The following is a 144,179-nucleotide window of genomic DNA, read 5'->3' as shown; positions in this document are numbered from 1 at the left end:
CAGAGAATATCCCTTCCCCCTCCCCCATTCCAGCCCCACCAGAGCCCTAATGTACAGTAGTAGATATACCATATGTTACATACATGAGGATACTTGGAAAATCCAATAATCCATCGTACTAGTAAATGTTCCATATTTACGGTAAGATATCTTCATATAGCCCCAAGCCCGTTCCAATGTAGAAGCAGAAACAGAGACAGACAGGGATGCTATCTCTGATCTAACTGTGCCCTAACAAAGATGCTATCTAAGGATGCATCCCAAATGGCACCCTATACCGTATACAGTGCACTACTTTTGAACAGTCCCCATAGGGCTCTGGTCAAAAGTAGGGAATAGCGTGCCATTTGGGACGCACCCTAACTGTGCCCTAACAGAGATGCTATCTAACAGAGATGCTATCTAACAGAGATGCTATCTAACAGAGATGCTATCTAACAGAGATGCTATCTAACAGAGATGCTGTCTAACAGAGATGCTATCTAACAGAGATGCTATCTAACAGAGATGCTATCTAACAGTGATGCCATCTAACAGAGATGCCATCTAAGAGTGATGCCATCTAACAGTGATGCCATCTAACAGTGATGCTATCTAACAGCGATGCCCTAACAGAGATGCTATTTAACAGAGATGCTATTTAACAGAGATGTCCTAACAGAGATGCTATCTTACAGAGATGCCCTAACAGTGCCTTCCAGCGTCCCAAAAGTGATTACTGGATTTATTCCATGTCTCATGCAGCAGCGATGAATCAGGCATGTATTCTCTTTCCCCCTCCAGTGTATGACTTCTCGTCTCTCTGGGCCGTCCCAAATGGCAACCAATTCCCTATAGGGCTCTGGTCAAAAGTAGTGCACTATATAGGGAATAGGGTGCCATTGGGGATGTAACCTCTGTGCCTGTGAGTGGGGATTCCCAGTGTTAGAGAAACCGGCAAGACAGAAACATGAAGGGCAGTAGCCTGGGAGCCAAACTGAATATCACTCTTAATATCACTCTCACTAAATACACCAGTCAAGCACAACAATCTCCGCTCACATGGAAACAACAGTGAAACAGAGACATATGCAGTGTGTATTCCAGGATAGGAGGTCAAGCTGTTTCCATGGGAGCGTAGGTTGTTGTGCTTGACTGGTGTATTTACCCCACAACAAACCCCAGGTGTTATTATTGTAGTACCACACCATTGCATTGGAGATGTGGATCTGTTGAATATGAGGGACATTTCACTCTTTTTGTCTGACGAATCCTAAGACTATTTAAACTAAATGTAGATTAAATCATTTCATTTAGATTTGTATCCATTTTCCTATTGATCTCCTCAGTGTACTAATGAAATACATGGGGGGTTTGACAGAAGGACAGTATGGTGGGAGATGAATATATAGTTATATAGTGATATAGTTATATAGTTAGTCAGTATTTTATTTTCCAGTTCAACTTCCACATTTTAGAGAGAGCTAACTGACATAAAATGGTGAGGAAACAGACAGAACAATCATATTACTTGTGACTAGCAGCTAGCTACAGTAAGGGAAAAAAGTATTTGATCCCCTGCTGATTTTGTATGTTTGCCCACTGACAAAGAAATGATCAGTCTATCATTTTAATGGTAGGTTTATTTGAACAGTGAGAGACAGAATAACAACAACAAAATCCAGAAAAACGCATGTCAAAAATGTTATAAATTGATTTGCATTTTAATGAGGGAAATAAGTATTTGACCCCCTCTCAATCAGAAAGATCAGGTAACGAGCTGAGATTAGGAGCACACTCTTAAAGGGAGTGCTCCTAATCTCAGCTTGTTACCTGTATAAAAGACACCTGTCCACAGAAGCAATCAATCAATCAGATTCCAAACTCTCCACCATGGCCAAGACCAAAGAGCTCTCCAAGGATGTCAGGGATAAGATTGTAGACCTACACAAGGCTGGAATGGGCTACAAGACCATCGCCAAGCAGCTTGGTGAGAAGGTGACAACAGTTGGTGCGATTATTCACAAATGGAAGAAACACAAAATAACTGTCAATCTCCCTCGGCCTGGGGCTCCATGCAAAATCTCACCTTGTGGAGTTGCAATGATCATGAGAACGGTGGGGAATCAGCCCAGAACTACACGGGAGGATATTGTCAATGATTTCAAGGCAGCTGGGACCATAGTCACCAAGAAAACAATTGGTAACACACTATGCCGTGAAGGACTGAAATCCTGCAGCGCCCGCAAGGTCCCCCTGCTCAAGAAATCACATATACAGGCCCGTCTGAAGTTTGCCAATGAACATCTGAATGATTCAGAGGAGAACTGGGTGAAAGTGTTGTGGTCAGATGAGACCAAAATCGAGCTCTTTGGCATCAACTCAACTCGCTGTGTTTGGAGGAGGAGGAATGCTGCCTATGACCCCAAGAACACCATCCCCACCGTCAAACATGGAGGTGGAAACATTATGCTTTGGGGGTGTTTTTCTGCTAAGGGGACAGGACGACTTCACCGCATCAAAGGGACGATGGACGGGGCCATGTACCGTCAAATCTTGGGTGAGAACCTCCTTCCCTCAGCCAGAGCATTGAAAATGGGTCGTGGATGGGTATTCCAGCATGACAATGACCCAAAACACACGGCCAAGGCAACAAAGGAGAGGCTCAAGAAGAAGCACATTAAGGTCCTGGAGTGGCCTAGCCAGTCTCCAGACCTTAATCCCATAGAAAATCTGTGGAGGGAGCTGAAGGTTCGAGTTGCCAAACGTCAGCCTCGAAACCTTAATGACTTGGAGAAGATCTGCAAAGAGGAGTTGAACAAAATCCCTCCTGAGATGTGTGCAAACATGGTGGCCAACCACAAGAAACATCTGACCTCTGTGATTACCAACAAGGGTTTTGCCACAAAGTACTAAGTCATGTTTTGCAGAGGGGTCAAATACTTATTTCCCTCATTAAAATGCAAATCAATTTATAACATTTTTGATATGCGTTTTTCTTGATTTTTTTGTTGTTATTCTGTCTCTCACTGTTCAAATAAACCTACCATTAAAATTATAGACTGATCATGTCTTTGTCGGTGGGCAAACGTACAAAATCAGCAGGGGATCAAATACTTTTTTCCCTCCCTTTTTCCCCTCAATGTGCATACTGTATAAACAACAGATCATATATTATATTACAATATTGGTATTTTGCGTTGGAGACCGCCAACAGTGTTGTTTCAGTTCTAGTTTGCATCTCCAATGGCACCCTATTCCCTATATAGTGCACTACTTTTGACCAGATCCCTATTGGCCCTAACATCCAGAGTACTGCATGACACATGAGATGAACTGTTTGAAGATTTGGTTTTCTCTTACTTTTAACAACCAACATGCTTGCCATTATTTTACAACCTTCCACTGTTTTATTCCATGTAAGGATATTATGTTTTCTCTAGGCCATAATATACTGTTTCACTCTCTCAAGGGATTATATGTATTCATGGCAGACAACAATAGAGAATATGAATCCACTGACATGCCATAATAATATCATTATAACATTTGATTGTGGTATGCTACCAATCAATCAATAATTCATTGATTGGAGGTTCAAGACATTAACATAACACTGGACTCTAGTTTATACTTTGATAAATCATTTGTTAATTTTATCAGTTAGTTCTCTGCCATGCACTGACTATTTATAGAATATCATACCACTCCAGCATCACAGATTCAAGGTAAAACAGGTCATTTTCTATGGCAACAGCAAACCAATTAGGAGAGCAATCTACTGTTCATGGTGTAAGCATGTATTTATGCTGAACCAATAAGAAAGCTGGTAGAAGGAGCTATATATCCTCCCAATAATATCACAAATATTATGAAATTAAATATGGTATATTATGTTGATATTAACATCAGATGTTTGTTGTTGTTTTAGACATTGGCAGTATAAGCCCTTGATTCTGTTGTTGGCCGGGTGAGTCTATATTTAGGGCTGAAAGGAAGGAGAAATCTGGAGCAGCCATTATACATATGATATATTGTCTTTGTCCCAAATAGCACCCTATTCCCTATATATTCCCTATGGGCCCTGATCAAAAGTAGTGCACTATACAGGGAATGGGGTGCCATTTGGGACGTACGCACAGTCATCATTACAAATCCTTGTTGCTTTTCTCTAGTTGATTATACAGTAGTATGTGGTTTCAGAACAGTCAGGGTACTAATGTATGGATACTGAAAACATCAAAGAAACAGATTACAAGACAAGTAACAAGTTCTGTTGGAGCTACTAGGCTATTCATTGTACATTCACATTGCCATCTAGAATGGGGGGTTTTGGACTTCTATTTTATCTGTCAGTCAGAAATGTCATCACCATGTACAGTACAAATAGCAGTCACATATATTTTCTCTCTGGCCTTAGATTAGGTTTGTTTTGATTTGTTGTAGAAATGGAAAAAAACAACCCTGAAACTAAGTAATGCCTATTCAAATCCTGAAACTGTGAATGGGGAGCATCGAGAAGTCTATACATTTTGATGTAATCAAAGAGCACTGGGAATTATTATGTTGTATTTCTCTGTAAAAACTGAACCACATCGGATATAACTGTACTTCTGTTGAAATTAAAACCTCTATATACTGAACTGTGTCCTAAGGTCAATGGGAAGTTCGACAGGATATCCTCATCCTCATCCTGTAATGTGATGTCATATCCTGTCTGTGTACTAATCCTGTTCAAATAAGGCATCTTCTCCCTGTTTGCTGCTCCAGTGACTGACTGGGTTTGAACCTGGGTCTCAGCGCTCCACAACACTGCGTCACTGAGCTATTAGCAAGGTCACGCATAATGCGAGCAAGATTCCATAAATGACATTGTTTTTAGCTTGACTAAAGATTACTTGCCAAAGATGAGCAGTGATTTCATAGACGGAGAATACATTTACAGTGGTAGTGTGACATCTAGTGGTTACTCATGGTTTTACACTTACAAAAGGCTTCTCCTGAAGCTCTGTGGGCTGCACTCATATAACTGTCCAGAAGAGGGCAGTGTCTTCACCATAGTTTCACCAAAGTTTCAGCAGCTTTCAACCAATTTCCAATGATTTTATTTACCAAACATTTGCTGAATTCAATCACAGAGATAAAGTTAAATAAATATGTTTATTCTATTAAAACCTCTACAGCTATTCAAAGGCAAATTTGGCATAATTATTATTCACGCTTACAATAAAAACAGAACAAACTGGACTTTGCAGCCCATGATGCACTCAGTAGAGACAGTAGAGGACTGGATGAAATTGTTGCACTTTTGTCTAAGTTTTGCAGAAATCCTCCTCAATATTGCTTTCACCTAACATGTTTTCACAACATTGGCGATGAAGCAGAGGAATCCACTTTAGACTATTGAGACACTGCCATATAGCATATCGTGACATCATCTTCATACAGAGTTCAGAGGTCAGGGGTTAGTGGTCAGGTGAGATGTTTCAGGTAGTTCCTCAATATCTGGGGAATGTCCAAGCGGTCTATGGACGCCATTTTGTTAACCATGGGGAGGTAGCTCCAAATCGCAAGCCGTGTCTGTGACATCAGAGTATTGGGACAAACTGAACATAAAACACAGGAAAGGTTCTCGTTAAACGCTCCAAAGATCTCATCATTAACAACCATCAATCACTTAGAGATACAGAACAGACGGAATATGTGACAGTCACATATGTAACAAATTAATAACTTATGTGCAACAAATGTAACGAATCTGTAACAAATGTTTAACAAATATGAAACAACTGTTTAACAAATACAATACAAAAGTATAACAAGTGTGTGTGTGATGTTCTCACCTCTCTCTTTGAGCAGCAGCACCACGGCTTCGTTCTGCTTGGTGGTCTTGTCAATAATCAGCGTGGGCAGATACACGTCTGCCCCAAAGTCTATGAGCAGCTGTATGTATTCCACTCCACAGCCATACCTCAGACACATCTCCAGCACCGTCTTGGGCTGCTTGATCCTGGCCAGCAGCTTCTCTGACTTACAGTTATAGTTCGGATTAGCCCCATGGAGCAGCAGCAGCTTAAAACAGTCCAGGTGTCCATATACAGCGGATATGTACAGGGGTCCCCTGCAGGCTGTGGCGTTGGAGGCCCACTCAGGGACTTTGGGCCAGACGTCGACCTCGGCTCCGAACTGAAGCAGCTCCCTGAGGACCTCCACGTCTCCCTCGCGGGCGGCGGTCAGCACCGGGGAACAGTTGTTGTACGGGCTGCCGTTGGGGTCGGCTCCAGCCTTTAGTAAGACCACAACACAGTCCAGGTGTTGACCACTGACCGCTGTAAACAGAGGGGTCTGGGCCTTCACATCTAGACTGTCCACCTGCAAAACCAATCAATCACCAAACAATAATTAATCAATAGGCTAAATCACATTTATTTATAAAGCCCTTTTTACATCAGCAGTTGTCACAACGTGTTTATACAGTAGCATAGAGCAAATGACTGTTGTTTGAATCAACCTTAACTCTAAAAGTGCAGACTAAAATAAACCATGCTTTTTTAGTTCATGTCAGGAGTAGGCGTCAGTTGGAGAAGCTAGGCCAAGGTATTCTATCACCATATCTCACCTCGGCTCCGTGCTCCAGCAGCAGTTCCAGACACCTCAGGTGGCCATGTGCTGCGGCGGTCCGTAGGGGGGTAACAGGGATCCCCCAGCCACTTCTGCTGTTGATACTCCTTCTGTAGCTCTCCTGAGACAACAGCTCAGCTAACACCACCACGTCATCACTGCTCACCGCCTGGTTCAGAGCCTGGGGGACAGAGCAGTATTATACATCCACGTACCATAGACAGTGTTATTGGGCTGCACTGCTGGGTGGTATTCACCCCACTCAAAACAAAAGAAAAGGTACTATCTGAACTTGTTCAATAAGATAAGCTCGTTTACGTTGTCTTTTGGACATCATTTGTAAACTTTTTGCTGTGGTGTGTCCTTATGAATATGACCCTGGTTAGGTCACACCCATGTAGACTTGGAAGTCAACCCCTTACAATCTTCCCAGTGAGTCTGATGCCGTGCAAGTCTACTGATGCTGTCCCAGTGATAGGTTGCTAAGTTACAAAGCACTGAAAGCTCATTGGTTGTACCTGGCCATGCTCACTGTCCTCATCCTCTTCCTTGGGCTGTAGCAGAGAGAAGATCTTGGAGACGTCCATTAGACTCATCTTGAGAGGGTTGGTGGGTGTGTTGATACGGTCTAGGACCATACTGTTACTATAGATGTAACAGTTACAACTCGACCATCTGAGGAGAGAGAGAGAGAGAGAGAGAGAGAGAGAGAGAGAGAGAGAGAGAGAGAGAGAGAGAGATAGAGTGAACGAGAAATCCAGAAAAGAGCCGTTAAATTCTATAACCACTTAAAAGGAAGCGATTCCCAAACCTTCCATAACAAAGCCATCACCTACAGAGAGATGAACTTGGAGAAGAGTCCCCTAAGTAAGCTTGTCCTGGGGCTCTGTTCACAAATACAAACAGACCCCACACAGCCCCAGGACAACAACAACAACAACACAACTAGACCCAACCAAATCATGAGAAAACAAAAAGAGAATTACTTGACACATTGGAAAGAACAAACAAAAAAACAGAGCAAACTAGAATGCTATTTGGCCCTAAACAGAGAGTACACAGTGGCAGAATACTTGACCACTGTGACTGACCCAAACTTAAGGAAAGCTTTGACTATGTACAGACTCAGTGAGCATAGCCTTGCTATTGAGAAAGGCCGCCGTAGGCAGACCTGGCTCTCAAGAGAAGACAGGCTATGTGCACACTGCCCACAAAATGAGGTGGAAACTGAGCTGCACTTCCTAACCTCCTGCCAAATGTATGACCATATTAGAGACACATATTTCCCTCAGATTACAGCGATCCACAAAGAATTCGAAAACAAACCCAATTTTGATAAACTCCCTTATCTACTGGGTGAAAAACCACAGTGTGCCATCACAGCTGCAAGATTTGTGACCTGTTGCCACAAGAAAAGGGCAACCAGTGAAGAACAAACACCATTGTAAATACAACCCATATTTATGTTTATTTATTTTCCCATTTGTACTTTAACTATTTGCACATTGTTACAACACTGTATATATACATAATATGACATTTGAAATGTCTTTATTCTTTTGAAACTTCTGAGTGTAATGTTTACTGTTAATATTTATTGTTTATTTCACTTTTGTTTACTATCTACATCACTTGCTTTGGCAATGTTAACACACGTTTCCCATGCCAATAAAGCCCTTAAATTGAAATTGAAAATTGAGAAAGCAGAGAGAAAGAGAGAGAAAGCAGAGAGAGAGAGAGACAGAGAGAGAGAGAGAGAGAGAGAGAGACAGAGAGAGAGAGAGAGAGAGAGAGAGAGAGAGAGAGAGAGAGAAAGCAGAGAGAGCGAACGAGAGAGAGAAAGCAGAGAGAAAGAGAGAGAGAAAGCAGAGAGAGAGAGCGAGAGAGAGAGAGAGAGAGAGAGAAAGCAGAGAGAGAGAGAGAGAAAGCAGAGAGAGAGAGAGATAGAGATAGAGAGAGACAGAGAGAGAGAGAGAGAGAGAGAGAGAGAGAGAGAGAGAGAGAGAGAGAGAGAGAGAGAGAGGGGGGGGGGTATATAAACACATGAATAAATAAACTTTATAGATCCTCAGAGGGAAATGTGGTGTTGTCACCAGCATCATACAAAGACAGGGAGAATACAGACACACAGGCATAGCTAAACTGACTGGGTTTGTACCAGCCAGGGCTCATCTGTGCTTCAGGACAGAAATAGATAATAGACAGGGAATAGATAATAGTAAGAAATAGATAGAGACAGGGAATAGATAATAGTAAGAAATAGATAGAGAAAGGGAATAGATAATAGACAGGGAATCGATATTAGACTGGGAATAAATAGAGACAGGGAATAGATAGAGACAGGGAATAGATAGAGACAGGAATAGATTATAGACAGGAATAGATAGAGACAGGGAATAGATAATAGACAGGGAATAGATAGAGACAGGGAATAGATAGAGACAGGGAATAGATAGAGACAGGAATAGATTAGAGACAGGAATAGATAGAGACAGGGAATAGATAGAGACAGGGAATAGATAGAGACCGGAATAGATAGAGACAGGAATAGATAGAGACAGGGAATAGATAGAGACAGGGAATAGATAGAGACAGGGAATATATAATAGACAGGGAATAGATAGAGACAGGAATAGATTATAGACAGGAATAGATAGAGACAGGGAATAGATAGAGACAGGGAATAGATAATAGACAGGGAATAGATAGAGACAGGGAATAGATAGAGACAGGAATAGATTATAGACAGGAATAGATAGAGACAGGGAATAGATAGAGACAGGAATAGATAGAGACAGGAATAGATAGAGACAGGGAATATATAGAGACAGGGAATAGATAGAGACAGGGAATAGATAGAGACAGGGAATAGATAGAGAAAGGGAATAGATAAAGACAGGGAATAGATAGAGACAGGGAATATATAGAGACAGGGAATAGATAGAGACAGGGAATAGATAGAGACAGGGAATAGATAGAGACAGGGAATAGATAATAGACAGGGAATGGATAGAGACAGGGAATAGATAGAGACAGGGAATAGATAGAGACAGGGAATTGATAATAGACAGGAATAGATAGAGACAGGGAATAGATAGAGACAGGAATAGATAGAGACAGGGAATAGATAGAGACAGGGAATAGATAGAGACAAGGAATTGATAGAGACAAGAACATATTATAGACAAGAATAGATAGAGACAGGGAATTGATAATAGACAGGAATAGATAGAGACAGGGAATAGATAGAGACAGGAATAGATAGAGACAGGGAATAGATAGAGACAGGAATAGATGGAGACAGGGAATTGATAATAGACAGGGAATAGATAGAGACATGGAATTGATAGAGACAAGAATAAATTATAGACAGGAATAGATAGAGACAGGGAATTGATAATAGACAGGAATAGATAGAGACAGGGAATAGATAGAGACAGGAATAGATAGAGACAGGGAATAGATAGAGACAGGAATAGATAGAGACAGGGAATAGATAGAGACAGGGAATAGATAGAGACAAGGAATTGATAGAGACAAGAATAGATTATAGACAGGAATAGATAGAGACAGGGAATTGATAATAGACAGGAATAGATAGAGACAGGGAATAGATAGAGACAGGAATAGATAGAGACAGGGAATAGATAGAGACAGGAATAGATGGAGACAGGGAATTGATAATAGACAGGAATAGATAGAGACAGGGAATAGATAGAGACAGGAATAGATAGAGACCGGGAATAGATAGAGTCAGGGAATAGATTATAGACAGGAATAGATAGAGACAGGGAATAGATAGAGACAGGGAACAGATAGAGACAGGGAATAGATAGAGACAGGAATAGATAGAGACAGGGAATAGATAGAGACAGGGAATAGATAGAGACAGGAATAGATAGAGACAGGGAATAGATAGAGACAGGGAATAGATAGAGACCGGGAATAGATAGAGTCAGGGAATAGATTATAGACAGGAATAGATAGAGACAGGGAATAGATAGAGACAGGGAACAGATAGAGACAGGGAATAGATTATAGACAGGAATAGATAGAGACAGGGAATGGATAGAGACAGGGAATAGATAGAGACAGGGAATATATAGAGACAGGGAATAGATAGAGACAGGGAATAGATAGAGACAGGGAATAGATAGAGACAGGGAATAGATAATAGACAGGGAATAGATATTAGACTGGGAATAGATTATAGAAAGGAATAGATAGAGACAGGGAATAGATAGAGACAGGGAATTGATAATAGACAGGAATAGATAGAGACAGGGAATAGATAGAGACAGGAATAGATAGAGACAGGGAATAGATAGAGACAGGGAATAGATAGAGACAAGGAATTGATAGAGACAAGAATAGATTATAGACAGGAATAGATAGAGACAGGGAATTGATAATAGACAGGAATAGATAGAGACAGGGAATAGATAGAGACAGGAATAGATAGAGACAGGGAATAGATAGAGACAGGAATAGATAGAGACAGGGAATTGATAATAGACAGGAATAGATAGAGACAGGGAATAGATAGAGACAGGAATAGATAGAGACCGGGAATAGATAGAGTCAGGGAATAGATTATAGACAGGAATAGATAGAGACAGGGAATAGATAGAGACAGGGAACAGATAGAGACAGGGAATAGATAGAGACAGGAATAGATAGAGACAGGGAATAGATAGAGACAGGGAATAGATAGAGACAGGAATAGATAGAGACAGGGAATAGATAGAGACAGGGAATAGATTATAGACAGGAATAGATAGAGACAATAATAGATTATAGACAGGAATAGATAGAGACAGGGAAATGATAATAGACAGGAATAGATAGAGACAGGGAATAGATAGAGACAGGGAATAGATAGAGACAGGAATAGATAGAGACAGGGAATAGATAGAGACAGGAATAGATAGAGACAGGGAATTGATAATAGACAGGAATAGATAGAGACAGGGAATAGATAGAGACAGGGAATAGATAGATACAGGAATAGATTATAGACAGGAATAGATAGAGACAGGGAATGGATAGAGACAGGGAATAGATAGAGACAGGGAATATATAGAGACAGTGAATAGATAGAGACAGGGAATAGATAGAGACAGGGAATAGATAGAGACAGGGAATAGATAATAGAAAGGGAATAGATATTAGACTGGGAATAGATTATAGACAGGAATAGATAGAGACAGGGAATAGATAGAGACAGGGAATTGATAATAGACAGGAATAGATAGAGACAGGGAATAGATAGAGACAGGAATAGATAGAGACAGGGAATAGATAGAGACAGGGAATAGATAGAGACAAGGAATAGATAGAGACAAGAATAGATTATAGACAGGAATAGATAGAGACAGGGAATTGATAATAGACAGGAATAGATAGAGACAGGGAATAGATAGAGACAGGGAATAGATAGAGACAGGGAATAGATAGAGACAGGAATAGATAGAGACAGGGAATTGATAATAGACAGGAATAGATAAAGACAGGGAATAGATAGAGACAGGAATAGATAGAGACAGGGAATAGATAGAGACAGGGAATAGATTATAGACAGGAATAGATAGAGACAGGGAATAGATAGAGACAGGGAACAGATAGAGACAGGGAATAGATAGAAACAGGAATAGATAGAGACAGGGAATAGATAGAGACAGGGAATAGATAGAGACAGGGAACAGATAGAGACAGGAATAGATAGAGACAGGAATAGATAGAGACAGGGAATTGATAATAGACAGGGAATAGATAGAGACAGGGAATAGATAGAGACACGGAATAGATAGAGACAGGGAATAGATAGAGACAGGGAATAGATAGAGACAGGGAATAGATAGAGACGGGGAATAGATAGAGACAGGGAATAGATAGAGACAAAAATAGATAGAGACAGGAATAGATAGAGACAGGGAATTGATAATAGACAGGAATAGATAGAGACAGGGAATAGATAAAGACAGGGAATAGATAGAGACAGGAATAGATAGAGACAGGGAATAGATAAAGACAGGGAATAGATAGAGACAGGGAATAGATAGAGACAGGGAATAGATAGAGACAGGGAATAGACAGAGACAGGGAATAGATAGAGACAGGGAACAGATAGAGACAGTGTCAGCTTCCTGCCTCCTGTTTGTCTCCGGGCCTCTAGAGGTCATCTGTGTTCCCCTCTGCCTTAGTTCTTCCTCGTGTGTGTCAGCTTCCTGCCTCCTGTTTGTCTCCGGGCCTCTAGAGGTCATCTGTGTTCCCCTCTGCCTTAGTTCTTCCTCATGTGTCCTAATTAGCTTGATCCAGGTCACCTGTGCCTTGTTTCCCCTTGTGTATTTTAGCTGTGTGTTTTCCCCTTGTTTCTCACTTGGTTATTGCGTCCTGACTATGTGTCTCCTGCTTTGTCCCACCGTGTCAGTCCTAGTAAGTTGTTCAAAGTTATCTTTAGTTTGTTTTTCTCCCCTCGTGGAGTTGTTTTGTTTTGCCTCCTGTTTTGGAACATTAAATCTACTTGCCTGGAGTATTGCCTTGGGTGTTTCATTTGGGTCCTACAACACCTCCTCTGTGGCTAAGGGGTAGTACCCCCAGCTCTCCACATCTGAGACCGGAGTTTCTAGCCCGGCTTGTGACAGAATAACCAAGTCAATCATGGACCCAGAAACACTCAGTTCCCCGGACCTGTTGGCGGTGATCACTCGACATGAGGCTTCTTTCCAGCGCCATGAAGCCGTTCTCAGCCGACAAGAGGAGCTGATGGCTAGTCATTCTCAACTCCTGGCCGAAATGATGAGTTCCCTCCGCCAGCTCTTTGAACGCCTCCCGGGTCCTCTCCCTTCCCCCAGGTCACCCCCAGTGACGACAGGTCGTCTCGGTTGGCGGAGCCCCGACTACCACCTCCCAAGCCCTTTTCTGGGGATCCAAGCTCTTGCCAGGGTTTCCTCACCCAATGCTCCCTCACCTTCGAGCTCCAACCCTCAAGTTTTCCCACAGACCGTTCCAAGATTGCCTACATCATTACCCTTCTTTCAGACAAGGCGCTCGCCTGGGCTTCTGCGGTGTGGCAGTCCCAGGAGGCCTGTTGTGACTCCCCACACTGCATTTGTAGAAGAGTTCAAGCGGGTGTTCGATCATCCTGTCAGTGGGCGGGAGGCTTCCAAGCGCCTACTGTCTCTCCGTCAGGGGCCCCAAGCACGGCAGATTTTGCCATTGATTTCCGGACCATAGCAGCAAGGAGCGGATGGAATGATGAAGCGCTGAGGGTCTGCTTTCAGGGAGGGTTATCTGAGCCCCTTCAAGATGAGTTAGCCACCCGAGAACCAGCTGGTGATCTCGAGTCCCTCATAGCCTTGGCCATCCGCCTGGACAATCGTCTAAGAGAGCGGAGAACGGCTCGCCGTCAGGTGTCTCATTCCCAAGTTCCTCTGAGCAGCTCTGTTTCTCCTGTTTGGACTCCGTCATTCAGAGCTTCCCCGGCTCCTGAACTGCTCCAGGATTCCCCGGAGAGCATGCAGTTAGGCCGTTCCAGGCTTTCTCCCAACGAAAGGGAACGTCGCATGAGGGAACGTCGGTGCCTCTACTGCGGGGTTGCCGGCCACTTCCGCTCCGCTTGCCCCGAGCTTCGGAAACGCCTGTCCCCGCCCCAGCTACAGGAGGGCTGTGATGGGGAGAGTTAGAGCGCCTCCTACTAACGCTGTCCTGGCTATTCCAGCCACTCTGTCCTGGGGGCCACCAGCATCGGGTCCAGGCTATGATCGATTCCGGTGCCGCAGGTGATTTCCTGGATGTAACCTTGGCTAAGGAACTTAAGATCCCTACCCAACTACTTCCTCAACCCCAGGCAGTTACAGCCTTAGATGGCAGACCTCTGGAACCAGGAAAGGTTACCGAGGCGACTCAGTCCCTGCGACTTACCATCTCTCAACACCAGCAGGAGGAGACCTTCTATCTCATTGACTCTCCCGAGTATCCTATTATCCTGGGTCACCCTTGGCTATGCAGACATAATCCCCAGATCGACTGGCCTACGGGCACCATTCTAAGCTGGGGTCCCGCCTGCCAACTCACCTGCATGCTACAGAGTCCCTCAGCCCCTAGTACCCAGTTTCAAGAGTCTGTTGACGTCTCCCGAGTCCCCAGTGTTTACCATCGGTTCAAGGCAGTGTTCAGCAAGGCCCGGGCTACTTCCTTACCGCCTCATCGCACGTATGACTGTGCCATTGATCTACTCCCTGGGTGCTGCCCTCCTAGAGGTCGGATCTTTCCTTGTCCTCCCCCGAGCACGCAGCTATGGACACCTACATTAAGGAGTCCTTGGCAGCCGGCCTCATCTATGCCTCTACTTCCCGGCTGGGGCGGGCTTCTTTTTGTTGAAAAGAAAGACGGGGGTCTTAGGCCTTGTATTGATTACCGGGGACTCAACAAGATCACGGTTCGGAATCGATACCCCCTTCCTCTCATGGCCACTGCTTTTGAGCTGCTTCAAGGGGCTTCCATTTTTACTAAGCTGGATCTCCGCAATGCTTACCATCTCGTGCGGATCCGGCAAGGAGACGAATGGAAGACGGCGTTCAACACGCCCACGGGGCACTATGAATATCGGGTGATGCCGTTCGGGCTCACCAATGCCCCCCGCAGTATTCCAAGCCCTGATTAATGATGTTCTCCGGGATATGCTTAATCTGTTCGTCTTCGTGTACCTGGACGATATCCTCATCTTCTCGAGGTCACTGAAGGAGCATGAGGGGCATGTTAGCAGGGTTCTCCAGAGGCTCCTTGACAATCACCTCTACGTTAAGCCTGAGAAGTGTGAATTTCATGTTTCTCAGACTCAGTTTCTCGGGTTTATTGTCACTCCCGGGCACCTAGAGATGGATCCCAAGAAGGTCAAGGCGGTCCACGATTGGCCCACACCTGCCACGGTCAAGGAGGTTCAACGGTTCATTGGCTTTTCTAACTTCTATCGGAAGTTCATTAAGAATTTCAGCTCGGTGGTAGCCCCCTTGACGACGCTTACCAAGGAGGAGGGACCAAGATTCACTGGGGTCCGGAAGCAGCAGGGGCCTTCGAGGATCTCAAGCGCCGCTTCACGTCTGCTCCGATTCTGGTGACCCCTGACCCAGAGAGACCTTTCGTGGTGGAGGTGGACGCCTCAGAGGTGGGGGTGGGAGCCGTCCTGTCACAGAGGGGTGCGGATGGGAGATTACACCCTTGTGCCTTCATGTCTCGCCGCCTGTCTGAGGCCGAGCGCAACTACCACGTGGGGGATCTAGAGTTGCTTGCGGTAAAACTGGCATTGGAAGAGTGGCGCCATTGGCTTGAGGGGGCTCAGCACCCTTTCCAGGTTCTCACAGACCACAAGAACCTGGAATATCTCCAACAGGCTAAGCGGATGAACCCTCGGCAAGCACGATGGTCCCTTTTCTTTAATCGATTCCAGTTCCTCCTGACTTACCGACCTGGCACCAAGAACGTCAAGCCGGATGCTCTGTCTCGAGTCTATTCTCCCGAGTTACAAGAGAAGCCCTTGGCATCGATTATTCCGAGGTCTAGGATCGTCGCACCTCTTCAGTGGGAACTAGAAAGAGGGGTACGAGAAGCTCTTGTCCAGGAGCCCGATCCAGGCGGTGGTCCTGCCGGTCGCCTGTACGTTCCTCTCTCTGTTCGGGGCCGCGTCTTGCAGTGGGGTCATGAGTCGCCCTTGACATGCCATCCAGGCAGTGCTCGCACACTGGAGTTCCTCCGACGGCGGTTTTGGTGGCCGTCCATCAAGAAGGACGTGCAGGTCTATGTTGAGGCCTGCCCTGTGTGCAACCAGGGAAAGTCGACACGCCAGCGACCCCAGGGACTGCTCCATCCCTTACCTGTTCCTCGAAGGCCATGGTCACACCTTTCTCTGGACTTTGTTACGGGACTTCCTCTATCCCAGGGCAACACCGTCATCCTAGTGGTGGTAGACCGGTTCTCTAAGGCTGCCCGGTTTATTCCCCTGCCCAAGCTGCCCTCGGCTAAGGAGACTGCTGAGCTCCTCATGAACCATGTCTTCCGGATATTTGGTATTCCCCTGGACGTGGTCTCTGACCGAGGTCCCCAATTCTCGTCCCGGTTTTGGGGGCCTTCTGCAGGCTTGTTGGGGCCACAGCCAGCCTATCGTCGGGGTTCCATCCAGAGTCTAATGGCCAAACGGAACGGATTAATCAGGATCTGGAGACCACCCTGCGGTGTATGGCGGCCAGTAATCCCACGTCTTGGGCCACCTATATCATTTGGGCTGAATATGCCCACAACACCCTCCAGTCCTCAGCCACCGGATTGTCCCCCTTCGAATGCCAGTTCGGTTACAACCCTCCATTGTTTCCAGAGGAGGAGGCGCAAGTTGGTGTTCCCTCGGCCCAGCGCTTTGTCCAACGCTGTAGGCGGACCTGGAAGAAGGCCAGGCGTGCCCTCCTTCGGACCTCCCAGAGATACCAAAGTCAGGCTAATCGCCACCGCCGGACGGCCCCTAGTTTCCGAGCTGGTCAGAGAGTTTGGTTGGCCACTAAGAACCTGCCCCTCCGGGTCGAATCCAGGAAGCTTTCCCAGAGATACATCGGGCCTTTCCGCATTGCTAGAAAGGTTAACCCTGTGTCGTATCGTTTGGTTCTCCCTCGCTCCCTTAGAGTTAACCCCACTTTCCATGTTTCACTCCCTTAAACCTGTCTTGTCTTCTCCCTTTGCCCCCCCACGCAGACCCCCGCCACCTCCCAGGATCATTGACGGCCAGCCAGCCTACACAGTCCGCCGGATACTGGACTCCCGGAGGGTCCAGAACTCTCTGCAGTATCTGGTGGACTGGGAGGGCTACGGGCCGGAGGAGCGCTCCTGGGTTCCAGCCAGGGACATCCTGGACCCAGGTTTGATCCGAGATTTTCGCACCCTGGGGCCGGGGTGTTCTGGGAGGAACGTCAGGAGTCGTTCCTAGAGGAGGGGGTCCTGTCAGCTTCCTGCCTCCTGTTTGTCTCCGGGCCTCTAGAGGTCATCTGTGTTCCCCTCTGCCTTAGTTCTTCCTCGTGTGTGTCAGCTTCCTGCCTCCTGTTTGTCTCCGGGCCTCTAGAGGTCATCTGTGTTCCCCTCTGCCTTAGTTCTTCCTCATGTGTCCTAATTAGCTTGATCCAGGTCACCTGTGCCTTGTTTCCCCTTGTGTATTTTAGCTGTGTGTTTTCCCCTTGTTTCTCACTTGGTTATTGCGTCCTGACTATGTGTCTCCTGCTTTGTCCCACCGTGTCAGTCCTAGTAAGTTGTTCAAAGTTATCTTTAGTTTGTTTTTCTCCCCTCGTGGAGTTGTTTTGTTTTGCCTCCTGTTTTGGAACATTAAATCTACTTGCCTGGAGTATTGCCTTGGGTGTTTCATTTGGGTCCTACAACACCTCCTCTGTGGCTAAGGGGTAGTACCCCCAGCTCTCCACATCTGAGACCGGAGTTTCTAGCCCGGCTTGTGACAGACAGGGAATAGATAGAGACAGGAATAGATAGAGACAGGGAATAGATAGAGACAGGGAATAGATAGAGACAGGGAATAGATAGAGACAGGGAATAGATAGAGACAGGAATATATTATAGACAGGAATAGATAGAGACAGGGAATAGATCATAGACAGGGAATTGATAATAGACAGGAATAGATAGAGACAGGGAATAGATAGAGACGGGAATAGATAGAGACAGGGAATAGATAGAGACAGGGAATAGATAGAGACAGGGAATAGATTATAGACAGGAATAGATAGAGACAGGGAATAGATAGAGACAGGGAATATATAGAGACAGGGAATAGATAGAGACAGGGAATAGATAGAGACAGGAATAGATTAGAGACAGGAATAGATAGAGACAGGGAATAGATCATAGACAGGGAATTGATAATAGACAGGAATAGATAGAGACAGGGAATAGATAGAGACAGGAATAGATAGAGACAGGGAATAGATAGAGACAGGGAATAGATAGAGACAGGGAATAGATTATAGACAGGAATAGATAGAGACAGGGAATAGATAGAGACAGGGAATAGATAGAGACAGGGAATAGATAGAGACAGGAATAGATTAGAGACAGGAATAGATAGAGACAGGGAATAGATAGAGACAGGGAATAGATAGAGACAGGGAATAGATAGAGACAGGAATAGATAGAGACAGGAATAGATAGAGACAGGGAATTGATAATAGACAGGAATAGATAGAGACAGTGAATAGATAAAGACAGGGAATAGATAGAGACAGGAATAGATAGAGACAGGGAATAGATAGAGACAGGAATAGATTAGAGACAGGAATAGATAGAGACAGGGAATAGATAGAGACAGGGAATAGATAGAGACAGGGAATAGATAGAGACAGGAATAGATAGAGACAGGAATAGATAGAGACAGGGAATTTATAATAGACAGGAATAGATAGAGACAGTGAATAGATAAAGACAGGGAATAGATAGAGACAGGAATAGATAGAGACAGGGAATAGATAGAGACAGGGAATAGATAGAGACAGGGAATAGATAGAGACAGGGAATAGATAGAGACAGGGAATAGATAGAGACAGGAATAGATAGAGACAGGAATAGATAGAGACAGGGAATTGATAATAGACAGGAATAGATAGAGACAGGGAATAGATAGAGACAGGGAATAGATAGAGACAGGAATAGATAGAGACAGGGAATAGATAGAGACAGGGAACAGATAGAGACAGGGAATAGATAGAGACAGGAATAGATAGAGACAGGGAATAGATAGAGACAGGGAATAGATAGAGACAGGAATAGATAGAGACAGGAATAGATAGAGACAGGGAATAGATAGAGACAGGGAATAGATAGAGACAGGAATATATTATAGACAGGAATAGATAGAGACAGTGAATAGATAGAGACAGGGAATAGATAAAGACAGGGAATAGATAGAGACAGGGAATAGATAGAGACAGGGAATAGATAGAGACAGGGAATAGATAGAGACAGGGAATAGATAGAGACAGGGAATAGATAATAGACAGGGAATAGATAAAGACAGGGAATAGATAGAGACAGGGAATAGATAGAGACAGGGAATAGATAGAGACAGGGAATAGATAAAGACAGGGAATAGATAGAGACAGGGAATAGATAGAAACAGGGAATAGGAAATAGACAGGGAATAGATAAAGACAGGGAATATATAGAGACAGGGAATAGATAGAGACAGGGAATAGATAGAGACAGGGAATAGATAGAGACAGAGAATAGATAGAGACAGGGAATAGATAGAGACAGGGAATAGATAGAGACAGGGAATAGATAGAGACAGGGAATAGATAGAGACAGGGAATAGATAGAGACAGGAATAGATAGAGACAGGGAATAGATAGAGACAGGGAATAATTAGAGACAGGGAATAGATAGAGACAGGGAATAGATAGAGACAGGGAATAGATAAAGACAGGGAATAGATAGAGACAGGGAATAGATAGAGACAGGGAATAGATAGAGACAGGGAATAGATAGAGACAGGGAATAGATAGAGACAGGAATAGATAGAGACAGGAATAGATAGAGACAGGGAATAGATAGAGACAGGGAATGGATAGAGACAGGGAATAGATAGAGACAGGGAATAGATAGAGACAGGAATAGATAGTCCACTGAAGTGCTGGGAATGTTTGTGTAACATGCTTCTCTCTCTAACACACTACATAGAGCCCAATGCACAGTATTATATATGAACCTTTTTTTCAGATTCAGTTAATTTACTCTCAGATATCTGTAAATGTGTTATTGGAAGCCAAGTGGGATGAACACTTCTTGAAATAGACATTACTATGCAATGGTTAAATTAGTGAAATACACATCTTCACCATATTGGTTTGCACAAGTTGGCAGAGAGGGCATAATGTGGAGTTGGATTAAGAAAATTAAATGTTTCTGAATCTTTTTCTCTATTTGCGTAAAAAACGATAATGGAGAAGTTGATCAAAAGGCAAAAGATTTGGGGACTGTTACGAACTTCCAACCCAGACAGAATCCCATTCCCCATTTAACTCCTGCTATAGCTCTATTTGTAAGTCGCTCTGGATAAGAGCGTCTGCTAAATGACGTAAATGTAAATGTAAACCATGGTCCAAAGACCCAGCAAATGGTGGTTAACAATGCTTTCCACTTACCTCACCTACAGGGTCACCAACCAGTGATCTCTCTTCCAACAATGTTAATCAGGACGTTGGTAGTAAACACTTTGCACTCTTTAATAACTCCATGGTCCGTCGGTCACGTGGAAGAAGAGGAGAAGCTCCAGGAGGAATGTGATGCTGGATCCACACAGGGACTGGGGTCTGAGAGCTTAAGGGGTGTTTGTGTGTGTGTGCTGGGGTTCATGTGTGTTGCTGTTTAACACAGCAGAGCAGAGAGGTGGTCTGGCTGGCTGGGGAGCTATTTTTAGGCACACAGATGGACCTACCTAAACTTCCATTCTTGGAGAACTGTGGGGGTTATAATTAGATGGGTGATAGACTAGTGACACTGACACTCAGGCGAGAGTTTGGTTGGTGGGCAAGGGCCTTGGTACTCGCTGGGGTTTCACTGTGTCCTGAGCAAAGATTAGATAATATGGCTGCACTTCTATAACTGAATGTCAGTAGTAGAAATACACCACTAGACTACTGTACCATCAGATGTGTGATGTGTGATCTGAAACCAGATAGGCTTACATCAGTCTATTTTTATTTTCACTTGCCATGCTCACAGAAAGTAACTTTAACCCTTTAGGTTTCTCAGATCTTTTTAAAGAGTGTAAGTGTGTAGTGAAATACTATAAGATAAATGCTTTGTGCTGTATTGTGTTTACGTGTAACAGGCCTGTCATCACCACCATGTCTTTAGTTTACACTGTGACTGGCAACCATCTTATAGCCTGTGTGCAGCTGTCTGACTGTCAGAGAGGCTGTTGTAGACTATCAGCTGTTCACACAGCCCTGCCCTACTCTACCCCCAGAACCATGATCAAGAAGACCTCTGCATTTGTAGAAGTATGGCGTGCATCTTGTATTCTTTTCCAAGATGCCACTAGCTTTACACAAACCAGTCATTTTGGGAAGTGAAGTCTGTTTCCGCCTCTCAAAAACACAGGGAAGGGAAATTATTTGATGTAACCATTGTTTGCTTATAGATTAGATTACTTTGTCCTTATAACTGAACTGAAAATATAGCCAATTTCTCAAAGTAGGCCTGCTTTTGTAGTTTAGTTATGCCTGCCTATATTATAAGTTTCTTCAATAAAATGAATGCAGGCAATAAAATATACTATAATATAATATCATAAAGCATTATGATTCACATACCATTTTGTGATATAAAATAATATAAGCAGGCAGATAACAACTGAGGTTAGCCAAAAGTATCTCTAAATTGAAACTTTTTCTTTTTTGGACACTCTTCATCTATCCCACTCCAGTACGCTAGATGGTAGTAAATAATCATTGTTAGCGGCACTGCGCTCGCAAGAAGAAAATGGTTGCTCTGTTGTAGTTTTGGGTGTGTAGCTAGCTAAAGTATTTTTAATATAATAGCTAGCTAATTCATCACAAAGTTTGGGGATACACAATTCGGTCAACATTTTTATTTATTTCACGTACAAGGTTAGATTTGAACTTGTACGTTGTAGTTGTGTGCACTTTACTATATTCGTTGAGGCTAAACGTTAGATGGTCCGCAGCAGTAGAGCTAGCTAGTTTAGCTAGCATCAATCCGACTTTCGTCAACTCCTCTCGTTGCGTGATTCAGTTGTCCGTCAGTTGATCAGAAAATCCTGAAAATAATATCACATAGTGGCCACCGTTTTTGATATTAGGTCGGTTTGTTCAACCTTTGAAAATTGAAGTTACGTTAGCAACCTCGTAAACAAATGCGGCACCATGTTAGCGGGAGTTGTGTTCCCTAGAATTGGAAGTGGCATTTCCGGCGGCGTGAAAAGGGCCCTTTCTTGGCCCTAGGTATGGAGGAGAACGAGGCACTGGAGATCTACTGCAGGAGAATGATAACACAGGTCAACAATCAACTGAACCCAGAAACAGAAGGAGAGAGGGGGAGGAGAAAGAGCCAGGAGGAGAGGGGGGAAGAGGGGGAGAGAGCAGCCCCCAGAGGGAGGAGGAGGCAGGAGTTGCAGAGTGAGACCTGTAGGAGGATGATCATACAAGTACACAGAAAACAGAACACAGAAACTACAGCAGCGAGTGAGAGGAGAGAGAGGCAGAAGGAAAAGAGGGGGTGTGAGGACCTTGCAGGAGAGCCCCGGCCTGCAGCCCAGCCCCAGCCCCAGCTTCAACCTGAGCATGTCCCTTTACAGCTCATTTCTGCCCTGAAGATGAAGTCTTTCACAGAGGAGATGAGACGGGTGAGACAGACACTTTGTCTAGGAACTGTGTAGCTGTTCTGGTGGGTCTACTCTGTCTTAGCCTCATTGTATCTCTCTCTATGGGGGTGAGGCTAACTCTGGCTGCAGCAATTACTGACACACGTTATCGTGTGTGAGAACAGGCCATGGACACAGAGCTGCATGACCCATCAGTGTGTGGAGTGTGTGTGCAGCAGCAGGCAGCCTTGTCCCTGAACACCTTCATCAGGAGGAAGACGACTCAACTAGACGCTAACACACTGGAGGATAGACTACACACACACCTCTACAACAGGGTACTACACACACACCTCTACAACAGGGTACTACACACACACCTCTACAACAGGGTACTACACACACACCTCTACAACAGGGTACTACACACCTCTACAACAGGGTACTACACACACACCTCTACAACAGGGTACTACACACACACCTCTACAACAGGGTACTACACACCTCTACAACAGGGTACTACACACACACCTCTACAACAGGGTACTACACACCTCTACAACAGGGTACTACACACACACACCTCTGCAACAGGGTACTACACACACACCTCTGCAACAGGGTACTACACACACACCTCTGCAACAGGGTACAGCAGACACACAGCTCTACAACAGGGTACTACACACCTCTACAACAGGGTACTACACGCACACAGCTCTACAACAGGGTACAACACAGGAAGACAGACTGCACATGGAGTACAGGCTCTTCACATGCAGTGTTTCTTCCTACTTCTGTCTTGTCAATGCATTCCCTGCTTTGCTGTTATTATTGTCAGTTTCTGTCCCAAAATGGCTGTCTAAACTACCAACAGTCCCTGAAAAAAAAGATGGTGTGTAGTGGGTGACGTAACCTGTGTTCTCATGTGTTGTAGGACGCTGTGTGTCTGTGGGGAGAGTTGGTAAGGGGTCTCCCCAAGCCCTCTGACGCCCCCAGCAGGATCTGGGAACAACTGCAGGCCAGGGGGAAACGCACACAGCAACCTGGGGTTTCCTTGGCGACAGAACAGGAATCTGGATGTACCCAGACAAGAGAATGTCAATCTGGGCTTAACCTGACGACAGTACAAGAACTGAGCTAAAGGTACCCTCATGCTGGCCATGTGACTGAGCATATCAGAAATGGCACCCTTTTCCCTATGTAGTGAACTACTCTTGCGTCGAGCCAGCCCTATGTGGAAGTGTGGATTGCAGCCTGTGACTTTCAGCGAGTGCCACTGATCATCTGTATTGTGAGGAGATTGCTCTTAAAGTGTAAAAGAAAATACAATTCCAACTGCAGTACAAAATACATGTTTTATTTATTATTGTATTAAAGTTTCACATACAACACTGTTAAAAGCAAATAAGCATCATGGTTTTCTCAGTCCTTGACAGTCCCTTATGCCTTAAGTAAACATTAGAACAACTTCCTGGGTTATACACTCCAACGATGAACCCACTTTCATATCATCACAAACAGTTACAACACAGTCATTATAGTTCAGCCATGGAAAGTGTTCATGTTAAATACAGAGTAACAAGTAAATTCAGTCCGTTTTACATTTCTAATGCCAGAACCAATAGCAACATTGGCTGAAGAACGCTCAACTCCTTTCGGTTATATCGAAGCAGATTTGAGTTTTGATAACTGGTCGCGTGATTTGCTTGCAACAACATTGATCACCATCAGTCGATACTTGTAAATATTTAAGTTCTGAAAACGCTTACCTGTACCTCTGTTGGCCCTGTACAACTGTGGTTCTTCCACAGGGTGCAGAAATTCATACTTTTAAGAAAACCTTTTATCAAATACAACCGACTTTTTCCATCTTTGTGTTGCTCAACTCAGCTCGAATGCGCATTTGCCAATTGCATCTTAGCTTACGTAGCACGTAGTACAAATCAAATGAAATTGTATTTGTCACATGCGCCGAATACAACAAGTGTAGACCTTACTGTGAAATGCTTACTTACAAGCCCTTAACCAACAATGCAGTTCAAGAAATAGAGTTAAGAAAATATTTACTAAATAAACTAAAGTAAAAAAAAATTACTACAAAAAGTTATACAATAAAATAAAACAATACAGAGGCTATATACAGAGGGTACCGGTACTGAGTCAATGTGCAGGGTTACAGGTTAGTTGAGGTAATTTGTAGATGTAGGTAGGGGTAAAGTGACTATGCATAGATAATAAACAGCGAGTTTACAAGCAACATAAATTAGGAAAAATCGATGGCTGTATTCGCAAAAAGTTTTTATTTAAAGTATGAATTTTGGCACCCTGCGGAAGGACTGCGGTTGTACAGGACAAACATAGGTACAAGTAGGTGTTTTCAGAATATACTTTTTTTTAAAAACAAGTATCGACTGATGGTGATTCAATGTTGTTGCTAGCAAATCGCGCGGCCAGTTATCAAAACTGAACTCCGCCTCAAAATAAGCGAACAGAGAGCCTTGTCCCTGAACACCTTCATCAGGAGGAAGACGACTCAACTAGACGCTAACACACTGGAGGATAGACTACACACACACCTCTGCAACAGGGTACTACACACCTCTACAACAGGGTACTACACACACACCTCTGCAACAGGGTACTACACACACACCTCTGCAACAGGGTACTACACACACACCTCTGCAACAGGGTACTACACACACACCTCTACAACAGGGTACTACACACACACCTCTGCAACAGGGTACTACACACACACCTCTACAACAGGGTACTACACACACACCTCTGCAACAGGGTACTACACACACACCTCTGCAACAGGGTACTACACACACACCTCTACAACAGGGTACTACACACACACCTCTGCAACAGGGTACTACACACACACCTCTGCAACAGGGTACTACACACACACCTCTACAACAGGGTACTACACACACACCTCTGCAACAGGGTACTACACACACACCTCTGCAACAGGGTACTACACACACACCTCTACAACAGGGTACTACACACACACCTCTGCAACAGGGTACTACACACACACCTCTACAACAGGGTACTACACACCTCTACAACAGGGTACTACACACACACCTCTACAACAGGGTACTACACACACACCTCTGCAACAGGGTACTACACACACACCTCTACAACAGGGTACTACTGTTACGGATACAGGTATCCTGTGTCCTGTGTTTTTCTCTCCTTCTGCCCTAATCACAGGTGTCCTGTATGTTCCTGATTGGTGGTCGTTGAGGTGTCTGCTGATTGGACCAATCAGTGAACATTCCTGTGCATTGCACCACCTGTTACTCGTTTGTTCAATCACACATCCCATTGTATAAAAACCAGTCTTGTGTTTGTTGAGAGAGAGAGAATATTTCCGTATGTGAGTATGGACACGGTGGTGTCCTGTTTTTGATTACTCACTAAGTGCTGTTTACTATGATTGGTAATTCTGTTAGACTACTGTTTTGTATGTGAGTAATGGATACTGTGATGTCCTTTGTTTAGAGTACTCACTAAGTTGCTGGTTACTCTGTTTGGTAACTATTGTGTGTTTCTGGGAAAAGGGGAGTTTGAGCTAGCTGCCCTTGGGCATACATTTCCCGTAGAAAGAACTGTCTATAAACACTAGTTAGACCTGAGCGGACCACCCACTGTATTTTTGTATGGTAGCAGTAGCCTAGCGGTTCTTGAGGCAGGCAAGATCAGCTTAGGGGGTTTTACACTATTGTTTCATTTCTTGGGTCCTGCTCAGCCCTTTTTCCCAAACCTTTACCGTGTGTTAAGAAATAAACCATTTGTGTTTGACGGTAGTTTATGGTTGTCGTGTAGTTTTTCCTTCTCACTGTTCCATGCCACACTTATAATTTGCATGATTTATGTTACGGGTCTCATGTCCATCCACCCTAGACGTTTAGAGCCACGGGGTTCGTAACATAAAGTGATGGACATGGAATGTGTGATTGAACAAACGAGTAACAGGTGGTGCAATGCACAGGAATGTTCACTGATTGGTCCAATCAGCAGACACCTCAACGACCACCAATCAGGAACATACAGGACACCTGTGATTAGGGCAGAAGGAGAGAAAAACACAGGACACAGGATACCTGTATCCGTAACACTCCCACCCTTAAAAGAGCAAACCACAATGGTTTGCGACACACGTACTATCACAACACCCAAATTCACAAATCATCCTGCCGGGATAACAAAAAAAACCTAGATCATTAAACACGAGACAAAGCATCTGCCAACACATTATCCAACCCCTTCTTGTGGCGGATCTCCAAATTATAATTTTGCACGACAAGCGCCCAACGCATAAGGCGTTGGTTCTGGTTGTACATCCGGTGGCGATAAACTAAGGGGTTATGGTCAGTATACACTATCACTGGTAATGCACTGGAACCAACATAAACTTCAAAGTACTGCAGAGCTAACAACAAAGCTAGAGCTTCTTGTTCAATGGTGGAATAGTTTGTCTGACATTTGTTAAATTTCCGTGAAAAATAACAGACAGGATGGTCCACTCCACTCTGGTCTTGCTGCAGTAGAACAGCCCCAGCACCTCTGGCACTTGCATCTACCTCCAGTTTAAACGGTCGTTCAAAATCTGGCGCAGCAAGAACAGGAGTACTACATAAGAGTGCTTTAGCAGTGTTGAAAGCAGTACGACAATCTTCAGACCATACAAATTTTCTCGCCGGACTGAGCAAATCCGTTAATGGAGCAACTACAGCAGAGAAATTTTTACAGAAACTACGGTAGTAGCCAACCATCCCTAAAAAACGGCGTAGCTCTCTTCTGGTGGTAGGTGCGGGAAATGCGTTTATAGCCGAGACCTTGGCATCTACAGGGCGCACCTGACCATGGCCGACCTGTTTACCAAGATAAGTAACAGTGGCCTTCCCAAACTCGCACTTTGCTAAGTTCAGGGTTAGAGAAGCGGTTGCTAGACGTTCACACACTACCCTTAGAGTGTTAACATGATCAGACCACTCAGTTGAATAAATTACCAGATCATCAAGGTAAGCACTACAATTAGGAACTCCAGCCAATACTGTGTTAACCAGACGTTGGAAAGTGGCTGGTGCGTTCCGCATCCCAAATGCCATGACAGCATATTGTAGGAAGTGATCTGGGGTCACAAAGGCAGAGATGTCGGAGGCACGTGGGGTTAACGGCACCTGCCAGTAACCTTTAGAAGATCTAGTTTGGTTACATAAGTAGCAGCACCAACAGTATCAATACAGTCATCCAGTCTGGGTAACGGGAACGAGTCGGGCACTGTGACAGCATTGACCTTCCGATAGTCCGTACATAATCTGGATGTCCCATCAGGTTTAGGAACCAGAATGCACGGAGAACTCCAAGGACTTGAACTTGGCATAGCCAGGTTATTCTCCAGCAAATAACCGACCTCATTCCTCATTATCTTTCTTTTAGAGACGTTGACACGATAAGCATGTTGCTTGATAGGTGCAGCGTTTCCAACATTAATGTCATGTTCTAACACATTTGTACATGTAGGAACATCATTAAAAAGACATGGAAAGCTGTGTAATAGTCTCACAATATCATCTGACTGTCTGTCCGTTAAATGAATCAGGCTTGACGGGAGAGACAGCAGCATCTCTGAATTGGGCAATCTAGCACACTGCTGCTGAGTATTGCGCAACTCCAAACCATCTCCGTCCACATCATTAACATGACCTCCCACTACAGCCGTAACAGCAATAGAGACAGCCGACTCGGCCCCTTTCTCTGGACTGTCTACCTGAGTGACGGGTCTGGTGTGGTATGTCTTCAACATGTTAACGTGGCACACACGAGATTGGCGTTTTCTATCAGGAGTCTGTATCACGTAGTCAGTTTCACTTAGTTTCTTTTCAATGACATAAGGACCAGAAAAACGTGCTGACAATGACGCTCCTGGCACAGGCAACAATACAAGAACTTGGTCACCTGGCTGCAGTGAACGAGAAACAGCCTGTGTGTCATAGTGTCGTTTCATCCGTTTCTGTGAGGAAGACAGCGCTTCCTTTGCTAGAGCACAGGCACCATGTAGGCGCTCACGAAAGCGACTAACGTAGTCCAACACACTTTCTTTCACACACAACTCTTGTGACAAAAACTGATCCTTAAGGACTTTCATAGGTCCTCTCATGGTGTGTCCAAACACCAGTTCAGCTGGGCTGAACCCTAGGGATTCCTGTACTGTCTCACGGACAGCAAACAAAACTAGAGGAACTCCCTCATCCCAATCTTTCTCAGATTCCAAGCAATATTTACGGAGCATAGACTTCAGGGTCTGATGCCAACGTTCAAGCGCACCCTGAGACTCTGGGTGATATGCGCTTGACACACGGTGTGTAACTGACAAGGATTTTAACACTTGTTTGAAAAGTTTAGAAAGGAAATTCGTACCCTGATCAGTTTGTATCACCTTAGGTAACCCAAAAGTTGAGAAGAATTTGATCAACGCTTTACTCACCACCGGAGCAGTAATCCTTCGTAGAGGAATGGCCTCTGGGTACCTGGTGGCCACACACATAATTGTTAACATAAACTGGTTACCAGATTTTGTTTTTGGTAATGGTCCAACACAATCAACCATCACATGTTCGAAGGGTTCACCTATGGCCGGTATGGGACAAAGAGGCGCGGGGGAAATAACCTGGTTCGGTTTCCCAACTACTTGACAGGTGTGGCAAGTCCGACAGAACTGAGCCACATCTTGCTTTAAACCAGGCCAAAAGAAATGTCGCAAAACTCGATCATAAGTCTTGGTGACTCCCAGATGTCCGGACCACTGGTGATCATGAGCGAGGGATAAAACATTTTGTCGAAAGGCTGTAGGAATCACTATTTGGTAAACAGCATTCCAATCTCTGCCAGCGTCAACATGGGATGTCCATTTACGCATGAGGAGATTACCATCAATGAAGTATGCCATGTTTTTCTTCTTTAGCTCCTCCTCTGAGACAACACTAGAAAAACATTTAGCCAGGCTCATGTCAACCTGTTGGTTAGCGATCAGCTGCTCACGAGTAACTGGTAACTGTATGGCCTCAGCAACAAGTTCCACATCCTTCTTCCTTTCTCTGGGCTGTTGGTCAGACTGCACCAGCTTACCAGAGGTAGCACCCGAACTATCCTCTGGGTCACACTCTCTGAATAGAATCGTGTCTGACAAATCTATCACTTCACCCACTTGTCGTGCTTGAGCACGTGTGACAGCACAAGCGGGGAACACATCTGGATAACCCTGTGCCAGCTCCTCGGAGAGAGACTGGTCACTTTTATCCAATACCTCCAATACGGGTATCACCTTTCCTCCGGCAATATCGTTGCCCATTATAAATGTCACACCTTTTACTGGCAACATAGGACGTACGCCCACTCTGAACAATCCACTGACTAACTCAGAGTGTACGTTCACAAAGTGCAATGGCACTGGGACAAATCCCATTTCAATTCCTTGTACTAACACATTGGAACCACAATATGTATTATTAGACAAGGGCAACACATCAGATAGTATGAACGACTGCGCCCGCACCAGTATCTCTGAGGATTCTAACTGGACGCTGAGACGCTTCGTCATCTGATATAGAAACAAACCCCTCAAAAATGAACGGTTCATAACTGTGATCTGGGACAGGGACTTTCAAACCACATTCAGTATGAGGCCTCTGTCTTGATTCCGGCCTTACAACCGCATTTCGAATCAGCCCAACACCCGTTGGCGGCCTGGCGTGCTGAGGCATCCCCGGTTTGCGTTTTAGCAGAAAGCAATCATTAACCATATGTCCCACCTTATGACAATAGAAACAGTGACGCACATCTTTTGGGCGTGCTGGATGTACTGCTGGTCGACTAGGACTAAAAGTTAGCAACTCCGCAGCCCTGCTCTCCGTACGAGCCGAAAACACGCTCTTATGCGTCAACACAAACTCGTCTGCCAATACAGACGCTTCCGACAGTGAGGATACTTTCTGTTCGTTCAGATAAACTACAATGCGTTCCGGTAAGCAATTTTTAAACTCTTCTAACAAGATTAACTCCCGTAGAGAGTTAAAATCAGTTACTTTACTAGCACTGTGCCATTTGTCAAACAGATTTCCTTTGTCTCTAGCAAACTCCACATAAGTCTGAGTAGGAGACTTTTTATGAGACCCTAAATCTCTGTCGATATGCCTCAGGAACAAGCTCATAGGCACGAAGAACAGTAGCTTTGACCACGTCATAATTCAAACTGTCTTCAAGAGGTAGCGCTGCCAGAACCTCTTGGGCTTTACCTGTTAGTTTACACTGAAGTAATAGGCACCATACCTCTTTGGGCCATTTCAATGCTACTGCTATACGTTCAAAAACACTGAAATAGGAATCAACCTCTGACTCCCTGAACACAGGTACCAAGGTGATCTGCCTACTAATATCAAACGTAGTAGACGACCCAGCTGGTGAGGATGGCTCACTAGCAGGCATAGTATGAGCAGAGACTAACCTCGCTGTTTCTGCCTCCAGTTCCATTTTACGCAACTCCAGTTCCATCTTACGCGTCTCCAGTTCTTGATCAAGCCTACGCGTCTCCAGTTCCATCTTACGCGTCTCCAGTTCCTGATCAAGCCTACGCGTTTCCAGCTCTGCCTCTAGCTTACGCGTCTCCTGTTCCTGATCAAGCCTACGCGTTTCCAGTTTGTCTAGCCTGATTTGTGCCCGCTCTTCCGCCTCCATTTGGAGCCGTGTCGAGCGGACACAAACCCCGTGGCTCTACACACACACACTTCTACAACAGGGTACTACACACCTCTACAACAGGGTACTACACACCTCTACAACAGGGTACTACACACCTCTACAACAGGGTACTACACACCTCTACAACAGGGTACTACACACCTCTACAACAGGGTACAACACACCTCTACAACAGGGTACAACACACCTCTACAACAGGGTACAACACACCTCTACAACAGGGTACTACACACCTCTACAACAGGGTACTACACACCTCTACAACAGGGTACAACACACCTCTACAACAGGGTACAACACACCTCTACAACAGGGTACAACACAACACACCTCTGCAACAGGGTACTACACACCTCTACAACAGGGTACAACACACCTCTACAACAGGGTACAACACACCTCTACAACAGGGTACTACACACCTCTACAACAGGGTACTACACACCTCTACAACAGGGTACAACACACCTCTACAACAGGGTACAACACACCTCTACAACAGGGTACTACACACCTCTACAACAGGGTACTACACACCTCTACAACAGGGTACAACACACCTCTACAACAGGGTACAACACACCTCTACAACAGGGTACAACACAACACACCTCTGCAACAGGGTACTACACACCTCTACAACAGGGTACAACACACCTCTACAACAGGGTACAACACACCTCTACAACAGGGTACTACACACCTCTACAACAGGGTACAACACACCTCTACAACAGGGTACAACACACCTCTACAACAGGGTACAACACACCTCTACAACAGGGTACAACACACCTCTACAACAGGGTACAACACAACACACCTCTGCAACAGGGTACTACACACCTCTACAACAGGGTACAACACACCTCTACAACAGGGTACAACACACCTCTACAACAGGGTACTACACACCTCTACAACAGGGTACAACACACCTCTACAACAGGGTACAACACACCTCTACAACAGGGTACTACACACCTCTACAACAGGGTACTACACACCTCTACAACAGGGTACAACACACCTCTACAACAGGGTACAACACACCTCTACAACAGGGTAAAACACAACACACCTCTGCAACAGGGTACTACACACCTCTACAACAGGGTACAACACAACACACCTCTACAACAGAGTACAACACAACACACCTCTACAGGGTACGACACATGGTACTTTACAGACTGCTCACAGTATCTGTGTTCTTTTCTGTTTAGCTCCTGTACCTGTTGACTGCTATGTTATTATAATCAGTTTCTGTCCTTATGTTCCTGTACACTTAAACGGCCCTCTGAACTGCAAACAGTCCCCAATAAATAAGAACAGAATGTTTCATATTTAGGTAAATTAATCGGTGTTCTCATGTGTTGTAGGACGCAGTGGGAGAATCTCAATTGCATACTCCTCTCGCTGCCTCCTCTAAACCCATTGGAGGAGAAGTTCAGAGGGGAGGGACCTCTAGCTTTCTCATCCAATGGGTTTTGAAGAGGCAGGGAAAGCGGACACCAGGAGTATGTAAATGAGATTCTCCCAGTATGTGTTTTGGGTGAGCTGCTGAGGAGCCTCCCCAAGCCCCCAAACTGCAGGCCAGAGGGAGACATAGCAACCTGGGGTTACCTTGGAGACAGAACAGGAATCTGGATGTACCCTGCCAACAGAATGTCAATGAAGGGTTATCTTGAAGGCCCAGAATGTTAACTTGACGACTTCTTGACGACAGTACAAGAACTGAGCTAAAGGTACCTTCGTACTGGCGCTAACACCGTGCGGACATATCTGAAATATTCCCTATGTAGTGCACTACTTCTGGTCAGAGACCTATGTGTGACCCAGCCTGTGACCAACAGTGAGTGTCATTGATCATCTGTATTATAATGAGTTTCATCTTAAAGTCTAGAAGAAAAGACAATTCCAACTGCAGTACAAAATACATTTATTTTTGTATTCTTGTATTAAAGTTTCACATACAACACTGTTAAAAGCAAATAAGCATCATGGTTTTCTCAGTCCTTGACCGTCCCTTATGCCTTAAGTAAACATTAGAACAACTTCCTGGGTTATACACTCCAACGATGAACCCACTTTCATATCATCACAAACAGTTACAACACAGTCATTATAGTTCAGCCATGGAAAGTGTTCATGTTAAATACAGAGTAACAAGTAAATGCAGTCCGTTTGACATTTCTACTGCCAGAACCAATCACAACATGGGTACAGTTACAGTATAATGGTTTTGATTTAACATGGTTAGTGTCTATCAAACGTTAAGGTTAACAATTACATTAAAACACTCTAGCACTGTTACATAGAAAACACTTAGGATAATGACGATTACACTAAACGTAGGTTCCACGGCATGGGGAAAGGTTATGAAAACATGTGTTACTGAATTCCAGTGGTGAAATGTAGCAATATGAGGTGGTAGTAGGAGAGTGCGTCTGTATCTGTGTATCTACTCGTCAGGCTTCCTCTTGGGTTTCTTGGGGTTGCGGGAGCGACTCTTGGCCTTACACAGTGGACAGATAGGAGCGTTACGATGGATCTGCTGGTGGCATGACAGACAGGCCTGGGGAGAGAACCGAGGTGACAGAGAGAACAAAGATGTTATAGTGGGTCATTACTATGTAGATACACATACGTCAGTACAGTGTCATTATTGTGTTGGTACACAGACAGGGGAGAGGAGTGTGTATGTGTGTGTGTGTGTGTACCTTCATAGGAGGGTGTGTACTGTGTACCTTCATGGGAGGGGGCTGTTGCCTGAAGGTGGCGGTCTGGCGGGCATCTTGCTTCCGGGAGACCTGGAGCTGTTGGGCCGCGGCAGCTGCTGCTGCAAGGGATTCTGGGATGGTGGGCTCATGAGGCTCCTTCTGCCACTCAGCCTTCTGCTTCTCAAAGTAACTATGGCAACAGAGATAGAGGATAGCACAGATAACAAGTTGATGTGTGTGTGTGAGTGCCTGTGTGACCGTGTGTGTGTGTGTATAATATGTGTGTACTGACTCCAGAGAGAGTTTCTCCTCCTCTTCGTTGAGGTTGGGTAGTCTGTGCAGGCCCAGGGTCATCCTCAGGGCGTCTACATGTTCCTTCAGGGGTTTGTACTCATCGTGAAGCCTCCGTGTCGTCTCCAGCAGCTTATTCAGGTCGTTCTCCGACTGCTTTATAGTGCTCTCCATCTGGGGAGGAGAAGGAGAGAGAGAAGGGGAGAGAGAAGGGGAAAGAGAAGGAGAGAGAGGACAGGAGAAGGGGAAAGAGAAGGAGAGAGAGAAGGGGAGAGAGAAGGGGAGAGAGAAGGACAGGAGAAGGGGAGAGAGAAGGAGAGAGAGAAGGACAGGAGAAGGGGAGAGAGAAGGAGAGAGAGAAGGACAGGAGAAGGGGAGAGAGAAGGAGAGAGAATGACAGGAGAAGGGGAGAGAGAAGGACAGGAGAAGGAGAGAGAGAAGGAGAAGGAGAGAGAGACGACAGGAGAAGGAGAGAGAGAAGACAGGAGAAGGAGAGAGGACAGGAGAAGGGGAGAGAGAAGGAGAGAGGACAGGAGAAGGAGAGAGAGAAGGAGAGAGGACAGGAGAAGGAGAGAGAGAGAAGGAGAGAGGACAGGAGAAGAGGAGAGAGAAGGGCAGAAGGAGAGAGGACAGGAGAAGGAGAGAGGACAGGAGTAGGAGAGAAGACAGGAGAAGGGGAGAGAAGGACAGGAGAAGGACAGGAAAAGGAGAGAGAAGGACAGGAGAAGGACAGGAGAAGGAGAGAGAGAAGGGGAGAGAGGACAGGAGAAGGAGAGAGAGAAGGAGAGAGAGAAGGGGCGAGAGATACAGAAAAAATAATAAACGATTAAAGGGTAACTCTCAACCCCAATTTCAGCCTTTGCCCAATCCCTTCACATAAAAAAAAAAATGCATTCAGGTGAGAAGTTGTGGGTGGCGGGAATTGCTCATAAATATTCATTTTGGGGGTGGGTAAACATAGTTGTACCTGATCCCAACACTTTCTCACTAAAGCATATTTACCAGAAGTCCACTGGCATGCTGATAATAAAAGAATGTGCATCGCGAGCAATCACAGCTCTGGACAGTTAGCTGACAGTGGTGAGGTGCCGAGTTCCTGACATCTATCACCACTTGCGGCGTAAGTTTGAATTCCCCATGGGGCGCAAAAGAAATCGTTGAATTGTGGACTCACATTTATTGCGGTATTGTGTTGGGAAGAAAAGTGCAGTCATTACCTTGAACATGAAGACTAGGGGCTCAATTCAATCCAACCCGCATTGCAGTATTTACGCAGTTGCTCTTTTTCCTATGGTCAAATTAACTCACAGATTGGTCTTGGTTACTGTATAAAAACCTACAACTACTACCAGGGCGACCCCTCTCACAGGTATGCTTTCACTTTTTTTTTTTATTAGAAGTGTGTGGGCACGGGATGAATATTGTAAAAAAAAAAAAAAGGATTTGAAAAAATATATACAGTGGGGAAAAAAAGTATTTAGTCAGCCACCAATTGTGCAAGTTCTCCCACTTAAAAAGATGAGAGAGACCTGTAATTTTCATCATAGGTACACGTCAACTATGACAGACAAAATGAGAAAAAAAAATCCAGAAAATCACATTGTAGGATTTCTAATGAATTTATTTGCAAATTATGGTGGAAAATAAGTTTTTGGTCAATAACAAAAGTTTCTCAATACTTTGGTATATACCATTTAATGGCAATGACACAGGTCAAACGTTTTCTGTAAGTCTTCACAAGGTTTTCACACACTGTTGCTGGTATTTTGGCCCATTCCTCCATGCAGATCTCCTCTAGAGCAGTGATGTTTTGGGGCTGTCGCTGGGCAACACGGACTTTCAACTCCCTCCAAAGATTTTCTATGGGGTTGAGATCTGGAGACTGGCTAGGCCACTCCAGGACCTTGAAATGCTTCTTACGAAGCCACTCCTTCGTTGCCCGGGCGGTGTGTTAGGGATCATTGTCATGCTGAAAGACCCAGCCACGTTTCATCCTCAATGCCCTTGCTGATGGAAGGAGGTTTTCACTCAAAATCTCACGATACATGGCCCCATTCATTCTTTCCTTTACACGGATCAGTCGTCCTGGTCCCTTTGCAGAAAAACAGCCCCAAAGCATGATGTTTCCACCCCCATGCTTCACAGTAGGTATGGTGTTCTTTGGATGCAACTCAGCATTCTTTGTCCTCCAAACACGACGAGTTGAGTTTTCACCAAAAAGTTATATTTTGGTTTCATCTGACCATATGACATTCTCCCAATCCTCTTCTGGATCATCCAAATGCACTCTAGCAAACTTCAGACGGGCCTGGACATGTACTGGCTTAAGCAGGGGGACACGTCTCGCACTGCAGGATTTGAGTCCCTGGCGGCGTAGTGTGTTACTGATGGTAGGCTTTGTTACTTTGGTCCCAGCTCTCTGCAGGTCATTCACTAGGTCCCCCCCGTGTGGTTCTGGGATTTTTGCTCACCGTTCTTGTGATCATTTTGACCCCACGGGGTGAGATCGTGCGTGGAGCCCCAGATCGAGGGAGATTATCAGTGGTCTTGTATGTCTTCCATTTCCTAATAATTGCTCCCACAGTTGATTTCTTCAAACCAAGCTGCTTACCTATTGCAGATTCAGTCTTCCCAGCCTGGTGCAGGTCTACAATTTTGTTTCTGGTGTCCTTTGACAGCTCTTTGGTCTTGGCCATAGTGGAGTTTGGAGTGTGACTGTTTGAGGTTGTGGACAGGTGTCTTTTATACTGATAACAAGTTCAAACAGGTGCCATTAATACAGGTAACGAGTGGAGGACAGAGGAGCCTCTTAAAGAAGAAGTTACAGGTCTGTGAGAGCCAGAAATCTTGCTTGTTTGTAGGTGACCAAATACTTATTTTCCACCATAATTTGCAAATAAATTCATAAAAAATCCTACAATGTGATTTTCTAGATAATTTTTTCTAAATTTGTCTGTCATAGTTGACGTGTACCTATGATGAAAATTACAGGCCTCTCTCATCTTTTTAAGTGGGAGAACTTGCACAATTGGTGGCTGACTAAATACTTTTTCCCCCCACTGTATATACATACCTGCCCCATGTGGGATTAGAACCCACAACCATTAAACTATGAGCCAATTGTCTTAGCAGACTATTGCACCACTAATCAGTTGTAGCAGTTAGGAAAAGAACACAAGTTGATATGACCACTATTGTCATCTATTTCTTGTTGCGATGAATGTAGCCACGAATATAAATGTATAATCCTCATAGACTACATGTTTTTTTTCTTCCTAAAAGCACATAGTTGTGTATAAAACGGTAAACCAAAATGTAGAATTTGGTCATATGCAAAAATTTGCCTTACTGCCTTTTGAATTTTGTGTAACGTCAGTAGTCAAGGAAGCATCATGCAAAATATATTGGCACACTCCACTTACCAACACCATTGCCAAATAAGGTGCGCTGTCACCTGCTTTTATAGTAAGCCTTGAAGTGGTATCACCCAGCACATCTATAAGGGAGTGTATTTCATACCGAACCCCTCCCTTGAGATGACGTAGAGCAGGGGTGTCAAACGTACGGCCCGCGGGCCGGATCAGGCCCGCAAACGGGTTTAATCCGGCCCGCGAGATGATTTTGAAAAAAAAAAGTATAAAGTATAAAAATGCGCTGCAATTTTTCAATAAAATAAACTGCTGTTCCAATTGCGTCCACTGGATGGCGCAATGAAATTGTGTTAAGCAAGCAAACTGTTTATACCGGGGCAGAGCAAGTAGGTCAAGCACGTGCAGCCAATGAGCTACTTTGTTTTGCCCGCGATATTTATTACGGCTTCTACTTTTAACATTATGTGCTTTGGCACCCTCATTGCCCCACATGTCTCTGTCAAAAAAGAGAAAAGTGGACGCAGAGTGCAGAGTGTTCCAAGAAAAATGGTCATCCTATTTATTCACGGAATTGAATGGGAAAGCTGTATGTTTGGTGTGTTCAGAGCATGTTGCAGTGCTGAAAGAATATAACCTTCGTCGCCACTATGTGAGTCTTCATGCCGACAAATATGACAACTTCAAGGACAGCGGAGAAGAGAGAAGGTGAATGAACTGTTGGCGGGTCTGAAGAAACAGCAGTCTGTGTTTACTCACAGCCGAGACATCAGTGACGCTGCAGTGAAAGCTAGCTACCTCATTGCTAATGAAATCGCAGTGGCTTCAAAACCATTTAGTGAGGGTGAATTTGTAAAAACATGCATGATGAAGGCAGCGGAGATTGTGTGCCCTGAAAAGCGGCAGGCTTTTGCAAATATCAGCCTGACAAGAAACACAGTTGCAGACAGGATTTCCGATCTTTCAGTGGATTTGGACAGCCAGTTGAAGCAAAAAGTAAAGTCATTTATTGCGTTTTCGGTTGCAATTGATGAAAGCACGGACATTACAGATGTTGCACAACTGGCCATTTTCATCCGCGGAGTTGATGACACATTGACCGTCACCGAGGAGTTCGTGGAGTTGGTGCCGATGACAGATACAACGACAGCAGCTGATATTTTTACCGCACTCGTCGGCGCGCTGGACAGGGTCGGAGTGGACTGGTCCCACGCTGTCAGCCTGGCTACAGATGGTGCGCCCTCAATGATCGGGAAAAAAGCAGGCGTTGTGACAAAGTTCAGAGAGAAAGTGCAATCTGCAAATGGAGGACGTGATTTTTTGACTTTTCACTGTATTTTGCACCAGGAGGCTTTGTGTTGCAAGTCATTAAAGATGGATAACGTCATGAAGGTGGTCATCCAAACTGTTAATTTCATCCGATCCAGAAGCCTGAATCACCGTCAGTTTGACAGCCTTCTCAGAGAGAAAGACCACATCTATGACCTGCCATACCACACTGAGGTAAGATGGTTAAGCCGAGGTGCTGTGCTGAGGCGTTTCTTTGATTTACGAGAAGAAATTGAACAGTTCATGGAAGAAAAGGGCAAACCAGTGTTAGAATTTCATTCCGCAGAATGGATGCAGGACCTTGCATTTATGGTGGATGTTACAGAGCACCTGAATAACTTGAACAAACAGCTGCAAGGGCGCAACAAAGTTGTCACGCAGTATTATGACAGCATACGTTCTTTCAAGTTGAAGCTGTCATTGTGGGAGACGCAACTTGCCGGTGGTGATGCAGCTCACTTCCCCTGTCTGAAAAATGTGTGCGCGACCCAACATGTGGCAGACATGAAGCGGTTCAAAGATAAAATAACGGGACTGTTAAGGGAGTTTGAGCAACGCTTTCAGATTTATGTTTATGTTTTTATGTTGATGTGCTATTGTTTTTAATTGATTTTATTTGTATATTTAACCTATTCTTGACTCTGTGGTTCTTGCACTTGTTTGGGGAACAGGATTTCATTATTTTTATCTACATTTCTGCCTGAGAAATGACACCCTGATATAGTTCTGTGATCTGTGATATACTTCTGTGAATCACTGAGGCATTGTGTGTTTGTGTGTTCTTTGTCCTCAGAACTTTCAAATAACTTGAGGTGTTTTATGATTAATAGTGATGTTGTGCTTTTGGACACTGTCCTCAGGCTCCAGCTTTATGTTTATATGTTTTTATGTTGATGTGCTATTGTTTTTAATTGATTTTATTTTATTTGTATATTTAACCTATTCTTGACTGTGGTTCTTGCACTTGTTTGGGGAACAGGATTTCATTATTTCTATCTACATTTCTGCCTGAGAAATGACACCCTGATATAGTTCTGTGATCTGTGAAACAGTTCTGTTAATCACTGAGGCATTGTGTGTTTGTGTGTTCTTTTTCTTTAGAATTTTCAAATAAACTTGACGTGTTTTATGATTAATAGTGATGTTGTGCTTGTACTATTTTGGACACACTGTCCTCAGGCTCCAGCTTTATGTTGTATGTTGATCGTATTAAAACAAAGAAAACAATCTGAAGTTGTTGTTTTTAAGTTATATATACACCATGATTTTTCCGGTCCGGCCCACTTGGGAATAGATTTTCCTCCATGTGGCCCCTGAGCTAAAATGAGTTTGACACCCCTGACGTAGAGGAACCTTCTCAAGGTGCCTCTACATCACGATTTCAATGGTAGAGTTGAACCGCTAGGGGCAGAAAGAGATTTACTACTAAAAGACCAAAATACAAAACATTATGAACACCTGCTCTTTCCATGACGTAGACTGACCAGGTGAAACCAGTTGAAAGCTATGATCCCTTGTTGATGTCGCTTGTTAAATCCACTTCAATCAGAGTAGATGAAGGGGAGGAAACAGGTTAAAGAAGGATTTTTAAGCCTTGAGACAATTGAGATATGAATTGTGTATGTGTGCCATTCAGAGGTTGAATGGGCAAGACAAAAGATTTAAGTGTCTTTGAATCGGGTATGGTAGTAGGTGCCAGGTGCACCAGTTTGTGTCAAGACTTGCAACGCTGTTGGGTTTTTCACGCTCAACAGTTTCCCATGTGTATAAAGAATGGTTCACCACCCAAAGGACATCTAGCCAACTTGACACAACTGTGGGAAGCTTCGGCGTCAACATGACCCAGCATCCCTGTGGAACGCTTGACAACTTGTAATGTCCATGCCCCGACGAACTGAGACTGTTCTGAGGGTAAAAGGGTGCAACTCAATATTAGGAAGGTGTTCTTAATGTTTTGTACACTCAGTGTATATCATTTTGCACCGATCTGTCAAAATGAAGACCAGAATTGATGTGTTTTACTACAACTAAGCCTAAAACATCTGTTTTTTTTATGAAAAAATAGTTTTTTGATGAAAGTTACTCTTTAAAATCTGTGCATTCAGAAGTCGAATAGTGGTTTCTGTCTGCCTCTCACTCACACGCTCTCTCTTTTTTCTCTCTATCTCTCTCTCTCCTTCTCTCGCTCTCTCTCTTTATCTATCTCTCTCTTTATCTCTCTCTCTCTCTTTATTTCTATCTGTCTCTCTCTCTCTCTCTCTCTTTATTGCTCTCTCTCTTTATCTCTCTCTCTCTATATTTCTCTCTCTTTCTCTCTCTTTTTCTATCTGTCTCTCTCTCTCTATCTCTCTCTCTTTATCTCTCTCTCTCTTTATTTATATCTGTCTCTCTCTCTCTCTGTCTCTCTCTCTCTATCTCTCTCTCTTTATTTCTATCTGTCTCTCTCTCTCTCTCTCTTTATCTCTCTCTACCCACCACGTTGATATCAGCGTGTATGAGTCGTAGCTCCTCTACATGGGCCATCTTCTCCTGCAGTAGGAGGTCCATCTCCTGTTTGTATTCCTTCAGATGTTTCTCCTCAGACTCCAGGGACTCAAACTCTGACTTCAGACGAGTCTTGATCTTCTGCATCTGTACCGTCTTATTCCTGAAATGACAGAAAACACAGTTTAACCAATGCATCACTACTTAGTTTTCACTGTACAGCACTAGTTACCAATGTAACACAGTAGGTCCTTTACAAATGCACTAGTAGTTAGTTACCAATGCACTAGTTACCAATTATACAACATTAGGTAGTTACCTATCACTGGGCTATTTACAAATGCACATATTCCTTTGATTACAGGGCAGAGGGCACAAAGACAACATTCTGTCAGTTCAACTTCACATCACTCAATCATGCTTCAGAAACCAATTGCCCTAAGGCATTTTCTATTGTTTTTAATTTATTTATCCAGGTTAGTCTCTTCAGATAAAAATCTATTTTTCAAGAGAGACCAAAACCAAGACATCATAGTGTATTATTGTGTTGCTGTTGCAATAAATTAGTGTATTGAGAAATAAGGAGAGATAATATTTGTCACGCAAATAAATAAGTAATATAATGCATGCATATCCGAAATAGAGATGGTAGTGTACCATATGCCATTGTTATAACTGGTTTAATTATTGTCCAGACATCTTTTTATCTACTGATGTTACTGACGCCAAGCTATACAGCGGCACATCTGTTCAACAATGTGAAAATGTGTAACTGGTTCCGCCTGAATGAATTCAAGACATTGGGGGAACCGGACCACCAACCATGGTTCGCCAATTATTAGCTACCTGGCTAATGACAGAAAGCTAGCTAAGTAGCCAGCCAGCCGCTAATCTGGCAATGCACTTCGCATCTAGATTTTTGTTGATGCAAACAGCTGGATTGATTATGCATAATGCATAACTAGCAACCTATTCTGTAACGTGCAAAACAAAAGCGAGAGTTTCTTTGCAGTTCCTTCAAGAACAATAGAACGGTCACCACTGCTGGCTAACCTTGCTCGAGGCTATGTCGTCACATATAGCTAGCTTCCTCGCTCAATAACAAAGCCAAGACGCTAATATTAGCTGGCTAACCACTTCTTCTCGCTGCTCTTTTCCTGAACCATCCAGCTACCTGATTTACCAGATGTGGTTTCTTTGAAGAAGAATAAAAAAATCCTTACCGTATTTCCATAATGTTTTCTAGTTTGCACATGATCTCTTGTTCGTCCCCCATGGTTTTGTCTTTAGACCCTGATAAATGAGATTTTAATGGAAGGACAGGGTGGTCTGCCAGCTAGCTAATAAAACACAATACCGTCAACCGTGACATTCGCTGTGAAGACCCACGCATGCGCGGGGGAAACCAGTGGCTACGTGTACTGTACTCCAGTGACCCCCGCTGGAAACCGTTACATTGTTTCAGAGCCAGACAGACGCTCTCTGATAAAACCGGTTACATTGTTGTTGTAACATTGTAATAGAAACGGTTGCATTGTTTCAATGTAATCCTCTTGATAATGATGCAAACTGTCTACACTCTACATTACCCATTGGGTAAAGTTTATAGTAGATTTCTTATTGTGTTTCAATTCTTTCTTTTAACAAAATAACAATTACATGTTGTATTAAAAAATAACAATGAAAGAGACATACATGGACTTTTACAAAAAAATTAACATAGAACCAGGAATGAATGCCTTGAGTGTTGGGTTTAGTAAGCCCTTTGTCCTTGGCTAGTGGCAGTGTGGTCTAGGGTTAAGGCTAGGTCTACAGTATATTATCAACATTGCCTTATCATATATGAAATTATCGTATTCTAAAGGTGGATGTAAGTTCAGTGTCTTGTGCACCATTTTGCGGTGGGCCTGAGAGGGTCAAGTGTTAGTACACTGCCTTAATCCACCTTGAGTTAGATTCCTGGGCTGCCATTGGATTAGTCCTGAGAACACAACAATGGCTAGTTTTAATTCACCATAATCCCAGTGAATATTGAAAGCACTTTCATATGACTCTGTGGAGAGGAGGCTAATGCCGAAAGAAGGACCTCTCAGGAACATAATAATATAGGAGATAAAAGATCTACAAATGTCTTCTGTGAGTATTCAGTTATTCTCTTTATCATATAACATCTGGATTGACGTTAAAATGTGGCTGTCTGTGTAAGATTAGTGTGAGATTGTGTACATTTAGCGTTTGACAGTAAGACAAGACCAACTTTTTCCTATAGTAATGTCTCTGTTTCTCTGTGAGACAAATTAATAAAAATATTTCCTGTATATAGTATACTTACCTACTTACTTTATTGTGTATTTCATATTTCCTATTCTTAATTCTAGTGTTTTTTTTCTTCCAGTAATACATTGTTATTGATTATTGCATTGTTGGGTTTTGAGTTTGCAAGAAAGGCATTTCACTGTACTTGTGCATGTGACATTAAAACTTAACTTGAAAAGTTGATTCTAGGACAGAATCTGATCTGGACACAGTTCTGCTTTAGTTTCTTGGCTGTTTTTGTAGTTTGGTGGATTGATTTGTGATTTTCAGCCATTTTAAAGGTTTACCATGTAACTACCCTGAGTTATTCTGTGTTTGTTAAAAGTGAAGTGTTTGTTTGTTAACCACTCAAATGGTTTTTAAGAGTTTGAGCTTCAACACAACAGTACATTGTTCTGTGTGATACTTGTAGTACAGTGATTTCACTCAACTTAGAAACTCAATATTTTATATCTTATCACTTTTGAGTAATTGTTACGCACTCCTCTCGGAAGAGGGAACGCAACACCCTGCTACAACTCAACTCTCCGTGGTGTGAAAGAGGTATGGGACTGTAGGTGTGAGTAAGGATGACAAAAGGCAGAGAATACCGTTAACAGGGAATTTATTCCTTCGCACGGTAAGTTTGGGGAAAAGGGAATGGACGGAACCAAAGCAAAGAAAGTAAATATCAAAGCCCCCTCTCCTACCTTACCTGCCTACCCACTACTTACTTAATAGCACCACCTGGTGCACTAACCAAAATACAGGGGATGGTCCGCCCAGGTCTTTCCTAGTGTGCATAGACCAGGGGTGTCAAACGTCCGGCCCGCGGGCCGGATCAGGCCCGCAAACGGGTTTAATCCGGCCTGCGAGATGATTTTGTAAAATATAAAAATGCGCTGCAATTTTTCAATAAAATAAACTGCTGTTCCAATTGCGTCCACTGGATGGCGCAATAGCAATTGTGTTAAGCAAGCAAACTGTTTATACCGGGGCAGAGCAAGTAGGTCAAGTCTGTGTTTACTCACAGCCGAGACATCAGTGACGCTGCAGTGAAAGCTAGCTACCTCATTGCTAATGAAATCGCAGTGGCTTCAAAACCATTTAGTGAGGGTAAATTTGTAAAAACATGCATGATGAAGGCAGCTGAGATTGTGTGCCCTGAAAAGTGTCAGGCTTTTGTAAATATCAGCCTGACAAGAAACACAGTTGCAGACAGGATTTCCGATCTTTCAGTGGATTTGGACAGCCAGTTGAAGCAAAAAGTAAAGTCATTTATTGTGTTTTCGGTTGCAATTGATGAAAGCACGGACATTACAGATGTTGCACAACTGGCCATTTTCATCCGCGGAGTTGATGACACATTGACCGTCACCGAGGAGTTCGTGGAGTTGGTGCCGATGACAGATACAACGACAGCAGCTGATATTTTTACCGCACTCGTCGGCGCGCTGGACAGGGTCGGAGTGGACTGGTCCCGCGCTGTCAGCCTGGCTACAGATGGTGCGCCCTCAATGATCGGGAAAAAAGCAGGCGTTGTGACAAAGTTCAGAGAGAAAGTGCAATCTGCAAATGGAGGACGTGATTTTTTGACTTTTCACTGTATTTTGCACCAGGAGGCTTTGTGTTGCAAGTCATTAAAGATGGATAACGTCATGAAGGTGGTCATCCAAACTGTTAATTTCATCCGATCCAGAAGCCTGAATCACCGTCAGTTTGACAGCCTTCTCAGAGAGAAAGACCACATCTATGGCCTGCCATACCACACTGAGGTAAGATGGTTAAGCCGAGGTGCTGAGGCGTTTCTTTGATTTACGAGAAGAAATTGAACAGTGTTAGAATTCCATTCCGCAGAATGGATGCAGGACCTTCCATTTATGGTGGATGTTACAGAGCACCTGAATAACTTGAACAAACAGCTGCAAGGGCGCAACAAAGTTGTCACGCAGTATTATGACAGCATACGTTCTTTCAAGTTGAAGCTGTCATTGTGGGAGACGCAACTTGCCGGTGGTGATGCAGCTCACTTCCCCTGTCTGAAAAATGTGTGCGCGACCCAACATGTGGCAGACATGAAGCGGTTCAAAGATAAAATAACGGGACTGTTACGGGAGTTTGAGCAACGCTTTCAGATTTTTGGTGAACTGGAGAAAGACTTCAACGTTTTTTGCTCACCATTCACCGTGAATCCCTCTGATCTGCCCGTCAGCATCCAACTTGAAATAATAGACTTGCAGTGTGACTTGGATTTGAAGGGCAAATTTGCCGCAGCTGGCTTGGACACATTTAATCAGAATCTCTTGCCAGGTTACCCCAACTTGACAGCCCTCGCTGCAAAACTGTTGTGCATGTTTGGAACCACATATCTTTGTGAGCAAGTTTTCTCTGTAATGAGCATAAATAAAACAAAGCTGCGCTCAAGGCTCACGCACAAGCACTTGAATCACATCCTGAAGTTGGCTGCCACTCAGGATGTGACGCCTGATATTGATGCGCTGGTGAAAGCTAAAAGATGCCAGGTATCAGGAGTCAAATAAACAATGCAACCCCACTTAAAGTGCTACATGAGACACCCTGATATAGTTCTGTGATCTGTGATATACTTCTGTGAATCACTGAGGCATTGTGTGTTTGTGTGTTCTTTGTCCTCAGAACTTTCAAATAACTTGAGGTGTTTTATGATTAATAGTGATGTTGTGCTTTTGGACACACTGTCCTCAGGCTCCAGCTTTATGTTTGTATGTTTTTATGTTGATGTGCTATTGTTTTTAATTGATTTTATTTTATTTGTATATTTAACCTATTCTTGACTCTGTGGTTCTTGCACTTGTTTGGGGAACAGGATTTCATTCTTTTTATCTACATTTCTGCCTGAGAAATGACCCCCTGATATAGTTCTGTGATCTGTGAAACAGTTCTGTTAATCACTGAGGCATTGTGTGTTTGTGTTCTTTTTCTTTAGAATTTTCAAATAAACTTGACGTGTTTTATGATTAATAGTGATGTTGTGCTTGTACTATTTTGGACACACTGTCCTCAGGCTCCAGCTTTATGTTGTATGTTGATCGTATTAAAACCAAGAAAACAATCTGAAGTTGTTGTTTTTAAGTTATATATACCATGATTTTTCCGGTCCGGCCCACTTGGGAATAGATTTTCCTCCATGTGGCCCCTGAGCTAAAATGAGTTTGACACCCCTGGCATAGACAGTTAACTTCTACGGGTAATGTATGCCCACGGGCCTCTTGCCTAAGCACTCCCTAGGTGCCTTCCCCTTCCCCCCCTGGGAACAAATGAAACAGAATAACACAAAGTGGTTCACAACAAAACCTGAGAAAAAAAACTAACTCAGGACATTAAAGAAACTCTCTAAGCAACAAACTAACACAAAACATTTCAATCAGCTCTCACAGCAACAACTACACAGTACATACCAAATGTCTTAGCAACAACCAACATGCTATAACTCTCAGCCATTAGCCCTCTCTCTCATCTCTGGTTCCCCCCCCTTCTGAGCAACAGAACTGGGGCTTATATAGCTTCAGAAGGAGTTGGTAATTGGAGACAGCTGCGTCCTGACGAGGGCGCGGGGTCAGCTCTCCAATCATCAATGTTCATTGACCAATCAGCTGCTTGTTGGGGAATTTCAGGAACCCATTTCCTGAAATACATACATGAAAATACACAACCCACAACACAGAAACTGGGGAACGTAACAGTAATTTAAACATTGTACTTGTAGAAACGTTCATATTTTTTGTGGTTGAAGTATTCTGTCCAGAAGGGGCCGATGTGATCAACATTAAACATATGAGAATTTACCTAAATATGGGCCTCCCTAGTTGGCCGGCTCTGATCTCTGCTGTTTCATAACTTTATCCACAAAATTGTTTACATTCCTGTTGGTGAGCATTTCTCCTTTGGCAAGATAATCCATCCACTTGACAGGTGTGGCATATCATAACGCTGATTAAACAGCATGATCATTACACAGGTGCACCTTGTGTTGGGGACAATAAAAGGCTACTCTAAAATATGTAGTTTTTGTCACACAACACAATGCCACAGATGTCTCAAGTTTTGAGGGAGCGTGCAATTTGTATGCTGACTGCAGGAATGTCCACCAGAGCTGTTGCCAGAGAATGTTATGTTAATTTCTCTACCATAAAGTCATTTTAGAGAATTTGGCAGTACATCCAACCGGCTCACAACCGCAGACCACATGTATGGCGTCGTGTGGGCGAGCGGTTTGCTGATGTCAACGTTGTGAACAGAGTGCCTCATGGTGGAGGTGAGGTTATGGTATGGGCAAGCATAAGCTACGGACAACAAACACAATTGCATTTTATCGATGGCAATTTGAATGCACAAAAATACCGTGACGAGATCTTAAGGCCCATTGTGAGGCCCATTCTTTCTTAAAGGTATCTGTGACTAACAGGCCCTTATGGTAGAGTGACCAGACGGAAGCCACTCCTCAGTAAAACGCACATGACAGCCCGCTTGGAGTTTGCCAAAAGTCACCTAAAGGACTCAGACCATGAGAAACAAAATTCTCTGGTCTGATGAAACCAAGATTGAACTCTTTAGCCCTTAGCCTACGGTGAAGCATGGTGGTGGCAGCATCATGCTGTGGGGATGTTTTTCAGCGGCAGGGACTGGGAGACTAGTCAGGAATCAAGGGAAAGACTAACGGAGCAAAGTACAGAGAGATCCTTGATGAAAACCTGCTCCAGAGCACTGAGGACCTCAGACTGGGGTGAAGGTTCACCTTCCAACAGGACAACGACCCTAAGTACACAGCTGAGACAACGCAGAAGTGGCTTCGGGACAAGTCTCTGAATGTCCTTGAGTGGCCCAGCCAGAGCCCGGACTTGAACCCGATCGAACATCTCTGCAGAGACCTGAAAATAGCTGTGCAGCGATGCTCCCCATCCAACCTGACAGAGCTTGAGAGGATCTGCAGAGAAGAATGGGAGAAACTCCCCAAATACAGGTGTGCCAAGCTTGTAGCGTCATACCCAAGAAGACTCGAGGCTGTAATCGCAGCCAAAGGTGCTTCAACAAAGTACTGAGTAAAGGGTCTGAATACTAATGTAAATGTAATATTTCATTGGTTTCCTTTAAATATATTTGCAAACATTTCTAAAAACCTGTTTTTGCTTTGTCATTATGGGTTATTGTGTGTAGATTTATGAGAAAAATAAATAATTTAATCAATTTTAGAATAAGGCTGTAATGTATCAAAATGTGGAAAAAGTCAAGGGGTCTGAATACTTTTCGAATGCACTGTATATATCTGTATTCCCAGTCATGTGAAATCCATAGATTAGGGCCTAATTAATTCATTTCAATTGACTGATTTCCTCATATGAACTGAAATTGTTGCAAGTTGCGTTTCTATTTTTGTTCAGTATATATTCCATGCCTATCCCCTACTGTAAACCATATTACCTATTATACTAACCATTACTCTATCTATGAGTTTTAATAGGCTATTAAGTTCTCTCTCCTCCCATTCATACTCCAGTTTGTGTCACTGTGAATGCCCTCTGGTAGATCAATGTTCGCGTCACCACCATGGACGCTGAGCTGGAGTTCGCCATCCTGCCCAGCACCACTGGCAAACAACTCTTCGACCAGGTACATGGACAGAAAGACGAACAGACAGACTGGCGGACAGGTGGACGGACAGACAGACAGACAGAAAAACGAACAGACAGACGGACAGGCGGATGGACGGACGGACAGACAGACAAATATCTGTTTCCTGGACTATGGACAATAAAGGAATCTTATTCTTCTTCATTGTTGTATAGATAGTGAAGACCATTGGGCTGAGAGAGACCTGGTTCTTTGGCCTACAGTACCTGGACAGCAAAGGCTTCTCTACCTGGCTCAGACTCAACAAGAGGGTGAGTACATCCTCAGACAGTAACAACATACAGTGGGGAAAAAAAGTATTTAGTCAGCCACCAATTGTGCAAGTTCTCCCACTTAAAAAGATGAGAGAGGCCTGTAATTTTCATCATAGGTACACGTCAACTATGACAGTCAAAATGAGATTTTTTTCTCTCCAGAAAATCACATTGTAGGATTTTTAATGAATTTATTTGCAAATTATGGTGGAAAATAAGTATTTGGTCAATAACAAAAGTTTCTCAATACTTTGTTATATACCCTTTGTTGGCAATGACACAGGTCAAATGTTTTCTGTAAGTCTTCATAAGGTTTTCACACACTGTTGCTGGTATTTTGGCCCATTCCTCCATGCAGATCTCCTCTAGAGCAGTGATGTTTTGGGGCTGTCGCTGGGCAACACGGACTTTCAACTCCCTCCAAAGATTTTCTATGGGGTTGAGATCTGGAGACTGGCTAGACCACTCCAGGACCTTGAAATGCTTCTTACGAAGCCACTCCTTCGTTGCCCGGGAGGGGTGTTTGGGATCATTGTCATGCTGAAAGACCCAGCCACGTTTCATCTTCAATGCCCTTGCTGATGGAAGGAGGTTTTCACTCAAAATCTCACGATAAATGGCCCCATTCATTCTTTCCTTTACACGGATCAGTCGTCCTGGTCCCTTTGCAGAAAAACAGCCCCAAAGCATGATGTTTCCACCCCCATGCTTCACAGTAGGTATGGTGTTCTTTGGATGCAACTCAGCATTCTTTGTCCTCCAAACACGACGAGTTGAGTTTTTACCAAAAAGTTCTATTTTGGTTTCATCTGACCATATGACATTCTCCCAATCCTCTTCTGGATCATCCAAATGCACTCTAGCAAACTTCAGACGGGCCTGGACATGTACTGGCTTAAGCAGGGGGACACGTCTGGCACTGCAGGATTTAAGTCCCTGGCGGCGTAGTGTGTTACTGATGGTAGGCTTTGTTACTTTGGTCCCAGCTCTGCAGGTCATTCACTAGGTCCCCCCGTGTGGTTCTGGGATTTTTGCTCACCGTTCTTGTGATCATTTTGACCCCACGGGGTGAGATCTTGCTATAGCCCCAGATCGAGGGAGATTATCAGTGGTCTTGTATGTCTTCCATTTCCTAATAATTGCTCCCACAGTTGATTTCTTCAAACCAAGCTGCTTACCTATTGCAGATTCAGTCTTCCCAGCCTGGTGCAGGTCTACAATTTTGTTTCTGGTGTCCTTTGACAGCTCTTTGGTCTTGGCCATAGTGGAGTTTGGAGTGTGACTGTTTGAGGTTGTGGACAGGTGTCTTTTATACTGATAACAAGTTCAAACAGGTGCCAGTAATACAGGTAACGAGTGGAGGACAGAGGAGCCCCTTAAAGAAGAAGTTACAGGTCTGTGAGAGCCAGAAATCTTGCTTGTTTGTAGGTGACCAAATACTTATTTTCCACCATAATTTGCAAATAAATTCAGAAAAATCCTACAATGTGAGTTTCTGGAGAAAAAAAATCTCAATTTGTCTGTCATAGTTGACGTGTAGGATTATTTTAAGTGGGAGAACTTGCACAATTGGTGGCTGACTAAATACTTTTTTCCCCCACTGTACATGACTGCCTCTTCCGCTGCCCTGTGCTCCTTCTCCAGACGCTTTGCCTCCTCCTGAGCAAACGTCCTTTCCAGCTCCAGGGCCCTGCGAGTCTGCTCCTCCAGCTCTACACACACACACGCATGCACGCACGCATACACGCACACACACACGCTCATTCATTCACTTATTAACTCACTCATGTTGTTGCATTGCTGTAATGTTCCCAGGTGACAGCTCAGGATGTACACAGGGAGAACCCTCTGTTGATAAAGTTCAGGGCCAAGTTCTACCCCGAAGACGTAGCTGAGGAACTGATCCAAGAGGCCACGCAACGACTTTTCTTCCTGCAGGTCTCACACACACACACACACACACACACACACACACACACACACACACACACACACACACACACACACAGACACACACACAGACACACACACATGAGCTGGCCAGACACACACACATACGCACACACGCACACACAAATACATCAAATCAAAGTTTATTTGTCATGTTCACAGGATACAACAGGTGTAAACAGTACAGAGAAATGTTTACTTACAAGCTCTTCCTCAACAATGCAATGTTCAATATCAAAGGTAAAGAACTATAAAATCCAGAATAGGATCTTATAAAGAGCACTGAGTCAATACTAGGTCAGACCAATAGATCAATAGATACAGGCTTGCAAAAGTATTCATCCCCCTTGGCATTTTTCCTATTTTGTTGCATTACAACCTGTAATTTAAATTGATTTTTATTTGGATTTCATGTAATGGAGATACACAAAATAGTCCAAATTGGTGAAGTGAAATGAAAAAAAATACTTGTTTCAAAGAATTCAAAAAAATAAATAACGGAAAAGTGGTGCGTGCATATGTATTCACCCCATTTGCTATGAAGCCCCTAAATAAGATCTGGTGCAACCAATTACCTTCAGAAGTCACATAATTAGATTCCACCTGTGTGCAATCTAAGTGTCACATGATCTGTCACATGATCTCAGTATATATACACCTGTTCTGAAAGGCCCCAGAGTCTGCAACACCACTAAGCAAGGGGCACCACCAAGCAAGCGGCACCATGAAGACCAAGGACCTCTCCAAACAGGTCAGGGACAAAGTTGTGGAGAAGTACACATCAGGGTTGGGTTATAAAAAAATATCAGAAACTTTGAACATCCCACGGAGCACCATTAAATCCATTATTAAAAAATGGAAAGAATATGGCACCACAACAAACCTGCCAAGAGCGGGCCGCCCACCAAAACTCACGGACCAGGCAAGGAGGGCATTAATCAGAGAGGCAACAAAGAGACCAAAGATAACCCTGAAGGAGCTGCAAAGCTCCACAGCGGAGATTGGAGTATCTGTCCATAGGACCACTTTAAGCAGTACACTCCACAGAGCTGGGCTTTATGGAAAAGTGGCCAGAAAAAAGCCATTGCTTTAAGAAAAAAATTTGCAAACATGTTTGGTGTTCGCCAAAAGCCATGTGGGAGACTCCCCAAACATATGGAAGAAGGTACTCTGGTCAGATGAGACTAAAATTTAGCTTTTTGGCCATCAAAGAAAACACTATGTCTGGCGCAAACCCAACACCTCTCATCACCCCGAGAACACCATCCCCACAGTGAAGCATGGTGGTGGCAGCATCATGCTGTGGGGATGTTTTTCATCAGCAGGGACTGGGAAACTGGTCAGAATTGAAGGAATGATGGATGGCGCTAAATACAGGGAAATTCTTGAGGGAAACCTGTTTCAGTCTTCCAGAGATTTGAGACTAGACGAAGGTTCACCTTCCAGCAGGACAATGACCCTAAGCATACTGCTAAAGCAACACTCGAGTGGTTTAAGGGGAGACATTTAAATGTCTTGGAATGGCCTAGTCAAAGCCCAGACCTCAATCCAATTGAGAATCTGTGGTATGACTTAAAGATTGCTGTACACCAGTGGAACCCATCCATCTTGAAGGAGCTGGAGCAGTTTTGCCTTGAAGAATGGGCAAAAATCCCAGTGGCAAGATGTGCCAAGCTTATAGAGACATACCCCAAGAGACGTGCAGCTGTAATTGCTGCAAAAGGTGGCTCTACAAAGTATTGACAACAAAATATATTCCATCTTCAAAGTTGCAGGCATGTTGTGTAAATCAAATGATACAAACCACCCAAATATCAATTTTAATTCCTGGTTGTAAGGCAACAAATTAGGAAAAATACCAAGGGGGGTGAATACTTTCGCAAGCCTCTGTACATACTAGCATAGGGGAGAGTGGGGTGTGTTGAGCCATTTTTTATATTCAGCATCACCAGGTCAAGGGAAATATAGTATTCTTTCTAACAAAGATCTCTACATATATTGCTGAATGTTGTGAGTTTTAGGAACTCAGTCGGGGTCTCAACTTACACAAGGTGCAATTTCAAAATGTGCTTGTTTTTCTCTTGTTATGTTGATCACTGACAGTCACTCAAATAGCCTGTGTCAGCTAAAATGTTTTAGATTGGTAAGTTAGTCTAGCCAGCTATCTAAACTTGTAGTAATCATGGTCGAATTACCGACTGTGGGGCCCACATTAATTTTGTTAATCACTCTCACTCAGATATCATGTTAAAAACTGCAAACATTTCTCTCCACCCTATAGCAAAATGTGAAGAATTGCAGCAAACTTGCTTTAAAACTGCAACATTTTCTCTACGCCCCATGGCAAAATGTGTAGAATTGCAGGAATTTACTCTAAAATGTCACATTTTCTCTCCGCTGTCAAGAGGAGAGAAAACAATGTTTAACTTAGGAAAATTTCGAAAAAACAAAATGTCACTTAGGGCCCTCAAAAGGCTAGGGTCGGCTCTGACTGCATGTGAGGGTACCCATCCCTGCTGTAAATAATCAGAATTAATTTAAACATTACAGTTTTAAAATCATAACTTGTCCAAAAAAAAGTGGTCTCTTGGCACAACTTACCCCGGGTCTTGGGTAACTTGAGCATAGGGACAGGGTAAGTTGAGCCGCATTGGGGTAAGTTGGTGATGGTGTCCTGTGACAGTGGGTGCTGTTAGGTCAAACTTTAATTCATGGAATGGGGGTGTGGTATATTGTATATGTTAAATGTATGCATACATTCAGATATACACTGAGTGTACAACATTAAGGACACTTTCCTAATATTGAGTTGCACCCCCCCTTTTGCCCTCAGAACAGACTAAGTTCGTCAGGGCATGGACTCTACAAGGTGTCGAAAGCGTGGTTTCTTCCTTCACAGACTCCATGAAATATTTCCTAGAAACAAGGGTGGCTCAACATACCCCACTCTCCCCTACACATACATGCATTCGGAAAGTATTCAGATCCCTTGACTTTTTCCACATTTTGTTACATTACAGCCTTATTCTAAAATTGATTAAATAATTTTTTCCCTCATCAATATACACACAATATTCCAAGCTCTGCAAGGATGGATGTGGAGTATCGATGCACATCTATTTTCAGGTCTCTCCAGAGATGTTCGATCGGGTTCAACTCCGGGCTCTGGCTGGGCCACTCAAGGACATTCAGAGACTTGTTCCGAAGCCACTCCTGCATCGATGGAAGGTGAACCTTCGCCCCCAGTCTGAGGTCCTGAGCGCTCTGGAGCAGGTTTTCATCAAGGATCTCTCTGTACTTTGCTCCGTTCATCTTTCCCTCGATCCTGACTAGTCTCGAAGTCCCTGCTGCTGAAAAACATCCCCACAGCATGATGCTGCCACCACCATGCTTCACCGTAGGGATGGTGCCAGGTTTCTTCCAGATGTGACACTTGGCATTCAGGCCAAAGTGTTCAATCTTGGTTTCATCAGACCAGAGAATCTTGTTTCTCAGTGTCTGAGTCCTTTAGGTGCCTTTTGACAAACTCCAAGCGGACTGTCATGTGCCTTTTACTGAGGAGTGGCTTCCGTCTGGCCACTCTACCATAAAGGCCTGATTGGTGGAATGTTGCAGAGATGGTTGTCCTTCTGGAAGGTTCTCCCATCTCCACAGAGGAACTCTGGAGCTCTGCCAGAGTGACCATCAGTTTCTTGGTCACCTCCCTGACCAAGGCCCTTCTCCCCCGATTGCTCAGTTTGTCCGGGAAGCCACCTCTAGGAAGAGTCTTGGTGGTTCCAAACTTCTTCCATTTAAGAATGATGGAGCCCACTGTGTTCTTGGGGACCTTCAATGCTGCAGAAATGTTTTGGTACCCTTCCCCAAATCTGTTCCTGGACACAATTCTGTCTCAGAGCTCTACGGACAATTCCTTCAACCTCATGGCTTGGTTTTTGTTCTGACATGCACTGTCAACTGTGGGACCTTATATAGACAGGTGTGTGCCTTTCCAAATCATGTCCAATCAATTGAATTTACCACAGGTGGACTCCAATGAAGTTGTAGAAACATCTCAAGGATGATAAATGGAAGTAGGATGCACCTGAGCTCAATTTCGAGTCTCACAGCCAAGGGTTTGAATACTTATGTATATAATGTATTTATTTTTATGTTTTTTACATTTGCCCCAAAAAACTGATGAAGAACATTTTTATTGAATCCATTTTAAAATAAGGCTGTAACATAACAAAACGTGGAAAAAGTCAAGGGGTCTGAATACTTTCCGAATGCACTGTATGTGTATAAGGATGTACACAGGTCAGACACACACACACACACATGATCTGGTCAGACACACACACACACACACACACACACACACACACACACACACACACACACACCTCACACTGTTTATATTGTATGTCACTGCAGGTGAAGGAGGGCATCCTGAATGATGATATCTACTGTCCTCCTGAGACAGCTGTGCTGTTGGCTTCCTACTCTGTTCAGACCAAACATGGAGACTACAAGAAGGACTACCACTTCCCTGGTTATCTCAGCAGGGACAAGCTGCTTCCCCAGAGGTGTGTGTTATCTCTCCCCGTCCCCCTTTGTGACAAACCTCAGCCCACGAACAGAAGCTAAATTGGTAAAACAGTCCCCTATTCTAAGTCTCCCTGAATGTTCCTCTGATTGTTGTCTCCCATACTCAGATTAGTGTTGGGGTCAATTCCATTTAATTTAGCAGACATTCTTATCAAGAGAGACAATAGGGTTAAGTGCGTTGCTCAAGGGCACATCGACAGATTTGAACCAGCGACCTTTCGGTTACTGGCCCAACGCTCTTAACCACTAGGCTACCTTCCTCTCTCTACCTCACTAATTGAACCCTTCTCATGTCCTCTACCCCCAGGGTTCTGGAGCAGCACAAACTGAACAAGGAGCAGTGGGAGAATAGGATAAAGGTGTGGCATGAGGAGCACAAGGGAGTGCTGAGGTAAGGCCACATGTCCTCTCTACTCACAGTCCCATCCAAGTTGACACTGGCTTACTTGTATTGCACTGATTGTACACTGAGTGTACAAAACTTTAAGAACACCTTCCTAATATTGAGTTGCACCCCCCTCTTTTGCCCTCAGAACAGCCTCAATTCGTCGGGGCATGGACTCTACAAGGTGTCGAAAACGTTCCACAGGGATGCTGGCCCATGTTCACTCCAATGCTTCCCACAGTTGTGTCAAGTTGGCTGGATGTCCTTTAGGTGATGGACCATTCTTGATACACATGGGAAACTGTTGAGCGTGAAAAACCCAGCAGCTTTGTAGTTATTGACACAAACCGGTGCGCCTGGCACCTACTACCATACCGTGTTCAAAGGCACTTAAATATGTTGTCTTGCCCATTCACACTCTGAATGGCACACATACACAATCAATGTCTCAATTGTCTCAAGGCTTAAAAATCCTTCTTTAACCTGTCTCCTCCCCTTCATCTACACTGATTGAAGTGGATTGTAAAAACCCTAGAGTCGATGTCCGCACCCCCGTGGAACTCAATTAGCATAATAAAAAAATCCCCATGTAAATATGTCAGTTTAAGCTAGAGAGATGTTTTTTTGCATTGGATGTGTCTCAATCCACCGCATTTGCCTATGTCGAACTTCCGCATGTGTTTGTCAGACCATGAGACATCCCAAAAATCTCACAAAGTCGTCTGTAGCATCTGAATGGTTTGGCCTACAAACTATTACAACCCCCTCTATGGAAAGATAAGACTCTCATGAACAAGATGGTGTTCTCCATTTTGCCCTATGACCCCCACAAGCGTCTTGGTACTGGTCTGAAGTCGGAAGCCTATCTTCCAACTTCTGTCGGTAGCATCCGAACAGTTTAGGCTACACCCTAATACCCCTCTGTGGAAAGGTGAGACTCTCACGAACACATATTTGTTGGTTGTTTTGCGCCACGGGCCTCACAAGACTCGTCTGAAGGTCCCCCGGTACCAGTTGAAAAACAGTATATTTGGAGACTGTTTAGTGCCAAAAATAAGGAGTTAAATACATGTAAAAAAAAATACAAAATTAATACAAAACAACAAATGTTTCCTGATCTTTCTTATATCTCTCAGATATAGGACAGACACTTCAGAACAAACTTGCTTTAGATTTTTTGGGGGGGACTATCTGTTGTTCCATGTAGTGAATCTGTTATTCAATGTGTTTGTATGGGCTAATAGCAGTAAGGCCAAATTAAAATTTTCATAAAATAATAAACAAAATTGGGATACATCAAGGGGTCTTATAATTCTAAATAAAATATCTAAATGATCCTTGGTATGACCTTCTTAAAACAATTCCCTCCCCCTGCTTAAACAGGGTTTAGTCTGTAGAGGGTTCAGGTGACATCAATAAGGGATCATAGCTTTCACCTGGATTCACCTGGTCAGTCTATGTCATGGAAAGAGCAGGTGTCCTTAATGTTTTGTCCACTCAGTGTCTGCAGAATGTGCTAAGCATTATGTTAACTGAATACAGAGCATCTTTCTCACTGATCGTCTGTCTGTGTCTGTCTCTGTCCGTGTCTGTCTCTGTGTCTTTGTGTGTGTCTGTATCTGTGTCTGTCTGTCTGTCTCTGTCTCTGTGTCTGTCTGTCCCCAGGGAGGATGCCATGGTGGAGTATCTGAAGATAGCTCAGGATCTAGAGATGTATGGAGTAAACTACTTCAGCATCAAGAACAAGAAAGGTTCAGAGCTGTGGCTGGGGGTAGACGCTCTGGGCCTCAGCATATACCAGAAAACTGACAAGTAGGAACCTTCAACTACACTGAACAAAAATATAATCGTACATTTGGCAGTGCCCCATGGTGGCGGTGGGGTTAAGGTATGGGCAGGCATAAGCTACAGACAATGAACACAATTGCATTTTATCTATGGCAATTTGAATGCACAGAGATACCGTGACGAGAACCGTTCATCCGCTGCCGTCACCTCATGTTTCAGCATGATAATGCACAGCCCCATGTCGCAAGGATCTGTTCACAATTCCTGGAATATGAAAATGTCCCAGTTCTTCCATGGCCTGCACACTCAACAGACATGTCACCCATTGAGCATGTTTGGGATGTTCTGGATCAACGTGTACGACAGCGTGTTCCAGTTCATGCCAATATCCAGCAACTTCGCACAGCCATTGAAGAGGAATGGGACAACATTCCACAAGCCACAATCTATGGATTTCACATGACTGGGGATACAGATATGCATCTGTTGGTCACAGATACCTTTAAAAAAAGGTAGGGGTGTGGATCAGAAAACCAGTCAGTATCTGTTGTGACCACCATTTGCATTTACATTACATTTTACATTTTAGTCATTTAGCAGACGCTCTTATCCAGAGCGACTTACAGGAGCAATTAGGGTTAAGTGCCTTGCTCAAGGGCACATTAACGTCATTTAGCAGACGCTCTTAGCCAGAGCGACTCACAAATTGGTGCGTTCACCCTATAGCCAGTGGGATAACCACTTTACAATTGGGGGGAAGGATTCCTTTATCCTATCCCAGGTATTCCTTAAAGAGGTGGGGTTTCAAATGTCTCCGGAAGGTGGTGAGTGACTCCGCTGTCCTGGCGTCGTGAGGGAGCTTGTTCCACCATTGGGGTGCCAGAGCAGCGAACAGTTTTGACTGGGCTGAGCGGGAACTATGCTTCCGCAGAGGAAGGGAGCCAGCAGGCCAGAGGTGGATGAGCGCAATGCCCTCGTTTGGGTGTAGGGACTGATCAGAGCCTGAAGGTACAGAGGTGCCGTTCCCCTCACTGCTCCATAGGCAAGCACCATGGTCTTGTAGCGGATGCGAGCTTCAACTGGAAGCCAGTGGAGTGTGCGGAGGAGGGGGTGACGTGAGAGAACTTGGGAAGGTTGAACACCAGACGGGCTGCGGCATTCTGGATGAGTTGTAGGGGTTTAATGGCACAGGCAGGGAGGCCAGCCAACAGCGAGTTGCAGTAGTCCAGACGGGAGATGACAAGTGCCTGGATTAGGACCTGTGCCGCTTCCTGTGTAAGGCAGGGTCGTACTCTCCGAATGTTGTAGAGCATGAACCTGCAGGAGCGGGTCACCGCCTTGATGTTGGCGGAGAACGACAGGGTGTTGTCCAGGGTCACGCCTAGGCTCTTCGCACTCTGGGAGGAGGACACAGCGGAGTTGTCAACCGTGATGGCGAGATCATGGAACGGGCAGTCCTTCCCGGGAGGAAGAGCAGCTCCGTCTTGCCAGGGTTCAGCTTGAGGTGGTGATCCGTCATCCATACTGATATGTCTGCCAGACATGCAGAGATGCGATTCGCCACCTGGTTATCAGAAGGGGGAAAGGAGAAGATTAGTTGTGTATCGTCAGCGTAGCAATGATAGGAGAGACCATGTGAGGATATGACAGAGCCAAGTGACTTGGTGTATAGGGAGAAAAGGAGAGGGCCTAGAACTGAGCCTTGGGGGACACCAGTGGTGAGAGCACGTGGTGCGGAGACAGCTTCTCGCCACGCCACTTGGTAGGAGCGACCGGTCAGGTAGGACGCAATCCATGAGTGAGCCGCGCCGGAGATGCCCAGCTCGGAGAGGGTGGAGAGGAGGATCTGATGGTTCACAGTATCAAAGGCAGCAGACAGGTCTAGAAGGACAAGAGCAGAGGAGAGAGAGTTAGCTTTAGCAGTGCGGAGAGTCTCCGTGACACAGAGGAGAGCAGTCTCAGTTGAATGACCAGTCCTGAAACCTGATTGGTTTGGATCAAGAAGGTCATTCTGAGAGAGATAGCAAGAGAGTTGGCTAAAGACGGCACGCTCAATAGTTTTGGAAAGAAAAGAGAGAAGGGATACTGGTCTGTAGTTGTTGACATCAGTGGGGTCGAGTGTTGGTTTTTTGAGAAGGGGAGCAACTCTCGCTCTCTTGAAGACGGAAGGGACATGGCCGGCGGTCAAGGATGAGTTGATCAGCGAGGTGAGGTAGGGGAGAAGGTCACCGGAGATGGTCTGGAGAAGGGAGGAGGGGATGGGGTCAAGCGGGCAGGTTGTTGGGCGGCCTGCAGTCACAAGTCGCAGGATTTTATCTGGAGAGAGAGGGGAGAAAGAAGTCAAAGCATAGGGTAGGGCAGTGTGAGCAGGACCAGCAGTGTCATTAGACTTAACAAACGAGGATCGGATGTCGTCAACCTTCTTTTCAAAGTGGTTGACAAAGTCATCCACAGAGAGAGAGGAGGGGGGGATTCAGGAGGGAGGAAAATGTGGCAAAGAGCTTCCCTAGGGTTAGAGGCAGATGCTTGGAATTTAGAGCGGTAGAAGGTGGCCTTAGCAGCAGAAACAGATGAAGAAAATGTAGAGAGGAGGGAGTGAAAAGATGCCAGGTCGGTAGGGAGTTTAGTTTTCTTCCATTTCCGCTCCGCTGCCCGGAGCTCTGTTCTGTGAGCTCGCAGTGAGTCATCAAGCCACGGAGCTGGAGGGGAGGACCGAGCCGGCCGGGAGGATAGGGGACACAGAGAGTCAAAGGATGCAGAAAGGGAGGAGAGGAGGGTTGAGGAGGCAGAATCAGGAGATTGGAGGAGAAGGATTGAGCAGAGGGAAGAGATGATAGGATGGAAGAGGAGAGAGTAGTGGGAGAGAGAGAGCGAAGGTTGCGGCGGCGCATTACCATCTGTGTAGGGGCAGAGTGAGTAGTGTGGGAGGAGAGCGAGAGAGAAAAGGAAACAAAGTAGTGGTCGGAGACTTGGAGGGAGTTGCAGTGAGATTAGTAGAGGAGCAGCATCTAGTGAAGATGAGGTCAAGCGTATTGCCTGCCTTGTGAGTAGGGGGACGGTGAGAGGGTGAGGTCAAAAGAGGAGAGGAGTGGAAAGAAGGAGGCAGAGAGAAATGAGTCAAACGTGGACATAGGGAGGTTGAAATCCCCCCAAAACTGTGAGGGTGAGCCATCCTCAGGAAAGGAACTTATCAAGGCGTCAAGCTCGTTGATGAACTCTCCAAGGGAACCTGGAGGGCGATAGATGACAAGGATATTAAGCTTAAATGGGCTAGTGACTGTGACAGCATGGAATTCAAATGAGGAGATAGACAGATGGGTTAGGGGAAAAATTGAGAATGTCCACTTGGGAGAGATGAGGATTCCTGTACCACCACCCCTCTGACCAGATGCTCTCGGGGTATGCGAGAACACATGGTCAGACGAGGAGAGAGCAGTAGGAGTAGCCGTGTTTTCAGTGGTGATCCATGTTTCCGTCAGCGCCAGGAAGTCGAGGGACTGGAGGTTGGCATAGGCTGGGATGAAGTCAGCTTTGTTGGCAGCAGAGCGGCAGTTCCAGAGGCTGCCTGCGACCTGGAACTCCAGGTGAGGGGTGCGTGCAGGGACCACCAGGTTAGAGAGGCAGCAGCCGCGCGGTGTGGTGCGTTGTTTGTGTAGCCTGTGCAGAGAGGAGAGAACAGGGATAGGCAGAGGCATAGTTGACAGGCTGTAGCAAATGGCTACAAAAATGCAGAGGAGATCGGAATGAAATGAGCTAAGCATCTGGGAGAGGAGAGAGGGGGCCTCCCTCACCAAAAACTTCTACCTCAGAAACTAAAATTGTTTCACTGAACCACCCGAACAAAAAACTCTCCCAACTTCCACCTTTAGAAATCAGAAATTGTTGTGAACCACAGTTGTTCAATGTTTAAAGGAATAGACTCAACCCACTTTATTCAGCTAGCTAACTATGACACCATAGCTGACTAGCATGCTAGCATCCAATAACACACAGTTTAACACACAGTTAAGCACCAATACTTGGTCACAACAAACCACCAATAGTGTGTTAACTAGCTAACTAGCATGCTAGCATCCAGTAACACACAGTTTAGCACAAACACTTGGTCACAGCAAACCACCAATAGTGTGATAACACACTAAACAGATAATTCGTGTCTGTGTCAAGTTCCTTTCATGACGCAGCAATGATTCAACGTTGGCTAGCTAGGACAAGTATATTGTAATTAGCTACTACCGTACAGTTCGCTGGTCGTGTTGGGTAGCTAGCAATGGCCACTGTGTTGACTTTGTTTGAAGAACGGCTAGCTAGCTAGCTTCGTGCTACACCTGGCACACAATGGCTACTGTGTTGACTCTGACTCTGTTCGAAAAAACGGCTAGTTAGCTCGCTCCGTGCTACAGCCGGGCACGGCGAAGACACTGCCAAGACACAGTAACTACCCACGATACCTAGCTATGACGCCGTAGCTAACTAGCAAGCTAGCATCCATTAACACACAATTTAGCACCAATACTTGGTTACAACAAACTGCCAAGAGTGTGTTAGCACACTAAACAGATAATTCATGTCCGTGTCTAGTTCCTTTTCATAACGCATAACGCAGCAAAAATTAAAGCGTTGGCTAGCAACACATTTAACATTGGAAACAGCTAATCGTTACCAGTAGCTACCCGCTAGCTAGCTAGCCTCGTGCTTCGATACTAACCTACAATTACCTACGGAAACCTACAATAACAACAATACTAACCTATAATAAATACAATACCTAACTACAACTAACTACCAACCTACGATCTAATATATGGTTAAGCTTTACTCAACACCATATGAGAAGCTCTCCACCGTTGCTAATCGTTGCTAATCGTTACCAGTAGCTACCCGCTAGCTAGCTAGCCTCGTGCTTCGATACTAACCTACAATTACCTACGGAAACCTACAATAACAACAATACTAACCTATGATAAATACAATACCTGACTACAACTAACTACCAACCTACGATCTAATACATGGTTAAGCTTTACTCAACACCATATGAGAAGCTCTCCACCGTTGCTAATCGTTGCTAATCGTTACCAGTAGCTACCTGCTAGCTAGCTAGCCTCGTGCTTCGATACTAACCTACAATTACCTACGGAAACCTACAATAACAACAATACTAACCTATAATAAATACAATACCTAACTACAACTAACTACCAACCTACGATCTAATACATGGTTAAGCTTTACTCAACACCAAATGAGAAGCTTACCTCCTGCTTACCTCCAGCTAGAGAGCTAGAGAAAAACACAACCTCTCCCGACCGCTGCTGTGGTAACCATGGTTAACAGAGGAAGAACCAGACAGTCTGATCAACTCTATGCAAAGGAGATGTGTCGCATTGCATGAGGCAAATGGTGGTCACAACAGATACTGACTGGTTTTCTGATCCACACCCCTACCTTTTTTTAAAGGTATCTGTGACCAACAGATGCATATCTGTATCCCCAGTCATGTGAAATCCATAGATGAGTGCCTAATGAATTAATTTCAATTGACTGATTTCCTTATATGAACTGTAACTCAGTAAAATCTCTGAAATTGTTGCGTTTATATTTGTGTTCAGTATAGATCCGAATTCCCCGTAGATTCATCATGACATTAGACTACTTTTGAAGTCTGAAAACATTGGATAAACTTTGATTTTGGAGTGAACTGTTCTACTGTGTTCTATTTCCTGTATAGGATGACCCCTAAGATCGGCTTCCCATGGAGTGAGATCAGAAACATTTCCTTCAACGACAAGAAGTTTGTTATAAAGCCCATAGACAAGAAAGCCCCGGTACCTCACCTCTGTTTCTGCTGTATATTTTGCATTTGTTGGTTATAATTCAAACCTCTGATAGTACCTGTACAAAAAAAAAAGGTCACTTAATTTTTGCAAGAGGCGCTGATAACTACATTTTGTGGTAACTGGGTCTGTTCCAAGATTTTGTGTTCTACGCCTGATAACTACATTTTGTGGTAACTGGGTCTGTTCCAGGATTTTGTGTTCTACGCCCCTCGTCTGCGGATCAACAAGCGTATCCTGGCGCTGTGCATGGGGAACCACGACCTGTACATGAGGAGGAGGAAGCCGGACACCATCGAGGTCCAGCAGATGAAGGCCCAGGCCCGCGAGGAGAAGACTAAGAGACAGATGGAGAAGTGAGGACAGAGACAGGGAGTTAGATGGACGGGTGGAGGGAGAGAGAGAGAGTGATAGAGAGAGAGATGAGAGAGAGATGAGAGAGAGAGAGAGAGAGAGAGAGAGAGAGAGAGAGAGAGAGAGAGAGAGAGAGAGAGAGAGAGAGAGAGAGAGAGAGAGAGAGAGAGAGAGAGAGAGAGAGAGAGAGAGAGAGAGAGAGAGAGAGAGAGATGAGGTTGTTTACTCATCCCTCAAATCCTTCGTTCCAGAGCTCTGCTGGAGAGCGAGAAGAAGAAGAGAGAGAATGCGGAGAAGGAGACAGAGAAGATCGCCAGAGAAACCATGGAGCTGATAGGCAGACTCAAACAGATCGAGGAAGAGACCAAGAAAGCTCAGGAAGGTCAGACTCTTTCTGTCTTCTGACAGTGTGTGTGCATGCTCGTGTGTGTTCATATTATTCTGTGTGTGTGTGTGTGTGCGTGCCTCTGTGTGTGTGTGTGTGTGTGTGTGTGTGTGTGTGTGTGTGTGTGTAGATCTGGAGGAGCAGACTTGCAGGGCCCTGGAGCTGGAGAAGGAGAGGACGTTTGCCCAGGATGAGGCAGAGCGTCTGGAGAAGGAGAGGACGTTTGCCCAGGATGAGGCAGAGCGTCTGGAGAAGGAGAGGACGTTTGCCCAGGATGAGGCAGAGCGTCTGGAGAAGGAGCGCAGGGCAGCGGAAGAGGCCAAGGCAGCCCTCCTACAGCAGTCAGACAGCCAGGTGAAGAACCAAGAGAACCTGGTACACACACACACACACACACACACAGAGAAAGACAGAGAGACAGACAGACAGACAGACACCACACAAAGACGGACACACAGACAGACAGACAGACACACACACATTAGGTGAATCGTGTATTATTCTAAGGTTCTCTTTCCAGGCCACTGAGCTGGCTGAGCTTACCTCTAAGATCTCCCTTCTGGAGGACGAGAAGAAGAAGGAGGAGGACGATACAAAGAGATGGCAGAAAAGGGTGAGAGAGAATTAATGAATGAATGAACGTGTTTGCTAGCGTAACCCTCTATCTAACCACAGTGCTTCAATGTGAGCCAGCATGTGTGATAGCATTATCCTCACTAACCACACTGTGAGCGGTCATGTGTGTGTTTGTCGTCTGGCGGTCATGGTGGAGGTTGATTTGGAGCCAAAGAAGTGCTGAAGACTAAAGTCATCAGTGTCCACATCCAGGACTCTGTGCAGGGGGACAATGACGAGACCGACGAGAGCAGCGCCGAGGCCAGCGCTGAGCTGACATCACCAGGCATGGTCAGAGACCGCAGCGAGGAGGAACGCATGACGGAGGCTCAGAAGAACGAACGGCTACAGAAACACCTCAAGGTCAGAAACACTTAAAGGGGAAGTCTACTTTTTTTCCACCATAAGTCCACTGTTGATACGGTCCAAAAATGTTTTTCATGTCAGGAGTCAAAATGTCAAGATATTGGACTTTCAAGAAGCAAAGTGTCACCGGCCACATCATCATATGATGATGTAAAATGCATCAAAGGTGACAATTTGCTTCCTGAAAGTCCAAAATCTTGAAAACTTGCCTGCTGACATGAGAAACATTTTGGGACCGTATCAACAGTGGACTAATTAAACAAATACCAAAATATAGGTTTTGAGTGCAGTTCCCCTTTAACCCATAACTCATGACCATGACGGAGGCCCAGAAGAACAAACGGCTGAGGAAACACCTCACCACCTCAAGGTCAGACACAGTCAGACCCTAACTTAACCCGTAACCCATTTGTATTTGTATTTATTAAGGATCCCCATTAGTTCCTGCGTAGGCAGCAGCTACTCTTCCTGGGGTTAATTATGCATCCCCATTAGTTCCTGCCAAGGCAGCAGCTACTCTTCCTGGGGTTTATTATGGATCCCCATTAGTTCCTGCCAAGGCAGCAGCTACTCTTCCTGGGGTTTATTATGGATCCCCATTAGTTCCTGCCAAGGCAGCAGCTACTCTTCCTGGGGTCCGGCAACATTAAGGCAGTTATATACAATTTAAAATATTACATAACATTACATTTCATAACACTTTTCACTATTCTACTATCACATATCTACAATACAAAATCCATGTGTACGTGTCTTGTCATGTGTATGTGTGTCTGTCCCTGTGTGTGTGTCTCTTCACAGTCCCCGCTGATCCATAAGGTGTATTTTTATATTTTAAAAGAAATCTGATTCTACTGTTTGCATCAGTTACCTGATGTGGAATATATTTCCATGTGCATTTAAGGGCCAGCCGTGCTGCCCTGTTCTGAGCCAACTGTAATTTTCTGAGGTCCCTCTTTGTGGCACCTGACCACATGACTGAACAGTAGTCCAGGTGCGATAAAACTAGAGCCTGTAGGACTTGCCTTGTTGATAGTGTTGTTAAAAAGGCAGAGCAGTGCTTTATTATGGACTTCTCCCCATCTTAGCTACTGTTGTATCAACATGTTTTGACCATGACAGTTTACAATGAATGGTTACTCAAAGCAGTTTAGTCACCTCAACATGCTCAAATTCCATATTATTTATTACAAGATTTAGTTGAGGTTTAGGGTTTAGTGAATGATTTGTCCCAAATACAATGCTTTTAGTTTTTGAAATATTTAGGACTAACTTATTCCTTGCTACCCATTCTGAAACTAACTGCAGCTCTTTGTTAAGTGTTGCAGTGATTTCACTTGCTGTAGTAGCTAACGTGTATAGTGAAGTCATCCGCATACATAGACACACTGGCTTTACTCAAGGTCAGTGGCATGTCATTAGTAAAGATTGAACAAAGTAAAGGCCTAGACAGCTGCCCTGGGGAATTCCTGATTCTACCTGGATTGTGTTGGAGAGGCTTCCATTCCCTCTGTGTTCTGTTAGACAGGTAACTTTTTAAAATCCAAAATAGAGCAGGGGGTGTAAATCCATAACACCTAAGTTTTTCCATCAGCAGACTATGATCAATAATGTCAAAAGCCGCACTGAAGTCTAACAAAACAGCTCCCACAATATTTGTATTATCAATTTCTCTCAGCCAATCATCAGTAATTTGTGTAAGTGCCGTGCTTGTTGAATGTCCTTCCCTATAAGTGTGCTGAAAGTCTGTTGACAATTTGTTTATAGTAAAATAGCATTGTATCTGGTCAAACACAATCTTTTCCAAAAGTTTACTAAGGGTTGGTAACAGGCTGATTGGTCGGCCATTTGAGCCAGTAAAGGGGGCTTTACTATTCTTGGATCGCATAATTACTTTTGCTTCCCTCCAGGCCTGAGGGCACACACTTTCTAGTAGGCTTAGATAGAAGATATGGCAAATAGGAGTGTCAATATCGTTCCCTATTATCCTCAGTAATTTTCCATCCAAGTTGTCAGACCCTGGTGGCTTGTCATTGTTGGTAGATAACAATAATATTTTCACTTCTTCCACACTCCATGACCTTTAACCCTAACCCATGACCCTAATTCATGACCATGACAGAGGCCCAGAAGAATGAACGGCAGCTATACAAAGGTCAGACCCTACCTTACTTAACATCAAATCAAATTGTATTTGCCACATGGGCCGAATACAACAGGTGTAGACATTACAGTGAAATGCTTACTAACAAGCCCTTAACCAACAATGCAGTTTTTAAGAAAAAATAAAAAATAAATATAAAAAAGTGTTAAGTAAAAAATAGATACAATTTGCAAATAATTAAAGAGCAGCAATAAAATAAGATAACAGTAAGGAGGCTATATACAGGGGGTACCGGTACAGAGTCAATGTGTGGGGGCACCGGTTAGTCAAGGTAATTGAGGTAATATGTACATGTGGGTAGAGTTAAAGTGACTATGCATAAATAATAAACATAGTAGCAACAGCGTAAAAGAGGGGGATGTGGTGGGGTGGGGTGGGGGGGGAAGTGCAAATAGCCATGATTAGCTGTTCAGGAGTCTTATGGCTTGGGGGTAGAAGCTGTTAAGAAACCTTTTGGACCTAGACTTGGCGCTCCGGTATCGCTTGCCGTGCGGTAGCAGAGAGAACAGTCTATGACTAGGGTGGCTGGAGTTTTTGATCATTTTTAGGGCCTTCCTCTGACACCGCCTGGTATAGAGGTCCTGGATGGCAGGAAGCTTGGCCCCAGTGACGTACTGAGCCGTACGCACTACCCTCTGTAGTGCCTTGCGGTCGGAGGTTGAGCAGTTGCCATACCAGGCAGTGAGGCAAACAGTCAGGATGCTCTCGATGGTGCAGCTGTATAACTTTTTGAGGATCTGAGGACCCATGCCAAATATTTTTAGTCTCCTGAGGGGGAATAGGCTTTGTCGTGCCCTCTTCACAACTGTTTTGGTGTGTTTGGACCATGATAGTTTGTTGGTGATGTGGACACCAAGGAACTTGAAGCTCTCAACCTGTTCCACTACAGCCCCGTCGATGAGAATGGGGGCGTGCTCAGTCCTCTTTTTTTTCCTGTAGTCCACAATCAGCTCCTTTGTCTTGATCACATTGAGGGAGAGGTTGTTATCCTGGCACCACACGGCCAGGTCTCTGACCTCCTCCCTATAGGCTGTCTCATCGTTGTTGGTGATCAGGCCTACCACTGTTGTGTTGTAGGCAATATTAATGATGGTGTTGGAGTCGTGCCTGGCCATGCAGTCATGGGTGAACAGGGAGTACAGGAGGGGACTAAGCACGCACCCCTGAGGGGCCCCCGTGTTGAGGATCAGCGTGGCAGATGTGTTGTTACCTACCCTTACCACCTGTGGGCGGCCCCTCAGGAAGTCCAGGATCCAGTTGAAGAGGGAGGTGTTTAGTCCCAGGGTCCTTAGCTTAGTGATGAGCTTTGAGGGCACTATGGTGTTGAACGCTGAGCTGTAGTCAATGAATAGTATTCTCACGTAGGTGTTCCTCTTGTCCAGGTGGCAAAGGGCAGTGTGGAGTGCAATAGAGATTGCATCATCTGTGGATCTGTTGGGGTGGTATGCAAATTGGAGTGGGTCTAGGGTTTCTGGGATAATGGTGTTGATGTGAGCCATGACCAGCCTTTCAAAGCACTTCATGGCTACAGACGTCAGTGCTACGGGTCGGTAGTCATTTAGGCAGGATATCTTAGTGTTCTTGGGCACTGGACTATAGTGGTCTGCTTGAAACATGTTGGTATTACAGGCTCAGTCAGGGACAGGTTGAAAATGTCAGTGAAGACACTTGCCAGTTGGTCAGCGCATGCTCGGAGTACACGTCCTGGTAATCCGTCTGGCCCTGCAGCCTTGTGAATGTTGACCTGCTTAAAAGTATTTCTCACATTGGCTACGGAGAGCGTGATAACCTATGGCCCTAACCTAACTGTAATTATGGCTGGTTGGGCTCAGTCCTGACTAAATGTAAAAATGTCCTCCAGCCCTGAGCTCTGAAATGAGAGATATGGTTCTTAGGCCACATGCGTTACACATGTACTACATATGTACTACACATTAATTCCATGAATAGTACATATGTTGATGCTCTATGAGTTTATTTGTGTCCTTGTTGTCCTTTTGTTCTCAGGCCCTGAGTACTGAGTTGGCCAGCGCTCGAGACGACAGTAAGAATACTCCCAACGACCTGATCCACGCGGAGAACGTGAAGGCCGGCCGGGACAAGTACAGGACCCTCCATCAGATACGACAGGGCAACACCAAGCAACGCATCGACGAGTTTGAGTCCATGTGAGGGATAGAGAATGAGAATGAGAGAGAGAGAGACACACACAGACAGACAGACAGATAGACAGACAGACAGACAGACAGACAGACAGACAGACAGACGTCTGTACTGAATCTGTATTTAAATGGAAGTCATATAGCCAGGTACAGTGTAATTACTAAGTCAACATTGCTTGGTTGACTTTGTAAGCACCCACTGCCTCTCCCCAATAGTGTGTTGTCTCCCGTGACTAAAGAGTTCCATCTTCATGGGATTTGTAGTTCGGTAAAGTAACATTCTGTGGACTACAGACTGTAGGCTACTAGTACGTCAATCAAAGTGAGTGATGATATTATTCATATATCATAATGTATGCTGCTTTTGCTCATGGTTTTTGAAGTCTTGAAATGCATCTATGCAAAATAATCATTAGCTGATATACTATTAAAAAAACATACAGTGGGGAAAAAATTGTGCAAGTTCTCCCACTTAAAAAGATGAGAGAGGCCTGTAATTTTCATCATAGGTACACGTCAACTATGACAGACAAAATGAGGAAAAAAAATCCAGAAACTCACATTGTAGGATTTTTAATTAATTTATTTGAAAATTATGGTGGAAAATAAGTATTTGGTCAATAACAAAAGTTTCTCAATACTTTGTTATATACCCTTTGTTGGCAATGACACAGGTCAAACGTTTTCTGTAAGTCTTCACAAGGTTTTCACACACTGTTGCTGGTATTTTGGCCCATTCCTCCATGCAGATCTCCTCTAGAGCAGTGATGTTTTGGGGGCTGTCGCTGGGCAACATGGACTTTCAACTCCCTCCAAAGATTTTCTATGGGGTTGAGATCTGGAGACTGGCTAGGCCACTCCAGGACCTTGAAATGCTTCTTACGAAGCCACTCCTTCGTTGCCCGGGCGGTGTGTTTGGGATCATTGTCATGCTGAAAGACCCAGCCACGTTTCATCTTCAATGCCCTTGCTGATGGAAGGAGGTTTTCACTCAAAATCTCACGATACATGGCCCCATTCATTCTTTCCTTTACACGGATCAGTCGTCCTGGTCCCTTTGCAGAAAAACAGCCCTAAAGCATGATCTTTCCACCCCCATGCTTCACAGTAGATATGGTGTTCTTTGGATGCAACTCAGCATTCTTTGTCCTCCAAACACGGCGAGTTGAGTTTTTACCAAAAAGTTCTATTTTGGTTTCATCTGACCATATGACATTCTCCCAATCCTCTTCTGGATCATCCAAATGCACTCTAGCAAACTTCAGACGGGCCTGGACATGTACTGGCTTAAGCAGGGGGACACGTCTCGCACTGCAGGATTTGAGTCCCTGGCGGCGTAGTGTGTTACTGATGGTAGGCTTTGTTACTTTGGTCCCAGCTCTCTGCAGGTCATTCACTAGGTCCCCCCGTGTGGTTCTGGGATTTTTGCTCACCGTTCTTGTGATCATTTTGACCCCACGGGGTGAGATCTTGCGTGGAGCCCCAGATCGAGGGAGATTATCAGTGGTCTTGTATGTCTTCCATTTCCTAATAATTGCTCCCACAGTTGATTTCTTCAAACCAAGCTGCTTACCTATTGCAGATTCAGTCTTCCCAGCCTGGTGCAGGTCTACAATTTTGTTTCTGGTGTCGTTTGACAGCTCTTTGGTCTTGGCCATAGTGGAGTTTGGAGTGTGACTGTTTGAGGTTGTGGACAGGTGTCTTTTATACTGATAACAAGTTCAAACAGGTTCCATTAATACAGGTAACGAGTGGAGGACAGAGGAGCCTCTTAAAGAAGAAGTTACAGGTCTGTGAGAGCCAGAAATCTTGCTTGTTTGTAGGTGACCAAATACTTATTATCCACCATAATTTGCAAATAAATTCATTAAAAATCCTACAATGTGATTTTCTGGAATTTTCTTTCTCAATTTGTCTGTCATAGTTGACGTGTACCTATGACGAAAATTACAGGCCTCTCTCATCTTTTTAAGTGGGAGAACTTGCACAATTGGTGGCTGACTAAATACTTTTTTTCCCCACTGTATTTTTCTGTATGGATAGTTTAGTGAGAGGAAGGGTTTGAAGTTAATTATAAATATTTTCTAAGGATGTTATTTCACAGGTATAAATGAGTACAAAATCCTTTGTAAAGTGCTTTGCTATGAGTCAAATAAATACCATTAACCCCAACATTGAATCTGTGTTGAGTGCTGTGCATGTAAGTTTTTGTAGACACTCAGTCATATATTATAGGCTGCTATGATTGACGCGAGTGTGTTTTTTGTTTTACGTGTGCGTGCGTGCGTGCGTGCGTGCGTGTGTGCATGCGAGTCTGACATTTGTTTGTACGGAGTGTGTGTGTTTTTCAGTAGGCCTGTTATGACTGAAAGCATACAGTAAGCGCTGTACAAAAAAAAAAAGATGTTGATTCAACATACAATTGTAAGGCAACCAGCTGCAATAGGATTGTGAGTTTTATTGCTGGTCGCTGTAAATTGAATCAGCATCTTTTGTTTTTACAGTGTTATGGAATCTGAGGTCTACTATGCTGGAAGACAAAATCCCCCTCTAGGGAAAATACAGTTCTCTTCTGTGGGAAATAGCCCACTGAACATCTCAGTTACATTACATTTTAGAAATTTAGCAGACGCTCTTATCCAGATAGACTTACAGTTAGTTAGTGCATTCATCTTAAGATACTGTAACTAGGTGGTCATAGTAAGTACATTTTTCCTCAATAAGGAAAATAAGTTATGTTGAAAGATAACAATCTGGGTTGCAACAGGAACTAAGCCTGCAGGTACCTGCAGTATGTACTCTACATCTGCAAAGCGCCTATTGCCCATTTACACATTTCATAAAATACTTAATAAAATGTTTGGTAACACTTTACTACAAACCTCTATAGACTACCGGTCCACCTCTTTAGCCCTAGAAATATACATAATCTCATAATGTTGTTATAACAGATTACATAATTGTTGAAGCCATTTTATGATTTATGGTCCCGTGTAGCTCAGTTGTTAGAGCATGGCGCCCAATTGTGGGTACGATTCCCACGGGGGGGACAGTCAGAAAAAATAAAAATGTATGCAATCAGTACTGTAAGTCGCTCTGGATAAGAGACTAAAATGTTGTTTTTTAATGTAAATGTTTGACAACTGACATTATGCCGCCATGACACAAACAAAACAACTGATGTGCCATAGCTCTCAATCACTTTTTGTAAACATATTAGCGGAGAGTCTGAGTCAGAAAAACACTGTAACAACTCACTGTTGTTATGTTATTGCACTGGAGGAGATGAGGAGGAGAGCACACACTGTTTTGACTGTGAGATAAGACGAAACAGAAACAGAGGCACTTCTGTCTCTAAAACTTTATTACAAATATATTTTAAATACACTTTACAATTGGAATAGCAACAGTCAAATAAGTAACAGTGATATTTAGAACAACATAGATTTAGAACAATATAGATTTAGAACAATCTGTTATAAACGGACATGTTATAAACGGACAATAATAATACGGTAGAGAATGCACTTTACCCCACACGAGTCACAACTTGAACACTCGCCAGGCATTCCCTTCCCAGAGCCGCCGAGGTCACACCCGAATGAGCAAAGCGCAGAGGCGTCGAAGGGACTTGTTGTTAATGTAGGCTCCCGTAGTTCAGCTCGATGTGGTTATGGGTGGTGGCCTGACATAACGAAATAGCGGGAGTCTCTGGTAACATTGTTGCTTCTACTCTCACACCACGGAACATTTTTGCAGCTCCTCGAGTTTTAGGTCCTACTGTACTAAACTGAGACCTAGAGATCACGTATTTTTTGGAACCGTGGGCGTCTGTGACGGAATCAAAACAACAATGCAGAGTGGCACCAATATATCCGAGACAGCCAAGGAGTTAAGTGACGCAGTGTCTGTGTCTTTAGGTTTGAGTTCGCAGTTAAACGAGATAGTGGATAATGGACGGAGCAACACTGCATTCTCTGTAGACAGCGGCCGAAATTACGGAAACCGTTTCTCCGTCTCGGAGGAGTCATCTCTAGAGTTTGGAGCTGGCGCAAGTATGACCTCAGAGTTAACTACCCAGATGCCGAGGAAAACGATAGTAAAATCAAATTATCTCGGTCCATCGTTCGAAGTAAATCAAGACATTTGTGGACTAAATTATGTGGGGTTTTTACAGAACCTGGAGCTCGAAATGGACAGCGAATGGAACGTGACAAGGCCTACGCACGATTTGGAGATGGCCCGAGGTTTCCATAAAAACTCGGACATGTTTGTGAATCTGGATAACGGTAACGTAGTGCCCTCTCAGTATGACGAAATGTTACCTTTAAGTTCTCCATTACGTAAAGACTCCCCAAACCCGTTATTCGGTAGGGACCTTCCGGACCCATCGACCGTCAATGACCTCATCCAAAGCAGCCGTAACATCAAAACCGAACCAGGGCACGAGGGATCCTGTCCGGTGGCGGGTGGATCTTGGTTCTGTAAATATTGCGACAACGGAAATTGCATGTCTCGTGGAGCACGTAAACCCTTTCCCTGTTCCTCGTCCCCTGGGGTTAACTGTCAGGACTATGATTCTGGGATGCCACAGGAGGTTCATGTCCAAGCGCAAAGTTACCAAAGTGTGATGATGCGTGAAAGGGCTCTCCAAGTGTATCACTCCGCTATCAATAAGGAGAGTTCTGGATGGCTGGGTGCTGACTCCAGCTTGAGGTAGATATACTCTTTATAAGACATTTTATTTCAATTGTTTGTTTGTTTCACAAAATACCAAGCGGGCCAGAGGTAAATCAATGTAGCTTCTCTAACTATGTTTGTGTCATCATAACAAAACAACAGTAATATCAGTTGTTATAATCTGTCAAATTCAGTAATAGTTATGCCATCTGTTATAATGCTATCTGTTATATTGTTATGACGGTATTATGTAGAGTTAAGTGTTAGGATGCTTCCCGAATGGCACCATATTCCCTATGCGCCCTGCCATTTGAGACGCAGCCTTAGCGAATATCCATTTTAACAGCTGACCTAATTCCCTGCACCGGCTGCCACAGAGACTCACTACAATATCCCCATGCTGGAGAGGACACACTGCAGCCGTCTTTTCCAGCATGGCCGTCTAGTGACTACTACGCACCAGTGTGTCTGGCCCTGACACAACAGTTTACATCCCTAATCAGTGTTTATTGAAGGAGTATCGGAGTAATAGGCTTACAATCGGCTACCTGCTGGCCTTCAACTAACCAGCTGTAATGTATTTAGTCTCAATCCGCTCGGCCCAGTAGGACATTAGGCAACACTCACCACTTAAAGATGCACTATGCAGAACATTTCCTGGTAGCTAAAATTTTAATAGTTTGCCTAATTTCAGTTAATGTGACCAAAACAAGCAAGTATAGTGTAGAAAATCATTGTTCCATCTAAACATCTGTGAAATATATTTTCCATGAGCAAAAATAATGTATTTTCTGCTGTTTGAAGCTGCAAAAACCAAACATAAGCACTGGAAGCATAGAAACAGTGCACATAGAACAGATATACTGCTTCTTAGACTTGCTTTCAATGAGAATGACAGTTGTATAACTCACATTTCTGTGTGAATTTGGTCAGATCGCCCAAAAAGTTACATATTGCAGCTTTAATAATCAGGGGCGCAACTTTGGTTTTAGAAGTGGGGGGGACATTATATATATATATATATATATATATATATACAGTACCAGTCAAAGGTTTGGACACACCTAATCATTCAAGGGTTTTTCTTTATTTTTACAATTTTCTACATTCTAGAATAATAGTGAAGACATCAAAACTATGAAATAACACATACAGTGAGGGAAAAAAGTATTTGATGCCCTGCTGATTTTGTACGTTTGCCCACTGACAAAGAAATGATCAGTCTATAATTTTAATGGTAGGTTTATTTGAACAGTGAGAGACAGAATAACAACAAAAAAATCCAGAAAAACACATGTCAAAAATGTTATAAATTGATTTGCATTTTAATGAGGGAAATAAGTATTTGACCCCCTCTCAATCAGAAAGATGTCTGGCTCCCAGGTGTCTTTTATACAGGTAACGAGCTGAGATTAGGAGCACACTCTTAAAGGGAGTGCTCCTAATCTCAGCTTGTTACCTGTATAAAAGACACCTGTCCACAGAAGCAATCAATCAATCAGATTCCAAACTCTCCACCATGGCCAAGACCAAAGAGCTCTCCAAGGATGTCAGGGACAAGATTGTAGACCTACACAAGGCTGGAATGGGCTACAAGACCATCGCCAAGCAGCTTGGTGAGAAGGTGACAACAGTTGGTGCGATTATTCGCAAATGGAAGAAACACAAAAGCACTGTCAATCTCCCTCGGCCTGGGGCTCCATGCAAGATCTCACCTCGTGGAGTTGCAATGATCATGAGAACGGTGGGGAATCAGCCCAGAACCACACGGGAGGATCTTGTCAATGATCTCAAGGCAGCTGGGACCATAGTCACCAAGACAACAATTGGTAACACATTACGCCGTGAAGGACTGAAATCCTGCAGCGCCCGCAAGGTCCCCCTGCTCAAGAAAGCACATATACAGGCCCGTCTGAAGTTTACCAATGAACATCTGAATGATTCAGAGGAGAACTGGGTGAAAGTGTTGTGGTCAGATGAGACCAAAATGGAGCTCTTTGGCATCAACTCAACTTGCCGTGTTTGGAGGAGGAGGAATGCTGCCTATGACCCCAAGAACACCATCCCCACAGTCAAACATGGAGGTGGAAACATTATGCTTTGGGGGTGTTTTTCTGCTAAGGGGACAGGACAACTTCACTGCATCAAAGGGACGATGGACGGGGCCATGTACCGTCAAATCTTGGGTGAGAACCTCCTTCCCTCAGCCAGGGCATTGAAAATGGGTAGTGGATGGGTATTCCAGCATGACAATGACCCCAAACACACGGCCAAGGCAACAAAGGAGTGGCTCAAGAAGAAGCACATTAAGGTCCTGGAGTGGCCTACCCAGTCTCCAGACCTTAATCCCATAGAAAATCTGTGGAGGGAGCTGAAGGTTCGAGTTGCCAAACGTCAGCCTCGAAACCTTAATGACTTGGAGAAGATCTGCAAAGAGGAGTGGGACAAAATCTCTCCTGAGATGTGTGCAAACCTGGTGGCCAACTACAAGAAACGTCTGACCTCTGTGATTGCCAACAAGGGTTTTGCCACCAAGTACTAAGTCATGTTTTGCAGAGGGGTCAAATACTTATTTCCCTCATTAAAATGCAAATCAATTCATAACATTTTTGACATGCGTTTTTCTGGATTTTTGTTGTTGTTATTCTGTCTCTCACTGTTCAAATAAACCTACCATTAAAATTATAGACTGATCATGTCTTTGTCAGTGGGCAAACGTACAAAATCAGCAGGGGATCAAATACTTTTTTCCCTCACTGTATAGAATAATGTAGTAACCAAAAAAGTGTTAAACATAATAAAATATATTTTATATTTGAGATATTTCAAATAGCCATCCTTTGCCTTAATGACAACATTGCACACTCTTGGCCTTCTCTCAACCAGCATCACCTGGAATGCTTGTCCAACAGTTTTGAAGGAGTTCCCACATATGCTTAGCACTTGTCGGCTGCTTTTCCTTCACTCTGCCATCTGACTCATCCCAAACCATCTCAATTGGGTTGAGGTAGGGGGATTGTGGAGGCCAGGTCATCTGATGCAGCACTCCATCACTCTCCTTCTGGATGACATAGCCCTTCAGCCTGGAGGTGTGTTGGGTCATTGTCCTGTTGAAAAACAAATGATAGTCCCACTAAGCCCAAACTAGATGGGATGGTGTATCGCTGCAGAATGCTGTGGTAGCCATGCTGGTTAAGTGTGCCTTGAATTCTAAATAAATCACAGACAGTGTCACCAGCAAAGCACCCCCACACCATAACACCTCCTCCTCCATGCTTTACAGTGGGAACTACACATGCAGAGATCATCCGTTCACCCACACCGCGTGTCACAAAGACACGCCGGTTGGATCTCAAAATCTCCAATTTGGACTCCAGACCAAAGGACACATTTCCACCGGTCTAATGTCCATTGCTCGTGTTTGTTGGCCCAAGCAGGTCTCTTCTTTTTATTGGTGTCCTTTAGCAGTGGTTTCTTTGCAGCAATTTGACCATGAAGGCCTGATTCACACAGTCCCCTCTGAACAGTTGATGTTGTGATGTGTCTGTGACTTGAACTTTCTGAGGCTGGTAACTCTAATGAACTTATCCTCTGTAGCAGAGGTAACTCTGGGTCTTCCATTCCTGTGGTGGTCCTCATGAGAGCCAGTTTCATCATAGCGCTTGATGGTTTTTGCGACTGCACTTGAAGAAACGTGTTCCGTATTGACTGACCTTCATGTCTTAAAGTAATGATGGAGTGTCATTTCTCTTTGCTTATTTGAGCTTTTCTTGCCATAATATGGACTTGGTCTTTTACCAAATTGGGCTATCTTCTGTATACCCCCTCCTACCTTGTCACAACACAACTGATTGGCTCAAACGCATTAAGAAGGAAATAAAATCCACAAATTAACTTTTAAGAAGGCACACCTGTTAATTGAAATGCATTCCAGGTGACTACCTCATGAAGCTGGTTGAGAGAATGCCAAGAGTGTGCAAAGCTGTCATCAAGGCAAAGGGTGACTATTTGAAGAATCTCAAATACAAAATATATTTTGATTTGTTTAACACTTTTTTGTTTACTACATTATTCCATATGTGTTATTTCATAGTTTTGATGTCTTCACTATTATGCTACAATGTAGGAAATAGTAAAAATAAAGAAAAACCCTTGAATGAGTAGGTGTGCCCAAACTTTTGACTGGTAGTGTATATTTATTTTTTTGTCAAATAAATACTCCAAACAGCCTACCCGACTGCTCGGAGGCGTCCGCATGGTCCTAAACCGTTGCCTCATTTTGGATCACATTTCAATGATAAAACTGGGGGGGGGACAAAAATCAATTTCAGAATGTAAGGTTCTGTATGTGTTTTCTTAGTTCACCTTTTGTTCTTGTACGTAGCCCTGTTTCTTTGTGTTCTTGTACGTAGCCCTGTTTCTTTGTGTTCTTGAATGTAGCCCTGTTTCTTTGTGTTCTTGTACGTAGCCCTGTTTCTTTGTGTTCTTGTACGTAGCCCTGTTTCTTTGTGTTCTTGAATGTAGCCCTGTTTCTTTGTGTTCTTGAACGTAGCCCTGTTTCTTTGTGTTCTTGTACGTAGCCCTGTTTCTTTGTGTTCTTGAATGTAGCCCTGTTTCTTTGGGTTCTTGAATGTAGCCCTGTTTCTTTGTGTTCTTGAACGTAGCCCTGTCTTTCATTTTTGTTCATTGATTTCACCTGTTACTCACCTTGTTACTCACCTGGTCTCATCAGCTCCTTATTTTGTTCCTTGTGAGGTATTGTTTGTTTTGACTCTACTAAGCTTTTTTATAGCTCGTTTGTGAGAACCAGGTTTAGCCTTCAGTCCTAGTTTTGTTTCACCTGCCTGTTTGCCTACCTGTGTATGACCATTGCCTGCCTGTGACCACGATTCCTGTCTTCTGCGTAGGCGAAATAAACACCTGCCGCGCTCTGCGCGTGAATCGACACCTTTTTCTCCCTGAGTATTCATTACAACAGCCTTATTCTAAAATTGATTTTAAAAAAAAATTTCCTCATCAATCTACACGCAATACCCCATAATGACAAAGCGAATACAGGTTTTTAGAAATTTTTGCAAATGTATTAGATATAAAAAACAGAAATACCTTATTTACATAAGTATTCAGACCCTTTGCTATGAGACTTGAAATTGAGCTCAGGTGCATCCTGTTTCCATTGGTCATCCTTGAGATGTTTCTACAACTTGATTGGAGTCCACCTGTGGTAAATTCAATTGATTGGACATTATTTGGAAAGGCACACACCTCTCTAAATAAGCTCCCACAGTTGACATTTCATGTCAGAGCAAAAACCAAGCCATTAGGTTGAAGGAATTGTCCGTAGCACGCCGAGACAGGATTGTGTCCAGGCACAGATCCGGGGAAGGGTACCAAAACATGTCTGCAGCATTGAAGGTCCCCAAGAACACAGTGGCCTCCATCATTCTTAAATGGAAGAAGTTTGTAACCACCAAGACACTTCCTAGAGCTGGCCACCCGGCCAAACTGAGCAATCGGGGGAGAAGGGACTTGGTCAGGGAGGTGACCAAGAACCCGATGGTCACTCTGACAGAGCTCCAGATTTCCTCTGTGGAGATGGGAGAACCTTCCAGAAGGACAACCATCTCTGCAGCACTCCACCAATCAGGCCTTTATGGTAGACTGGCCAGACAGAAGCCACTCCTCAGTAAAAGGCAAATGACAGCCCGCTTTGGAGTTTGCCAAAAGGCACCTAAAGGACTCTCAGACCATGAGAAACAAGATTATCTGGTCTGATGAAACCAAGATTGAACTCTTTGGCCTGAATGCCAAGCGTCACATCTGGAGGAAACCAGGCACCGCTCATCACTTGGCCAATACCATCCCAACGGTGAAGCATGGTTGTGGCAGCATCATACTGTGGGGATGTTTTTCAGTGGCAGGGACTGGGAGACTAGTCAGCATCAAGGGAAAGATGAACAGAGCAAAGTACAGAGAGATCCTTGATGAAAACCTGCTCCATGAGCGCTCAGGACCCCAGACTGAGGCAAAGGTTCACCTTCCAACAGGACAACAACCCTAAGCACACAGCGAAGACAACGCAGGAGTGGCTTCGGGACAAGTCTTTGAATGTCCCAAATACAGGTGTACCAAGCTTGTAGCGTCATACCCAAGAAGACTCAAGGCTGTAATCGCTGCAAAAGGTGCTTCAACAAAGTTCTGAGGAAAGGGTCTGAATACTTTATGTAAATGTGATATTTCAGTTTTTCTATTTTTTATTTATACATTTGCAAAAATGTATAAAAATCTGTTTTTGCTTTGTCATTATGGGGTATTGTGTGTATATTGATGAGGGGAAAAAACAAATCAATCAATTTTAGAATAAGGCTATAACGTAACAAAATGTGGAAAAAGTGAAGGGGTCTGAATACTTTCCGAAAGAACTGTAGATATGCTATCCAAAGTGAAACCAACTTTGCCACGTTCGCACACCAGCTGGCTGAAGCTAATTGGCTAAATAATTTTGCTAACTCTTTCCACCTGCAAACACACGAGACACCCACATCAAACCACACCCCGAAACCAACTCAAGTTTGAATTCAGTCAGGCCACTAGCATTTCTTATTGAACCAAATCTAAAACACGGCCAAATCAGGAAGTCCATTCTCCCTTTTAAATGGATAGCTGGCTAATTTAAAATGTTTGTCAGACTTGTCATACCTCAAAAGTAGTGTAAAGTCGATCTGAGCTTTTACCACATCTGGTAAACAGATTCTGCTGCTAAATGAATTAAAATGAATCTGCATGACTCAATCCCACATCAATAGGCAGGTAGGAGCAGATAGACAGGTATAGGCAGTAGTTAGGTAGGTGCGTTTCAGATGTGAGGGTGTATCTGTAAGATCTAAAAGAGTGTTAGGTATGTGTTGTGTGTTTTCAGGTGTGTGTGTACATGTATGTACATTTGTGTGTGTGTGTGTGTGTGTGTGGTTATGAGGTGTATCTATAAGATCTGAACGAGTGTTAGGTGTGTGTTTTGTGTCTACCGATGTGTGTGTATGTGTGTGTTTCAGATGTGAGGATATGTTGCCAGTGAGGGTGTATTTCTCAGACCGGAGGGTGTGTAAGGTATGTGGAGACGAGGCGTCAGGCTGTCACTATGGAGCTGTTACCTGTGGGAGCTGCAAGGTGTTCTTCAAGAGAGCCGCAGAGGGTGAGCCACACACCACATATACACACACACGCCACCCACACACACACACACACACACACACACACACACACACACACACACACACACACACACACACACACACACACACACACCACACACACACACACACACACACACACACACACACACACACACACACACACACACACACACACATGCCACACACACACACACACACACACACACACACACACACACACACACACACACACGCCACACACGCACGCTGTTATGATGAGTTTCTCTGGTATCAAGTAATTCAGGATGCAAGAAGATATTTAACACTTAGATGGAGAGTTCTTTCAAATATTTAATAGGTAAGGTACCGGGTTCGTCTAACAAATGGCACGTGGGTTGCCCTTTGTCATCTGAACTCCTGAACAAAGAAAATCTTTCAGTTTATATAGCCCTTCACACATTTTCTTCAACAACTTCTGGTATCCATCAGTGGGCACTCCCCACTCTGATGGTATCAGCTTGTACCCAAGTCAGTATATTCTATCTATCAATCATTCTAAGATAAACACGAGTAAGCACCCTCGACATACTGGAATCCTTGGCATTCAGACTTTGTGCCACCAAGAGTTACCTATCTAACAGATTTAACTTTGTTCCTACAACACTGTGAAAAGACATCATATCACACGCCACACACACACACGCCACACACACACACACACACACACACACACACACACACACACACATACGTTTGTCTTACTACCCTTGTGGGGACCAAATAATTGATTCCCATTCAAAATCCTATTTTCCCTAACCCTAACTCATAAACCTAACACCTAACCCTAATTGTAACCCTAACCCTAATCCCTAACCCTAATTGTAACCCTAACCCTAATCCCTAACCCTAATTGTAACCCTAACCCTAAACCCCTAAACCTAAAATAGCCTTTTCCCCTGTAGGGACCAGAGAAATGTCCCCACTTGTCCGAATTTTCTTAGTTTTACTATCCTTGTGAGGACTTCTGGTAAAACCAAAAACACCCTTGCACGCGCACACACACATACAGGAAATGGGATACCCAATCCCCATGTACAGTTGCTTGCGAAAGTATTCACCCCCCTTGGCATTTTTCCTATTTTGTTGACTTACAACCTGGAATTAAAATAGATTTTTGGGGGGTTTGTATAATTTGATTTACACAACATGCCTACCACTTTGAAGATGCAAAATATTTTTTATTGTGAAACAATAAAGTCAATACTTTGTAGAGCCACCTTTTGCAGCAATTACAGCTGCAAGTCTCTTTGGGTATGTCTCTATAATCTTGGCACATCTAGCCACTGGGATTTTGCCCATTCTTCAAGGCAAAACTGCTCCAGCTCCTTCAAGTTGGATGGGTTCCGCTGGTGTACAGCAATCTTTAAGTCATACCACAGATTCTCAATTGGATTGAGGTCTGGGCTTTGACTAGGCCATTCCAAGACATTTAAATGTTTCCCCTTAAACCACTTGAGTGTTGCTTTAGCAGTATGCTTAGGGTCATTGTCCTGCTGGAAGGTGAACCTCCGTACCAGTCTCAAATCTCTGGAAGACTGAAACAGGTTTCCCTCAAGAATTTCCCTGTATTAAGCGCCATCCATCATTCCATCAATTCTGACCAGTTTCCCAGTCCCTGCCGATGGAAAACATCCCCACAGCATGATGCTGCCACCACCATGCTTCACTGTGGGGATGGTGTTCTCGGGGTGATGAGAGGTGTTGGGTTTACGCCAGACATAGCTTTTTCCTTGATGGCCAAAAAGCTAAATTTTAGTCTCATCTGACCAGAGTACCTCCTTCCATATGTTTGGGGAGTCTCCCACATGGTTTTTGGCGAACACCAAACGTGTTTGCTTATTTTTTCCTTTAAGCAATGGCTTTTTTCTGGCCACTCTTCCGTAAAGCCCAGCTCTGTGGAGTGTACGGCTTAAAGTGGTCCTATGGACAGATACTCCAATCTCCGCTGTGGAGCTTTGCAGCTCCTTCAGGGTTATCTTTGGTCTCTTTGTTGCCTCTCTGACTAATGCCCTCCTTGTCTGGTCCGTGAGTTTTGGTGGGCGGCCCTCTCTTGGCAGGTTTGTTGTGGTGCCATATTCTTTCCATTTTTTAATAATGGATTTAATGGTGCTCCGTGGGATGTTCAAAGTTTAGGATATTTTTTTATAACCCAACCCTGATCTGTACTTCTCCAGAACTTTGTCCCTGACCTGTTTGGAGAGCTCCTTGGTCTTCATGGTGCCGCTTGCTTGGTGGTGCCCCTTGCTTAGTGGTGTTGCAGACTCTGGGGTCTTTCAGAACAGGTGTATATATACTGAGATCATGTGACACTTAGATTGCACACAGGTGGACTTTATTTAACTAATTATGTGACTTCTGAAGGTAATTGGTTGCACCAGATCTTATTTAGGGGCTTCATAGCAAAGGGGGTGAATACATATGCACGCACCACTTTTCCGTTATTTAATTTTTTAGAAACAAGTTATTTTTTTCATTTCACTTCACCAATTTGGACTATTTTGTGTATGTCCATTACATGAAATCCAAATAAAAATCAATTTAAATTACAGGTTGTAATGCAACAAAATAGGAAAAACGCCAAGGGGGATGAGTACTTTTGCAAGGCACTGTAGCAGCCTTGTTTGTTATTGTGTCCCCAGGTAAGCAGAATCAGTTGTGCGCCAGCCGTAACGACTGCACCATCGACAAGCTGAGGAGGAAGAACTGTCCTTCCTGTCGTCTCAGCAGATGCTTCCGGTCTGGAATGAGCCTCAAAGGTAACAACTTTTACCATGACATACATGACTGTTAAATGGAGAGAGGGAGAGGAAGGGATAATGAAAAGGAGGGGGAGAGGAGGGGAGCAGAGATAAAGAGGGGAGGGCAGGAAGGCTAGACACACCTGTATTTTGGTTACAGGGTCTATGAAAAAGAAGGAATCATGACTAGGTCTTTCGGTCGGTTTTAATTTACCATGTTTTTACTCCCTACCCGTTTCAGATATAACAACAGCTGGTATAAAGAAGCAGGCATAGTAAAATAGTGGGATTTTGGTCTGTTTATGAAAGGAATAGCCCTCTCTGTCTCTCTCTCTCTTTCTTTGACATTTTTCACTTTGATGATAGCAAAGGGACATTTTCTAGAACTTTATAGAGACAATACTGTTGTGTAAAATTGAAAAAGTATTATTTTATTGTTTAAAAGATTCTTCAAGCCCTGTCAAATTAGTTGTTGATCATAGCTAAACAGCTATTTTCAGGTCTTGCCATAGATTTTCAAGCAGATTTAAGTCAAAACTCTAACTCGGCCACTCAGGAACATTTGCTGTCTCCTTGATAAGCAACTCCAGTGTAGATTTCAAAATCAAATCAAATGTTATTTGTCACATGTGCACCTTACTGTGGAATGCTTACTTACAAGCCCTTAACCAACAATGCAGTTCAATAAATGGAGTTAAGAAAATATTTACTAAATAAACTAAAGTAACACAATAAAATAACAATACCGAGGCTATATACAGGGGGTACCAGTACCGAGTCAATGTGCGTGGGTACAGGTTAGTCGAGGTCATTTGTACATGTAGGTAGGGGTAAAGTGACTATGCATAGATAATAAACAGTGAGTAGCAGCAGTGTAAAAACAAAGGGGGGGGGGTCAATGTAAATAGTCCGGGTGGCCATTTGATTAATTGTTCAGCAGTCTTATGGCTTGGGGGTAGAAGCTGTTAAGGAGCCTTTTGGACCTAGACATGGCACTCCGGTACCGCTTGCCGTGCGTTAGCAGAGAGAACAGTATATGACTTGGGTGGCAGTCACTTGGTGGCAATTTTTTGGGCCTTCCTCTGACACGCCTAGTATATAGGTCCTGGATGGCAGGAAGCTTGGCCCCAGTGAGGGAGAGGTTGTTGTGCTGGCACCACACTGCCAAGTCTCTGACCTCCTCCCTATAGGCTGTCTCAACGTTGTCGGTGATCAGGCCTTCCACTGTTGTGTCATCAGCAAACTTAATAATGGTGTTGGAGTCGTGCTTGGCCAGGCAGTCGTGGGTGAACAGGGAGTACAGGAGGGGACTAAGCACGCACCCCTGAGGGGCCCCCGTGTTGAGGATCAGCGTGGCAGATGTGTTGTTGCCTACCCTTACAACCTGGGGGAGGCCCGTCAGGAAGTCCAGGATCCAGTTGCAGAGGGAGGTGTTTAGTCCCAAGGTCCTTAGCTTAGTGATGAGCTTTGTGGGCACTATGGTGTTGAACACTGAGCAGTAGTCAATGAACAGCATTCTCACATAGGTGTTACTTTTGTCCATGTGGGAAAGGGCAGTGTGGAGTGCGATTGAGATTGCATCATCTGTGGATCTGTTGGGGCAGTATGCGAATTGGAGTGGGTCTAGGGTTTCCGGGATTATGGTGTTGATGTGAGCCATGACCAGCCTTTCAAAGCACTTCATGGCTTCCGACGTGAGTGCTACGGGGCGATAGTCATTTAGGCAGGTTACCTTCGCTTTCTTGGGCACAGGGACTATGGTGGTCTGCTTGAAACATGTAGGTATTACAGACTCGGTCAGGGAGATGTTGAAAATGTCAGTGAAGACACTTGCCAGTTGGTCCACGCATGCTCTGAATACATGTCCTGGTAATCCGTCTGGCCCTGCAGCCTTGTGAATGTTGACCTGTTTAAAGCTCTTGATCGGCTACGGAGAGTGTGATCACACAGTCGTCTGGAACAGCTGGTGCTCTCATGCATGCATCAGTGTTGCTTGCCTCGAAGCGAGCATAAAAGGCATTTAGCTCGTCTGGTAGGCTCGCGTCACTGGGCAGCTCGCGGCTGGGTTTCACTTTGTAGTCCTTAATAGTTTGCAAGCGCTGCCACATCCGACGAGCATCAGAGCCGGTGTAGTAGGATTCAATCTTAGTCCTGTGTTGACGCTTTGCCTGTTTGATGGTTCGTCTGAGGGCATAGCAGATTTCTTATAAGCGTGTGTTATAGGTTATTGTCCTGCTGAAAGGTGAATTAATCTCCCAGTGTCTAGTGGAAAGCAGACTGAACCAGGTTTTCCTCTAGGATTTTGCCTGCGCTTAGCTCCATTCCATTTCTTTTTATAATGAAAAATTCCCCAGTCCTTACTGTTTACAAACATACCCATAACATGATGCAGCCACCACTATGCTTGAAAATATGGAGTGTAGTACTAAGTAATGTGTTGTATTGGATTTGCCCCAAACATAACACTTTATATTCAGGACAAAAAGTGAATTGCTTTGCCACATTTTTTGCAGTATTACTTTAGTGCCTTGTTGCAAACAGGATGCATGTTTTGGAATGTTTTTATTCTGTACAGGCTTCCTTCTTTTCACTCTGTCATTTAGGTCAAGATTGTGGAGTAACTACAATGTTGCTGATCCATCCTCAGTTTTCTCCTATCACATCCATTAAACTCTGTAACCATTTTAAAGTCACCATTGGCCTCATGGTGAAATCCCTGAGCTGTTTTCTTCTTCTACGGCAACTTAGTTAGGAAGGACACCTGTATCTTTGTAGTCACTGGGTGTATTGTTACACTCTTATAAAAAAATTGTATTTAAATTTTTTACCCATCTACCAATAGGTGCCCTTCTTTGCGAGGCATTTTAAAACCTTCCTGGTCTTTGTGGTTGAATACAGATAATTGTATGTGTGGGGTACATACAGTGAGGGAAAAAAGTAGTTGATCCCCTGCTGATTTTGTACGTTTGCCCACTGACAAAGACATGATCAGTCTATAATTTTAATGGTAGGTTTATTTGAACAGTGAGAGACAGAATAAACACAAAAATATCCTGAAAAACGCATGTTAGAAATGTTATTAATTGATTTGCATTTTAATGAGGGAAATAAGTATTTGACCCCTCTGCAAAACATTACTTAGTACTTGGTGGCAAAACCCTTGTTGGCAATCACAGAGGTCAGACGTTTCTTGTAGTTGGCCACCAGGTTTGCATACATCTCAGGAGGGATTTTGTTCCACTCCTCTTTGCAGCTCTTCTCCAAGTCATTAAGGTTTTGAGGCTGACGTTTGGCAACTCGAACCTTCAGCTCCCTCCACAGATTTTCTATGGGATTAAGGTCTGGAGACTGGCTAGGCCACTCCAGGACCTTAATGTGCTTCTTCTTGAGCCACTCCTTTGTTGCCTTGGCCGTGTGCTTTGGGTCATTGTCATGCTGGAATACCCATCCACGACCCATTTTCAATGCCCTGGCTGAGGGAAGGAGGTTCTCACCCAAGATTTGAAGGTACATGGCCCCGTCCATCGTCCCTTTGATGCGGTGAAGTTGTCCTGTCCCCTTAGCAGAAAAAAAACCCCAAAGCATAATGTTTCCACCTCCATGTTTGACGGTGGGGATGGTGTTCTTGGGGTCATAGGCAGCATTCCTCCTCCTCCAAACACGGCTTGTTGAGTTGATGCCAAAGAGCTCGATTTTGGTCTCATCTGACCACAACACTTTCACCCAGTTCTCCTCTGAATCATTCAGATGTTAATTGGCAAACTTCAGACGGGCCTGTATATGTGCTTTCTTGAGTAGGTGGACCTTGCGGGTGCTGCAGGATTTCAGTCCTTCACGGCGTAGTGTGTTACCAATTGTTTTCTTGGTGACTATGGTCCCAGCAGCCTTGAGATCATTGACAAGATCCTCCCGTGTAGTTCTGGGCTGATTCCTGACTGTTCTCATGATCATTACAACTCCACGAGGTGAGATCTTGCATGGAGCCCCAGGCCGAGGGAGATTGACAGTTATTTTGTGTTTCTTCCATTTGCGAATAATCGCACCAACTGTTGTCACCTTCTCACCAAGCTGCTTGGCGATGGTCTTGTAGCCCATTCCAGCCTAGTGTTGGTCTACAATCTTGTCCCTGACATCCTTGGAGAACTCTTTGGTCTTGGCCATGGTGGAGAGTTTGGAATCTGATTGATTGATTGCTTCTGTGGACAGGTGTCTTTTATACAGGTAACGAGCTGAGATTAGGAGCACTCCCTTTAAGAGTGTGCTCCTAATCTCAGCTCGTTACCTGTATAAAAGACACCTGGGAGCCAGAAATCTTTCTGATTGAGAGGGGGTGAAATACTTATTTCCCTCATTAAAATGCAAATCAATTTATAACATTTTTGACATGCATTTTTCTGGATTTTTTTGTTGTTATTCTGTCTCTCACTGTTCAAATAAACCTACCATTAAAATTATAGACTGATCATTTCTTTGTCAGTGGGCAAACGTACAAAATCAGCAGGGGATCAAATACTTTTTTCCCTCACTGTAGATGAGGATGTCATAAAGAAAATCATGTTAAACACTGTTATTGCAGACATAGTGAGTCCATGCAACTTATGTGACTTGTTAAGCAAATGTTTACTCCTGAACTTATTTAGGCTTGCCATAACAATGGGGTTGAATATTTATTGACCCAAGACATTTCAGTTGTTATATTTTTTATCATTTGTTAAAATTTTTGAAAAACTGAATTCCACTTTGACATTATGGGGTATTGTGACACAAAATCTCAATTTAATAAAGTTTGAATTCAGGCTGTAACACAACAAAATGTGAAAAAGTAAAGGGGTGTGAATACTTTCTGAAGTGTATAAAACATTTGGAACACCTGCACTTTCCATGATATACACTGACCAGGTGAATCCAGGTGAAAGCTATGATCCTTATCCCTTTTTAAGCCTTGAGACAATTGAGACTTGGATTGTGTACGTGTGCCATTCAGAGGGTGAATGGGCAAGAACATTTTTTTATGTGCCTTTGAACAGGGTATGGTAGTAGGTGCCAGGCGCACCGGTTTGTGTCAAGAACTGCAACGCTGCTGGGGTTTTCACGGTCTTGTGTATCAAGAATGGTCCACCACACAAAGGACATCCAGACAATTTCACACAACTGTGTATAGGGCTGTGGCGGTCATGATATTTTGTCAGCTGGTGACTGTCAAGCAAATAACTGCCGGTCTCACGATAATTGACCGTTAATTAACGTAAACACGTTTAGCATCTCCTGGCTTCCACGCATGGCCTACAAGCCACTGATGCAGACCTTTGGAACATCTACATTTAAAAAAGTCTAATAAATCCATTTAATATATCCTACACTATCACAATAAATCCATTATTTATTTTAAATAGGTCTAAAGAAACATGATATGAAGAAAATGTAGTCTATTTCAGAAGAACAGAATACCATACTCTGAATTGTCCTTATGTTAGGCCCTGATCTGGCTATGCCATATGGCTGTGGGCTACACTAGTTCATTTAGCAGACAAGATTTGCTTAGAATTCCGTTGCATTATTTTATATTATTTTATAGTATGAAGAATACAATTGAACAAAGCTGAATAAAATAGAAAGGATATTTTCTTCAAACGATTTCCGAGGGAGTGCGCACATGCAGCTATTCTGTGTTGAGCAGTTAACAAAGAAACAGGTCCTCCTATATGCTTAATTTAGAGATATTTATGCAACTTTAGTTGTGATACAAACGTTGGGCTATATGTTTTGATTGTTAATACATTCTAAGGCTGCATGATGCCACTAATGATTACTTGAAAAAAGTTGCATGAAGGCATGAGCTCTGATTTGTTTCTTGTGCAGGATGCACACACTTCATCAGTCTCTCATTCACAATTTGACAAGCACTTGATAATATTCTCACCAGGCCTCGAATTTCCTGGCGGCATCCCCCTTATGTGGCTGTAATGCCCCATTAAAAATACATATATTTTGTGGCCAAAGTGGCCGTTGTGCCCTTGGGCTGAATATAATAATTATAATTCCCTTCTCCCGGCAGCAGTGCTCCAAAGCACCTCTCACTCAAATGGCTCTCTCCGATATCTCAATTCTTATTAGCCAATGCCCGTCACGTGATCGGGTCCTTCTCACAGGCATTTAAGCTCCGAAGTAGGCTACAAATGAAGACAGACACATCGGGGACATAACTGCGCGCATCCCTCTTATCGAATTCCGAGGTGCATATTGAAGATGTTAGAAGAACTGTCCACATTTACTTTTCATCAGCCAACAAGATGAGTAGGCCTAACGAACAGCAAAAGCACTAGCCTATGTCAATCTACTATCCCCCATAGTACAAAAGGTGACCTATTCTATCAGTCAACTTCAATTTTTAAAAGCAATGATGCTGATGCAACAGATCAGAACGTTTAACTTAAAATGTTGATAAACTATTTCTTCACATTATAATCGCAGCAATGCGCACAGGGCAGTAGGCTATAAGCGCGAATGTTCCTAAATGCAATCAATTAGAGGGAAAACACTGTTCTCAAAAGTGACCGCAAATGCGATTATGCATGTAATTCTTTATTATAAAGGTGCATTTTTATGGTGAAAAATATCTTCCCCAAACTTGAAACTCACTCGCCGCCTATGTATGCCAGTTAGGCTCTACACCGGACGAAAAGCGGATGAATGTGCTTAATTTTAAGAATTTATTTGGCCACATTAGTTGTGATACAAACCTTATCAAAACATATAGGCCTATGGGCTAGGCTACATGAGGTGTGCCACTATTATTTGAAAAAGTAGCAAGAAAAAGGCATGCTCTGTTTCTTGCCTTACTGCACACGCATCACATTCACTGCACACTACATCATTCACAAGTGTTCATTTTACATCATTCACAAGTGATAGGCTAATATTGTCACCCATCAGACTATTCTTAATTTAATATTGTCTTTAAATAGCCTATACTAAATAATAAATGTGTGAAATTAGTTTTGAATTAGAATGGACCGTTATCTTGCACCTGTCTCGGAACAGGGGAAAAATAATACATAGCGAATGGAGGACGCTTTTCCCATGGTTAATTTACATGCCAGCCAGGTAGCTATAGACCATTCTTGATACACACGGGAAACTGTTGAGCATGAAAAACCCAGCAGCGTTGCAGTTCTTGACACATTCAAACCGGTGCACCTGATACCTACTACCATAACCCATTCAAAGTCACTTCAATCTTTTGTCTTGCCCATTCAAACTCTGAATGGCACACATACACAATTCATGTCTCAATTGTCTCAAGGCTTAAAAATTATTCTTTAACCTGTCTCCATCCTGATTGAAGTGGATTTAACAGGTGACATCAATAAGTGATTATAGCTTTCACCTGAGCTGTGTTCGAATACCCATACTAACATACTGTATACTACATACTTAATGAGTATATACTACATACTATATACTATTAGTTCGTTTTACTATACTGTAAACGAACGGTATCCTTTCAGTTGAGCGTACTAGCCCTTCGCCTGTCTACCGGAAGTTGATGCTGTTGCAATGCAACTTCTTGCAAGTTTGTTAGCATAACAAATGACTAGCTAGACATCTTACGACTTCATTAACAATGTCCATTAAGAACTCACAACGACTATACCACTTAGCTAAGCTAAGAATGACTTGAATAATCAAGTCAATAGGTTGCGTTCGTAAATTCACTCTGGTTATCTACTCCAATTTCAGAGCACTCTCGTCTGAGTGTGCCAGAGCGCAGAATAACTGACGAATTTACGAACACTCAACACCCGTTTAATATGGCCGGTGTCAGTAAACGTTGGCAAAAAAGCGTTATTAAATTTATGCCAGCAGCACAGTTACAGTCAACAACGCTCTGGATAACATGAAAACAGCCTAACCAGCTCTGCTAGAGTGAGTAAAATGTTCAGAGTGAGGTGTTCTCTCATTTGTGTCTGGAAGTAGCTAGCAATACCCTACTCCTCGGCCAGAGCATCCAGTGTGCGCTCTGACGCTCCAAATTTAGAACGGAATATTTGACAACGCTCTGAATTTACGAACGCCCAGAGCGCACTCCGTCACTCCAGATTGAATTCACGAACACACCCTTAGTAGCCAACTAACGTTAGGTAGTTAGCTAACATACCGGTACATACTGCTGTAATTATATGCTATGCGGTTCGTAAGGATAGCATAGCTTACAAATTGTCAGCCAACGGAACTTATTTGAAAAGTCATTACTTTATTACATTGCTCAACATTTTCTTAACATTTGTCATAATTAGTTAAAGCAATGAATATGTATCCACTCTCGTTGGACTTCGGCTGCATATTTTCCACCACTTTCTTCAAATCTGAAAATGTTGTGAAGCCATGCCCATTTTCTGATGAATTGCATTATGGGCCCTAAAAGCACGGAAATAGTGTCCACGCTTGTATACTTCGTATTTTGGCGAATGTAGTACGACATCCAGGAACATTTGGCATACTAACTATACCCATACTATGACCAATAAGCACACTACATACTCAATTTATGTCACAAATAGTATGGTTAGTGCAGTTAGTATGAGTATTCGAACACAGCTCTGGATTCACCTGGTCAGTCTATGTCATGGAAAGAACAGGTGTTCCTAATGTTTTGTACACTCAGGGTAGTTCATAATGCTTAGCCTCCTGGCTAGTGGCTACTGTGACATTCACAGTACTTTTGAGCTGCGAAGCAAGAACGTGAATTGAACCCTCTCTCGGCTCGTGACAAGTGTATGTTCATATTATGTAAATTGACATTTCAGACCGATAATGCTATTCATTGAGAATAAGAAAGAACCTCTTCACACTTTACTCACACTTTACTTATGGTAAAAATACTGTCGGCTACATATATTACTCAAATGTAAACTTACGTACTTGTTATGTCTCGACTGCTACCTCCGAAGGTAGTGTACGACACTCGCCCGACAGTTGCCCCCCTGTCTCGTTGAGTCAACACTCCTACAGTATAAATGGTAATAGCGGAACAATGTTTTTGAAACAGTTGAAATGTATAGACGTTTTCCTAATATTTGAGACTTGTTTTATTTAGTTTTTAACATAAATTGAAGTAACATGCTGTTACATTCTGAAATTGTCGCAGTAGCTGCCGGCTGCACTGAGCCACATAAAACTATGGAAGCCCATCTCCACCATCAAAACATGTAAAACGTAGATCATACAAATAGGGTATGTTTTTTTTATTTGTAACCAGTGTTGCCAACTTAGCAACTTTGTCGCTATATATAGCAAGTTTTCAGACACCTCCAGCGACTTTTATTGGTAAAAGATTCTAGAGACGAATTCAGCTGCTTTTGAGGCTGCCTTTGGGGAGTTTTGACACAGAGGTTTCTATGGTTTTGATATGGTTTGATCAGGCTCTGATCAGTCCCTACACCCAAACGAGGGCATTGCGTTCATCCACCTCTGGCCTGCTGGCTCCCCTACCTCTGCGGAAGCATAGTTCCCGCTCAGCCCAGTCAAAACTGTTCGCTGCTCTGGCACCCCAATGGTGGAACAAGCTCCCTCACGACGCCAGGACAGCGGAGTCACTCACCACCTTCCGGAGACATTTGAAACCCCACCTCTTTAAGGAATACCTGGGATAGGATAAAGTAATCCTTCTACCCACCCCCTTACCCCAACCCAAACCCCAACCCCCCCCAAAAAATAAAAAAATAAAACATTGTAAAGTGGTGATCCCACTGGCTATAAGGTGAATGCACCTATTTGTAAGTCGCTCTGGATAAGAGCGTCTGCTAAATGACGTAAATGTAATGTAAATGTTTTGATAGCATTTAGCGACTTTTCCCCACTAAATTCGGCCGAAAACGAGAGTGGGATAAGCTGTCTGTGCAACAGAAGTCACAGTAAAGGCCACACACAGGGGAGCACCAGGAGTGTGCGGCGGGAGAGGGGGTGTGCGGTGGGAGAGGGGGGCGAAAGCGTTATGTCAGGGACCGCAGGTGTGCTGCAGCAAGGCAAATTGGTGCTGTGACGTCATCACGGCAACGGCAAAACGTAATCTAGCGACAAATTAAGGGGCCAATAGTGGATTTTACTGAAAGAAAGTTGTCAACACTGTTTTTAACATTGTGTTGAGATTTCAAAGGTGGCACCACAAGTCACAGAGTGGTGGGGGGGAATTGTTTTCCTGGGGCTCAGATTTCTTCCTGATCTGGTAGTATGATAACCTGAAGACTACTACACAGAATACGCAAACGGTGCCGAAGGAGCATGTCGCAATGTCGTTTTTCGTCACGAAAGTGTGCTCAGACATTCAACGTACTCCCGTGCCACACGCAAACTGTAACGCGCTGTATCATCTCTTCCGTAGCCGTGGGGGCAGTGTTGTGTAGGCAATGAAGCTTGCTTGGTTCCTTAATCTGATCAACAGTATAGGCTATAGGCTATGCATCTAAGAAGCCTATTTTGCATTGACAAGTGAATATAATCTCAGCTACTGTTCAAACAATAAACCAAACAACATTGTAGCCTTATTAGAATCCACCCCAAATGTTATTTTGTTTAGAAGTAATAACTAGTGATTACAGGCTATTGTGAAATGGTAGAAACTGCTGTAGCCAACTAGCTAGTCATCTAGCTTCCTTCTCCGTGACCAAAACATGACGTTCTATTTTTAGCTGATATGGGAATGAGTAAGCAACATATCAAACTGGGATAATGTTTTAGGTTACACCGGCCACTATAAGAATATTTGCCTGGTATATATTTTTATTATTAATCTGATTTTGTAAAAATCCCACTCTACCCACGTGCACGCATGTAGATCAACGGAGTGGAGCTTGTAGTAACCTTAACCAACTCCGGACCCTAGTTGGAGCGTATGACATAGGAATAAATTAGCTGTAAAGAATGGACTATGATTGGACCAGATTATGAATCTAATCAGGTCATAAGGTTTTTTTTTTTATCCTGGAAAAACTCCTGGCCCTAGGGAGGATTGAAACATTAAAACACTTTACACAGACAGAGACAACATCTGCGATTGGACCAAAACTAACAGGGCTGAGCTGGCTGTATTCAGGGTAGCAGGGTGTAGGCCTTTGCATCTGTAATTACAGTATGTCATCATTATTGTGTTGATTGATTAATTCCAGTCAATCATATTGGATTAAAAAGGCCTAGGTATCCTAGCCACCCTAAGTGTGACTATAAACCAAATTTGATCACGATCACATTTTCTCAGAACACAAATAAATTGGCCAATTTTTGGCTATAAATACATAGTTTAGGCTATAAAAACATGACGATAGTAATGAGAAGGCCAAGTGGGGTAAAGGGGGTGTTTGAGAATAAGAACATAATTCTGAAGGCATATACACAAATAAATTAGCTTCTACTACTCCTCCAAATGATGCATCATGGGTGAATAAAACTTTATTTATGTAATGAATACTCAGGGAGAAAAAGGTGTAGATTCATGCGCAGAGCGTGGCAGGTGTTTATTACGCCTTCACAGAAGACAGGAATCGTGGTCACAGGCAGGCAATGGTCATACACAGGTAGGCAAACAGGCAGGTGAAACAAAACTAGGACTGAAGGCTAAAACTGGTTCTCACAAACGAGCTAGGAAAAGGCTTAGTAGAGTCAAAACGAACAATACCGCACAAGGAACAAAACAGAAAGAACTGAACTAAATAAGGAGCTGATGAGACCAGGTGAGTAACTAACACAGGTGAAATCAATGAACAAAAATGAAAGACAGGGCTACGTTCAAGAACACAAAGAAACAGGGCTACGTACAAGAACACAAAGAAACAGGGCTACGTTCAAGAACACAAAGAAACAGGGCTACATTCAAGAACACAAAGAAACAGGGCTACGTTCAAGAACACAAAGAAACAGGGCTACGTTCAAGAACACAAAGAAACAGGGCTACGTTCAAGAACACAAAGAAACAGGGCTACGTTCAAGAACACAAAGTAACAGGGCTACACGTTCAAGAACACAAAGAAACAGGGCTACACGTTCAAGAACACAAAGAAACAGGGCTACGTTCAAGAACACAGAGAAACAGGGCTACGTTCAAGAACACACGGTTGACTAAGAAAATAAATACAGAACCTTACAATTTAAAAACTGATTGGAGTTTTTACAGGAACTTGAACAAGTGTTATGGTAATGAGACATGTCCACAGACACTGTTTGTACGTAAAAAAATATTATAGTTTAATGTAAACTTCAACTAGTATACCATTTTTATGATTTCTATGGTCAAACTGCAGCAACATATTTTGTGTTTTATTCAAATCAGTTAGGTTTTTCTAAAATCCGGATGTATTTCGGTAATGAAAATTTGGGGTGAAAATGTACAAAATCCAGGTGAAAATGTAAAATGTATTTAAAATAAGACACTTCGCCAAAAACTAGACATCTTAGTCCCCAGAATGATAGTTGATTTTGCAGATGCATCATGGTTTTGTAACTCAATTTGCTATAGACATGTTTAAAACTGGTTTCATGACAATCACCCACCTGAAGCTGTGGTTGTTATCAGTAGGCTACAGTTGATCAGATTGAAGCACAGACTAATTGTGCACGTTGACAAATCGAGGCATGTTTATGGGCTTCCATATGAAACAGCTTGTTGCAGTGAATTCACTTGTACCAACGTTTTCAGTAGCAATTTGCTTTTACCACATGTACTGATTTGCATGATATTGATAAAAAATGAAGATTGGTTTGTTGTAAGGTAGGCCTTCCGTACTTTTATATTCGAATGAGAGGGTTAATCGTTATTTTTTTATAGGCTAACATTACTGGGCTTTTGTCTTGAAGCAACAATGTAGGTGTAGCTTACAAACGAGAAAACCAACCTTTTAATTGTCTGCACATACATGCTTGTGAATTTTTTGAATTATTCAAGAGAGTAAAATGGTTTGGTTGCGTTATTCAAGAGTGTAAAATGTTTTAAAAGAAAAGTTTCTATCATTGTTAAATAGTTTGTGGTTACTGGCTAGTGGCTACTCTGATATTTACGGGCAATTTGAGCTGCAGACCAAGAATGTCATGTCGCCAGTCACAACGAAAGGTTAAGGCAAGGATTTAACGTGAATGGAAAAGTAAAATTCTCTTTCGCCACCCTGCTCCTCAGACTCCTTCATATCTCGTAGTGGTAATAGGGCCTTTCTCTCTGTCCTACTTTTGTGTGTGGTGCATTTCAGGCCGGAAGCTGAGGGGAGCTGGCCCGCTGAAAGGAGGAGTGGAGGGGACAATACAATCACCTGTCAGAGAGAGGACTGGAGAGAGGGAAGGAGAGAGGACTGGAGAGAGGGAAGGAGAGAGGACTGGGGGCCTAGAGTTAGCCACCACTTCCCCACAGGCTCAATGTGAGGATCAATATTACCATATGTAAAATATTTTTCTTAGCCAGAATGCTATTTTTTCAATTGAGCCCTGACAAAGAAAGCAGTTAAAACTCAATTCAGAATTTACCCCAACTCTGGATGAAAGGCAGCACATATTCAGTCTAAACTTCTCTCATTTTGTCACATATCTCATGTCTCAACCCAACTCACCTCATCTCAAATCCCTCTCTGCAGGCTGTGCTGCCCCGCAGGCTCCCACTCTTGGCCCCTCCCCCAGCCTGCACCCCTCCCTCCTCAATGTCCTGAGTTCCATCGAGCCAGGAATGATCAACGCAGGCCATGACACCTCCCAGCCGGACTGTTTCTCTTCCCTACTGTCCAGTCTCAACGAGCTAGGAGAGAGACAACTGGTGTCTGTGGTGAACTGGGCTAAAGCCATGCCAGGTAAACCACTCTTCCTGTATCCTACTGTTACCTAACCACTACATGGTACCAACCCTCTAACTCTGTATCCCACTGTTACCTAACCACTACATGGTACCAACCCTCTAACCCTGTATCCCACTGTTACCTAACCACTACATGGTACCAACCCTCTAACCCTGTATCCCACTGTTACCTAACCACTACATGGTACCAACCCTCTAACTCTGTATCCTACTGTTACCTAACCACTACATGGTACCAACCCTCTAACCCTGTATCCTACTGTTACCTAACCACTACATGGTACCAACCCTCTAACCCTGTATCCCACTGTTACCTAACCACTACATGGTACCAACCCTCTAACCCTGTATCCTACTGTTACCTAACCACTACATGGTACCAACCCTCTAACCCTGTATCCCACTGTTACCTAACCACTACATGGTACCAACCCTCTAACCCTGTATCCTACTGTTACCTAACCACTACATGGTACCAACCCTCTAACTCTGTATCCTACTGTTACCTAACCACTACATGGTACCAACCCTCTAACCCTGTATCCCACTGTTACCTAACCACTACATGGTACTAACCCTCTAACCCTGTATCCCACTGTTACCTAACCACTACATGGTACCAACCCTCTAACCCTGTATCCTACTGTTACCTAACCACTACATGGTACCAACCCTCTAACCCTGTATCCCACTGTTACCTAACCACTACATGGTACCAACCCTCTAACCCTGTATCCCACTGTTACCTAACCACTACATGGTACCAACCCTCTAACTCTGTATCCTACTGTTACCTAACCACTACATGGTACCAACCCTCTAACCCTGTATCCCACTGTTACCTAACCACTACATGGTACCAACCCTCTAACCCTGTATCCCACTGTTACCTAACCACTACATGGTACCAACCCTCTAACTCTGTATCCTACTGTTACCTAACCACTACATGGTACCAACCCTCTAACCCTGTATCCCACTGTTACCTAACCACTACATGGTACCAACCCTCTAACCCTGTATCCCACTGTTACCTAACCACTACATGGTACTAACCCTCTAACCCTGTATCCCACTGTTACCTAACCACTACATGGTACCAACCCTCTAACTCTGTATCCTACTGTTACCTAACCACTACATGGTACCAACCCTCTAACCCTGTATCCCACTGTTACCTAACCACTACATGGTACCAACCCTCTAACCCTGTATCCTACTGTTACCTAACCACTACATGGTACCAACCCTCTAACCCTGTATCCTACTGTTACCTAACCACTACATGGTACTAACCCTCTAACCCTGTATCCTACTGTTACCTAACCACTACATGGTACCAACCCTCTAACCCTGTATCCCACTGTTACCTAACCACTACATGGTACCAACCCTCTAACTCTGTATCCCACTGTTACCTAACCACTACATGGTACCAACCCTCTAACCCTGTATCCTACTGTTACCTAACCACTACATGGTACCAACCCTCTAACCCTGTATCCCACTGTTATCTAACCACTACATGGTACCAACCCTCTAACCCTGTATCCTACTGTTACCTAACCACTACATGGTACCAACCCTCTAACCCTGTATCCCACTGTTACCTAACCACTACATGGTACCAACCCTCTAACCCTGTATCCCACTGTTACCTAACCACTACATGGTACCAACCCTCTAACCCTGTATCCCACTGTTACCTAACCACTACATGGTACCAACCCTCTAACTCTGTATCCTACTGTTACCTAACCACTACATGGTACCAACCCTCTAACCCTGTATCCCACTGTTACCTAACCACTACATGGTACCAACCCTCTAACCCTGTATCCCACTGTTACCTAACCACTACATGGTACCAACCCTCTAACCCTGTATCCCACTGTTACCTAACCACTACATGGTACCAACCCTCTAACCCTGTATCCCACTGTTACCTAACCACTACATGGTACCAACCCTCTAACTCTGTATCCTACTGTTACCTAACCACTACATGGTACCAACCCTCTAACCCTGTATCCCACTGTTACCTAACCACTACATGGTACCAACCCTCTAACCCTGTATCCTACTGTTACCTAACCACTACATGGTACCAACCCTCTAACCCTGTATCCTACTGTTACCTAACCACTACATGGTACCAACCCTCTAACCCTGTATCCCACTGTTACCTAACCACTACATGGTACCAACCCTCTAACCCTGTATCCTACTGTTACCTAACCACTACATGGTACCAACCCTCTAACCCTGTATCCTACTGTTACCTAACCACTACATGGTACCAACCCTCTAACCCTGTATCCTACTGTTACCTAACCACTACATGGTACCAACCCTCTAACCCTGTATCCCACTGTTACCTAACCACTACATGGTACCAACCCTCTAACCCTGTATCCTACTGTTACCTAACCACTACATGGTACCAACCCTCTAACCCTGTATCCTACTGTTACCTAACCACTACATGGTACCAACCCCTCTAACCCTGTATCCCACTGTTACCTAACCACTACATGGTACCAACCCTCTAACCCTGTATCCCACTGTTACCTAACCACTACATGGTACTAACCCTCTAACCCTGTATCCTACTGTTACCTAACCACTACATGGTACCAACCCTCTAACCCTGTATCCCACTGTTACCTAACCACTACATGGTACCAACCCTCTAACCCTGTATCCCACTGTTACCTAACCACTACATGGTACCAACCCTCTAACCCTGTATCCCACTGTTACCTAACCACTACATGGTACCAACCCTCTAACTCTGTATCCTACTGTTACCTAACCACTACATGGTACCAACCCTCTAACCCTGTATCCCACTGTTACCTAACCACTACATGGTACCAACCCTCTAACCCTGTATCCCACTGTTACCTAACCACTACATGGTACCAACCCTCTAACCCTGTATCCCACTGTTACCTAACCACTACATGGTACCAACCCTCTAACCCTGTATCCCACTGTTACCTAACCACTACATGGTACCAACCCTCTAACTCTGTATCCTACTGTTACCTAACCACTACATGGTACCAACCCTCTAACCCTGTATCCCACTGTTACCTAACCACTACATGGTACCAACCCTCTAACCCTGTATCCTACTGTTACCTAACCACTACATGGTACCAACCCTCTAACCCTGTATCCTACTGTTACCTAACCACTACATGGTACCAACCCTCTAACCCTGTATCCCACTGTTACCTAACCACTACATGGTACCAACCCTCTAACCCTGTATCCCACTGTTACCTAACCACTACATGGTACTAACCCTCTAACCCTGTATCCCACTGTTACCTAACCACTACATGGTACCAACCCTCTAACTCTGTATCCTACTGTTACCTAACCACTACATGGTACCAACCCTCTAACCCTGTATCCTACTGTTACCTAACCACTACATGGTACCAACCCTCTAACCCTGTATCCTACTGTTACCTAACCACTACATGGTACTAACCCTCTAACCCTGTATCCTACTGTTACCTAACCACTACATGGTACCAACCCTCTAACCCTGTATCCCACTGTTACCTAACCACTACATGGTACCAACCCTCTAACTCTGTATCCCACTGTTACCTAACCACTACATGGTACCAACCCTCTAACCCTGTATCCTACTGTTACCTAACCACTACATGGTACCAACCCTCTAACCCTGTATCCCACTGTTATCTAACCACTACATGGTACCAACCCTCTAACCCTGTATCCTACTGTTACCTAACCACTACATGGTACCAACCCTCTAACCCTGTATCCCACTGTTACCTAACCACTACATGGTACCAACCCTCTAACCCTGTATCCCACTGTTACCTAACCACTACATGGTACCAACCCTCTAACCCTGTATCCCACTGTTACCTAACCACTACATGGTACCAACCCTCTAACTCTGTATCCTACTGTTACCTAACCACTACATGGTACCAACCCTCTAACCCTGTATCCCACTGTTACCTAACCACTACATGGTACCAACCCTCTAACCCTGTATCCCACTGTTACCTAACCACTACATGGTACCAACCCTCTAACCCTGTATCCCACTGTTACCTAACCACTACATGGTACCAACCCTCTAACTCTGTATCCTACTGTTACCTAACCACTACATGGTACCAACCCTCTAACCCTGTATCCCACTGTTACCTAACCACTACATGGTACCAACCCTCTAACCCTGTATCCTACTGTTACCTAACCACTACATGGTACCAACCCTCTAACCCTGTATCCTACTGTTACCTAACCACTACATGGTACCAACCCTCTAACCCTGTATCCCACTGTTACCTAACCACTACATGGTACCAACCCTCTAACCCTGTATCCTACTGTTACCTAACCACTACATGGTACCAACCCTCTAACCCTGTATCCTACTGTTACCTAACCACTACATGGTACCAACCTTCTAACCCTGTATCCTACTGTTACCTAACCACTACATGGTACCAACCCTCTAACCCTGTATCCCACTGTTACCTAACCACTACATGGTACCAACCCTCTAACCCTGTATCCTACTGTTACCTAACCACTACATGGTACCAACCCTCTAACCCTGTATCCTACTGTTACCTAACCACTACATGGTACCAACCCTCTAACCCTGTATCCCACTGTTACCTAACCACTACATGGTACCAACCCTCTAACCCTGTATCCCACTGTTACCTAACCACTACATGGTACTAACCCTCTAACCCTGTATCCTACTGTTACCTAACCACTACATGGTACCAACCCTCTAACCCTGTATCCCACTGTTACCTAACCACTACATGGTACCAACCCTCTAACCCTGTATCCCACTGTTACCTAACCACTACATGGTACCAACCTCTAACCCTGTATCCCACTGTTACCTAACCACTACATGGTACCAACCCTCTAACTCTGTATCCTACTGTTACCTAACCACTACATGGTACCAACCCTCTAACCCTGTATCCCACTGTTACCTAACCACTACATGGTACCAACCCTCTAACCCTGTATCCCACTGTTACCTAACCACTACATGGTACCAACCCTCTAACCCTGTATCCCACTGTTACCTAACCACTACATGGTACCAACCCTCTAACCCTGTATCCCACTGTTACCTAACCACTACATGGTACCAACCCTCTAACTCTGTATCCTACTGTTACCTAACCACTACATGGTACCAACCCTCTAACCCTGTATCCCACTGTTACCTAACCACTACATGGTACCAACCCTCTAACCCTGTATCCTACTGTTACCTAACCACTACATGGTACCAACCCTCTAACCCTGTATCCTACTGTTACCTAACCACTACATGGTACCAACCCTCTAACCCTGTATCCCACTGTTACCTAACCACTACATGGTACCAACCCTCTAACCCTGTATCCCACTGTTACCTAACCACTACATGGTACTAACCCTCTAACCCTGTATCCCACTGTTACCTAACCACTACATGGTACCAACCCTCTAACTCTGTATCCTACTGTTACCTAACCACTACATGGTACCAACCCTCTAACCCTGTATCCTACTGTTACCTAACCACTACATGGTACCAACCCTCTAACCCTGTATCCTACTGTTACCTAACCACTACATGGTACCAACCCTCTAACCCTGTATCCTACTGTTATCTAACCACTACATGGTACCAACCCTCTAACCCTGTATCCCACTGTTATCTAACCACTACATGGTACCTCCCTCTAACCCTGTATCCTACTGTTACCTAACCACTACATGGTACCAACCCTCTAACCCTGTATCCTACTGTTACCTAACCACTACATGGTACCAACCCTCTAACCCTGTATCCTACTGTTACCTAACCACTACATGGTACTAACCCTCTAACCCTGTATCCTACTGTTACCTAACCACTACATGGTACTAACCCTCTAACCCTGTATCCCACTGTTACCTAACCACTACATGGTACCAACCCTCTAGGCTGGTCTGTGTATGACTGATACCAGTGCTGTAGCCTCAGTTCTTCTTTTTTATTTATTTCCCACCAGAGGGGGCTATACTCATAACTTATTTTATTCCCCCTGTACTGTAGGTTTCAGGGAGCTGCATGTAGAAGACCAGATGTCAGTGATCCAGTCTTCGTGGCTGGGGTTGATGGTGTTCGCTCTGGGCTGGAGATCCTATACTAACTCTGATGCCAGAGAGCTCTACTTCGCTCCTGACCTCATCTTCAATGAGTGAGTACAACTATTGTCTTGCTGAATACAATATTGATGACAATCTCTCTCTCTCTCTCTCTCAATTCAATTCAATTCAATTTAAGGGGCTTAATTGGCACGGGAAACATATGTTTACATTGCCAAAGCAAGTGAAATAGATAATAAACCAAAGTGAAATAAATGTTGTTGTTTTTTACAGTAAACATTACACTCACAAAAGTTCCAAAAGAATAAAGACATGTCAAATGTCATATTATGTAGCTCAGTTGGTAGAGCATGGTGCTTGCAACACCAGGGTTGTGGGTTCGTTTCCCACGGGGGGCCAGTATGAAAATGTATGCACTCACTAACTGTAAGTCGCTCTGGATAAGAGCGTCTGCTAAATAACTAAAATGTAAAATGTAATGTGCAAATAGTTAAAGTACAAAAGGGAAAATAAATAAATATAGGTTGTATTTACAGTGGTGTTTGTTCTTCACTGGTTGCCCTTTTCTTGTGGCAACAGGTCACAAATCTTGCTGCTGTGATGGCACACTGTGGTTTTTCACCCAATAGATATGGGAGTTTACCCAAATTGGGTTTGTTTTCGAATTCTCTAGCTCGCTCTCTCTCTATCGACAATTAACTAAAGGGAAATTAACAAGGGAAATAAACAATCTGAAATGAACAGTAAACATTACACTCACAAAGTAAAACAATTCTTTACCCTCTGTCTGTCTGTCTGTCTGTCTGTGTCTGTCTCTCACCTTCTCACCCTTTCTCTCTCACCTTCTTACCCCCTCTCTCTCTCTCTCTCTCTCTCTCTCTCTCTCTCTCTCTCACCTTCTGACCCTCTCTCTCACCTTCTCACTCTCTCTCTCTCTCTCTCTCTCTCTCTTCTCTCTCTCTCTCTCTCTCTCTCTCTCTCTCTCTCTCACCTTCTCACCACCCTTCTCTCTCTCTCTCTCTCTCTCTCTCTCTCATCTTCTCACCCTCTCTCTCTCTCACCTTCTCACCCTCTCTCTCACCTTCTCACCCTCTCTTTCTCTGTCTCTCTCACCTTCTCACCGTCTCTCTCTCTCCCACTGTCTCTCTCTCTCACCTTCTCACCGTCTCTTTCTCTCACCTCCCTCTCTCTCTCTCTCTCTCTCTCTCTCTCTCTCTCTCTCTCACCTTCTCTCTCTCTCTCTCTCTCTCTCTCTCTCTCTCTCTCTCTCTCTCTCTCTCTCTCTCTCTCTCTCAACTTCTTACCCTCTTTCTTTTCCTCTCTCTGTCTCTCACCTTCTTACCCTCGCTCTGTCTCTCTCTCTTTCTAACACCTTCTCTCTCTCTCTCTCTCTCTCTCTCTCTCTCTCTCTCTCTCTCTCTCTCTCTCTCTCTCTCTCTCTCTCTCTCTCTCTCTCTCTCTCTCTCTCCCTTTCTCTCTCTATTTCTCTCTCTCTCTCTCTCTATCACCTTCTCACCCTCTCTCTCTCTATTTCTCTCACCTTCTCACCCTCACCTTCTCTCTCTCTCTCACCTTCTCACACACTCTCTCTCACCTTCTTACCCTCTCTCTCTCAACTTCTTATCCCCCTCTCTCTCTCTCTCACACACCTCACCCTCTCTCTCTCTCACACACCTTCTCACCCTCTCTCTCTCACACCTTCTCACCCTCTCTCTCTCACCTTCTCACCCTCTCTCTCTCTCTCTCACCTGCCTACCCTCTCTCTCTCTCACCTTCTCTCTCTCTTTCTGTCTCATCTTTTCACCCTCTCTTTATCTGCCTCGCTTTCGCTCTGTCTGTCTCTCTCTCTCCTCTCTCTCTCTACCTCTCCCCCCCACCCCAGTCAGCGGATGCATGTGTCCAGTATGTATGAACACTGTGTCCGGTTCCGTCTGCTGTCCCAGAGGTTCTGTGTGCTCAGAGTCACCCAGGAAGAGTTCCTCTGTATGAAGGCTCTGCTCCTCTTCAGCATCAGTGAGTCACATCACTGACACACTGACACTAAGTAACTGTATCATTATCTGGTTTAATATTTGCTTATTTCTTTGTGTGTGTTGTCTGTTAGTCCCTGTGGAGGGTCTGAGGAATCAGAAGTGTTTTGACAAGCTGAGGATCTTTTACATCAAGGAGCTGGATCGTCTGGCCAGCCACCATGGAGAAAAACACCATACACAACGTCTGTTCCAGCTCACACAGCTACTGGACTACCTACACCCGGTAATATACACTAACCCTGACCTCTAACCTCTAACCCCTAACCCGTACACAACACCTGTTCCAGCTCACACAGCGACTGGACTACCTACACCCGGTAATATACACTAACTCTGACCTCTAACCTCTAACCCCTAACCCGTACACAACACCTGTTCCAGCTCACACAGCGACTGGACTACCTACACCCGGTAATATAATGATAATGATAATAATAGATTGAATTAGTATAGCGCTTTTCATTACAGCAAGAATCTCAAAGACGCTCTTAAAACAACAAAACAAAACATTTCAGTTAGCCTATTGACAGTTCTGGCTGGAAGATCTTCCACGGTCATCCACAGAGGCAGGTGCCAGTCCAACAGGTCACATCCTGTGTCCGATCCAATCTCCATGTGCACCTTCCTCACCCGTGCTGTCCACGTCTCTTCCAACCCAGGTAGTGAAGGGTTGAGGTCCAGATGAAGGGTTGTGGTCCTCTGTAGCTCAGCTGGTAGAGCACGGCGCTTGTAATGCCAAGGTAGTGGGTTCGATCCCTGGGACCACCCATACACAAAAATGTATGCACGCATGACTGTAAGTCGCTTTGGATAAAAGCGTCTGCTAAATGGCATATTATGAAGGGTTGAGGCCCATATGAAGGGTTGAGTACAGATGAAGGGTTGAGGTCCAGATGAAGTGAAGGGTTGAGGCAGTGGTGGAAAAAGTACTTAAATGTCATACTTTAGTAAAAGGTACCTTAATAGAAAATGACTCAAGTAAAAATGAAAGTCACCCAGTAAAATACTACTTGAGTAATGTCTAAAAGTACAGTGGTGGAAATAGTACTCAATTGTCATACTTGAGTAAAAGTAAATGCTATACATCAAATTCCTTCTATTAAGCAAACCAAACAGCACGATTTTCTAGTTTTTTAAATTTACGGACAGACAGGGGCACACTCCAACACTCAGACATAATTTACAAATGCATTACTTCTGTTTAGTGAGTCCGCCAGATCAGAGGCATTCGGGATGACAACGCATTATATTGACACAGTAGATGTGTGAATTGGACCATATTGCTGTCCTGCCTGAGCATTCGAAATGTAACAAGGACTTCAGGGAAACTGTATGGAGTAAAAAGTACATTATTTTCTGTAGAATGTAGTGGAGTAAAAGTAAAAGTTGTCAAAAATATAAATAGTAAAATACAGATACCCCAAAAAACTACTTAAGTACTTTAAAGTATTTTTACTTAAGTACTTTACACCACTGAGTAAAGGCCCAGATGAAGGGTTGAGCAAGGGGGAAACGATGGTCAGATCCATGGGGGAAACAAGACAGAAGTCAGGTCACCTGTTGCCCTCCCCAGTTGTAGACTCCTTGGTAAACTTAGGGCATAAAGATCACTACAGTCAACAGGGATAGTCCACCTTGAAATAAACCACTGGGGAAAACCTTCTGCCATCTTCAAAAGTCTCCAAGCCTCTGCCATCTCTTGTTTCAAATAAAGTTGCCACCTTTCCAACAAGTCAGTTTGTAAAATGTCTGCCCTGCTAAAGCTGCCCTGGTCAACTGTAAGTGCTGTTATTGTGAAGCGAAAACGTCTAGGAGCAACAACGGCACAGCCGCAAAGTGGTAGGCCACACAAGCTCACAGAACATGACCGTTGAGTGCTGAAGTGCATAGCGCGTAAAAATCGAGTTCCAAACTGCCTCTGGAGTGGTGTAAAGCTCGCCACTATTGGACTCTGGAGCAGTGGAAACGCCAATTCACCATCTGGCAGTCCGACGGACGAATCTGGGTTTGGCGGATGCCAGGAGAACGCTACCTGCCCGAATGCATAGTGCCAACTGTAAAGTTTGGTGGAGGAGGAATAATGGTCTGGGGCTGTTTTTTCATGGTTTGGGCTAGGCCCCTTAGTTTCAGTGAAAGGAAATCTTAAAGCTACAGCATACAATGACATTCTGGACGATTCTGTGCTTCCAACTTTGTGGCAACAGTTTGGGGAATGCCCTTTCCTGTTTCAGCATAACAATGCCCCCTTGCAGAAAGTGAGGTCCATACAGAAATGGTTTGTCGAGATCGGTGTGGAAGAACTTGACTGGCCTGCACAGAGCCCTGCCCTCAACTCCATTGAACACTTTTGGGAAGAATTGGAACGCCGACTGTGAGCCAGGCCTAATCAACCAACATCAGTGCCCGACCTCACTAATGCTCTTGTGGCTGAATGGAAGCAAATCCCCGCAGCAATGTTCCAACATCTAGTGGAAAGCCTTCCCAGAAGAGTGGAGGCTGTTATAGCAGCAAAGGTAGGACCAACTCCATATTAATGCCCATGATTTTAGAATGAGATGTTTGACGAGCAGGTGTCCACATATTTTTGGTAATGCAGTGTAGCTGGCTCAGCTAACTTACCAATTTAAAAACTGATAGCAGACGTGCTAATTGACTGACATAACAAGAGAAACTGCAGATATACTACCACATTTTGAAATGGCATGTTGTGTATTCTACTATTCTAACTCTCAACAGTAAGTTGAGACCCCGACTGAGCTCCTAAAATCATGTTTTGGGGGTTGGGGGCTCGCTTATGGCCAGGGCCGGCCCTGCTGCTACCTCTAACCCCTAACCCCTAACCGTACACAACACCTGTTCCAGCTAACACAGCTACTGGACTACCTACACCTGAGCTGTGTTCGAATACCCATGCTAACATACTGTATACTACATACTTAATGAGTATATACTACATACTATATACTATTAATTAATTTTAGTATACTGTAAACTAACAGTAGCCTTTCAGTTGAGCGTACTAGCGCTTCGCCTGTCTACCGAAAGTTGATGCTGACTGTTCCTATGCAACCTCTTGCTAGCATAACAAATGACTAGCTAGACATTTTATGTTTTTGGGTGTGTTCGTAAATTCAATCGTTGTCAGATTGTCCATTCGTAAATTCAGAGCATTTTGCTCTCGGAGCGTGTCACTGGATGCTCTGGCCGAGGAGTAGGGTTGATCCAAGCATTCTGACCTCACAATGGCAGTCAAGCACCCAAGCTAACTGGCTAACTAAATAGTGTCTACTGCTTGTGTACTTCGTATTTTGGCGAATTTAGTACGACATCCGGGAACTTTTGGCATACTAACTATGTCCATACTATGATCAATAAGCACACTACATACTAAATTTACGTCACAAATAGTAAGGTTAGTGCGGTTAGTATGAGTACTCGAACACAGCTCTTGTAATATAGATCTACTACCCCTAACCTCTGACCCCTGACCTGTTCAACCCCCCCTGCTTTGGTGGTACTGAAAGTTGACATCTCACCCCCCCCCCCCTCTCCACCCACCGTCCCACCCTCTATCTCTCTCTCTCTCTCTCTCTCTCTTTCTCTCTCAGATTGTGTGGAAGCTGCACCAGTTCACCTATGATCTGTTTATCCAGGCCCAGTCTCTGCCCACCAGAGTCAGCTATCCAGAGATGATCTCTGAGATCGTCAGCATTCACGTGCCCAAGATGCTCACAGGCATGGTTCAGCCAATCCTCTTTCACAATGCACCTTGCTAGAGGGTCTTCCTATCACAATTCATACTAAAAGAGGGACAGACAATAACAAAACACCCCGCTAGAGGTTCAGTGACTAATTAGGAACTCAGTCAGGGTCTCAACTTCCTTTTGAGAGTTAGAATAGTAGAATACATAAGGTGAAATTTAGACATTTGGTAGTTTTTCTTGTAATGTCAGTCACTGACAGTCACTAAATTAGCCCATGTCAGCTACCATTTTTTAGATTGGTAAGTTAGCCTAGCCAGCTATCTTTTATTTGATTTAACCTTATTTTTTCTAGGCAAGTCAGTTAAGAACAAATTCTTATTTACAATGACGGCCTACCCCGGTCCCAATCACGGCCGGATTGTGATACAGCCTCTAGCGCTGAGATGTAGTGCCTTAGACCGCTGCGCCACTCGGGAGACCATTGACTATACACACCTTGTAGTAATCATGGCCGACTACTGACCAGGCACGCAGGGCATGTGCCCAGGCGCCTGACCTCCAGGGTCCCCCATTGATTTTGTCAGTCACTCTCACTCAGATATCATATGAACATGGCGTAAGTCCTGGCAAAATGTGTAGAATTGTAGTAAATTAGCTTTAAAACTGCTAATTTCTCTCCAACCAATGACAACATTTGTAGAATTGTAGAAAATTGGCTTTAAAACTGCAAGATTTTCTGTCCGCCCATGACAAAATGTGTAGAATTTCAGGAAATGTACTTTAAAACGTAAAACTTTATTTATTACTTTTTTTTGCCATCAAGAGGGGGAACACTAAAATGTTTTAAAGTTCGATATATCACAAAACACCTTAGAAGTTAAACCTATACAAAACACCTTGTTAGAGGCCCAACCGTTGACTGTACATAATTGGACACAAAGCCATCGATGATGTATCTCATGTTGAAGGACGACCGGGTACTGCAGGCTGCCATAGCAACTAAATTATCCATATAACTTCCTATGTGTGATTTTTTTTATTTTTATGATCAGTTCAAGGACATACATCTGTTGTAATAGAAGCAAGTATCGGTAACATGATTGTCTTCAAATGTTTTTTGTTGTTGTTTTTATTCTTCGAATATTGACCAGAAAGGTTGCCATTTTCCCATTTACTATAATGGGTGATCCTGCTTTCTGGAAAAAACTGCCTGCAGTACAGCGGTCGGCCTTGAACTTGATGGCTTCAATGAGAGGGGGCATACTCTTCCTTTGCGCTGCTCCTTTGCGCTGCTAGTCACTAACCTGGAATCCAAACTAAATATCATTTTGAATTGTTCACTATCCTTCACTTCACTGACAGTCACCAGGATGTATGCCTATACATTGATTACGTTGGATCCCCTGATCTCAAGCTAGGGTTTGATCCTGAATGTACATTTCCTCTATTACTTTTCAGTTAAATGTTATTTGCTCTTTCATAGTTTCAGCAAAATGTAGTAGTACGTTACACACTATGTCAAAATAAGACATCATTCTTCTGAATAACACATCATTCATACTCTACAGACACAGACAAAGAGTTACCTATAGCTATTAATTTGACCTTTGTATATAACACCATATCAAGCACAAAGTGTACATGACTTCTGTAAATATGTTGCATATTCTATCAAAACAAAGCAGACTTCTTTACATTTTTTAAACATTCTATCTAAAATTAACAAATAAAACAATCTATATTCCACTTCACTGGGGTCCCTTGCTTTATTTAGCATCATTCAAAGTGTTTTTCATAGTGTGCTTGAGTGGGAAACAGGCATACAGGTGTGTCCAAAATTGTACCCTATACCTTATAGTGCACACTATGTAGGACCAATAGGGCTCTGGTCAAAAGTAGTGCACTACATAGGGAATAGGCTGTCAATTTCTGACTCAATCACAGTAATTTTCCATGAAAGCCTATATTTCTCACTCAGGTAAGGTGTTACCATCTATTGAAGCATTGAGCTTCATCAGTACTTTATCCTATCTGAGTTCACATTTCTACTTACCAAATAAATACCTTACCTCACTAATAAGTCAGTGGCCTGATTCCAAAAGGTGTGTTCTATTCAGTTGGAGGTGATATGTTCACAATGTTCCAGATAGAAAGGAAACAAAACCAACACAATTCCCTATTTTACCTGAGAAACAATCATATCTGTTCAACACAATACATTTCTATCTCTTTCTGTAAGAAAACTAATGTTGCTTCCTGAACAGGCCCCAGTGATCATCTGTTTATGGGTCTTGTAGTTTTTACTTCTCAGCCCGTGAAGAGCCAACAGCAACATGATTAACAACAACTGGTCTGGCAATAAATACTGTAACATAGAGGCTCAGAATAAATTAGAGGAAAAACAGAAAGAAATTGAGAAACTTATTCAAGAAAGATCAAGTGTAATATATTATACAAAATAAAGCAAACTGGATGGAATATGGGGAAAAATGCACCAAATTCTTTTTTAATCTTCAACATAGGAATGCTACCAAAATTAATTTAATGAAACTGGTTACAATTGACGGAGCCACCCATGATTCACCAAATGATATTTTGAAGGAGGAAACAAAGTACTTTAAGCATATGTTTTCATTTCAGTCACCTCCATCTCCTCTAACTGAAGCTAATTGTAGAGATTTTTTTATATTGATAATGTAAAATTAACAGCCATACAGAAAGACTCATGTGAAGGTGAAATTACAGAGGAGGAACTTCTGGATGCAATTAAAGGGTTGGATTGCATACCAGTCGAGGTATACCAAACCTTTTTTGATAAACTAAGAGGATTATTATTAGCATGTTTTAACCACTCCTATGTAAATGGTAGATTATCAGACACTCAATAAGAAGGTCTGATTTAATTATTACTGAAACAGGATACAAGTGGAAAATATAAAGATCCAGTCCATTAAAAAAATTGGAGGCCCCTTACACTTCAGTGTTGTGATGCAAAAATTCTAGCAAAATGTATAGCGCATAGAATTAAAAAGGTATTGTCGGACATTATTATTATTGAGCTCCTGAGTGGCGCAGTGGTCTAAGGCACTGCATCGCAGTGCTAACTGTGCCACTAGAGATCCTGGTTCGAATCCAGGCTCAGCCGCAGCCGGCCGCAACCGGGAGACTCATGGGCGGTGCACAATTGGCCCAGCGTCGTCCAGGGTAGGGGAGGGAATGGCCGGCAGGGATGTAGCTCAGTTGATAGAGCATGGCGTTTGCAACGCCAGGGTTGTGTGTTCGATTCCCATGGGGGGCCAGTATAAAAAAAAAGAAAAAAAAAAAGGGATTCACTGGCTGTGAGTCGCTCTGGATAAGAGCGTCTGCTAAATGACTTAAATGTAATGTAAAATGTATTATTCATTCTAATCAGACAGGTTTTTTACATGGAAGATACATTGGAGATAATATAAGGCAAGTACTGGAAACAATAGAACACTATGGAAAATCTGGGAAACCAGGCCTGCTATTCATAGCAGGCTTAGAAAAGGCATTTGATAAAGTACGACTGGGGTTTATATATAAATGCCTGGAGCATTTCAATTTTGGAGAATCTCTTATAAAATGGGTCAAAATCATGTATAGTAACCCTAGGTGTAAAATAGTAAATAATGGCTATTTCTCAGAAAGTTTTAAACTGTCAAGAGGAGTAAAACAAGGTTGTCCACTATCAGCATATCTATGTATTATGGCCATCGAGATGTTAGCTATTAAAATCAAATCCAACAATAATATCAAGGGATTAGAAATCCAGTGCTTAAAAACAAAGGTGTCATTGTACGCTGATAATTCATGTTTTCTTTTAAATCCAAAACTAGAATCCCTCCACAGCCTCATTGAGGATCTAGATACATTTTCTAACCTCTCTGGATTACAAGCAAATTATGACAAATGTACTATATTACGTATTGGATCACTAAAAAATACAATCTTTACATTACCATGTAGTTTACCAATAAAATGGTCTGATAGTGATGTGGATATACTCGGAATACATATCCCAAAGGAAATACAGTGGGGAAAAAAAGTATTTAGTCAGCCACCAATTGTGCATGTTCTCCCACTTAAAAAGATGAGAGAAGCCTGTAATTTTCATCATAGGTACACGTCAACTATGACAGACAAATTGAGGAAAAAAAATCCAGAAAATCACATTGTAGGATTTTTAATGAATTTATTTGCAAATGATGGTGGAAAATAAGTATTTGGTCACCTACAAACAGGCAAGATTTCTGGCTCTCACAGACCTATAACTTCTTCTTTAAGAGGCTCCTCTGTCCTCCACTCGTTACCTGTATTAATGGCACCTGTTTGAACTTGTTATCAGTATAAAAGACACATGTCCACAACCTCAAACAGTCACACTCCAAACTCCACTATGGCCAAGACCAAAGAGCTGTCAAAGGACACCAGAAACAAAATTGTAGACCTGCACCAGGCTGGGAAGACTGAATCTGCAATAGGTAAGCAGCTTGGTTTGAAGAAATCAACTGTGGGAGCAATTATTAGGAAATGGAAGACATACAAGACCACTGATAATCTCCCTCGATCTGGGGCTCCACGCAAGATCTCACCCCCGTGGGGTCAAAATGATCACAAGAACGGTGAGCAAAAATCCCAGAACCACATGGGGGACCTAGTGAATGACCTGCAGAGAGCTGGGACCAAAGTAACAAAGCCTACCATCAGTAACACACTACGCTGCCAGGGACTCAAATCCTGCAGTGCGAGACGTGTCCCCCTGCTTAAGCCAGTACATGTCCAGGCCCGTCTGAAGTTTGCTAGAGTGCATTTGGATGATCCAGAAGAGGATTGGGAGAATGTCATATGGTCAGATGAAACCAAAATAGAACTTTTTGGTAAAAAACCCAACTCATCGTGTTTGGAGGACAAAGAATGCTGAGTTGCATCCAAAGAACACCATACCTACTGTGAAGCATGGGGGTGGAAAAATCATGCTTTGGGGCTGTTTTTCTGCAAAGGGACCAGGACGACTGATCCGTGTAAAGGAAAGAATGAATGGGGCCATGTATCGTGAGATTTTGAGTGAAAACCTCCTTCCATCAGCAAGGGCATTGAAGATGAAACGTGGCTGGGTCTTTCAGCATGACAATGATCCCAAACACACCGCCCGGGCAACGAAGGAGTGGCTTCGTAAGAAGCATTTCAAGGTCCTGGAGTGGCCTAGCCAGTCTCCAGATCTCAATCCCATAGAAAATCTTTGGAGGGAGTTGAAAGTCCGTGTTGCCCAGCGACAGCCCCAAAACATCACTGCTCTAGAGGAGATCTGCATGGAGGAATGGGCCAAAATACCAGCAACAGTGTGTGAAAACCTTGTGAAGACTTACAGAAAACGTTTGACCTGTGTCATTGCCAACAAAGGGTATATAACAAAAGTATTGAGAAACTTTTGTTATTGACCAAATACTTATTTTCCACCATAATTTGCAAATAAATTCATTAAAAATCCTACAATGTGATTTTCTGGATTTTTTTTCCTCATTTTGTCTGTCATAGTTGACGTGTACCTATGATGAAAATTACAGGCCTCTCTCATCTTTTTAAGTGGGAGAACTTGCACAATTGGTGGCTGACTAAATACTTTTTTTCCCCACTGTAAATGATCTCACTCCAATACATTTTCATAGAAAGTTAGCAAAAATAGATAAGATCTTGCTACCATGGAAAGGTAAATACCTGTCAATTTGTGGAAAAATCACCCTGATTAACTCTTTAGTATTATCCCAGTTTACCTATTTGCTTATGGTCTTGCCTACGCAAAAAATATTCCATTTTATTTGGAACGGCAAGCCAGACAAAATTAAACAGGCCTATTTATATAATGAATATGAATTCAGAGGACAGAAATGACTAAATATTAAAGCATTAGACCTATCACTAAAAGCTTCAGTCATACAAAAGTTATACTTAAATCCGAACTGGTTCTCTAGCAAATTAGTAAGATTGTCTCACCCAATGTTCAAGAATGGCCTTTTTCCATTTATTCAGATTACAACCTCTCATTTTCAGTTATTTGAAAAGGAAATCATCTCCCAAATATCACTATTTCTAAAACAAGCCATAAAAAGTTGGTTGCAATTTCAATTTAATCCTCCAGAAACGACAGAACAAATAATGCAACAAATATTGTGGTTAAACTCAAATATACTAATTGACAAAAAAACTTTTTTTGACAAAATGTTTAAAAAAGGTATAATCTTCGTAAATGATATCATCGGTAGGACTGGTGGAGTTATGTCGCACATGCAGCTAACAAAAACATATGGAAATGTCTGCTCTACCCAAAATTACAACCAAATAATTGCAGCCTTACCGCAAAAATGGAAGAGGAAAGTGGAAGGGGGAGAAAGTAAGGAACATGTCTGTCGGCCTTGCATTAAAGAACATAATTGGTTAAAGAAAACTGTGATAAATAAATAAAGTATACCAGTTTCATTTAAGGACCAAAGGATTGACAGCCTAGATTGCAAAATAGTTGGGAAGAGATTTTTGATGTACCGATCCCATGGCATAGTGTTTATGAACTGATACGCAAAACGACACCGGATTCAAAACTTAGAATCTTTCAATTTAAATTATTATATAAAATTCTTGCTACCAATATAATGTTATTTATATGGGGGATACAATCTTCCCAGCTCTGCAGATTTTGCTGCGAAGAGATAGAATCATTAGATCATTTGTTTTGGTACTGTCCATTTGTAGCTTGTTTTTGGACACAGGTCCAGGAATGGCTAAAGGATTGCAATATTTACCTGGAGCTAACCTTGCAGATAGCATTACTGGGTGATCTGAAAAGTCATAGTCAATCGATTAATAATATAATAATACTTTTAGCAAAAATGTTTATTTTCAATTTACAATCTGTAGAAACAATGAGAATAGAAAGGTTCAGAACTTTAGCAAAACATCACAGTACAGTTGAAAAATATATGGCAAATAGAAATCCTATATGGATGGTGTTAAGAGATAGATGGGTGGTGTTGAATGGAGTTGAAGGATGGGACTAATAACAACTAACAACAACTAATAACAAGATAAATAATAATGTAAGCATACTGTGTCCATAATAAGTATATAGGTTGTAGGTTGGGAGCTTTTGTGAAAGAGCACAGTTAGAAAGATATGGCATATAGAAGCAAACCGGATGGATATCATGAAAATGATCAGAGAGGTTGAGAGTAGAAGAAGATCAGGAGAAAAAACTAACAAAATATAATTATTGTAAAATTGACTGTGTCCATAACATATACATTTGACATTTTAGTCATTTAGCACACGCTCTTATCCAGAGCGACTTACAGGAGTAATTAGGGTTAAGTGCCTTGCTCAAGGGCACATCGACAGATTTTTTCACCTAGTCGGCTCGGGGATTAGAAGCAGCGACCTTTCGGTTACTGGCACAACGCTCTTAACCACTAAGCTACCTGCCGCCCATAAAATGTATATAGTAAGTATAAGCTGGAAGTAGAGGCCTAAGCATTGTATTTCACTAGTTTACTCCAATTAGGGAAAGGGTGGTGGGGTTGGAAAGTAATAAAGGGAAATATGTATATATTTTTAAAGGATATGTATGTGTATGTATGTATGTATGTACAGTGAAGGAAAAAAGTATTTGATCCCCTGCTGATTTTGTTCGTTTGCCCACTGACAAAGAAATGATCAGTCTATAATTTTAATGGTAGGTTTATTTGAACAGTGAGAGAGAGAATAACAACAAAAAAATCCAGAAAAATGCATGTCAAAAATGTTATAAATTGATTTGCATTTTAATGAGGGAAATAAGTATTTGACCCCCTCTCAATCAGAAAGATTTCTGGCTCCCAGGTGTCTTTTATACAGGTAACGAGCTGAGATTAGGAGCACACTCTTAAAGGGAGTGCTCCTAATCTCAGTTTGTTACCTGTATAAAAGACACCTGTCCACAGAAGCAATCAATCAATCAGATTCCAAACTCTCCACCATGGCCAAGACCAAAGAGCTCTCCAAGGATGTCAGGGACAAGATTGTAGACTTAAACAAGGCTGGAATGGGCTACAAGACCATCGCCAAGCAGCTTGGTGAGAAGGTGACAACAGTTGGTGCGATTATTTGCAAATGGAAGAAACACAAAATAACTGTCAATCTCCCTCGGCCTGGGGCTCCATGCAAGATCTCACCTCATGGAGTTGCAATGATCATGAGAATGGTGAGGAATCAGCCCAGAACTACACGGGAGGATCTTGTCAATGATCTCAAGGCAGCTGGGACCATAGTCACCAAGAAAACAATTGGTAACATACTTCGTGAAGGACTGAAATCCTGCAGCGCCCGCAAAGTCCCCCTGCTCAAGAAAGCACATATACAGGGCCATCTGAAGGTTGCCAATTAATATCTGAATGATTCAGAGGAGAACTGGGCGAAAGTGTTGTGGTCAGATGAGACCAAAATCGAGCTCATTGGCATCAACTCAACTCGCCGTGTTTGGAGGAGGAGGAATGCTGCATATGACCCCAAGAACACCATCCCCACCTTCAAACATGGAGGTTGAAACATTATGCTTTGGGGGGGTTTTTCTGCTAAGGGGACAGGACAACTTCACCGCATCAAAGGGACGATGGACGGGGCCATGTACCTTCAAATCTTGGGTGAGAACCTCCTTCCCTCAGCCAGGGCATTGAAAATGGGTCGTGGATGGGTATTCCAGCATGACAATGACCCAAAACACACGGCCAAGGCAACAAAGGAGTGGCTCAAGAAGAAGCACATTAAGGTCCTGGAGTGGCCTAGCCAGTCTCCAGACCATAATCCCATAGAAAATCTGTGGAGGGAGCTGAAGGTTCGAGTTGCCAAACGTCAGCCTCGAAACCTTAATGACTTGGAGAAGATCTGCAAAGAGGAGTGGAACAAAATCCTTCCTGAGATGTGTGCAAACCTGGTGGCTAACTACAAGAAACATCTGACCTCTGTGATTGCCAACAAGGGTTTTGCCACCAAGTACTAAGTCATGTTTTGCAGAGGGGTCAAATACTTATTTCCCTCGTTAAAATGCAAATCAATTTATAACATTTTTGACATGTGTTTTTCTGGATTTTTGTTGTTGTTTTCTGTCTCTCACTGTTCAAATAAACCTACCATTAAAATTATAGACTGATCATGTCTTTGTCAGTGGGAAAACGTACAACATCAGCAGGGGATCAAATACTTTTTTCCCTCACTGTATGTATGTATGTAAGTGTATGTATGTACAGTGGGGAGAACAAGTATTTGATACACTGCCGATTTTGCAGGTTTTCCTACTTACAAAGCATGTAGAGGTCTTAAATTTTTTATCCTAGGTACACTTCAACTGTGAGAGACGGAATCTAAAACAAAAATCCAGAAAATCACATTGTATGATTTTTAAGTAATTAATTTGCATTTTATTGCATGACATAAGTATTTGATCACCTACCAACCAGTAAGAATTCCGGCTCTCACAGACCTGTTAGTTTTCCTTTAAGAAGCCCTCCTGTTCTCCACTCATTACCTGTATTAACTGCACCTGTTTGAACTCGTTACCTGTATAAAAGACACCTGTCCACACACTCAATCAAACAGACTCCAACCTCTCCACAATGGCCAAGACCAGAGAGCTGTGTAAGGACATCAGGGATAAAATTGTAGACCTGCATGAGGCTGGGATGGGCTACAGGACAATAGGCAAGCAGCTTGGTGAGAAGGCAACAACTGTTGGCGCAATTATTAGAAAATGGAAGAAGTTCAAGATGACGGTCAATCACCCTCGGTCTGGGGCTCCATGCAAGATCTCACCTCATGGGGCATCAATGATCATGAGGAAGGTGAGGGATCAGCCCAGTACTACACGGCAGGACCTGGTCAATGACCTGAAGTGAGCTGGGACCACAGTCTCAAAGAAAACCATTCGTAACACACTATGCCGTCATGGATTAAAATCCTGCAGCGCACGCAAGGTCCCCCTGCTCAAGCCAGCGCATGTCCAGGCCCATCTGAAGTTTGCCAATGACCATCTGGATGATCCAGAGGAGGAATGGGAGAAGGTCATGTGGTCTGATGAGACAAAAATAGAGCTTTTTGGTCTAAACTCCACTCACCCTGTTTGGAGGAAGAAGAAGGATGAGTACAACCCCAAGAACACCATCCCAACCGTGAAGCATGGAGGAGAACACCATCCCAACCATGAAGCATGGAGGTGGAAACATCATTCTTTGGGGATGCTTTTCTGCAAAGGGGACAGGACGACTGCACCGTAATGAGGGGAGGATGGATGGGGCCATGTATCGCGAGATCTTGGCCAACAACCTGCTTCCCTCAGTAAGAGCATTGAAGATGGGTCGTGGCTGGGTCTTCCAGCATGACAACGACCCGAAACACACAGCCAGGGCAACTAAGGAGTGGCTCCGTAAGAAGCATCTCAAGGTCCTGGAGTGGGCTAGCCAGTCTCCAGACCTGAACCCAAATGAAAATCTTTGGAGGGAGCTGAAAGTCCGTATTGCCCAGCGACAGCCCCGAAACCTGAAGGATCTGGAGAAGGTCTGTATGGAGGAGTGGGCCAAAATCCCTGCTGCAGTGTGTGCAAACCTGGTCAAGACCTACAGGAAACGTATGATCTCTGTAATTGCAAACAAAGGTTTCTGTTCTGCTTCTCTGATGTATCAAATACTTATGTCATGCAATAAAATGCAAATTAATTACTTAAAAATCATACAATGTGATTTTCTGGATTTTTGTTTTAGATTCCGTCTCTCACAGTTGAAGTGTACCTATGATAAAAATTACAGACCTCTACATGCTTTGTAAGTAGGAAAACCTGCAAAATCGGCAGTGTATCAAATACTTGTTCTGCCCACTGTATATGTATGTATGTATGTATGTATGTATGTATGTATGTATGTATGTATGTATGTATGTATGTGTGTGTATGTATGTACAGTGGGGGAAAAAAGTATTTAGTCAGCCACCAATTGTGCAAGTTCTCCCACTTAAAAAGATGAGAGAGGCCTGTAATTTTCATCATAGGTACACGTCAACTATGACAGACAAATTGAGAAAAATTTATTTGCAAATTATGGTGGAAAATAAGTATTTGGTCACCTACAAACAAGCAAGATTTCTGGCTCTCACAGACCTGTAACTTCTTCTTTAAGAGGCTCCTCTGTCCTCCACTCGTTACCTGTATTAATGGCACCTGTTTGAACTTGTTATCAGTATAAAAGACACCTGTCCACAACCTCAAACAGTCACACTCCAAACTCCACTATGGCCAAGACCAAAGAGCTGTCAAAGGACACCAGAAACAAAATTGTAGACCTGCACCAGGCTGGGAAGACTGCATCTGCAATAGGTAAGCAGCTTGGTTTGAAGAAATCAACTGTGGGAGCAATTATTAGGAAATGGAAGACATACAAGACCACTGATAATCTCCCTCGATCTGGGGCTCCACGCAAGATCTCACCCTGTGGGGTCAAAATGATCACAAGGGGGGCGGAGCTAGCATGTTGGAGTGAACGGCTGTGTGTGAGAGGCTCCCGCAACTTTTTTGCGAAATAATCTAACCTAACTTACTTTATTGCACTTGTTACAACAAACTTTTCTTTCTAATACAATATTGTAACTTTCTATGTGAAAATGCCTAGTAATAAGCGACCAAAGGACAATAAATCCACATCAGAGGCCTACTCCCCACCAAACAACGAGACAAACATGGCGGAAGGCACAGGTAACAACGTGACACTTACAGAACTTACCCGGGCTTTGGGAGAACTACGTGTTGCTATAGCGGAGGATCTTAAGGCTACTATTGCTGAACTGGACACTAAAATCGAGAGCACCATTCGAACGGTCGCTTCGCAGGGCCAGAGTATTGTGGACCTTGAGAAAGCTTCAGAATTCAACGCTGGTAGGATCGACGAGTTAGAGAAACTATGCACGTCATTGCAGGATAATGTGCAGAAGCTTTCTGTGAAAGTGATCGACCTGGAGGGCAGATCCAGGCGTCATAACCTTCGCGTGGTGGGTCTGGCAGAAGGGGTGGAGGCGGGCTCTCGCCCAACCGACTTCTTCGCCAAGCTACTGAAGGATGCAATGGGACCGGATGTTTTGGCGTCGGATCCCCTACTGGACCGTGCACATCGCGCCCTTGTCCCAGTGCCTGGACCGGGCCAGCGTCTCGCCCAGTAATCATCTGTTGTCACAGTTTCAAGACCAAGGATCTTATCCTGCGCGAGGCTCGAATGAGGGGCAACCTGTTACATAAAGGGCACCCCTTTCGTGTCTATGAGGACTATGCGCCCGATGTGGCAAAGCACCGCGCTGGCTACAGAGATGTCATGACCAAACTCTACAAACTCCATCTTCGCCCAGCCTTGCTCTTCCCTGCAAGACTAAGAATTACCCCGCCTTCCGGGGAGAAGATCTGGCTCTCCTCGGTTCTGGACGCAGAGAAGTTTGTCCGGGAATATACACCAATCCCCCGTACAGGTTAGAGTGCCTTGTCATTGTGTGTTAAGGTCTGCTCACGGACTCGAATCCGTACCATACCATAACGGGTGAAACCGTATTCAACGGTCTCAGCAAGGGCTACCGAACATGTAATACGATGTGCTGACCAATGGAGGGTGGTCAGAGCTCTCACTTAACGTTAATTTCACTTTCATTCCGACTGGGTTTAGAGCGATGCCTGTTTGGGACGCCTTCCAGGTCGGATCATTGACACTTTTGGATGGATATACTTATATTCCCCTATTTTTGTTTTTGTTACATTATTCCTGTGCGTACATATAATAATAATTATTTGTACTTTATTATTATTTTCTCTTTAGCATTTTAGTATTATGTATGTGTATATTTTAAATTTGTATAGATTATTATTCTGGGGTATGCATGTTTGTGTATGTAGATGTGTGTGTATGGATGTATGTGTGTATGCGTGTGTATGTATCTGTATATATTTAAGAATATTTATTTTATATGTATATTTTTTTTGGGTGTGTGTATGTATGTGTGCGTGTATACGTGTGTATATGTGTGTGTGTGTGCGTATATATATGCGTATGTGTGTGTGTGTATGTATGTAGGTATGCACATGTATGTATGTATGTATGTATGAATGTGTGTGTGTGGATGTGTATATGTGTATGTGTGCACATATGTATTTTTAATTTTTTTACATTTTTATTTACTTAGTTATTTTTTTGATTGGGGGGTACGTTCAATTTATCAAAATCCTTGTTCCCATCTCCTAACCCACAATATGTAACTGTACTGCTGTCTATGTCGGTTACTGATGGTTTATGTTTAGACCGGTATTGCTTAGCAATAGAATCTTGTGATGTTACATCTTGCTTATCTCAGGGATTGACCCAAGATGAACCTTAAGTGCGCAATATGTTTAAGTTGCAACTTATTCTGTTTAGGTTTATTAGATGCTAATTGAACACTTTAAGTGCGGGAGCCTCCTCAGTTCATATGTTAGTAGAAGTTCTAGGATAGTGAGAGGTGAGCGCATAGTTGGGATTTTATTTGTGTTTTACCTCTTGTTCGAGGTCGCGCCCGTGCTTTTTTGGCATCGGCCAGACAATGTGTTTGTTATTTTTATTTTCATATTTTTTTCTGTCCTATGTGTGTATGCCTGTTAAATGTGGGTTGATGGGGGGTAAAGGTTGGGGAAAGTAGGGGAACAGGGTGGAGAGTAAAGGTGCTTGCGGGGGGAGGGGGTGGGTTGGATACTGCTCGGGTGTAGGTGCTACATATGCTGATCGTGATGGTTTGGTGCGCTTTCTTACCTTTTTAGTGAGTTACAAGTTATGCAGGCCACCATAGGAACTACAAATGAGAGGAGGGCGGGACTTACATTCACTTCCTGGAATGTCAAGGGTTTAAACGAACCAATTAAGAGAGGCAGGGTCCTAGCCCACTTGAAAGCACTTTCGTCTGATATTATATTTTTGCAAGAAACCCATCTGAAAAACAAATCTCATAACAGACTTAAATGTAAGTGGGTGGGACAAGTGTATCACTCTAACTTCTCTGCCAAAACGAGAGGCACAGCGATTCTGGTACGGAAAGGAATTCCCTTTCTACATAAAACCACTATTGTGGATAAAGAGGGTCGTTATGTGATCGTAATAGGAGAGATCCATTCTACTTCTGTAACTCTACTAAATATCTATGGGCCAAACATTGATAACCCCTCTTTTTTCAAAAGAGTCCTTGCCCTGATTCCAGATATCTCCCATACTAATCTGGTCATTGGAGGGACCTTAACTGTGTACTAGACCAATATTTGGATAGATCCTCTACCCGGCGAACCCCTACCTCCCATTCAAGCGAATTTTTGAATACCTACATAAAAATTCTAACTTATTTGATATATGGAGGATCTCTAATCCTACGGGTAGGGAATACTCCTTTTACTCTCATGTCCACAATGTATATACTCGAATTGACTACTTTTTGGTTGATGCTAAATTACTCCCCTATACCTGTAATGTGAGATATCATGATATTATAATCTCTGACCACAGTCCACTCACCTTCTCCCTGAGATTGGGTGACATCGTACCAAACGAGAGGGTCTGGAGGTTGAATCCTCAGCTCCTCACAGAACCAACATTCTGTGAACATCTTAAAGACCAAATTACATTTTTCTTTGATACCAACGACAACACAGAGACTTCCCCAGCATTATTGTGGGAAACGCTGAAGGCTTATTTGAGAGGCTGTATCATCTCCTTTCAGACTGCCAGGAGTAGGCAAAACAGAAAAAAATTGGTAGAACTGGAGGGACAAATTCACTTACTGGATAGGAGAATGCTAGACATCCATCTATGGAGAAACATAAACAAATTATGTCTTTAAAATTTAAATACAATCAGATCCTCTCGGCTAAAATTGCCAAATCTTTTCTCTATGCCAAGCAAAAATATTTGAGTTTGGTGACAAACCACACAAATTACTCGCCAGACAACTTCGAAAAAACGTGAGTGACCGAATGATTCACAAAGTTAAATCTGCATCTGGGGAATTACTCTCCTCCCCCAAAGACATCAATGACAGATTCTGTCCGTTTTATGAGACTCTATATACATCTAAAGCGGATCCTAAACCTTAATTATGCAAAACTTTTTGGAGGACTGTAATCTTCCTGCCCTGAACCAGGAAGACTCTAACTTCCTGAATAAGGAAATATCTCTTGAAGAAATTAGAGGAACAATTAAATATCTAAAGAGTGGCAAGACCCCGGGCCCAGATGGATACCCTGGTGAATTCTATAAAACATTCAGCAACATGCTATCTCCCTACCTGCACAAAATGTTGGTTCGGGCCAATGAGGATGGAGCTCTCCCATCTACTTTGGATGAGGCGTTTATTACAGTTATACATAAGAAGGGTAAAGATCCGGAAGAGGTAGGGTCATACAGACCAATATCCCTCCTTAATACAGACCAAAAGATTTTAGCAAAAACTCTGGCTAACAGTCTTAGCACTTTAATTGGCAAATTGGTCCATTCGGACCAGACCGGCTTTATCCCTAATAGAAACTCATTCTTCAATCTCAGGCGCCTCTTCAACATTATGTATTCTCAGAGGTTACCTAACGTGGACCTTGCCGTTATATCTCTTGACGCCGAAAAGGCCTTTGACCAAGTTGAGTGGCCCTACCTATTCAAGGTCCTACAGAAATGTAATATTGGAGATGGGTTCATAAATTGGATCCAGCTTTTATATAGGAACCCCTGTGCGAGAATACTCACTAACCAATCAATGTCGCCCGATTTAACCTTCACAGAGGGACAAGGCAGGGTTGTGCGCTGTCGCCTATGCTCTTCGCCCCCTAATTATTGAACCTCTCGCTCAAGCGATCAGATCTAATTCAGCAATACACGGCTATAATACTAAAGATACTCTAAATAAGATTTCCCTATATGCAGATGATATTCTCCTCTATGTAACAGAACCCCAAGCTAGTATTCCAGCTATTCTTGAGGTGATTAATTTGTTTGGTACCTTCTCGGGATACAGAATAAATTGGAACAAGAGTGAATTAATGCCCATACGGTTGCAAAACACCTCCTGGCTAGAACATCTTCCAGTTAAGTTATCTTCAGAAAAATTTATCTACCTTGGAATTGTAGTTACCAAACAATACTCCTTACTATTTAAAGAGAATTTCCCTTCTCTGATGCAAAATCTCAAAGCAAACATACAGTTTTGGAGAACTCTCCCAATTTCTCTGCTCGGAAGAATTAATGCCATTAAAATGGTCTTCCTCCCACAACTGCTCTACCTATACCAGAACATCCCAGTATTCATACCTAAATCATTTCATAAACAACTGGACTCTATTATCAATCCTTTCATCTGGGATTATAAAACACACAGGATAGGTAAAAAACACCTATTTAAATCCAAGATGGAAGGAGGATTGTCTCTCCCAAATTTTATATTTTACTATTGGGCCGCTAACCTCCGGCTGTTACGTTTTTTGCTGGATGACGCAACCCCGCCACCCAGCTGGCTTAGCATGGAGCGGGAGGAGTGTCACCCCTTCTCTATTGGTGCCGTGATTTTGTCACCTGTTAATCTGGAGATGTCACTTTACCATAACAATCCTATTATACATAGCACAGTCCGAATCTGGAAGCAAATTAAAGTCCACTTTGAGCTTAGACCAATATCATTCATGCTCCCTGTTGCCAGGAATCCCTCCTTTGCCCCCTCTAACCTTGATAACACCTTTGAGCGATGGGGAGAGTTGGGGATAAGTACCATAGGGGATTTATATATAGGAGGGACCTTTGCTTCCTTTGAAGCGCTGAGGGAAACTTATAACCTTCCCAGAAGTAACTTTTTCAGATACCTACAAATTAGAGACTATGTTAGAAAACACCTCCCAACATTTGAGAATGCTAAACCTTCCATGTTTGACGGATGCATAAAAATATGCCCCACATCAGACAAACTGATATCTCGTCTATATGACGCTTTTCAATCTGTTAGCGCACCCTCTACAGATGCCATTAAGGCAAAATGGGAGGAAGAACTAGGGACTGATATTTCGGTGGCAGACTGGGAGGATAGCTTGGAGTATATCCACACCTGCTCCATTAACTCCAGACATCGTCTCATACAATTTAAGGTACTACACAGATTACACTATTCCAAAACTAAACTGCATAGGATATTTCCTGATACATCCCCTATGTGTGATAAATGTCAGGCTGAGCAGGGTACACTACTCCACTGCTTTGCCCTATGCTCTAGTCTGTATGGTTATTGGTGCGGAATATTTGGGGTCCTCTCTGAAGTTCTGGAGACTTCAATAGACCCAGACCCGCTTCTGATAATCCTGGGAGTGTCCGACTCCCTAAACGGATTAACCAACTCCCAAAAACAACTAATCTCTTACAGTCTCATCTCGGCAAAAAAATTAATCTTGTTGTTTTGGAAAAGGAGGAAAGCGCCCTCTACCAAATTATGGCTCAGCGAAGTGGCAAAAACTGTACACTTAGAAAGAATTAGAGATATTCTGAACAATAAATTATCAACATTTGATCAAATCTGGCAGCCTTTCCTCTCTTACCTGGACCAGTCGGTGCTGTGAATTTGTACTTTTTAACGCACTCTCAATTGTCATATTTATATACACCTTTGGAGCAGCGTGTGCTGGCCCTGACACTCGAGCAGTCGGGAGGGGAATAGGGTGGAATAGGGGGGGATAAAGGGGGGGTATAAGTGGGGGGTTACATCTACCCTTTTTCTTTCTACCTGTCCCTGTTCTGTATGTCGTGTTTTGTAATATTTGTTTTATGTCCAGAACTCTGGGTCTTGTTGTTCATGTCTGTTCTCTTATGTTTAGATAAGAACTGTACACATGTCTTTCATACCTATACACCATTCTTGTGTGTGTTCAATAAAAAATATTTGAACAAAATGATCACAAGAACAGTGAGCAAAAATCCCAGAACCACACGGGGGGACCTAGTGAATGACCTGCAGAGAGCTGGGACCAAATTAACAAAGCCTACCATCAGTAACACACTACGCCGCCAGGGACTCAAATCCTGCAGTGCCAGACGTGTCCCCCTGCTTAAGCCAGTACATGTCCAGGCCCGTCTGAAGTTTGCTAGAGTGCATTTGGATGATCCAGAAGAGGATTGGGAGAATGTCATATGGTCAGATGAAACCAAAATAGAACTTTTTGGTAAAAACTCAACTCGTCGTGGTTGGAGGACAAAGAATGCTGAGTTGCATCCAAAGAACACCATACCTACTGTGAAGCATGGGGGTGGAAACATCATGCTTTGGGGCTGTTTTTCTGCAAAGGGACCAGGACGACTGATCCGTGTAAAGGAAAGAATGAATGGGGCCATGTATCATGAGATTTTGAGTGAAAACCTCCTTCCATCAGCAAGGGCATTGAAGATGAAACGTGGCTGTGTCTTTCAGCATGACAATGATCCCAAACACACTGCCCGGGCAACGAAGGAGTGGCTTCATAAGAAGCATTTCAAGGTCCTGGAGTGGCCTAGCCAGTCTCCAGATCTCAACCCCATAGAAAATCTTTGGAGGGAGTTGAAAGTCTGTGTTGCCCAGCGACAGCCCCAAAACATCACTGCTCTAGAGGAGATCTGCATGGAGGAATGGGCCAAAATACCAGCAACAGTGTGTGAAAACCTTGTGAAGACTTACAGAAAACGTTTGACCTGTGTCATTGCCAACAAAGGGTATATAACAAAGTATTGAGAAACTTTTGTTATTGACCAAATACTTATTTTCCACCATAATTTGCAAATAAATTCATTAAAAATCCTACAATGTGATTTTCTGGAGAAAAAATGTCTCATTTTGTCTGTCATAGTTGACGTGTACCTATGATGAAAATTACAGGCCTCTCTCATCTTTTTAAGTGGGAGAACTTGCACAATTGGTGGCTGACTAAATACTTTTTTCCCCCACTGTGTATATATATATATATATATATATATATATATATATATATATATATATATATATATATACATACATATAAACATGGGGGATTGGAGGTGATGCAGACAATTACATTGATGGAAGTTACAATCTATTTGCAATATTAAGCTGATCTACCCCCTAAAAAATAAATAATAATAATAAATAAATAACAACAACTGGTCTGAGTAGAGCAGTTCAATGATCAACTACAGCCATCTATTGGACTGTAGTGTTACTGCAACAAGCAGCTGGCAGTGCTGTAGAACTGGGTTACGACTGACAGTCTGCCACATTGATACCAACCGCAGTAGTTCTACATGCTGGAACAAATCTAAATCATCATGAAAAGACAGAAATCACTATGCTTATAATGAAATTGTATTTTCTGATCTCATAACTTTCTTAATGTATTATTCATGAACATGCCTCAACAATCTCTTGCCCTCAATGTTTTATGTTGAAATCCTCACATTGATGAAACTGGATAAGAATACGGTTTAGGGCTCTATTCCAATGTCCACACTAGTACGACACATAGTATGAAGCATTTCAATGGGCATGTACTCAAATCTAGGTGGTATGGTAGTATGGAGATTGGAACAGGGCCTAAATAGTCTCATTCAACAGCCACTGTGTCTACAAGTCTGAGGCTTTGTCCCAAATGGCACCCTTTATAGTGCACTACTTACCCTATCCCCTATATAGTGCTCAACTTTTGACCAGGGCTCTGGTTAAAGTAGTGCACTATATAGTGAATAGGGTGTCATTTGGGACGCACCCTCTGACCAGTCAAAACCAGAACAAATGTCACATTGAATTGCGCTGATTCCTGTGGGTTTTCAAAACAGTCCATCTAGTCTCTGGTTGTATGAAAAAATGAAAAACATTCTTCTTTCTGTTAGTGAAATGTTTTAGCACATCCCCCCACAGCGAGGAGAGACATTACTCTGACTGAAAGCCACTAGTCTATTTTAGTTCATTGGATTGGACGTCCGAAAGACCCGACTGTAAAAAGCCCAGATCTGTCTGAGTAACATCCTGCACTGCGGCCATGTTAAGGACACACACCACACACTCAGTTCCTGCTCTAACCAACTCTCTTAACAGCTATTTGTCTCCACTTAAAGGAAGTAGAACTGAGAGCGATCGAACGCTGAAATATCACTTATCTCTAAATATATTCTTTGCAACATTGCCCTTGTGGCTTGACTTTAAAAGGACTGGCGTCTCGTACAGTTGAAATGATCAAAAATAGATGTGTTGACGTCGGCATTTGAACTTTTAGTTGTGATTCCATTTGATTTGTGTGTGTTTGTGGTCTCCCAGCCATTTGTACATCAATATTACATTTCCACTGTAGTGGAAGTACTGGAGAGTAGAGACAAACATCGTAGTCACAAATAACCCTAGTATTTTACATTCCTACTGGATGTATATTTCTATACACTTAAACCCAATGCACACCTGAGTAGAACATACAGTAGAAACAGAATCAATGTCCGAGGAGTAGTTCTGACTGGTTATGCACTACATGACCAAAAGTATGTGGACATCTGCTTGTCGAACATCTCATTTCAAAATCATGGGCATTAATATGGAGTTGGTCCCCCCTTTGCTGCTATAACAGCCTCTACTCTTCTGGGAAGGCGTTCCACTAGATGTTGGAACATTGCTGCGGGGACTTGCTTCCATTCAGCCACAAGAGCATTAGTGAGGTTGGGCACTGATGTTGGGCGATTAGGCCTGGCTCACAGTCGGCGTTCCAATTCATCCCAAAGGTGTTTGATGGGGTTGAGGTCAGGGCTCTGTGCATGCCAGTCAAGTTCTTCCACACTGTTCTTGACAAACCATTTCTGTATGGACTTCGCTTCGTGAAAGGGGGCATTGTCATGCTGAAACAGGAAAGGGTATTCCCCAAACTGTTGCCACAAAGTTGGAAGCACATAATCGTCTAGAATGTAATTGTATGCTGTAGCGTTAAGATTTCCCTTCACTGGAACTAAGGGGCCTAGCCCGAACCATGAAAAACAGCCCCAGACCATTATTCCTCCTCCACCAAACTTTACAGTTGACACTATGCATTCGGGCAGATAGCATTCTCTTGGCATCCACCAAACCCAGATTCGTCCGTCGGACCGCCAGATGATGAAGCGTGATTCATCACTCCAGAGAACGCGTTTCGACTGCTCCAGAGTCCAATGGCGGTGATTTTTACACCACTCCAGCCGACGCTTGGCATTGCGCATGGTGATCTTAGGCTTGTGTGCGGCTGCTTCGGCCATGGAAATCCATTTAATGAAGCTCCCAACAAACAGTTATTGTGCAGACATTGCTTCCAGAGGCAGTTTGGAACTCGGTAGTGAGTGTTGCAATCGAGGACAGATGATTTTTACATGCTGCGCGCTTCAGCACAAGGCGGTCCTGTTTTGTGAGCTTGTGTGGCCTACCACTTCGCGGCTGAGCCGTTGTTGCTCCTAGACGTTTCCACTTCACAATAACAGCACTTACAGTTGACCGGGGCAGCTCTAGCAGGGCAGAAATTTGACGAACTGACTTGCTGGAAAGGTGGCATCCTATGACGGTGCCACATTGAAAGTCACTGAGCTCTTCAGTACGGCCATTCTACTGGCAATGTTTGTCTATGGAGATTGCATGGCTGTGTGCTCGATTTTATACACCTGTCAGCAATGGGTGTGGCTGAAATAGCCGAATCCACTGATTTGAAGGGGTGTCCACATACACAGACACCCATTCAAATGAGTGGATTCGGCTATTCCAAACTGCCTCTGGAAGCAACTTCAGCACAATAACTGTTCGTCGGGAGCTTTATTAAATGGTTTCCATGGCCAAGCAGCCGCACACAAGCCGAAGATCACCATGGACAATGCCAAGCGTCAGCTGGAGTGGTGTAAAGCTCAGCGCCATTGGACTCTGGAGCAGTGGAAACGCGTTCTCTGGAGTGATGAATCACGCTTCACCATCTGGCAGTCCGACAAACGAATCTGGGTTTGGCGGATGCCAGGAGAACACTACCTACCCCAATGCATAGTGCCAACTGTAAAGTTTGGTGTAGGAATAATGGTCTGGGGCTGTTTTTCATGGTTTGGGCTAGGCCCCTTAGTTCCAGTGAAGGGAAATCTTAATGCTACAGCATACAATGACATTCTAGACGATTCTGTGCTTCCAACTTTGTGGCAACAGTTTGGGGAAGGCTCTTTCCTGTTTCAGCATGACAATGCACAAAGCAAGATTCATACAGAAATGGTTTGTTGAGATCGGTGTGGAAGAACTTGACTGGCCTGCACAGAGCCCTGACCTCAACCCCATCGAACACCTTTGGGATGAATTGGAACGCCGACTGCGAGCTAGGCCTAATCAGCCAACATCAGTGCCCGGCCTCACTAATGCTCTTGTGGCTGAATGGAAACAAGTCCCTGCAGCAATGTTCCAACATCTAGTGGAAAGCCTTCCCAGAAGAGTGGAGGCTGTTATTGCAGTAAAGCGGGGATCAACTCCATGTTAATGCCCATGATTTTGGAATGAGATGTTCGACGAGCAGGTGTCCACATACATTTGGCCATGTAGTTTACTTTTGTATATATAGTGTATATGCCTTAGGTTGCAACATGGTCTCATGAGCTATATGTTCCATTTCAATGTTTTTGCTAAGTAGTTATGTATGATTTTTTTTTGTCGTTGCAGTAAAACGATTTTCATGTAAGATTGTTACAAGTCACATTCCTGTGAGACTTCCGGGCTATTGTAGGCACTGTGCTCAGAGAATATTCCACAATATAATTGGTTAGGGGAATAATCTCACTAGACAATGTGGTCGACACTTGGGGCACTTGACTTGGGGCAAAAAATGACACTTATAAACCAAAGCAGCAATAATAAGATTAACATCTACACTCTGAATACCAGAACATATGGGTTGCATCCGAAATAGCACCCTATTCCCTATATAGTGCACTAATGGGCCCTGGTCAAAAGTAGTGCACTTTATAGTGAATAGGGTGTCATTTCGGACGCAACTACTGGTTTACTGTGAGCGGAAAGCAATCAGCCAGTTGGAGAGGTGTAACCCTACACTATGGCCAGGGCTCACAGGGCTGTGTGGTGGTGTAATGGTAATGGACAGGGGACTATTGGGACTATTACCACAACCCAGTCCATTAACAACCAATTAACGGACTATTCATATTTCACCAGACAGCCCTCTCATCTCACTGTGGTATTAAAGGAGGATGTCCCAGGAGAGAGAGAGAGAGAGAGAGAGAGAGAGAGAGAGAGAGAGAGGAGAGAGAGAGACAGAGAGAGAGAGAGAGAGAGAGAGAGAGAGAGTTTCAGCTGTACTTTCACCTAATCAAAGAAATAGCTCAGCAGGAGAAGCTCTCCCTTGAGAAAGACACACCCACCCGAGCGGGTCAGACCAGACCTCTTCATTATATAACCCCACAAACGAGCAACCCCCAAGAGGAAGGTCAACCTCCCAGCACAGAGTACTACTCCCTCATTGAAATGAAGGATACATTCACCCAGCTGGAGGTAATGCAGGTGGAGCTGGAACAGCAGGTGAACACACTCCAGTCAGCACAAAAAATAGTCCAGTTCAACAACACCCCCTCAACCCAGAGAGCTGGAGGTGGAGAGAGACATGTATGCACTCTGGACTGTGGTGAGACAACATCAACAGGAGAAAGAGCAGGAGAAGAACAGAGCACTAGAGGAGAGGATCAGAGTGCTGGAGGAGAAGGTGAGAATGATGACGGGTGACAGAGAACAACCCATTAGAGAGCTGGCCACGCAGAGAAGCTGGCCACACAGAGAAGCGAGGAGAACAGCACACCTCAGATCCTGACCAAAGTCTCGACACCACAGCAGAACAGCCCACCCTAGAACCCCAAGCCCAGGGGATCCCACCCCTCTGAGCAGCCCCCCTGTCAGCCACCCTGATAGCCCTCCTGACGACCCCCCCACACCCACTGAGGACATACACAAGCCACAGATTGTACTCCTTATGGACTCAAACGGGAAATACATACAAGAAAATAAACTTTTTCCCAAACACAGAATGTCTAAACTCTGGTGTCCAAACACCCAGCGCGCACTAGACCTTCTGTCTGAGGACCAGCTAGGATCACCCAGCCACATAATAATACACACAGGCACAAACGACCTGAGAACACAGCAGGAAAGGGTGGCCACAGCACTCAAGGGAGTGATTGAAAAAGCTTTTTCTACTTTTTCAATCACAGCCTTTTCAACCCTGCTACGACGAAAATACTTCCACCTTGCCACCATACAGCAGGTGAATGCAAGCGTTTCCCGGGACTGTGCCTCAAAACCAAATGTCTACCTGGCCCACAACTCCACCCTGGACTTGAACAGCCTTTACGACCAGGTCCACCTATACAAGGCAGCAGTGCCCACCTTCGCCCGGACCCTAAAGGACATCGCCCTCAACCACAGCCCCAACACCTCACACAGGAGCAACAGATCAACAGACACCCCGCCCAGACCAGCGAGACACTCTTCCAGACCTGCGGGACCCTACACATAGAGGACCCCCGCCGAGGGGACCTACATCCAGACCACAGCATCACCAGCCACATCCACATCCACACCCACACCCCCACCCCCAACCAATCAACACCCCCCCCCCCCCAAGTCAATCATGCGCACACCCCATTTAGGCCCCCTCAGATCAGACCTATGCCCCCACCACATGACCCCCACTCCTGCAAAGACGGCCTCAACATGAAAGTCACACATAAGCCCAAGCCATGAGCAGGCAAACAGGCCCAACCCCCACTCTTACACTAGCCCAAGCCAATGGCATGTACCAGATGCTCAGCAGGCTCTGCTCACACCTGCTGGTCTGAAGCCAAACCACACGACTAACAACATTGGACACTTTATGGAACACAAAGACTTCACTATCTCACTCATCCTGGAATATCCAAGGCCTAAGGTCATCTGCCTTTGGCCTAAAGAGCAGGAACCTGGACTTCACCAAAGAAATCAGAAATACAGACATTGTCATCCTCCAAGAAACATGTTATAGAGGAGATGGACCCACTGGTTGCCCTCTAGGTTACAGAGAGCTGGTAGTCCCATCCACCAAACTACCAGGTGTGAAACAGGGAAGGGACTCAGGGGCTATGCTAATTTGGTAAAGAGCAGACCAAACTCACTCTATTCCATTAATTAGAACAGGAACATTTTACATTTGGCTAGAAATTTAAAAATAAATTAACTCAACAGAGAAAAATGTCCTCCTGTGTGCTAGAATCCCCATACTTTAATGAAGGTAGCTTCTCCATCCTGGAGGGAGAAATCAATCATTTCCGGGCCCAGGGACATGTACTAGTCTGTGGCGACCTAAATGCCAGAACTGGACAAGAACCTGAAACCTCAGCACACAGGTGGACAAGCACATACCTGCAGGTGACAGTATTCCCTCCCCAATATGCCCCCCTAGACACAACTATGACAACATTACCAACAAAAACGGGTCACAACTCCTGCAGCTCTGTTGCATGCTGGGTCTGTACATAGTCAAAGGTAGGCTTTGAGGGGACTCCTACTGTAGGTACACCTACAGCTCATCTCTTGGCAGTAGGACTGTAGACTACTTTATCACTGACCTCAACCCAGAGTCTCTCAGAGCGTTCACAGTCATCCCACTGACACCCCTATCAGATCACATCAAAATCACAGTATACTTGAAAAGAGCAATACTGAATCAAATTGAGGCATCAAAGCCAAATGAATGGAATAATATTAAGAAATGCTATAGTTGGAAGGAAAGTTGTGTGGAAACCTACCAAAAAAACAATTAGGCAACAACAAGTTAAATCCCTTTTAGACAACTTCCTGGACAAAAGGTGTAAACTTGGCAGTAGAAAACCTAAACAGTATATTTGACCTCTCAGCTTCCCTATCAAATAAAAAAAAATCAAAGAGAAAACCAAAGAAAATTAACAACAATGACAAATGGTTTGATGAAGAATGCAAAAACCTAAAAAAGAAATTCAGAAACCTATCCAACCAAAAACATAGATACCCAGAAAACCTGAGCCTGCACCTTCACTATGGTGAATCACTATAACAATACAGAAATACACTACGGAAAAAGAAGGAACAGCATGTCAGAAATCAGCTAAATGTAATTGAAGAATCCATAGACTCTAACCACTTCTGGGAAAATTGGAAAACACTAAACAAACAACAACACGAAGAGTTATCTATCCAAAACGGAGATGTATGGGTAAACCACTTCTCCAATATTTTTGTATATAACAAAGAACAAACATCAGAAACATATATATGATCAAATACAAATCTTAGAATCAACTATTAAAGACTACCAGAACCCACTGGATTGTCCAATTACATTGAATGAACTACAGGACAAAATACAAACCCTCCAACCCAAAAAGGCCTGTGGTGTGGATGGTATCCTCAATAAAATGATAAAATATACAGACCACAAATTCCAATTGGCTATACTTAAACTCTTTAACATAATTCTTAGCTCTGGCATCTTCCCCAATATTTGGAACCAAGGACTGATCACCCCAATCCACAAAAATGCAGACAAATCTGACCCCAATAACTACCATGGGATATGCGTCAACAGCAACCTTGGGAAAATCCTCTGCATTATCATTAACAGCAGTCTAGTACATTTCCTCAGTGAAAATAATGTACTGAGCAAATGTCAAATTGGCTTTTTACCAAATTACCGTACGACAGACCACATATTCACCCTGCACACCGTAATTGACAAACAAACAAACCAAAACAAAGGCAAAGTCTTCTCATGCTTTGTTGATTTCAAAAAAGCTGTTGACTCAATTTGGCATGTGGGTCTGCTATACAAATTGATGGAAAGTGGTGTTGGGGGAAAAAAACATACGACATTATAAAATCCATGTACACAAACATCAAGTGTGCGGTAAAAATTGGCAAACAACACACACATTTCTTTCCACAGGGCCGTGGGGTGAGACAGGGATGCAGCTTAAGCCCCAACCTCTTCAACATAGCCGGACAAACAAAAATTATTGGCGAGGGCACTAGAACAGTCTGCAGCACCCGGCCTCACCCTACTAGAATGTGAAGTCAAATGTCTACTGTTTGCTGATGATCTGCTGCTTCTGTCCCAACCAAGGAGGGCCTACAGCAGCACCTAGATCTCCTGCACAGATTCTGTCAGACCTGGGCCCTGACAGTAAACCTCAGTAAGACAAAAATAATGGTGTTCCAAAAAAGGTCCAGTTGCCAGGACCACAAATACAAATTCCACCTAGACACCGTTGCCCTAGAACACACAAAAAACGATACATACTTCGGCCTAAACATCAGCGCCACAGATAACTTCCACAAAGCCTTGAATGATCTGAGAGACAAGGCAAGAAAGGCCTTCTATGCCATCAAAAGGAACATAAAATTTGACATACCAGTTAGGATCTGGCTAAAAATATTTGATTCAGTTATAGAACCCATTGCCCTTTATGGTTGTGAGGTCTGGGGTCCGCTCACCAACCAAGAATTCACAAAGTGGGAAAAACACCAAATTGAGACTCTGCATGCAGAATTCTGCAAAAATATCCACTGTGTACAACGTAAAACACCAAATAATGCATGCAGAGCAGAATTAGACTGATACCCGCTAATTATCACAATCCAGAAAGGAGCCGTTAAATTCTACAACCACCTAAAAGGAAGCGATTCCCAAACCTTCCATAACAAAGCCATCATGTACAGCGAGATGAACCTGGAGAAGAGTCCAGCAAGCTGGTCCTGGGGCTCTGTTCACAAACACAAACAGACCCCACAGAGCCCCAGGGCAGCAACACAATTAGACCCAACCAAATCATGAGAAAACTAAAAGATAATTACTTGACACATTGGAAAGAATTTACAAAAACAGAGCAAACTAGAATGCTATTTGGCCCTAAACAGAGAGTGCACAGTGGCAGAATACCTGACCACTGTGACTGACCCAAAATTAAGGAAATCTTTGACTATGTACAGACTCAGTGAGCATAGCCTTGCTATTGAGAAAGGCCGCCATAGGCAGACCTGGCTCTCAAGAGAAGACAGGCTATGTGCACACTGCCCACAAAATTTGATGGAAACTGAACTGCTTTCTAACTTCTTGCCAAATGTATTACCATATTAGAGACACATATTTCCCTCAGATTACACAGACCCACAAAGAATTCAAAAACAAATACAATTTGGATAAACTCCCATGTGTATTGGGTGAAATACCACAGTGTGCAATCACAGCAGCAAGATTTGTGACCTGTTGCCACAAGAAAAGGGCAACCAGTGAAGAACAAACACCACTGTAAATACAACCCATATTGATGTTTATTTATTTTCCTTTTTGTACTTTAACTATTTGCACATCATTACAACACTGTATATAGACATAATATGACACTTGAAATGTCTTTATTCTTTTTGAACTTTTGTGAGTGTAATGTTTACTGTTAATTGTTTTATTGTTTAATTCACTTTTGTTTATTATCTATTTCACTTGCTTTGGCAAAGTGACCATATATTTCCCATGCCAATAAAGCCCCTTAAATTGAAAATGAAATTGAAATTGAATTGAGAGAGAGAGAGTTAGTGTGTGTGTTGTTTAAAGGGACATGTCTTAGGAGTGTTTGAACATGAGCTGCTTTTAGCTGTAGCATAAAGAGGCCTGTGTAATGGTCTGGACGGAGGGGAGAGGAGGAGGAGAGAGGAGGTGGAGAGGGGAGGTGGAGAGGGGATGTGGAGAGAGGAGGTGGAGAGAGGAGGTGGAGAGGGGAGGTGGAGAGAGGAGGTGGAGAGAGGAGGTGGAGAGGGGAGGTGGAGAGAGGAGGTGGAGAGGGGAGGTGGAGAGAGGAGGTGGAGAGGGGAGGTGGAGAGAGGAGGTGGAGAGGGGAGGTGGAGAGAGGAGGTGGAGAGAGGGAGGTGGAGAGGGAGGTGGAGAGGAGGTGGAGAGGGGAGGTGGAGAGAGGAGGTGGAGAGGGGGAGGTGGAGAGGGGAGGTGGAGAGAGGGAGGTGGAGAGAGGAGGTGGAGAGAGGAGGTGGAGAGGGAGGTGGAGAGAGGAGGTGGAGAGAGGAGGTGGAGAGGGGAGGTGGAGAGAGGAGGTGGAGAGGGAGGTGGAGAGAGGAGGTGGAGAGAGGGGAGGTGGAGAGGGGAGGTGGAGGGGAGGTGGTAGAGGGAGGTGGAGAGAGGAGGTGGAAAGGGGAGGTGGAGAGAGGATGTGGAGAGAGGAGGTGGAGAGGGAGGTGGAGAGGGGAGGTGGAGAGGGAGGTGGAGAGAGGAGGTGGAGAGGGGAGGTGGAGAGAGGGATGTGAGAGAGGAGGTGGAGAGAGGAGGTGGAGAGGGGATGTGGAGAGAGGAGGAGAGGGAGGTGGAGAGGGGAGGTGGAGAGAGGAGGTGGAGAGGGGAGGTGGAGAGAGGAGGTGGAGAGAGGGAGGTGGAGAGAGGAGGTGGAGAGGGGAGGTGGAGAGAGGAGGTGGAGAGAGGAGGTGGAGAGGGGAGGTGGAGAGGGGGGTGGAGAGGGGAGGTGGAGAGAGGAGGTGGAGAGAGGAGGTGGAGAGAGGGAGGTGGAGAGAGGAGGTGGAGAGAGGAGGTGGAGAGGGGAGGTGGAGAGAGGAGGTGGAGAGGGGAGGTGGAGAGGGGAGGTGGAGAGAGGAGGTGGAGAGGGGAGGTGGAGAGGGGAGGTGGAGAGAGGAGGTGGAGAGGGGAGGTGGAGAGAGGATGTGGAGAGAGGAGGTGGAGAGAGGAGGTGGAGAGGGGATGTGGAGAGAGGAGGTGGAGAGGGGAGGTGAGAGGGGAGGTGGAGAGAGGAGGTGGAGAGGGGATGTGGAGAGAGGAGGTGGAGAGAGGAGGTGGAGAGGGGAGGTGGAGAGAGGAGGTGGAGAGGGGAGGTGGAGAGGGGAGGTGGAGAGGGGGGGTGGAGAGGGGGGTGGAGAGGGGAGGTGGAGAGGGGAGGTGGAGAGGGAGAGCAGGGTTGGGAAGTAACTGATTACATGTAATCTGATAATACAAAAACTGTAATCCGTTATGTTACAATAATAGATATTGTAATCAGATTATAGATGCTTTTCAAAAACGACATGATTACTTCTTGGATTACTTTTAAATTCAGAAAGGATGTTTGTGGGAAAAAAATACATTTTCACACCTTTCTGTTTTCTCAATCACATTCAATTCAGCATTGAAAAAAGGCGCAAGTTTAAATTTGTTCCACCTTAGCGAGTCTGACTACAAGTCAGAGACCACTATGATGACACACCAAATGCGTTTGATGGATCCTTTTTGTCTTCTAATGCCACTTATGGGGAAAGTAATTCAAAAGTAACAAAGTAATCCGATTACGTTACCGAGTTTGTGTAATCCAAAAGTTACATTTAGAAAGTAACCTACCCAACCATGGAGAGGCAATCTGATTGCAACATGAAGAGAAAGACAGCTTTCTGCAGCTGGTCTCAGTCTGATGGAGTTAGGAGGCGCAGCCCTACGAACTCATTCACACTGGAAAGTCTGTTTATTGGTTTCTATTCTACGGGCTGGGATCAGGGTGGACAGTAGGACTATATAGCTCAGGGAAACTCCCAGTCTCCGAGAAAGAGGGGGGTGGGGGGTGGAGGGTGGAGAGAGGGAGAGGTAAGAGAGAGAGATGGAGAGAGAGAGAGAGAGGGAGAGGGGTAAGAAAGACGGAGGGAGAGGTGAGAGAGGGAGAGAGAGGGAGAGAGAGAGAGAGAGGGAGATGGGGAAGAAAGAGAGAGGGAGAGAGAGAGAGAGAGAGAGAGAGGGAGGGAGAGAGAGAGGGAAAGGGGGAAGAGAGAGAGGGAGAGGGAGAGAGGGAAGAGAGAGAGAAGGCCCGTTATGACTGCAGCCCTCAGTAAGTCCCAGTGGAACATGTATTTGTCTTTACTTGAAAGTATGATTTATTTTCCTAGCAGTAAGAGTAAGGTTATGTTTGAAACGAGTTTGGAAGAAAAGCAGAAAAAATAAACGTTTTAAGGCTTGAGGTTTTCAAAAGCACATTTAATGTTTGCCTGGAGAGTGAATAAGGAGGTATCATTCTCTCTTGATGAGTTTGGCTACTTACCTTTTAAATAATTGCATTATATCTTAATCCTAACCACATCGTTATCCTGGAGAAAGAGAGATGGAGAGACTGAGAGAGAGGGAGAAAGGAGAGAAAACGAGGGATGGAGAGACAGAGAGAGGGAGAAAGGAGAGAGAAAGAGGGATGGAGAGACTGAGAGAGAGGGAGAAAGGAGAGAGAAAGAGGGATGGAGAGACTGAGAGAGAGGGAGAAAGGAGAGAGAAAGAGGGAGAGAAAGGGAAAGGGAGAGGGATTGAGGAAGAGAAGGAGGGAGAAGAGAGAACTGTGGTTGTATCAGATTTCCTCCACTGGGTGTAGATGTGGTCTTAGATTTCTCTCAGGGCTGCTGATTAACGTGTGTGTGTGTGTGTGTGTGTGTGTGTGTGTGTGTGAGAGAGTGTGTGTGTGTGTGTGTGAGAGTGTGTGTGTGTGTGTGTGTGTGTGTGTGTGTGTGTTTGTGCCCGAGCAGAGGCAAGGAACCGAGGAACTTCAGATTTAATTTCCCCCAGCACCAGATATTACACCCCTCCTGCCTCTCTCATTCTGTTTTTATTGGATGTTTATGATGCATTAAAAAATGGTGGGATGTGTAAGTGTGGAATTGTAAATCTAAACATTTCTCTCTCCATCCATCCATCTCGCTCTCTCTCTCTCTCTCTCTCTCTCTCTCTCTCTCTCTCTCTCTCTCTCTCTCTCTCGCTCTCTCTCTCTCTCTCTCTCTCTCTCTCTCTCTCTATCTCTCTCTATCTATCTATCTATCTCTCTCTCTCTCTCTCTCTCTCTCTCTCTCTCTCTCTCTCTCTCTCTCTCTCTCTCCTCTCTCTTCTCTCTCTCCCTCTGTCTCCTCTCTCTCTCTCTCTCTCTCTCTCTCTCTCTCTCTCTCTCTCTCTCTCTCTCTCTCTCTCTCTCTCTCTCTCTCTCTCTCTCTCTCTCTCTCTCTCTCTCTCTCTCTCTCTCTCTCTCTCTCTCTCTCTCTCTCTCTCTCTCTCTCTCCCTCTTTCTCTCTCTCCTCTGTCTCCTCTCGCTCCTCTCTCTGTCTCCTCTCTCTGTCTCTGTCTCTCTCTCCACCTGTTTCAGAGCTTGGATTAATCCTTTTAGGAGAGTCCTGATGATGATGGTAATGCACTGTGAAATCATGTTTATCATCACGTTGGAGAAAGAATGTCCTCTGGGGCTATAGTTACTGGGAAAGATGGGGAGGAAGGGAAGGAGATGAGGAAGAGAGGGGGAGGAAGAGATGGAGATGAGGAAGAGAGGGGGAGGAAGAGATGGAGATGAGGAAGAGAGGGGGAGGAAGAGATGGAGATGAGGAAGAGAGGGGGAGGAAGGGAAGGAGATGGGGAAGAGAGGGGGAGGAAGAGATGAAGATGAGGAAGAGAGGGGGAGGAATAGATGAGATGAGGAAGAGAGGGGGAGGAAGAGATGAAGATGAGGAAGAGAGGGGGAGGAAGAGATGGAGATGAGGAAGAGAGTGGGAGGAAGAGATGGAGATGAGGAAGAGAGGGGGAGGAAGGGAAGGAGATGAGGAAGAGAGTGGGAGGAAGAGATGGAGATGAGGAAGAGAGGGGGAGGAAGAGATGGAGATGAGGAAGAGAGGGGGAGGGAGAGATGGAGATGAGGAAGAGAGGGGGAGGAAGAGATGAGATGAGGGATTGAGGGGGAGGAAGAGATGGAGATGAGGAAGAGAGGGGGAGGAAGAGAGGGAGATGAGGAAAAGATGGGGAGGAAGGGAAGGAGATGAGGAAGAGAGGGGGAGGGAGAGATGGAGATAAGGAAGAGAGGGGGAGGAAGAGATGGACAGTTTTTGATGGGGATTTTTTTAATCATGTTACTTAGATTGAAGCACGGGTATGCCAATATACTC

At 43.8% G+C, this 144,179-nt stretch overlaps 5 protein-coding genes across 7 annotated transcripts; 3 read left to right on the top strand and 2 right to left on the bottom strand.

The window, feature by feature from the left end:
- Positions 1 to 3,763: 3,763 nt before the first annotated feature.
- Positions 3,764 to 21,015, bottom strand: LOC121539604 (ankyrin repeat and SOCS box protein 12). 2 transcript variants are annotated; one of them, XM_041848238.1, is made up of 5 exons: positions 20,789 to 21,015; positions 7,119 to 7,275; positions 6,599 to 6,781; positions 5,823 to 6,351; positions 3,764 to 5,585 (listed from the first exon to the last, which is right to left on the bottom strand). In XM_041848238.1, the coding sequence occupies exons 2-5, from the start codon at positions 7,236 to 7,238 to the stop codon at positions 5,452 to 5,454; spliced, it is 966 nt and encodes a 321-aa protein (XP_041704172.1). In that variant the 5' UTR covers positions 7,239 to 7,275; positions 20,789 to 21,015; the 3' UTR covers positions 3,764 to 5,451. The 2 variants fall into 2 exon arrangements, with proteins under 2 accessions (XP_041704172.1, XP_041704163.1); XM_041848229.1 differs by having other exon boundaries at positions 20,784 to 21,014.
- A 1,106-nt stretch (positions 21,016 to 22,121) lies between these two features.
- On the top strand, positions 22,122 to 24,622 carry LOC121545843. The gene is made up of 3 exons (XM_041856713.2): positions 22,122 to 23,008; positions 23,152 to 23,304; positions 23,907 to 24,622. The coding sequence occupies exons 1-3, from the start codon at positions 22,610 to 22,612 to the stop codon at positions 24,111 to 24,113; spliced, it is 759 nt and encodes a 252-aa protein (XP_041712647.1). The 5' UTR covers positions 22,122 to 22,609; the 3' UTR covers positions 24,114 to 24,622.
- A 9,065-nt stretch (positions 24,623 to 33,687) lies between these two features.
- Positions 33,688 to 43,347, bottom strand: LOC121539591 (zinc finger C4H2 domain-containing protein). Of its 2 annotated transcripts, none has more exons than XM_041848212.1 (5): positions 43,181 to 43,347; positions 41,949 to 42,120; positions 34,778 to 34,950; positions 34,486 to 34,675; positions 33,688 to 34,340 (listed from the first exon to the last, which is right to left on the bottom strand). In XM_041848212.1, the coding sequence occupies exons 1-5, from the start codon at positions 43,231 to 43,233 to the stop codon at positions 34,227 to 34,229; spliced, it is 702 nt and encodes a 233-aa protein (XP_041704146.1). In that variant the 5' UTR covers positions 43,234 to 43,347; the 3' UTR covers positions 33,688 to 34,226. The 2 variants fall into 2 exon arrangements, with proteins under 2 accessions (XP_041704146.1, XP_041704153.1); XM_041848219.1 differs by having other exon boundaries at positions 34,513 to 34,675.
- Positions 43,348 to 44,022: 675 nt separating this feature from the next.
- LOC121545838 (moesin-like) lies at positions 44,023 to 71,228 on the top strand. Its single transcript, XM_041856700.2, has 14 exons — positions 44,023 to 44,093; positions 49,815 to 49,898; positions 50,075 to 50,170; positions 51,989 to 52,111; positions 56,537 to 56,688; positions 57,018 to 57,101; positions 58,761 to 58,907; positions 64,615 to 64,711; positions 64,913 to 65,076; positions 65,326 to 65,456; positions 65,590 to 65,813; positions 65,980 to 66,072; positions 66,288 to 66,437; positions 70,612 to 71,228. Exons 1-14 carry the CDS (start codon positions 44,085 to 44,087, stop codon positions 70,774 to 70,776), a joined length of 1,719 nt encoding a protein of 572 aa, XP_041712634.1. The 5' UTR covers positions 44,023 to 44,084; the 3' UTR covers positions 70,777 to 71,228.
- A 2,973-nt stretch (positions 71,229 to 74,201) lies between these two features.
- LOC121539583 (androgen receptor) lies at positions 74,202 to 111,573 on the top strand. The gene is made up of 9 exons (XM_041848202.2): positions 74,202 to 75,482; positions 82,499 to 82,638; positions 85,318 to 85,434; positions 98,649 to 98,813; positions 99,027 to 99,236; positions 105,360 to 105,504; positions 107,295 to 107,425; positions 107,517 to 107,668; positions 111,054 to 111,573. The coding sequence occupies exons 1-9, from the start codon at positions 74,620 to 74,622 to the stop codon at positions 111,219 to 111,221; spliced, it is 2,091 nt and encodes a 696-aa protein (XP_041704136.2). The 5' UTR covers positions 74,202 to 74,619; the 3' UTR covers positions 111,222 to 111,573.
- The last annotated feature ends 32,606 nt before the right edge of the window (positions 111,574 to 144,179 follow it).

This window comes from Coregonus clupeaformis, chromosome 35, assembly GCF_020615455.1.
Source record: "Coregonus clupeaformis isolate EN_2021a chromosome 35, ASM2061545v1, whole genome shotgun sequence".
In the NCBI taxonomy this organism is placed as follows: Eukaryota; Metazoa; Chordata; class Actinopteri; order Salmoniformes; family Salmonidae; genus Coregonus; species Coregonus clupeaformis.
The sequence above is the reverse complement of the archived record's forward strand: the minus strand, read 5'-3'. Positions and strand labels throughout refer to the sequence as shown.

Excerpts from the sequence above, each read along its gene's own strand:
- LOC121539604 (XM_041848238.1), bottom strand. The coding sequence starts at position 7,238 with ATGGTCCTAGACCGTATCAACACACCCACCAACCCTCTCAAGATGAGT. Across the intron at positions 6,352-6,598 it reads TGCTGGAGCACGGAGCCGAG|GTGGACAGTCTAGATGTGAA; the intron begins GTGAGATATGGT and ends TTGGTTTTGCAG. Across the intron at positions 5,586-5,822 it reads GCTGCTGCTCAAAGAGAGAG|TTTGTCCCAATACTCTGATG; the intron begins GTGAGAACATCA and ends TTTTATGTTCAG.
- LOC121545843 (XM_041856713.2), top strand. The coding sequence starts at position 22,610 with ATGGAGGAGAACGAGGCACTGGAGATCTACTGCAGGAGAATGATAACA. Across the intron at positions 23,009-23,151 it reads TCACAGAGGAGATGAGACGG|GCCATGGACACAGAGCTGCA; the intron begins GTGAGACAGACA and ends GTGTGAGAACAG. Across the intron at positions 23,305-23,906 it reads ACACACACCTCTACAACAGG|GACGCTGTGTGTCTGTGGGG; the intron begins GTACTACACACA and ends CATGTGTTGTAG.
- LOC121539591 (XM_041848212.1), bottom strand. The coding sequence starts at position 43,233 with ATGGGGGACGAACAAGAGATCATGTGCAAACTAGAAAACATTATGGAA. Across the intron at positions 34,676-34,777 it reads GAGGAGAAACTCTCTCTGGA|TTACTTTGAGAAGCAGAAGG; the intron begins GTCAGTACACAC and ends CTGTTGCCATAG. Across the intron at positions 34,341-34,485 it reads GTACACACCCTCCTATGAAG|GCCTGTCTGTCATGCCACCA; the intron begins GTACACACACAC and ends TTCTCTCCCCAG.
- LOC121545838 (XM_041856700.2), top strand. Across the intron at positions 50,171-51,988 it reads GGCTCAGACTCAACAAGAGG|GTGACAGCTCAGGATGTACA; the intron begins GTGAGTACATCC and ends TAATGTTCCCAG. Across the intron at positions 65,457-65,589 it reads GACCAAGAAAGCTCAGGAAG|ATCTGGAGGAGCAGACTTGC; the intron begins GTCAGACTCTTT and ends GTGTGTGTGTAG.
- LOC121539583 (XM_041848202.2), top strand. The coding sequence starts at position 74,620 with ATGCAGAGTGGCACCAATATATCCGAGACAGCCAAGGAGTTAAGTGAC. Across the intron at positions 82,639-85,317 it reads CTTCAAGAGAGCCGCAGAGG|GTAAGCAGAATCAGTTGTGC; the intron begins GTGAGCCACACA and ends TTGTGTCCCCAG. Across the intron at positions 99,237-105,359 it reads CTGGGCTAAAGCCATGCCAG|GTTTCAGGGAGCTGCATGTA; the intron begins GTAAACCACTCT and ends CCTGTACTGTAG.